General features: G+C 43.1%; 12 protein-coding genes and 1 long non-coding RNA gene across 18 annotated transcripts; 6 read left to right on the top strand and 7 right to left on the bottom strand.

Moving 5' to 3' along the window:
- Positions 1-731: 731 nt before the first annotated feature.
- Positions 732-5,135, bottom strand: arv1 (ARV1 homolog, fatty acid homeostasis modulator). The gene is made up of 5 exons (XM_035423135.1): positions 4,884-5,135; positions 4,510-4,629; positions 4,132-4,285; positions 3,407-3,628; positions 732-1,844 (listed from the first exon to the last, which is right to left on the bottom strand). Exons 1-5 carry the CDS (start codon positions 4,983-4,985, stop codon positions 1,717-1,719), a joined length of 726 nt encoding a protein of 241 aa, XP_035279026.1. The 5' UTR covers positions 4,986-5,135; the 3' UTR covers positions 732-1,716.
- A 23-nt stretch (positions 5,136-5,158) lies between these two features.
- On the top strand, positions 5,159-18,000 carry ttc13 (tetratricopeptide repeat domain 13). 3 transcript variants are annotated; one of them, XM_035423133.1, is made up of 23 exons: positions 5,159-5,364; positions 6,274-6,365; positions 6,532-6,607; positions 6,705-6,770; positions 7,369-7,439; positions 7,726-7,818; positions 8,523-8,639; positions 9,194-9,304; positions 9,415-9,497; positions 9,625-9,766; positions 11,400-11,574; positions 11,700-11,856; positions 12,197-12,327; positions 12,660-12,792; positions 13,062-13,154; positions 13,530-13,613; positions 13,986-14,070; positions 14,234-14,343; positions 14,772-14,907; positions 15,570-15,649; positions 15,813-15,891; positions 16,032-16,111; positions 16,346-18,000. In XM_035423133.1, exons 1-23 carry the CDS (start codon positions 5,196-5,198, stop codon positions 16,458-16,460), a joined length of 2,478 nt encoding a protein of 825 aa, XP_035279024.1. In that variant the 5' UTR covers positions 5,159-5,195; the 3' UTR covers positions 16,461-18,000. The 3 variants fall into 3 exon arrangements, with proteins under 3 accessions (XP_035279024.1, XP_035279023.1, XP_035279022.1); XM_035423132.1 differs by having other exon boundaries at positions 5,160-5,364; positions 6,271-6,365; positions 14,237-14,343; XM_035423131.1 differs by having other exon boundaries at positions 5,161-5,364; positions 6,271-6,365.
- A 262-nt stretch (positions 18,001-18,262) lies between these two features.
- On the top strand, positions 18,263-22,703 carry selenol (selenoprotein L). Of its 2 annotated transcripts, XM_035423127.1 has the most exons (9): positions 18,263-18,468; positions 19,264-19,342; positions 19,502-19,555; positions 19,705-19,750; positions 19,934-20,061; positions 20,551-20,665; positions 21,419-21,541; positions 21,684-21,821; positions 21,929-22,703. In XM_035423127.1, exons 1-9 carry the CDS (start codon positions 18,357-18,359, stop codon positions 22,070-22,072), a joined length of 939 nt encoding a protein of 312 aa, XP_035279018.1. In that variant the 5' UTR covers positions 18,263-18,356; the 3' UTR covers positions 22,073-22,703. The 2 variants fall into 2 exon arrangements, with proteins under 2 accessions (XP_035279018.1, XP_035279019.1); XM_035423128.1 differs by lacking the exon at positions 19,264-19,342 and having other exon boundaries at positions 18,300-18,468.
- clec11a (C-type lectin domain containing 11A) lies at positions 22,350-25,338 on the bottom strand. The gene is made up of 4 exons (XM_035423129.1): positions 24,838-25,338; positions 24,269-24,398; positions 23,950-24,141; positions 22,350-23,727 (listed from the first exon to the last, which is right to left on the bottom strand). The coding sequence occupies exons 1-4, from the start codon at positions 24,961-24,963 to the stop codon at positions 23,327-23,329; spliced, it is 849 nt and encodes a 282-aa protein (XP_035279020.1). The 5' UTR covers positions 24,964-25,338; the 3' UTR covers positions 22,350-23,326.
- A 788-nt stretch (positions 25,339-26,126) lies between these two features.
- c6h1orf198 (chromosome 6 C1orf198 homolog) lies at positions 26,127-28,837 on the bottom strand. Its single transcript, XM_035423126.1, has 4 exons — positions 28,446-28,837; positions 27,682-27,732; positions 26,850-27,482; positions 26,127-26,554 (listed from the first exon to the last, which is right to left on the bottom strand). Exons 1-4 carry the CDS (start codon positions 28,755-28,757, stop codon positions 26,498-26,500), a joined length of 1,053 nt encoding a protein of 350 aa, XP_035279017.1. The 5' UTR covers positions 28,758-28,837; the 3' UTR covers positions 26,127-26,497.
- A 953-nt stretch (positions 28,838-29,790) lies between these two features.
- igf2r (insulin-like growth factor 2 receptor) lies at positions 29,791-64,357 on the top strand. The gene is made up of 48 exons (XM_035422061.1): positions 29,791-29,999; positions 31,113-31,252; positions 34,715-34,833; positions 35,912-36,010; positions 36,734-36,866; positions 37,922-38,048; positions 38,493-38,598; positions 38,996-39,155; positions 39,691-39,886; positions 40,238-40,341; positions 41,287-41,451; positions 42,084-42,224; positions 42,513-42,656; positions 42,761-42,898; positions 43,069-43,216; positions 43,760-43,934; positions 44,259-44,374; positions 44,638-44,803; positions 45,137-45,313; positions 45,565-45,663; positions 45,813-45,914; positions 46,187-46,361; positions 46,902-47,072; positions 47,405-47,548; positions 47,688-47,863; positions 48,346-48,433; positions 48,651-48,860; positions 49,304-49,434; positions 49,613-49,716; positions 49,810-49,943; positions 50,318-50,514; positions 50,718-50,844; positions 50,956-51,087; positions 51,309-51,571; positions 52,177-52,389; positions 52,800-52,949; positions 53,997-54,158; positions 54,793-54,991; positions 55,250-55,402; positions 56,068-56,302; positions 56,863-56,999; positions 57,218-57,335; positions 58,301-58,447; positions 58,790-58,977; positions 59,119-59,305; positions 60,122-60,277; positions 60,756-60,825; positions 61,273-64,357. Exons 1-48 carry the CDS (start codon positions 29,869-29,871, stop codon positions 61,684-61,686), a joined length of 7,467 nt encoding a protein of 2,488 aa, XP_035277952.1. The 5' UTR covers positions 29,791-29,868; the 3' UTR covers positions 61,687-64,357.
- Positions 64,358-65,401: 1,044 nt separating this feature from the next.
- Positions 65,402-71,078, top strand: slc22a2 (solute carrier family 22 member 2). The gene is made up of 11 exons (XM_035423899.1): positions 65,402-65,933; positions 66,329-66,432; positions 66,760-66,914; positions 67,174-67,342; positions 67,690-67,804; positions 68,385-68,485; positions 68,639-68,853; positions 68,975-69,083; positions 69,452-69,564; positions 69,970-70,069; positions 70,345-71,078. Exons 1-11 carry the CDS (start codon positions 65,529-65,531, stop codon positions 70,430-70,432), a joined length of 1,674 nt encoding a protein of 557 aa, XP_035279790.1. The 5' UTR covers positions 65,402-65,528; the 3' UTR covers positions 70,433-71,078.
- A 444-nt stretch (positions 71,079-71,522) lies between these two features.
- plg (plasminogen) lies at positions 71,523-82,712 on the bottom strand. The gene is made up of 19 exons (XM_035423898.1): positions 82,553-82,712; positions 80,685-80,820; positions 80,143-80,249; positions 79,146-79,260; positions 78,761-78,900; positions 78,247-78,367; positions 77,904-78,022; positions 77,285-77,447; positions 76,482-76,606; positions 75,954-76,110; positions 75,594-75,781; positions 75,154-75,302; positions 74,729-74,822; positions 74,397-74,511; positions 74,103-74,177; positions 73,390-73,530; positions 72,702-72,808; positions 72,304-72,449; positions 71,523-71,873 (listed from the first exon to the last, which is right to left on the bottom strand). The coding sequence occupies exons 1-19, from the start codon at positions 82,599-82,601 to the stop codon at positions 71,709-71,711; spliced, it is 2,412 nt and encodes an 803-aa protein (XP_035279789.1). The 5' UTR covers positions 82,602-82,712; the 3' UTR covers positions 71,523-71,708.
- Positions 82,713-84,595: 1,883 nt separating this feature from the next.
- Positions 84,596-87,783, top strand: LOC118230377. Its single transcript, XR_004765836.1, has 3 exons — positions 84,596-84,720; positions 85,297-85,747; positions 86,293-87,783. It is a non-coding gene; the product is annotated as an uncharacterized LOC118230377 (long non-coding RNA).
- A 565-nt stretch (positions 87,784-88,348) lies between these two features.
- gpr31 (G protein-coupled receptor 31) lies at positions 88,349-93,365 on the bottom strand. Its single transcript, XM_035423347.1, has 2 exons — positions 92,773-93,365; positions 88,349-89,137 (listed from the first exon to the last, which is right to left on the bottom strand). The coding sequence occupies exons 1-2, from the start codon at positions 93,122-93,124 to the stop codon at positions 88,527-88,529; spliced, it is 963 nt and encodes a 320-aa protein (XP_035279238.1). The 5' UTR covers positions 93,125-93,365; the 3' UTR covers positions 88,349-88,526.
- si:ch211-140l13.3 (centromere protein J) lies at positions 91,148-104,574 on the top strand. 3 transcript variants are annotated; one of them, XM_035423343.1, is made up of 17 exons: positions 91,148-91,410; positions 95,720-95,861; positions 95,995-96,094; positions 96,349-97,594; positions 97,740-97,866; positions 98,392-98,515; positions 99,183-99,398; positions 99,650-99,787; positions 100,700-100,843; positions 101,953-101,983; positions 102,109-102,206; positions 102,592-102,714; positions 103,112-103,216; positions 103,573-103,713; positions 103,805-103,889; positions 104,010-104,130; positions 104,238-104,574. In XM_035423343.1, the coding sequence occupies exons 1-17, from the start codon at positions 91,203-91,205 to the stop codon at positions 104,425-104,427; spliced, it is 3,339 nt and encodes a 1,112-aa protein (XP_035279234.1). In that variant the 5' UTR covers positions 91,148-91,202; the 3' UTR covers positions 104,428-104,574. The 3 variants fall into 3 exon arrangements, with proteins under 3 accessions (XP_035279234.1, XP_035279235.1, XP_035279233.1); XM_035423344.1 differs by having other exon boundaries at positions 95,705-95,861; positions 99,683-99,787; XM_035423342.1 differs by having other exon boundaries at positions 95,705-95,861.
- A 1,155-nt stretch (positions 104,575-105,729) lies between these two features.
- Positions 105,730-109,548, bottom strand: ttll2 (tubulin tyrosine ligase-like family, member 2). The gene is made up of 2 exons (XM_035423345.1): positions 108,783-109,548; positions 105,730-107,705 (listed from the first exon to the last, which is right to left on the bottom strand). Exon 2 carries the CDS (start codon positions 107,674-107,676, stop codon positions 105,835-105,837), a length of 1,842 nt encoding a protein of 613 aa, XP_035279236.1. The 5' UTR covers positions 107,677-107,705; positions 108,783-109,548; the 3' UTR covers positions 105,730-105,834.
- Positions 109,549-110,409: 861 nt separating this feature from the next.
- On the bottom strand, positions 110,410-116,522 carry unc93a (unc-93 homolog A). Its single transcript, XM_035423346.1, has 8 exons — positions 116,328-116,522; positions 115,425-115,606; positions 114,450-114,679; positions 114,151-114,270; positions 113,196-113,407; positions 112,605-112,740; positions 112,269-112,400; positions 110,410-112,127 (listed from the first exon to the last, which is right to left on the bottom strand). Exons 1-8 carry the CDS (start codon positions 116,412-116,414, stop codon positions 111,823-111,825), a joined length of 1,404 nt encoding a protein of 467 aa, XP_035279237.1. The 5' UTR covers positions 116,415-116,522; the 3' UTR covers positions 110,410-111,822.
- Between the last annotated feature and the right edge of the window lie 4,910 nt (positions 116,523-121,432).

Here is a 121,432-nt window from a genome sequence, read left to right as displayed (position 1 = left end):
GTCTTTTAAAACATGGATCTACAATTACCCATGGCCAACCAAAACCACTAATGACACACTCCTCGGTGAAATCTGGTGGGTGAACAGACGATACTTAGCAAGTTGCATTTATTGGTTTTAGCTGTGGGTTGGTGAAGCATAGCACTCATCATGCCTGAATGACCCTTAATTTCTTTAGCATGTCTAACCATTTATTTACCACTTTTTTATCTGATAGGCTCAGTACAGCTTGGAGTGTATACAGACAAAAATATCTCAGCCTGTGTCAGTTCTATGGGAAAAATGGCACAGTTAATGAATTCATCCACATTTCCCACTCTGGGTTTCTTTTAGCCTGACTCTCACACAAACAAAAAAGCCTTAGCTTTGCCTCATTCAAGAGAGACAACATTACCGCACGTTTCCTCCATTTCTTAAACACTGTTTATTCCCGACGTGTGCCTGCAAGAAATTCTAGAACAATGACTGTTTATGACCTAGACACCCAGGACCTCTCAAACAGCTGCTTAAAATGCACCCTTGAAGCCTCAGAGTAGGGCCTCAGCCCAAAATGTCCCCTAGCCAAATGAACTCCAAGTGAACATTCACTAGCCTGTCCCAACTTGAAAACAGTTTTTTTTTTTTCAATTTTGCTGTAACTGACACAGGCTATGATTGGAATGTGTTTGAGTTCAACATTACATTCAACAAAACTGTGTTGTTACACGTTAGAATTATATATGCAGTCAGGGTGCTTGAGACAAAAATAAAGTTTATTATGGAAAAGAGAGGGGAAGATGCATTGCATATGACATAGCTGGTAAAATCATTAACAGATCTTGTTCGACTGCAGCGCTCTTGTGGCCAAACTCTAGAGATATTATTTCAACACCCAACTGGCCTTAAATATTTTCTGTCAAAAGGATTTTATGGGCCTGTTGCTTAACATTCATTTAATACACGCCATTTTTTGTGGACTTTTTCTATTATTTATTGAAGCATGGATTCCTTGCATCCTGAGGAAGATTAACACCAGTCTTCAGTGTTGCCTGAAGACATACGGTACCCCATGGACTTTTAAGCCGCAGGGGGTGGGGGGTGGGAGGTCTGTGGTACATTCCAAATATCTGCAATTCCAGAACTTCTTGAGTTAATTATTGAGTAAACTCCCACAGCCATTACTCAGAATATACAGAACTGTCTGCCCCAAAGAAAGAAGGCTGTAAACATAAACACAAAATGCCACTTTTGATCCTGTAATTCTCTCAATTGCTGTTGCAGTATTTAAACTAACTGGCAATTTTCCCCCACATTAGTATGAATGCATGTGATGTTAACTATTTTTAAATTAGTTCTTAACGTTTAATTTCTGTAAGTTCATTAAAAGATAAAAAATAAACTCTTTTTTTTTTTTTAAAGTAAATATCTGCTCCTAGATACATGGCATCTGTAAACAGTGCTCATATCCTGGACAACGTTTCCTTAGTGCCTAAAACAGTGTCTCAGATGACAGGCATTTCACAATGCGCTTCAGGAATTCTCAGTCTGGTCACCGACTCCAATATAAACACTGGGAGGCCACTGCAAAGGCCTAAATGTCTCCGTTTGGTTCCAGGGGAAATGCTCCACACAGCACCGTCTTAACGCCGAGACCCATAATTCCCTGGCTTCGGCTCCAGCCTCGGGGAGAGGTCACATCTTTTCCGCGCTTTGCGCTCGACGTGGGTCAGAGCCGGGTCACTGGAACAGCAGAAAGTCCGGCATGCTTGACTGCAGCCTCTGGCAGGCGACTGCTGCACAGGTTTCAAACAGGAACCCCACAAACACTGCCAGGAGGGACAGCCTTCTGCTGCAGTGCAAAATGACTGGAAGCACGGGAGGACAACAGAAAGGACAGATTTAACAGCTTTTTAAAGAAATTCAAACTAAAACTGTAAAAAGATTTTACAGCTAAACACATGTGGGTTAACCGCACCAAAGAAGATCTTGGAAGCTATTCAGCAGGTTAAAATGGTTGCATGTGCTGCATGAAAACATTTATTACCAAGTTCAGAGACACTGTAGTTAGTCCCAAGTTTTTCTCTGCTCATCTGTGACCTCTGCAAAGAGAAACACTCGCAGTGCTGGCAAACCAAAGTGTTTGTGAGTCCAACTGCAAGTTAATTCCTCTGGCACACCGAGGGAAAATGTTAGTGAGATTAGTGGGCAGTGACGCACAGAGAAGGTAGCAGTCAAAGGCTTTCTTGTGCTATACTTGGCGACTGCACAAGAATTACAATATAGTAAGACATGTTACTCCTATTAAAGTGACTCAAGGCTTTCTCACTGTTTTCATCTCATTCACACACCATATACATACACTGGTGCCTAAAGAAAATTAAAAATAGTGTTAGAAGTAATTTGAAGAAAAAGACCATTAAACGAGTTACTGTATAATATACCTTCTCATAAGTGTGTCCACCGTGTCCTTTCAAAATCACTACAATTATTCCACATATATTTCCAAATAAATAACTATTGCGGGATGGTGTTACACTTCTCCAGGACCTTCAAACAATCCCATAAGTTGCTTTAATTATTATATAAATATTTTTAAATGCCTAAAGAGTGCCATACTGCCTCAAATATAGACAAATATGTCTATCCTAGAGTAGAAAAATCTCAAATTAAAATGGCAAGTCATTTACAAAGTAGTAATATTTTTAGGAAGAAATGGCTTATAAATAACAAATGCAGCAACATAACTTCTTGACAAATACTTTGCAGACATATAAGATTGCAGGATAATTTAAGTGAAATACAATTTTATATTGCCAGGGACTCAACAGTGCTTAACATAAAGTATTCCCTTTTAAACACATACCAAATCATTAAGGGTAATCACTGAATTATAAAAACTACAGCTACCAATTAATACCACAATGAGCATAAGACAAACAGGTTCCCTGCCTATGGATAATCTAATAAATTTCATTATAAAGTATATGGGGAAAGAAATGGACTAAACCTACAAAGAACTGGATCTGAGGCCCAAGGGACTTTATGTACCACATAAAAAAGCCTGCGTCTCTGTAGAAGTGTCCTTGGTAACCTTAGACGGTTGCAGGCTGAATTCCTAACAGAGTCATTCTGAAGACTAAAACTGGTGGGAGACCAATGCTTCTCTGCTTGCTTATATGTGTATTTAAAAAGATGGAATGATGCAATAAACCTATGATATAATCATGTCTGGTCCAGGAAGTATTCTTATACATCAACCTGCATCACAACACAGACATTAGGATAAGTCTTTACCCAATGAGCCAAATAACATTGGACACAGCTTCCATTAAGCGCCCACTGTAAAATAAAAGGCAACTGATAAGTATATAAGATGACAATCAAGCAAGAAGAAACGCTGGGACAGACAGACAATGCTGGGGCATACCTCGAATGGCCTGCGAGTTGGAGGTGAGCACAAAGAGTTTGATGAGACTGAAGCAGAGGGGGGAGTAGTCGTGCTCCCATATGACCGCTGGGATAAGCAGCAGTTTGCCATAGCTGGACAGCAGCAGGGCCTTCAGCAGCATGGGCAGCTCCAGGCCGGACTGCAGAAACCCCCGCACCAACCACAGGAAGGCCAGAACTCCACCCAAGTAAACGCCCAACTCTGCCGAAGACAACACAGTCTGACACAGGAAAATGCTTGCGCAAAGTAATCCATCACTCACAACATTAAATTAACCTTTATTTATACATTGTAGGTTGGCTGAGCACACATGCTCATAATGCCCTCCAGGTAACCTAACTTGCATGTCTTTAGATTGTGGGCGGAAGCCGGAGTACCCGGAGGAAATCCACATGGGCATGTGGAGAACATGCAAACTCCACACAGAAAGGTCCCAGACGGGAACATGAGCACACATCGCCATTAAGATAACTTGCCAAGACCATACTTTAGTCAGTGGCTGTGTCCTCGGACATAATACAGTAACTTATGAAATGTTCTTATGGCAGTTATAGAGTGGTTCAGCAGTTATGGAACTAGGATTGACTGAGGACCCTAAATGGTTAGTCCACACTGTGGCAATACAAGCATGATTAACTGAACAAAATGTGAAAATGAAAAAGTTAGCCAAATAAAATGTTTATTTACTGGTGTCATTGGCTTACCCAGAGCTGCCAGACCAAACATTCCATAGAAATCCCATTCTTTGGTGTATCTGATTATGTCCGCTGGGTCAGTGCTCTGTTCAGATCCCTGCAGCTGTGACCACCTCAGGTAAGCCTCACACAGCAGACAGAACACACACAGCTTCCCATGTATCTAGTAAAATGCATTATCACAAATATTAGCAGTCTTTATTATTATTATTATTATTATTATTATTAGTAGTAGTAGTAGTAGTAGTAGTATTTTCTGTGAAAGCAAAATTCTGTGCAACAGTATGCGTATAATGGAACACATCATTTATCACAAAAATATAATTAGGTATGGTGTTCAGTTTTCAGTTCAAAGAGGAAGTGATAGCTCTTTGCTATCATACTCACGTTTATTTTTGTGTTGAATATGATGTGCCTGAAAGCTTGGATTTTGCACAATATAGCATCAATCAGAATGATCACTGGATCATATTCAATATACTTGTCCACGGGCTTCTGGCATGAGTCCTGGCAGAACAGATGTCAACGGTTACCAAATACACTATAGTTATGCACAATATAATCTCAGCACATGGCTAGCTGCAGAATAAAACATATTTCAGTATTCCTCAAAACATGAAAGGGAAATTTCTAGTTTCCCCAGCATGAATGAACACTATTCGTGTATTAGCATGCTAGCTATGCCCATATGGTAGTCTACAGCCATTTGCATCGTTAAGATCTCCCTTGCCGCGATAAAATCCGTGCGCATTACTACTTACACATATGGTGATTTTCAGTATCCCGTTGCTGTAATCACGGTGAAGCTCGTATGCCTCGGAGTTGCATTCGACACATCTGTACGGTGCCTGTGCCCGTGCCATGCTGTTCTGCTCTTGCAACGAAATGAAACAAACAACCGGCTTCCAGGAGCGGACTTCCTGGAATCACAAAGGGGGCGGCTCTCTCTGCTTGCTTGTTGGGAGATGAAGTCTTTTAGACTTCTGTCCAACAACTGTCGTTTGGAGGAAATTGGCGCCGTGGAACTACATTACCAAAGCGTCGGCGCTTCTCACCTGCACATTAAACACAACATGGCACCTGCTGGCCGGGGTGTTGTTGTGGTTGCGCTGTCGCTGCTGTGCTTATGCCGAGCCACATTTTCAACGGAATACTTTTCTACACTGACGTTTTTTAACAGTGACCTCCACAAGCATGGCTGCAGCTCTCCGTCTGAATGGGAAGAATACGCAGCGGATTGTGGTGAGAACTGTTTTTGTACACAGTTTCTGCCACGTCCTCCTAATTCGCTGTAACGTAATAGCTATCGTTCACCCGCTTCCGCATCCGTTGACAGGAGGTAACATTGGCTAGCTAGCTAGATTGCTAATGAATTACATGCTGGTAATGTTTGGATAGATGTGATTGTCTTGTTAAGATATGGATTGCATGTAGCTTGCAAACATTACGCTAGCTAGTGCTACCTATCCAAGTTCTCGAGAACATCGAGAGGTAGATAGCTAACCAGCTAGCTATAGAAGTTTGCGGGTTTGCTAGTCATCCTCATAGCTAGCTAACACTGACAGTTAGCTGTCAAACGTTGTCATACTATATAACTAGCTATGGCCATCCATTTATCTAAGTTGACTATGCATGGAATTTTCTTGTGCAGTACCACTAATCCAGTGCACACAGCTACGCTTTCCAGGAACAGACCCATTTTAAATTTAATTCATGTGAATCTGTGTTCTAAATATACAACCTCACCCCGGCTTTGCTGTCTCGTGCTCTCAATTTTCATGTGTCATTATTTTTAAAATAACTTCCACTCAGCCACTACTGATAGATTGTTACTATCTACCGATGTGTACTCGCCAAATAATTCCCAGTTCACATTATAAGTACTGCACTAAGGAACCACAGAGGGATTTTTTAGCCCCTTATGACTGAATTCTCATTTCTTTATTGGAATGTAATAAGAGCACTGGTTGGCAGATCCATTGCACAATTGTGTTTGCATGCGGGTGTAATGATAAAGGAGTCATTTTCCCTCAAGCAAGACAGGTGGTAGTAGATTAAACCTTCTGACCCAGTGGCACCCAATGATTATTTACCGGGTGCATTGCAGTGCTCTTCTGGAAATTACCTTTCTTTGTTTCTCCCCCCCAGAAGCCTCCATTCTCCAGTTGGAGGACCCTGAATGTGAGGAAGGGGGCAACCCACCCTGCGAGTCAGTCTTCTCTCTCAACGCCGAGAAGATCTTGGTGAGAGCATCAAGTCCTTCTGTAGATGGACTGCATGCAGAGTCTCCTTGCTAGTGTTTCATAGTGTGTATACCCACAGTGAGAGCAGCAATGAAGACTAAATAACAGTAAAGTAACATTCAACTTCAAAGTACTCCATTGGTCATTGTTGGCTTTTTTTTAACAGAGCCAGGCGAAGGTGTTCATCGAGCAGAAGCGGTTTCCTTTTCCGGTTGACAACCACAACACAAATGAAGAGCTAGGTAAGCCAGTCAGTGTGATATCTGGGACGGGGAAAAAAACTATCTCTATCTGTAGCTAAACTCTTATAGTAATATTTCTGATGTCTGTATTTTACAGCAATAGGATACGTACTAATTGGAAATGCCCTATACGATGAAGCCATCAAACACTTTTCATTATTGTGACCTCCCTGTGGAGGTCAGAACAGCTGAGACTGTGACCCATTTCAAACGACGACTGAAGACCCACCTCTTCAGGCTGCACCTCTCCCCATCCCTCCCTTCCCCCCCTGTAAATGACTAAACTTAGGGTTGTAACTAGGCAGCTGTTTAATAGGTGACTTAGTTGATGCGCCAGTCTTAACGACTACTTGTATTTTTATTTATTTTTATTTTTCCATAGATTGCGTTGTTGCCGTTCTCGTTGTTAGTGTTATCAGTTTAACCACCAGGGTCCAGGTTGAACTATGCGGTTGTTCCCTGTACTTGGACCGGTACTTCTCTCTAGGGGTTTCGTCATACTTGTTCCTGGTTATGGTTATACACTTTGTTGTACGTCGCTCTGGATAAGAGCGTCTGCCAAATGCCTGTAATGTAATGTAATGTAGCTTGTTTTCCCTGAGAGTCAGTGTGCAGTATTTTGTTTCAGAGTTCACTCAAGAGTATGGAGAAATTTTGTTCTTTCTCCCAGTCACATTGAGTTTGCATAAGGAAGATTCTCCTTCTCTCTCTCTCTTAAATCTTTTTTTTTTTTTTTACCAATTTGTTTCCTTTTTCTTTTGTGCAGGGAGATCCCGAGTTGGTCAGCGCTATCTATGGAAGAGGTATAGCGTATGGCAAGAAGAGCTTGCAGGTGAATGATATAATGAAGCCCTTTTGTGGGTGGCCCCTAAAATGTTTAGGCAAGCATTTTATATTGTGAATATGCAAAACAGAATAAGGTCCCACAGCCAAGGGCATGCAGCATAAATAAAGAAAGATTGTCCAGATAAATTATCTTTATTAGCTTTGTTCTTGGTGTCAGCAGTAAGTATGCGTATGCTTGTGCGTGAGTGATGGAAATTTATGAGGGCTGTGACATCAGTTTGTATTTCAATCCAATATTGGAAGTGACGGCGACCGCTCTCTCTCGTTCACAGGACATAAAGAACGCAGACCTTGCGCTTTATGAGCTGAGCCGAGTGATCGCCCTGGAGCCCAACCGTCCCGAGGTGTACGAGCAGCGGGCAGAGGTGCGTGCAAGCCTGGGGGGGAAGGGAGTTACCTGTCCAAATCAGTCATTTTGGATGTTCAGACTTGTGCCTGTGACAGGACAAGTGCATTATGAAAACATCCCTTTTGGGGAAAAAAAAATAGTATGCTGACGTATACCTGAAGTATACTATTTTATACTTAAGAATACTTGAAGTATAATTAAAATTTATTTAGAGTATGCTTAGTATGCCACAAAATTTTGAAAGTAATGCATCTCTAAATTGTCACAGTATCAATTTCAGCTTCACAGTATCCCAGTTTCTCATAAATTTTGGCTATTGCAGCAGAAAAAAAACAATCCTACAATTCTACCTTTGTCATTAAAATGCCATTGTGTATACCTGTGATTTTTTGAGTACCTTGTGTATGTAACAGATCTGTACTCTCAAAATGCGTGTTGATCAGTGGTGCACAACTCCGGTCCTGGAAGGCCGATCTGCGTGCTGGTTTTTGTTCCAACCGATTACCATAGATATAGTTTTCTGACAGCTCTATAAACTATGCTGCTTCACTCCTGCACTTGAGCTCAGTAAAATCTCTAGGATACACTTGCAGTCTGTGGCTGTAGCTGGTGCTTATACACGTCAGATCAAGATATGATTGGGCTAATTAAATAAATGTTGGCAAATGTTCACATAAAATCCTGAGATGGATTGGCCCTTGTTGTGCACCCCTGGTGTAGATCCTCTCTCCTCTTGGGCGGATCAGCGAGGCCCTGAGCGACCTGTCCAAAGCCATTCAGCTGCAGCCCTCGGCCCGCCTCCACAGACACAGGGGAACGCTGCTCTTCATCTCAGAGGTGAGCTTCAAAGCCCTTACCCGGGGCTGCCCCACCCTGTTCCTGCAGATCTGCTGTCCTGTAGGTTTTCACTCCTACCCTAACAAAGCACGCCTCATTCAGTGGCTGCAGATCTTGTTCAGCTGCTAACAGGTTTAATCAGGTGTGCCAAATTAGGGTTGAAATAAAAACCGACAGGGCAGTCGATATTCAGGAACAGGGTTGGGCTGTCCTGCTCTTGTCCTTCTATTTGTTTATTATGAGTTCATTCTGGCAGTTGCCTCTCAAAAGCGTCTCTTGGTTTTGTCACAGGTTTGTGGTCGAATCAGTCAAAAACTTCTGGTTTTATACTGGACTATATCTGAGGTTGAAATGATTGTTAAGTAATATTATGTTACTGAAATATGTTGAGTGTTATTTCCCACCTGAGCTTCCCATTGACTGTCCTTATGCACACATTGATATCTGAAGACACAGCAAGTAGCAAATATGTGTCGCACCTGTGTTTTAATTTGGACATTTTAAAATAGTTGCATGCTAACACAATTGCAGTTTAATGAGCGTTTCCTTCACAGGACTATGTAGCTGCTATGGAAGACTTTCAGCAGTCCCTGGAGCTGAAGAAAAACCAGCCCATCGCCATGCTCTATAAGGGCTTGACGTATTTCCATAGAGGAATGCTCAAGGTGAACATCTTCCACTTTTTGAAAGAAAAACACAAGTTGTTCATTTTCAAGTTTTGGAACCCCAGCAGCCTGCACGCATTCATTTGACCGAATGATGTTTTCTGTTGTAGGAAGCCATCGATACTTTCAAAGAAGCTCTGAAATTAAAATCAGACTTCATAGATGCATACAAAAGTCTTGGACAGGCTTATAGGTAAGGCCCTTTTACTTGACCTGTCACAAGTGTCGCTATACGCTCCTTGGAATTGCGATAGTTTGAATGGTTGTGCAGTCCAATCTGGCCTTCACAGATGTGCGTGTGCATGTGTGCATGATTGTAGAGAGCTGGGGGACTTTGAGGCTGCCATGGAGAGCTTCCAGAAGGCCCTGCTGCTGAACCAGAATCACATTCAGTCCCTACAGCTTAGGGGGATGATGCTGTATCATCACGGCAGTCTGCAGGAGGCCATACGCAACTTCAAGGTATTCTTTATGTTTTGAATTATCTCTTCTTCTTCGTTGCCTTTTTCTTCTTCTTCTTCTTCCATTTTTGCATTTATAATTTTTGAGCTTCCAGATAGGCCTGAAATCATCACTGTGTCACGTGCACTCACACAAGGAGCGCTGCAGTGAAAGCGTGTGCACTCCCCTGATTCATCGGCCAGCAGGCCAATTTCCATACCACAGCCCACATACTACTGCAGGATAGCAGGTTCTAATCTCGGGCAGCAATGATAGCCTTCTAGTGCTTCAGTTGGGAAGAGCTAATGCGGTGGTAGGCTTAGAGCAATGAGGCCTATTGCTATTGCTACATGAAAATCACACAGCAGACTTGAGCCTGCAGCTGTGGGTTCCAGCCTGCATTCTTGGTAAGCGCCTTTACCGACTGAGCCACTCAATCTCATCTCAGAACGTACCGTTGTTCACGGTCTTGCGTTTTCAATTTCTTGCATCTGGAGATGGTGGTTTAAATGACCCAAGTTTGAGGACATGTTTACTCTAAAGAAATGGGCTTCTCAGCTGGAAACAATTTTAGTTTCTGTCATTTTTTTCTGAAACAAGCTGTCTAGAAAACTCCCCGTAGGCATCGTTTGTTTACGTTTTAATGTTCTAGTCCAGCCGTCACATGCAGGGCCTTTCCAGCCCGTTCTGTGTGCTTTCCCATTTCCACACTGGTGTTATCAGATTAGCAGCAGCGCAGGCTAATGAGTGTTTGCTTATTCTGATCATCGATGCATGTCATGTGTGGTGGCAGCCTGTCATCGCTCCTGCTCCTGAGCGTAATTGAATCAGACAGGAGTTAGCGCGTTGCCTGGTGGATCCGTGTTATCACTTTCTCAGCTGGGGTGACAGCATGTATGTTACGTGCACACACCTCCTGCCCCCCCCCCCCCCCTTGATGACTAGCGAACATGAAGTTTTGACGGCAGCTCTTTTCCGCGACTGGCTTGCATTTGGTCCCAGCCTGGGTGCGAAGGGCGTGGTTTAGCCAATGATGATTCATGGGCCTTTTGGAATTCTGTCCCCACAAGCCCATCTGTCACCATGTGGAGTGTACAATAGAGTGTGATTCACAGCTGTGTCACAGCTATGCTTTTTGAAAGGTTGCAGCCATTGTTTCATTCACAGCCAATAGTTTTGTGTGAATTTAGACTCAAATATGGAGTCGAAACTAAAGCAAAGCTGAGGGTTTGATGCCTTTTTTGTAGTATGTTTCCCCCCGCCTCCTTTTTCTGCCAAACTTTGAATGGCCAATCATGTTCATCAGTGCGCTGTTAACCAGGTCAATTTACTCCCTCCATTCCCTGCAAGCTGCCAGTCAGCATTGTCACAGTCCATATTCGGATATGGACTAGACCGTGGGGTCTGTGCATGCGCTAGATAAGTGCCCTAACTGGATTAGCCACACCCAAAAACCTGCATCTCCATTTCTGCAGTTTTTTTTTTTAAATGAATACAATAAATAGAAAGCTTGCATTGTCAGTCATGCACTGTTAATGCTTCATAGCTTGGTGACTAGTAAGGTTAATAACTAAACTAACGTAACCGATGGTGCTTTTATATGGGACCCAGTGCTCAGGATATCTCCGTTAAAGGTTGTGATTGTGTCTTGCAGAGGTGCCTGCAGTTGGAGCCGTACAACGAGGTGTGCCAGTACATGAAAGGCCTCAGCCACGTGGCCATGGGCCAGTTCTACGAAGGCATCAAAGCACAGACTAAGGTCATGCTGAACGACCCGCTGCTGGGCCAGAAAGCCAGCTCGGAATATCTCAAAGTCAAATACCTCAGAGGTGAGCCTGGCCACGCCCTCGCGCGCCAAGCTCTTAAAACGGGAAACGCTTGGCGGACCGCGTGCACGGGGCTTCCGTGCTTTATGTTTCCTTATCTTTTTTTTTCATTTACCCCATCCGTGCAGAATACTCTCGTTACTTGCACTCGCATCTCGACATACCTGTGGCAGAGTACAACGTCGATCAGGATCTTCCAGGAAACTTCAAGAACCACTGGTCCAAAAACCTTCCTTTCCTCATAGAGGACTATGAAGAGCAGCCAGGCCTACAACCGCACATAAAGTACGTATAGTGTATAACGGTGCTTTTCAGCAAATTTTATAGGGCCCAGAAGTGATGCATGTGGCTCAATATTTAACACTTCCTGTTTATACAATAATAAATTGCCTGGGACGACTATTTTCTGTACCTTTGGCACTAACAACGTGAGAAAATTGATTCAATTATATAGACGTAATTTCACCAATATAGCATCTTCATTAAAAATATTTTTTTATAAATATACACAAATAAACTTGCTGTATTTTTGTGAATGTATATAGTGATTTCCTTGATGAATGACATAAAGACGGGTAAACTGGTAGGGGCAGATGAAGCTCATGTATGACGCTGGCTGTTGCAGGGATGTTCTACCTCAGAACTTTGAAAGCTATAACACAGACATTCAGAAGCTCATATGCACTGCTGATCACCTTGGTGCCCTTATGCAGTACAACACTTCAGGATTTCTTCCCAATCGCCGAATACACAGAGGTAGGTTGCTCATAAACACTTTCAGAAGATGCATAAGGGCCAAGCCAGCATGGTCTTACATCTGCACTTTACATCTGGAATGTTTATCACCCTGTACCGAAAGAGAGAACAGACTGCACCTGAATAAAAACAGATATGAACATTTTAAGACCTGAAGTGTATGTATGTTAGGTATCTGCAGAGGGATGTAAATCTGTTTTCCTTTGTACATTCTTGCCTTGAACTACATTGCTGAAAATGTACGTCATTGTGTGGCTGACCACTGCCACGAGAAAGGTATTAGGTACTTTAAAGGCACTGGGTACTAAACTAAATGTGTTTCACCCCTTTAGCCATGGGTCTGGCGACCGTAGAAGTCATGCAGGCCATGCAACGCACCTGGAGCAACTCAAAGGTTCGAGTCAACGGCAAGACCAGGCAGATGCAGTGGAGGGACATGTTCGACATAGCAGTCAAATGGAGGAGGTGAGTGATGGGGTTGTGTACCAATGGGGTTTGCTGTGCAGTCAAAGCGTTCTGAGGAGCAAAATGTCTTTTAGAGGAAGACATTTTATTTATCTCGGATTTTAAATGGTGCACTGCCGCTCTCTTCCCACGGTGCACTGGGGCTCCCTTCGAAAGGCGTATCTGTAATTAACATCTTCCCTTCATGTTTAAAAAAAAAAAAACGTGGTTGTTATGGAATCCCCTCGGGACGGCAGATGGGACTGGTGTGCATGTGCTTCCCATTACAGGATTGCAGATCCAGATCAGCCGGTTCTCTGGCTGGATCAGATGCCTGCGAGGAGCCTCAGCAGAGGATTCAACAACCACATTAATCTAATCAGGTGCAGTATCACCCAGCGTTTCCCCCCTTTCTGCCCACACACATAAATCCCAGGGCTGGCTTTATGAGGATTCTATGTTCACTGCCAGAATGGTGAAAACTAGCTGTACAATACCAGGATGAAGATTTTTATACACTTGGATGGCTGGCTAAATGTGTGTGAAATGTTGTCCATTGTGTTCTGGGAATTGTAGTGGCTGCATCAAATGGGTCTTATTCATGCCTACAGTCAGTGACAGTGTTTTTTGTGTTGCTCTTGTCGTCTTGAGTAAATCTTGTCCTGAGAGTTGCTGTCCAGTTAATTTAAATAAGGTTATCATCACGGGTGTTGACTGAAACAGTTCTGTCAACATGAAGTTTCTTTCCCTGCTTGCAGAGGACAGATCATCAACATAAGATATTTGGCCTACTTCAGCAACATATTAGACTTCATCAAAGACAGGATACGAGGCTACCATAGGTGGGTTACATAAGGTGTTTTTTCTTGAATTCAATTGTTAAAGGTTTTCATTTTATATTGAAAGGAGAGTACAGTCCCTGTAGAACTTGGCCTCAGTGTGGATGTATCGTTTATCTTGATTAATTACTGATATCATTTCACCCTATACTTTGTCCTCTGACAGTGTCAGGAGTAAACTGATAACCTGTAGGGTGAACCGCTCTGTTTTGACCATTTATCGAAGCCTTGTCTGAACTATTGGGTTTCAGGAATATATATTTCAAAGGGATATTGTAGAACCGTTTATTCTTCTTATGATACTGTGAGGAGGGACACATTTAGTGTGGAAAAACCGTTTATTTGATCTGTGCCTTTGGGATTTGTATTGACCAGAGCATATAATCCCAGAGGACTGTTGGAAGTGAGTCAAGCGCTGGATAATGTCAATAAGGTGGAGGACCTTCTCCCCATAATGAAGGTAATCCTAATATTATCTGGAACCTGAGATTATTATTTTGTTCCAGAAAGTCATGATGTTTTCTCCCATCAGTTTAAAGAGACTTAACAAAGGGAGATTGTTCTGTAATTGTGGACGTGGGTTGTCTAAACTTACCCACGTGTCTCCCATTTCTTCCCTGAAGCAGTTTAACAGTAAAACAAGGGATGGCTTCACAGTCAACTCCAAGGTACCCAGTTTAAAAGACCTGAAGAAAGAACATGACGGTTTCACCATCACCATCACAGGAGACAGGTCAGATTCTGAAACGCATCGCTGTTTAGTGCTCCCTGCAGCACACATTAGTATTTGGCCCCATTTCCAAACGAGGGCTCCGGAGATGGGGGGTAGTGCTTTTTCTGTGTTTCGGCTTTACCTTCAGCTTTGATAGCCTTATAGCATTGCAGTCTGTTGCACGGTTTCTGAATTTGACACCTTGATAAATCGCACCACATTGAGAACCCTTGTATTAGTACTGGTGGGGTTTGGCACCAAAGTAGCATATTTTTTGGGCTAAAGCACCTTTTCTAGTCTATTTAAATGTATTAAAAAGCTATTGGCGTATGAGGCGCAGTACCCCATCAATGCTAAGTGCCCCTGGGACCTAGGAATGGACAAATGAGGGCCATTGCGTGCAGCAGCCTACAGGGAACCTTTGTTCGAGTGTTTTTGTTGTCCAGCAGGGTTGGGAACATGCTGTTCTCCGTGGAAACGCAGACGACCGAGGAGAGAACCCAGCAGTACCAGTCAGAGATCGAGTCCCTGTACAAGGAGCTCACTGCCAAGGGCAAGGCGCTCATGTTGTCCACTGAGCTCGGGGTACGGTCTCCCCTCTCTCCTGGGCCCTGTTCCACACACAAACCTGTCAGTGCTTGGGTTTACTCTCCAGGCATAAGAGTTGTGTCAGCTTACATTTTCTGATGCCGGACCCTTTCAGTTGCAGCTCCCTCCCAATTTGTGTTGGGCTTATGTCAGTGTGATGTGATGAAGCTATATTAACTTTTTTTAATGTATTCATTGACTGTTTATGATGGGAGAGGAGGCAATACATTTGCTTAGGGCAGGGGTGTCAAACTGAATCCCAAGGGGGCCGCAGTGTCTGTGGGTTCTTGTGGTTTCCTTTCAATGACAAGGTGTGTGGACTCATTAGCCAATCAGTGACTTAAATAAAACACTTGTGCCGAGATCACCCAAAAAACCAGCAAACACTGCGGCCCTTTGGGACTGGAGTTTGACACCTGTGGCTCAGAGTGAACGCTGTGTGTATAGTTTGCTCTGATGCTTAACCTGCTAATGTGAGCTAGATGCAGCACTTCCATTTCATTCTTATGAAGGCCACCAGAGGTGATCATTTTAATCTTAAATATTTATTGGCTTGTCACGTACGAGCAGAATCCTCCACAGTGTATTGATGCCCTCTAATGGTGATTTTGGCAACCATCACTGGTGTAAGTGTTATTATGTTTGCTCTTTTTGTCAAGGATGCAGATGCAGTCTGCAATTTAATCCTGTCCCTGGTGTACTACTTCTGTAACCTAATGCCACTGTCCAGGGGCTCCAGGTGAGTCTCAGCAGCTTCTTAAAGTCATTTCAGCCTTTGGAACATGTGAAAACACTTAAAGTCTGTGCGAATGTAGGGATATTTCAGTTAACGTGTATTTCTTAGAAATTATTTTTTATTTGCTGAAGCTAAGAGTATTTTTTATTTTTTTGTTTCTTTGTAGTGTTGTGGCATACTCCGTTGTCATGGGAGCTCTGATGGCGAGTGGAAAGGAAGTAATTGGTCGAATTCCACCAGGAAAGGTGATGTCTTATTATGCTAGTGTGTTAATGTCGACTGTGCCGACATCACGTTTTGATATTCTTGTAGATATGTATTTAAAAGAATTTTTTTGAATACTTCTTATATAATTTATTTACTTTTACCCCTGTAACTCTTTCAGCTGGTGGATTTTGAAGCTATGACAACGCCTAGCCCTGAAGACTTCAGTAAAACAGCCAAAAGCTGGATGAAGTTAAAGAGGTGAGTGGCTGTGCTGGAGAGCTCAAATTTTAACAATAAAAAATGATGCAAATATAAAATAAAATTTAAAAAAACGCAATGTAACTGGACACTATGTTCAGAATCATTGTGATGTTGCGAACAGAAAGAGAAATAAGATGCCACTGTAAACCCTCTAATGTGTGAGTATACTGTATATAACAATGAACCTTTTCTACTTCTGTCTGTAACAATCGACCTTGCTTCCTCTCCTAGCCTTCCAGTTTGGTACCAGAGTCTTCCATCCGTAGCAGAATCATTTCCTACAACAAGAACAATGATTGAAGTCCTAAACACGGACTCTACGTCACATTGTCCGAAGAAGTCCTAAGACCACTTCCCCTGATGCGGACAAAGGCCTCTCTCTCTCTCTCTCTCCATGTGCCTTCTCTGCTTATAGTCTTACAATACCCTTTTATCCACTTCCCAAAAGCACAACACATTTAAACATGTTTATTATCAGTTTTAGGTTTAACCCTGTAATCATCTGCTGCTCTTGTGACTGTGATTCAGTGTGGAAAGTATTGTAGAACAATTAAAGATGGACACAGGGTGAGGCGTTCTTTCAAATGCAACATTTTAAGTTTCAACCGTTGATTTTTAAATTACATTAAAGGTTCACAACAGCTTTTTAAATTGGCTTCTAAAGATTGATCCGCATGGTAGCGTTAACCATGTTACAGAGCGTCTGACTCTTTGTGGACGTCCTTTTGAGTAACGCTTCTCTCCCAGATAATTGCTGGCCTGAAGTGATAACTGGAAACAAGGTACAACGATTACTTATTACTTTTTCATTTCTATACTAAAGAATCAATATCAAAAATATGTGATGCACTGAAAAATTTACAGTAACATTCTGTCCTGATTTTAAACTACACAAAGTAGGAATTCTGTATACTGTATACTATGAGCAGAGAGAGCAATGGAAGAGCTTTAATGGTGTAGCTTTTTAGAGCTGCCTATTTCCTAAAGGAATACTTGAAAAATATAAGTCAAGCAATCTCAATCTTTTTTCTTTTTTTCTGTTGTTGGAGAGTGACTGGGTCATTGCCATATTGATATCTTGATAATGTGGTAATTCATGGTAATTGTTTTACTGACTTGACCAATGAGGAGTCTGGTGGGCGGGGTGAGTGTGCTTCTCAGAGGAAGTGCGCTCTGGAGTGCCATGAAGTACAATCATTCCTGTGTTCTCACTCTTAGCACAACTCCCATTCTTTTATTTTCACGTTTTTAATTATTTGATCTATGCCACGCACATTAAGAAAAATATTCAGTTCAGGGATAAATAGTGGGGGTTTGTGCAATTTAACTGTGGCAGAATGATAGCCGCTGTCTTGAGGGAGGGCATTAACCTGTGTAGAGCCCCTTTTTTCCCCCTCCTCCTTTTTCTCTATCCCTTTATCCATCCATCTATCTGTCTACCTACCTATATGTCTGTGTGCAGGCTGTGGTACCAAGTCATGTCGGTTTTAATGACCACTGTTATCATTTGTGTATTCCCCCACTTACCCTTTACTGTGAATGAAAGAACAAATTATGCATCATTGGTTCCTTTTGCATCAGTTAATTTAGGATCAAATGGACAGCCATCAGTAATTTCTTTAAAAGAATTGGAAGTATAATACTACTATTTTTATCATTTCAGTTCTAAAAATCTGCATTAGTGATGGCGCTGTATGGCTGTTTTTTTTCCTCTTTCTTTTTTGCACTGGGTGAGTTCTGATTAAAAGTGGGAATTCATTGGTTTCATTGGTAAACGGAGAAGATGAGGATGTCTGTTGTTTTTCCATATGGTTTGTGAAACTTGGTTTAAAAACTTTTATGGGATTAGGATGTTTTTGAATGGCCAATAAAATGGTTGGACAAAATTTTGCCTGTTGTTTTCTTTACTTTTTTGTATTCCATTTTTTAATTACATTTTAAATTATGCCGCGTTTTTTTAAAGATTTTCAGTTGCCATGAATGCACTGCAGAGAACAAATTTCAAAGATTCATCCCGGTCAAAGTCCAGCAACGTCTGAAACTAAATAAACGGGGATGGCCTTAATTTGAGCAGTAGGTGGAAGCACGTTCCTTCGAGCTGGTTCATCCAATAAGACCGTTCTGTTCGGATCGTAGTTTGCGTCATGACGTTTGCTTGTTCCGCTCACAGGAGTGACAACTGGTTCGATCACAGTTCTCATACAGTTGTGTAGATTCGTTCCCCTGTCAGTGAAGACTCGAGATGGCCAGTGAAGTTAAACTAAAGAAGGATGACGTTCTCATAAATGCTCTGTCGGAATTTGTCAATATTGGAAGAAGCATATTAAAAGAGGCCGAGGATGAATGCAGCAAAGGTAGAATCTACAGCGCAAACCGCCTCCTTTTGTGTCACTTACTGATTTTGGGTGATCTTAAGATAATTTCCGAAGTTATGTTTACGCTTGATTTATAAAAAGTAAGTGCGACCGAAAAATATTGTTTCCGATTAATGTGGCGTATGCGTCTTTGCACAGGTGAAATGTACGTGATAGCTCTAGATTGCACGTGAACTGCTTTAACCTTTAACCAATAACAGCCATTTTACCCTGAATAAGGTTGCATTTAAACATTTCTTGCCATTTTCATCATTCCTAAACGTTTATTATCAGTTAAATGTTATTCTTAAGCTCACTTGTGGTTTTAAGCCACTATTTAAGATAATTGTGGGAAAGAATATTTAATAAATGAAGCCTGGAGTGCTATCACAACAACCTGTTAAGATACGTAGCTTTCAACAGACCTAACGTGATTTAACCAGATAAAAGTTACCTTATCACATACACCACAGTAAGTTGGCTAACTGACAACAAACCTGTATCCCCAGATAACCTGCATTGTCGTATGAGACACTAGCTTGAAAGGGGAAAAGGAAATATATTCCATCTGATGCAGGAGTACATTGTTGCTTCTGATTGCATTAGTTTTAACACCATATCCATGACTTAATTGCAAAGATTATGGCTGTATATACATGTTAACACTGTTGCTACATATTATTTGTATTGTCATTGTTTGTTCTGCATATGATATGCTCTATGAAGTAAAGTTTTTTGGGGGAACATTTTTATAACCAGCTGCCTCAACTGCTACTTAATCATTTATTTCTATAGGACTTCCACAAGAAAAGGTCTCACAGACAATTACCTCCATGTTTGGTTTAAGCGTAGCAGCTGCTGGCTTTTTTAACAGGTGAAAAATGACTGCTCCTTTATTAACCAAAATCTAGACTCACTCTTCTCATCACTACATGACTTCAAATCTAGTAACACTTATGTATGGTTTATCTAATGCACAATGTAAAATGCATGAATGCAGTCACAGATTTATGTTCCTGTGTTGTGTATCCAGCTTGTCGGTGAAGAATAGGACTGAAGCTGAGCAGCTGTGGAAGACTGCTTACCAGTAAGGGTGGAATTGTATACTGCAGTGTCGTTTTTTGTTGTTTTTGCAATAGAACTATTGTAAAAATATAATTACAGTACAATACGGCAGTTGCATTAGAACTATTGTAAAATACAACGGTGTGTAATTCTTTCCTTGTCCATTGCCAGCCAAGCTGAAGTACGGGACATGGTTGAAGACTTGTTGCAGCTTGAGGTAGCAGGGCTTGTCTGACCCCCCTCACACACACACACACACACACACTGCCTTCACTATCACCACCACTACCACCACCACACACAGTCTATGAAGACTGTAGTGGAACAGACAATGTCAGTCACATGCTACACAACAGTATGGCTACAGCAGATATTCTAGATCAGTTCTCTGCTTGAGCAGGTAGAATGGGACACCTTCATTCAGCGCCAGGACACAAAGCAGCAGACGACTGACACGCTGCTGGGGCAGGGCCCAAGGGCCGGAAATTTGCCGGAGGACATGGTCTTCATTAATGCCAGGACAGGGGGGTGAGTGGTGGAAATGCCAGCCACACTGCGTACAGAGTGTTGTTCATGTTCTCTACAACCAGTCGGCAAAGTGTTCCCACACTTGTCCTGCGTACAATTTATAAAAAAAGAATTCAGAAGTACGGGATGTTTCAGTATTGGGAGAAGTCCTTGAATTGGTGAAAAATAAGCGTGGGAACCCTGTCCACAATAAGTTTGTATTTTCTATCATTAATAATGTGTTGTTAGTGACGTTTTTGTTATCAATGAAAACATACTTTTTGCTCATAGAGATATACTTTTTCAAGAAATGGACACTAATTTCTTGTGCCAGTTATGGTTAAGTACACTTTAATAGACTCAATACACTTTGTTTGTAATAAGTAAAATAAGAGAAGTGTCTCAGATTCCCTTTAGATGGTAATGAATAGTAATGTTCAAGATTGCTTGTTTCCACGTGGAAAACCGCTCTCTGACAGGCTTGCTGACTGTTTGTTTTGTCTTGTGCAGGACCGTGAATCTAGCCCAGTACTTGGGGAAGGGCGAGAACCTGCTCCTATTTCTGCTCAGACACTTGGCCTGACTACCATGACGAGACCACCTGACTGAGCTGGAAACCAATCAGGTAGGTTCATTTCCAGCAAGACGGTGTCTCCCTGAATTATCATGATGCAAAATTGGTGAAGTTTGGTCGCACATGAAGCTAGTAAGTTTTGAGTCCATGGGGAGAGACTGGTCAAGACAGAGTTCCAGGTCCACAGTGGCCAAAATTGTCACATGAAAATAGTTAATTCGTGAAAAAAATGAAATTGAGAAATAAAGGATATAATGTCTGCCAATGAATAATACTTGCCTTTTTAAAGCCTGACATTAGCACCTGTATCTCTTCCTTGTCATCAGTCACATACTGGTATTTTTACATACCATTAGGTTGAGCTCTGGATTTTTGCATCTTAGCTAGCGGCACCTGCTCATGTACCATCAGTCACCTATTATCAGTCACAAGTAAAAAATCAGTTGAAAATTTTATAGAATATAAATCTGCTGTATTACAAGTGCACTTACAAAACTAACTAGGCAAAACTGGGCTGAATATAACTCTTGGGAAGAGCTGAAAATTTTCTTTTTTAATGACATTGCCACTGTCAGTAAATATACATAGTCACTCGTTTTTATTTTTTTAAGTGTTCTCCTATTAATCAAGTTTCTTATTGTTATCGCAGACCTGAATTTTTTATATATCAGTGAGAAAACTGTCATTGTAAGTCAATCTGGATAAGAGCACCTGCTGAATGAATGCAATGTAATATAATAAAGAGTCCTTGCATTGTACGATTCCTTTAAGGCAGCATTGTTTTACAAGCCAATTGCCTTGCAGGGTCTCCTAGATGCTCAGTCAGTGCGGGTGCTGGTGGTCTCGTTTGATTGTCTAGAGGCGGGTCAGTTTTGGCTGCAGGACACAGGCTGCAAATATGACATGCTGCTGGACCCAGAGAGGAAGGTAGGAATGAGTTAAGCAGCTTCTGGATGTCCACATGTGCCTAGCTGGAGTGTCTATTGCCTGTGGAAGTTCAATGTTCTGTTTTTAGTGGCATGTCATAGATTGCATGTGTTTATTTCAGTTTTATTTTATTTTTTGGCAGGTGTACACTGCATTTGGCCTTGGCACGTCTTACATCAAAGTTTACAACTTCAACAACTTGCTGAAGTATGCAGAGTTCATTGTGTTGAGCCGACAGTTTCCTGAAAGACCAAGCGTTTGCAGCAGCGACATCTATCAGGTGAACAACAGAGTTTTCAACCATTTTAGACAGCTTATTTTGCGTTACGAAAAAATATGCTGACCGTTATCTCACAAATGCTAAGACAGTTTTGTAATTAATTTCAGTTGGGTGGTGACTTCGTCCTGGATGAGGGTGGGAGAGTTATCTATTCCCACCCTAGCCGGGGTCCATTGGAGAGGCCTGCGGTAGCGGAGATACTGGCAAGCATTGCAGAAGGACCCCGCCACTCAGGCTCGCAGCTTGAGTAACTCCTACTTTCTACCGTGTGTCACTGATCCCTCGCTGGAAGAGCCTTCCCTCGGCTTGCGACTATGAAGACGGGGCTCGAACTCACGTCCTTGTGAAGAGCCTTGTCCGAAACGCAACCCGCAAACCGAGGCCTCTGGCTCTTCCTGTGCTGTGATCAGCCAGTGCCCTTTGCCTTTGCACTTTTGATCAAAGCTTTATCCAAATCCAAATATGAACCTTTGCCTTCATATCTTCCGCGATTGGATTTCACAATGAATCAGAGTCCACTCAGAGGCCTTGAAGTGCAGTGTTTATTTGTGTATTTATTCAATCAGTAGAAGGCTTCTCTCATCAGACATTTTGCAGCACACTTTACTGTGAATTGCTGTTGCATTGATATATGGAATTGTATAGCTAACCATTGTGTGATTATCAAATGCGCGTAATGTTTAACCCATAATAACAGTCTTTTTAAATTCCTAGAATTTTAAGTTTGGCTTGAAAGATTTTGCACATTTATACTTTGATCATATTACACTATCTAGTAGACATACTGCACATTTGGAAAAGTACTTTTTTTTAAAAACAAAAGTGATTGAATTTTTGTTAAGAATGGATATTCATGAATAAAATTCTCCTTTTGCTCTATTATTAAAGATTGACTAAATTATTATGTTCATCACAACAATATTTTATAAAACCTCATGCCCAAGACAGGGACTTTCAGTATGTATTTATGAATGCTAATTTTATACATAGACTGCAATTCATTTAGTTCATAAATATTAACTGAATGAACTTTGTCGACACTTTTCACCACAAGTATCCTGTTATAATTTATCATTTAACTATGCTCCATGAAATAGTCAACACCACTGCAGCTAACATTCTCTAATGATTTAATGTTTTTTTTTGTTTTTTTTTAATAAGCACATGGCAGATTTCATTTCATGAATGTGTTTGTATACAATACAAGTTGTGGTAATCCTGCTTTTTGCAAACAAGACCAGGTTAAAACCAAGTATATGGCTGAAACTAACACACGTGATCCGGCCGACCAATGGTCACTTCATCACTTAGTCAGTCAGTCAGTCACCCACAGACATTCGCGTTTGTAGGGCTGGCCCCGCCGTTGAGGTCCAGCCAAAAAAAAAAATCAGTTATTGGAATAACTGACATCAAGCTTGGCTGATCGATGGTGTTTTCTTAAGTAGACTTAATGAATTATTTCAATGCAGAAACTAATTGAGTGGGATTTTCAGGGGGGGGTAGGGTCAAGCGTCAAACTCACAGAGGTAGTGCATGCGCCGGTCACAGTAGTTGTCCCACCAGTCTCCGTCATCCGAGGACATGGCCACACAGTTCTCCCGCTTGCCTCCGTCCGGCTGGCTGGACAGGTAGTGCTTGCGCCACTGGAAGTAGGTGACGCGCGTGCCGTCCTCGAACAGGTAGAGCCCTTCCGAGCGCTGGTCGTTGATCCCCAGCCACACCGGCCAGTTCCCCGGGTGGAAGAAGGTTTTGGCGTAGTCGGCCAGGGCCTCCTGCTCCTTCCTGTCCCGCGGCATGGCCATCCTGCCGCCCCGCTCCTGGCACAGCTTCGATGCCCCGGCATATGACTCATACGTGCGATACACCAGGAAGCACTTATACCCTATCCTTCGGCCCTTCTGACAACCTGTGGAAAGATAGGGAGTTACCATGGCAGCATACACAATACACAGTCAATAAACACGCGGAATCTTTCCTCCTTTACATGTACTCACTCAAAATCAAATAAAAACCCATTTGTACTACTCAGTTATCAGGAAATGGAATGGGATTATACAATGGTGCTTCACCCACACAAGCCAAAAGGTAGACCCAGAATAGGACAGAGAGGGAAATCAGCGTTCCTTACCTTCCAGACGCCCAACCTCCTTGCGATTCTCCTTGCTGAGGAGTAACACCTGCTGCACGCTCTCCTCGACCTCTCCGATTCTGCCATCCAGCCGGGAAACCCTGTCCAGCAGCTGCGACATCTTCACGTCCAGGGTGTAGTGTCCCACGTTCAACCTGTGAATGGCCTGGTCCATGGCCGCCAGTCTGGATACTGGCAGAGGAGTCGGAGGAAGAGCACAGACAAATATCCTTTAACGTGGAAGGCATAGTGGCTTGCATGCTGCTGTCAGGATATTCCACAGTTTGTAATGGCGGGCAATATTATAAGAGAGACATACAGAGATAATTGTAGCTGTTCTCAAAGTCTGAGGCAGGACTTGGGTCTGGTTCCTCACTGTCACCATCACCCTTCACAGTCTCCTGAGTTGCTTCTCCCTCGGGACTGGGAAGCGGCTTTGGCCCATCATGCTACAGAGCAACAGAGCAGACACAACTGCACTATCCCTAACGCACTGGAGTACCATCACATTACGTATCAGCCATTTACCATCATACAATACAGTAAGTCTGGCTGGTCAATATTATTACACCAAACAACAAACATACAGCACTAACTCATCAAAATCAGTATCATCATTCAGTACTTCTTTTCTCATTACTGAAGTGCAGTAATTCCATGTGAACTGAAATACTTCTCACATTTATGCTTAAGTACATATATATTACTAAAGTTTATACTTAATTACATAATTTATTTTATCATTTATACACACACACACAGCACGTTTCACACCTGTCATGTGCCAAATAATAACGGATAAGCGTGTCTGTTCTGAACACCGTGACTATTCATCTTCATCATACTAAATGTGTCTTACTCCTAGAGCCTTATTCCCAGAGTTCCCACCTGCGCTGGCATTCCGCTGTCTGGACTCCCGATTCCCACGTCATTTTCCAGGCTTCCATTCCCAGGGTGACCCAGGGAAAGAGCTGACAGGCACAGCACGGTAGCAAGGACGGCTGCTTTTGCCATTTTGCCCTTCGGTGGCTCAGGTTCTCCTCAGTCTCCTTCTTTTGTCCTGCCCTCTCTCTCTCTCTCTCTCTCTCTCTCTCTCTCACTGTCTTCTCACCCTCTCTGCTCCTGACTGGTCTGACCAACAACAGGAAGCTTCATTGTTTTTCCACCGACTTTCCCATTTCCACGCTTTGTGTTGACAGTGCACTTTTTAAGTGAGGCGGTCCTTCTGTCATGTGTTTGTGTTCGTTTCCGTCGGTTTTTAGCAGTCTTATTAGTCACATGTGAGGTTTATCTTCGTGGCAGTGAATCATTCTTATGGCAACCGGAGCTATGGAAGAAAACTTAAAAACGAAAGCGCAGATCCTAACGCGCTGAAGTCATGGCAGCCGGGAGGAATTCCAGTTAAAACGTTACAAGAATCAGACTTTCCGTCTGCCCAAGTGTTTGGGTTTGAATTTAGACTTGTGGGTGGGGTTTCAGAAACTCAATGAGCCCAATGTTAACTAACAGCAGTGTACCATTCTGGGCAGATTGACAAGTCAGCAGAGTTTCAAGTTAACTGCATAGTACAGTCATGTTCTGTGTTCTGGTCTCGAAATTAATCATGCTTAAATGTGTACAGTTGAATTCCAAGTACAAGTCTGCATAGTTATTTTTTTATTTCTAGGATTGGAATTTCCTGCCACACCATGCTGGAGTTTTCTCTGGCTTCCCAGAGTTCTGATAAATTACCATACCAGAAGGTAGATTCGGGCCCAAACACTGACTTTATACTCTTTAAAATTTCCTGCACCAATAAACACAGGATATAATGTGAATTTTTTCCACTAAATTTCAGTTCCCAATACCTAAAAAGAGATGATTGTTTAGGCTGGAAAAATGTAATGCATTCCACTCACTGAAGCAAGTCCTGGCATACAGTCTGGTTGGAGGGATGATGTCATAAGGGACAAAGACCATATTTCCCATTTGTTGTCCAAAGTAATTTAAAAGATAAACAGATTGACCCAGCATTGCACAATCAACTTGCCTTTTTGGGTTCATTTGTTTAGTGGATTCCTTACCTTACCATCTGTTGTCACGTTGAGGAAAAGGAAAATAAGCTTCTCTGCAGAAGTTTCTCTGAGTTTTCACATTTTTCTTTTAAAAAATGGCAGTCAAGAAGACACTTGAATATACAGCTGTAAAATTATTTTATTTTTTTGTACTTTGGTAGTGTAAAATGGATGCAGAGCTACATTTCAAAGAATATGAATCGATTTTTAAAAACATGCCGTTTTATCTAAACATCTCACTTTTAGTGCTTGTATAAATACTATGTTTGTTTTTAACACTAGTATGAGGTCAGGTAAACGAATGTAACGAGAGGGAGGGCAACTTTTTCAGTGGAAGCAAAACTAAAAGCATTTGTGGACAGCAATATTCTAACAGATGCGGGGGTAAAAGAAGCCAAGCTGGGTCGGTCATTGGCTATCCAGAGCCTGTAGAGGAATTGTGAAGTCCATTAATTGATGAATTCATTCAGACGGGTCTTTGTCGTCCCTGTTCGTTACCAGTTGTCCAAGAAGTCGAAGCCTGTCTTCAGAATGTTGTTGCTCGTATTGAACTGCAAATTAAAAGACAAAAATAAAGAAACATTACAAAAAGCACTACAAGGGCCGGAGTACACTATCGTTCATAATGTAGCAAAATGATAACCGTGAATCCGTGTTATAAACTAACCACTACTGAGAATCAAAAACCCAATTTTGCAGGGTATACCATCAGTTTGTGGCACGTCAAACACATTTGATGCCCGAGTTGAAAATGTTAAGGATGCTGACTTATAATCATGCAGTGTGGTATACGGTCTCATTATCTCCAATAAGATTTAATGGCGACGGCATTCTCACAGAGCCCACCTGAGAGAATGTTGGACTGTCGGCCAGGGGAGACTCCGCCTTATTGCTCTCCTTGGGGGAAGCTCCAGGCAATGCAGGGGACTTGGTTTGCGGGCCTGGGGTGAAGACGTCATCCAGAGTGTTGACGGAGGGCAGTGTGCTCTGAGCGCGCTCCCAACCGGCCACGGTGGACGACACGCTGACAGGCGCTGCTGGCGGCAGGCTAATTGCAGCAGGGGGTGCAGCAGGGGGTGCGATAACGGGCACCGGGGGCGGTGGCGCCGGTGGTCTCGGGGCTCTCGGCTTGGTCACTCGCGGCTGCTCCTCGGCCTCCTTCGGGATCGACTCCTGCCTCAGGTATGAGGGGAGGGGTTTCTCCCCTTTCTCCAGGGACTTAATTTGGCTTGGAGTAAGGGACTGAAAGTCAGCCTTCTCCCCCTCCAGCCGAGACCTCTCCGCGCTGAACTTCCAGAACGAGGACTCTTCCTCCTTTCTGCCCAGGCTTTCACCATTGGAAACCTTCACGTTTTGGGAGACCTTGGCCAGTTGGCTGCTCTGAGAGATTTTGTTTGGCTTAACGTTAGACTCTGACTGTGAGGAGGTGCTCCCCTGCTCTGGAACTGCTGTTGAACTGAGGCTGAAGTCCAGCTGGCTCTAAAGGACACAGAGCAAAGGCAGGGAGAGTGATGCCAATTTATCATTTTCAACACACTTTTCCATGTGACAAAGAACTTCAGGAGATAGAGGCTAGTAGGAACGCAATACTTCTGCAGTTAGTGTCATTTTTTCATAGCAGCCAGGTAAAATACCGTCAAATAGAGTCAAATGCCGCTAGACTATTGTACGCTGTTACCTTAGTTTCCCAAGAAAACGGCGCCGAGTGTTCATCTTGCCAAGTTATGTCCTGAAAACACACAAAATCGAAGCTGTTATATGAATGTGCTAGATAGTTTCCACTCATGTCAATTCCAACCAAACCATAACTTGTTAGCGAAGCTAATAATAAACATAGCTAACGTTACTTAGCTTAGCTAGGTAATTTACATAGGTAGCTGTGACATTGGCCTAGTTACATTTTAGCCGTTGGATATAAAAGGAGTTTCAGAGGACCACGCTAGGGGACCCGAAACGCCACACAAACACCACAGGCCTTGGCACATTAGCCCAAAACAAAGTGCGTTGATAAACGTCGGCTATTCTACTGCTAACCGATTACGTTAATGACTGCTTGACTACGATGACCAGATAGTTCTGTCTAAATGTACCGTAGCCACCTTAATTTGCTAGTTGGCAGTTAGTCTAACTGTGCCAAGAGGCCGTTCTCATAGGAGGATTTTGAGCAACTAACTTAACTTTTCTGTGTTGTTGCCTAACTGCCGAGATGAACAGTTTGGTAACTAGCTAGACGAACTAACACCCTATGGCTCCCGACCATTAGACCACAGCTGTCTCACATTAAACTACCTAATGCTAGCTAGCTAACAACAACAGCTGCATAGCTTGTTTGTCCGGATACTGTAGTGTTTATTAGCTTTTCGTTTTGACTGACACAACAAAGATATCATAAAATTACAGGCGTCAAATTCCGGAAAACAAGATACGCCAAATGCATCTCACCTCTTCCCCAAAGTGTACGATTTTCTGGCCTGTTTGGATGAGCAACTTCGGATAACACACAATGTCTTCCCGTTCCACCCTGTGCATAGCATATCTAGCTCTGATTTGAGGATCCATCATTCCATTATCGATGGCCGAATCCTGCTCATTCGGGGTCATTTTTTCCCAGTCTTGTCCGTATTGTTCCTTAATTTTCTCCCTCTCTAACATTATCTTCTTCGCCATGGAATTTATAGAAGAAAAATACTCAAATTTCTTGGCCTCCATCCTGTGCGCTTCACTCCCCGTCCCGGCCATGGTAGCGGTGGCCATTTTTCCACCAGCTGTTGTTAATCGCTAGCCTGTCCGACCAGCTACCGAAAGGAGAGGTCTGTTTCTGACGTAGCAGTGAAATCTGCTCAATAAACCACGTAGCAAGCACGCCACCTGGTGAGGAAAATTTAAAAGCTTGTACGTAGGTCTAATGTCAGCGAAATAAAGCTGCGTGCAACACCGGTTTTATGTCAATAATAATAATAATAATAATAATAATAATACATTTCCTTATTATGCACCTTTACTATAATAGTCTACTAGCCCAAAATTCATACAGTAAAACAAATAAACACAATAACACAATTTACGCCTTTTTTGATAAAAGCATTAAACTTGTCGCACAGTAGACTTGGGGATTCTGAAGATTTTTCCTAAAAATTTCAGCGCAAGCATTACTAGAGTGAATCATGTAACATTGCAGTTTCATATTTTCCCTGTAGCATTCTACTGAGTGTCACACTTGCAATGAATCTGCCTCAACACCTCAAACTTCCACGGTCCACTCCATCAACTGAACTATGCAGGCTATTTTATTGGACATTCTCATACTAAACCAGAGGAGTTCAGGTGACCCAATAAATCGTGGTTTATAGCCTACTTACAACCGCTTCAGTAGTCAAGCAGATGGCGGCGCTATTGAGCTATGTACGGGTTTATTAAATTAAGGCGGGAGTCAAATTCTACATTTACGCTGTTTCAGTCAGCTTTCATATATGCTCTTGAATCATTCCAAGGACAAATGTATAAAACACCAGCATTCAAAAATTGTGTCTATTTTTCCTGATTCCCAAATAAAGATTCAACATTTACTCCACGAGATATTCTGATGATGCTGTCGATGTTTCTTTGCGTGTTAGCTAAACAGGGTTCTTCTAAGACATATTTACTGAAACATTAGCTAATAACCCTCGGAACAAACTTATTTCCATGTTGCTCTCTTGCCGTGTAACATATGATGATGACTCATTTGGCCAAGTTAGCTAATATAGGTTATACCATGTGATCATCTATCATGTGGCAAGTTTGTCATGTGATTCTGCCAGTTCCTGCTATCGGAGGACTTGCTGTATCATGTCGGACACAGAGCTCTGAACACTGGTACAAAAATATGGGTTCACCGTGCAAGTGCATCCCAGTACCTTGCCAAATTGCCGTGCTGACTGGGATTATAACTGTACTTACACTGATTTCCAGTACAGCCGAAGCCGTTGATAGTTTTTGGTACCAAGATCTGTGCAGGTAAGTCGTCATTACCTTATTTACTACGTTGGCGACAACGTTGCAGATATTTGTGAGCTAGCAAGCAAACAAGCCTAGCTGGCGCCCTCAATGACAGTTGCTAGCTTAGACTAGCTTACCTAATTATTTGCCCAGCTAACTGACAGGGTGATTGGCGGCAGGATAGTTGTACATAATTGGCCAACGTTAGCTAACTTAACAACAGTTGACTACCCATGTGTTCGGACCATCCCAATCGCAAAACAACATTGTCGAGTAGTTAGTAGTGAAGAAGCTAGCTGATATACCGGTGGCTAAACTGTCTCAGTAAACGCACCAATAACTACAATGCTAACACGACAACGTATAAAAAGGGACGCAAAAGAAACATATGGTTCTCTAAATGATCTTTCGAAATGTAAGGTAACTGGATTGGGTAAACTAGGGCATAGCTAGCAATAGATAACATATGTTCACCTTACGTTTGAATAATGGAGCTAAGATAATAAGTAGTCATTGTTTCTTCGGTGATTTCAGGTAAGATTGTATATTTATAAAGACGAAACAACCCATTCGGAAGCGTTTAGTTAATGTACCTGTGTGTACATGACGTTCTTTCGTTTTCAATCAATGGACAAAACAAACAGACCAATAGCAGGCTACCTCTGTAGCTAATTAGATTATCACGGAATGGCATTGGAAAATAAGGCAGGGCATCATAATTTATCTCATTCACTGTTAGATTCAAGACTAGTGCTGTAGGTCCACTGCAGTGTTTAAATGGTTAGGCATGGCAAAGGAATTAACTTCAGCTTAGTTTGTGGAATTGCCTTTTTGTAAAATAAATTATTCTATTTATTATATAGTATAATATATATTTAGTTCCCTTCGATGAGAGCAGTCTTTATTCCTGCCCAGTACCACAGATAATAAAATAAATAACACGGTGTATTGACAATGTATTGAGACTGTCATAATCAATCAGTTAATCAGTCAAAGCTGTCTGTAGCCAATGAACATTTAATGCCTCTAGCTAACCTCTGCTGCTGAAGTCAAACATGGGTGGGGGACAATCAGTTTATGGTGCTGGATTTGTTTACTAGCTTTTAACTTTTTTTTTCTTTTTGCATCCAGCTACAAATGGGAGGCCATCGATGACGACAACAAAGTGAGATACTCTCTGAAGCTCTGCGACTCCTCGCCTGAAACAGCCTGTGGGCCAGGGAGCGCTGTCTGCGCCTATGACCTCACTAGCAAGACGTCGCAGTCAGTGGGTGAGTGAGTAGCGGGGTCTAATGCTGCTCTACGCTCTTTTCCCACTGGAAGCTAAAAAGCCAAGATCTGCTGAATAAGAGAACGTGTGTTCAATGTCTAAGGCTGCTGACTTGGCAGGGACTGGGTCCTACAGAGCATGCTAGAAAGAACGGCTGGATTGCTGTCAGAATTTCTGTTTAGAATAGGGAGGGAGGGTGTCATCTGTGTATTTTGGCAAATAAATATTGCAGTTCTGTACACACTGTCTGCGTCCATGTAAGCACGCAATATATAGATCATGCACCCCTCCCTGTCTTCTGTGGTCAGGGCTAGAGTGGTGCCCAACCCTCTTTCTGGAGATCTACCATCCTGTAGGTTTTCACCGCAACCCTATCAAAGCACACTTCATTCATCAGCTAGAGATCACATTTAACTGAAAATTGGTAGAATCAGGTGTGCCAAGTTATGGTTGAATTGAAATCCTGTAGGACAGTACATCTCTAGGAACTGGGTTGTGAACCACTGGGTTAAATAAATGTGAGTTGATCTAAAATAGACTGTGCAATTTTGTGGTATAGCCTATTATTAATCCCTGATCTTGATTAATTAATGCTAACAGTGACTGTAATTTATCACTTTTGCAGTTATCTTTTGTGCAAAATTATTTTACACAGATACTGCGCAAGCGATGGTAAGGTTGCCGCAGACTTGTAGGCCCGCCAGGGTATATAAAGATGAAAGTGGCCCTGTAAACAGTGACGTAAACTACATAAACATAGGTCACTCCTCATTCCGTAAGGGTAAACTTTATTGTATTGGTACAATATCTTGTGAGTTTGTCTCTGGCCGGAGCTGTTTTCTTTCTGCAGTGGCAGTTTTTTCAGTCTTTGACTTAAGCTTAGCATCCACATAACTCTGAGGAAGGCCACACCCCATTCCTTCTCATTATTTTAGTTTTTTTTTTTTTTGTCTCTCGGCAAAATGTTATAGCTTTACCTGTCACAAGGGCAGAGGATCGTATGTAGCATTATCAGGTCCGGGTGGCTATGTTGCACAGAGGAGCCATTTTGTAAACACAGGCAAACATTTTGGTGCATTCACTTTTGTTTCCCATTGGGACTGTAACAAAAAAAAAAAGGTCAACACAGGGTCCTTATCTGTAATTTGCTGCGAGTAAATGCTGGCAGTACTGACAGCTAATTTAATCACACAAACTGTTACTTATCAGTGTCTCACATTTGTCCAGATACACACATTTTTGAGGATAGGGCACGTGGGTCTCCTTTAAACAGCCCAGTTCCTGTTTAACCCCTTGTGGTTTTAGTTTCACACACCAGTGTTTCTGTGGCCTGTTGTAACGGAAAAAACCTCAATATTTTCCGCCTTGTGGTTCAGTGTGCGTCTCTGCCATTCTATATCAGTCCTTGTCCCATAGCTGCAAAGTTTAATCTTAAGTTTAATGTCGTTTCGTTAGCCTTATTATCTTCAGCACAAAAAAACATACACACACACATGCACACACACGAAGCAGCAGTCCTAACCTATACCCACCTGTGGTAACAGTGTTGATGCGTGCTCTACAGCAACAGCCCTTCGCACTCAGATGCAAGCTGAATCCAAACAGGCTGGGCTGCTCTTTTTCTTTTATGCTCTTTGTTTAAGGCGAAACGGAACTGTTTTCACCACAGAATGTATCACAAGCCACTGGCCCTCATGATTCCCCCTGTATAAAAGCACCCTTCTGGCTCAGTCCAACGCAGTGTCTTGTGGCTCCAGTCTTGGACTCTGTACATTATCACTGCTTGCATGAGATAAGAAAGACGCTCTGTGAGCTCGGTAGCCCGGGATTTGTGCATGCATAAAGATAGGAAGTGTTCTTATGGAACGAATCAAAGGTAAAAGGATCGATCAGCTGTTTGTTCACGCATTTATTTATTTTCTGCTTTCAAATACAATCCATCGGGAAATAAAGAGCTGCACTGCAGGGGCCAGACATTTTCCATCTCTGGGAATCAGGATTGGCTATGTGTTGCAGACACTGCCCGTGTGCAGAAGGCTGGATATAATTTGAATGGGAATCTCCCTTGGCTGTCCCTATTGTTCTGCAATTTACGTTACTGGGTCAGCCAAAGAATAGTTTGCCAGCACCATGTCCCATGATTCTGTCTGAATAACTTGCATTTATGGAAGTCTATACTTCTAGTTTATGTGAGGGGTTGGGTTTGTCTGCTGTGAGTACTTGCGAGGTTATGAGTAACTTTTTGTCTCTTTGGCTATAATAGCTGTTTGTTATGTTAGTTTTGGGGTTAGATTTTTGCCTAATGAGGGACTGTGCCTATTTATTCAGCATTCATTTAAGGAAGAAACTACACATGCAAATTGTCTTTCTCCTGATGTCATTTCACCATTATACTACTCCTATAGAAAACCAATATAGGAATGCACATAATAGCCTAAACGTAATCAACGGAATACATTAAAAAACAAAAACAAAATTAGTGGCTGAATATTGTACAGTATAGCATACTGTACCATGGCCTTATTTGACATGTGGTTATTCCTTATCTGTTAGCAGAGTTTTGGGTGACTGTTGATGACAGGGCCCAGGAGGAAGAGATCGAGCTCAACCACAGAGTTGGCTAAGTAGTGTTTCATCACCATTGTCCCATTTCCCTAGCAAGTTTACAGTATCTGCTGCCGTTACTCACTGCGCAAACAGCATGGACAGAGACAGACCGAGCTGCGTTCACTGGGTCAGGTTCTCATGCTGTTCATTACCTCCGGCTGTGCCATGGCCAGACATCTTGGCAGAAAAATGTCCTGAACCCGTAACCTTCCCAGGACACGCGCTGTACCATATTGCTTTAACCTTTGACATGGAGCCCGGATGCAGGCTGGGAACTGACATCGAGCACTTCTGCTTTGCGTGTTGCGAGATGGAGGACTGTTTAAAATATAGCCATTTGCAGCGGGAACATTAATTTATATTTTTATCATATATTATAACTTTGTTTTGACATATGCTATATGACCAAAAGTATCTGAACAACCCTTGGTTCTGAGGCTGTTTTTTATGGTTTAGGCTAGGCCCCTTAGTTCCAGTGAAGGCAAATCTTAATGCTGCTGCATACAATCATATTCTGGATGATTCTGTGCTTCTCCAACAGTTTGGGGAAGGCCCTTTCCTGTTTCAGCATGACAGTACCCCCGAGCACTCAGCGCAGTCCATATAGGAATGGTTTTGTCGAGAACGGTGTGGAAGAACTTGACTGGACTGCACACTTCTTCTAAAATACCAAACTTGCTGTTGTTCATTTATGCTATCTCATGGCTGAATCTTTGTTGTTGAAAGGGACTCATGAGACACACAGATCTTATGAATTTGTGTGCTCGTGTGTTTGCGTGTACCTGCATATCGATGCATGTGTGTGCGTGTCCGTGCGTGTGCCTGTGCGATTGACTCTTGTTCTTTGTTCCCGTAGGTGACCAGTCCCAGCTGAAGGCTTCTCCGAGTGTACTGGATTTCCGTGGCCCGCAGAAATGTCCTAGCAGTACTAATAATGTGCAGAGCAGCATCAGTTTCCAGTGTGGAAAAACCATGGTGAGTCACAGAGCTCAGGAGTGTGACTGTGAAGGCTAGACTTCCTGGGCAGTGCTCCCTTGTGATGACCAGAAGGCAGTCCAAATCTGTTTAAAAAAAAAAAAAAAACCTGTTTCAAAAACTACAGGTGCTTCATTTTACCCACCACTGGTCGTCATCAAGTTCTATCATGATATAATGCTGAAGTTCTGCATTGTGCATATGCACATGAAATGGTATTAAGCAAGTGTTTCTGTGCTTTATGCAGCTGAAGGACGGTACTGCCATGCACCAGGTGTACAAACAGGTCGTTCATGTTTGGCCAGTTCCTGTTACTCTGCTATTTTCAGACTGCCGGACACAAAGCAGGCTGTGTGGCATGCCGGCGATGGTCCCGCGAGCTAGACCTGCTTTTAGCAGCAAGGAGAATACACCTTGAGTGTAGCAAGGAGAATAAGTTTAGCAGAATTCCGGATCTAAGCAGAGGGTGAATTAAAGTGCATCGCGCTCAGACTCAAAACTGCGGCTTGATGTCGGCTTTTACAGGAAAGCAAAACCTTTTCGCCTTCACATCGCGTGCAAAACTGACTAATTGAGTGTCTGGACCACCAGCGTCAATGAGAATTCAATGGAAACCGTTGTACATATCGACAGCAGTCAAGTTTCCTGTGAAACATTCTTGTGGTTTAAACCGCAGAGATATGGAAGACCCCAACCAAGTTTAATTGGCTCATTTTGTGACCAGTAAAATAAAACAGGTTTGCCTGAGTTTGCTAAATCATTTTTATTGCATCTAGCTTCAGCCTCTGCTGAGCCTGGACTTTCAGTTTAGAATTTTATGATATTAGGATGTTTGCATAGTGTGGACACTTGGGTAGTATTTTAAAAGAAGATCCAAACACTTGTGAATATTTGAAAACATTTTGCTTGTATATCTTTCAAGCACTGGTTGCCTTTCTGGAATAAATGTCGTTATTTGGGTTACATAATTTTAACTTTGCTTATTGCAGTATTCAGTATTTTACTGCCAGTAGACACTTAATGGATATGGAGTGCTTTTTGTGTAAAGTTCATAATTCCCTGGGTTACACCTTTCTAGGGGACTCCAGAGTTTGTGACCGTGTCCGAATGTGTGCACTACTTTGAATGGAGGACGTACGTGGCCTGCAAGAAGGATATGTTCAAGCCTCACAAAGAGGTGAGTTTCGAGTGAGGCAGCTACGGGAAACGATGCGGCAAAGCGTACGCCCACTTGGGGGGGGGGGGGGGGGGGATTGCGCGAGGTCCACCCTTCTAGAGGCTTCTGAGGGGCTTTTCCAGTCACCGCCTCATCATGGAAGAGCTTTCTATGAGTCAACGAGTGCTTTAATTCTCAGAATTCAGCTCTGAATCCAGCCTCAGCTGACAGTTCACTTCAAAATTGACACAGTAATGTTTTACACCTGATGAACATATTTTGGGACAAATTTAAAGGGTTCTCTGAAAATTATGAATGCATATTTTATGCCTGTCTGAAGTCAAAACTGCTCTTTCAGTGCAGTGTGATGGTCAGGGAACTGGTCTTATAACCTAGAAGTAGGGTACTGCCATTTTACCCTAGAGCAAGGTATTTAACGTGAATTCCTTCAGTATATGTCCAGCTGTGTCAATACTATGCAAGTCAATACTATGTAAGGAAATATACATTGTGTAAATCACTTTGAATTATCATGTCTGCAAAATTGCAAATGTAGAAATGAAATCCTCGAATCACGTTGCATTGTTTCTGAGAAATTCTTCTAGATTGTCTGTCAGGGTGTTGGTGTCTCACGCAGGAAGTCCTACTGCTATAAGCCTGTCCAGTCAGACTTCACGATAGACTCATCTCTGTTGTGCGTTTGTAATCGCTCATGCGTTTGTTTCTTCTGCGCCTTGCCTGAAGGTCCCCTGCTACGTCTTTGACGAAGATGGAAAAAAGCACGACTTGAACCCGCTCATTAAGCTGACTGACGGTTACCTGGTGGATGACTCGGATGACGAGTCGTCTTTGTACATAAATGTATGCCGAAGCATCTGTGAGTTCATTTTTCCATTTGTTTTTCTTTTTTGCAATTGAAATTCCTTTATCTGAAAGAGTGGAAAAATTATTACAGTGGTGGTTTCCCCTAATTACTTTAGGCAAACTATTTTTAACCCTTTGTATTTTTTGTTTACATTGTATTATTTATTTTCAGAAATTTCACTATCACTATTTTTCCCGTATTAGTATAACAGTATATTTTTAATCTGCACCTTTCTTCCCCACAAGATATTTTTTTAATGTCAGTTTTTTACTGACATTAGAAATATTTGTTGCCCATTATGTAGATATTGTCTGTGTTTTAATTGTTAAAAACCACTTTTTAAATTCAAAATATTACAAAAAGGGTAAAAAGGCAGGTATAACTGAATCGGTTACATTGATTCTTCAAGCTAATTCTTCAAAAGTTATTGAATTATATGTATGTTGATAGTATGGCATATGTATGGAATTGTTGGTTCGTTCATTTTAAAAGATATGTTGGTCAGCAGGCTGTGTACCACTGAATGAGTATCATTCAGCCACTTTCGGTTTTTAATTTGTTATTGCAGTATTGTGTGTTCTTTTAACACGTCTCGTGCTAAGAACAGGAAGTATGACTAAGGCTGTGTTCCCACTCATAAAGCAAAGGGCTTGTGTCTTAGTACTTATTAAAGTATTTGCATTCATCTATTCTAATCTACAACAGATTTGGTTCTCAATGGCATGAAACATAAATCATTTTTGTAAAACTGTTTTTTTTACAAGAGCTATTAAGAAAATGATTTTATGTGCCCTGAATTGGTCATCTCAAACATGTGAAAGACAGGAATGCTCATTGACAGTGACGATGCCATATTTAGCTTGGTTCAGGAGACCACGGCGACTTCACCAAAGTAGCTATTTAAGGGTATTTAAGTGACACAATACACTCTCACTGTGATTCTGGCTTGTGTTGTGTACGGAAGCATTAGAGTTTAGCTTCTAGCTGGGCTTTAGAATATGGTTTCCTATTGAGGTTAAGAGCTGCTGTGTGCTGTGCCCTAACCCCCCCCCCCCCCCGTCTCTCAGATACGTCAGCTTCATTGGGGCAGCCCTGTCCCGAGGGCTCGGCCGCATGCCTGGTCACCAGCAAGGGCAACTTCAGCGTGGGACGTCCCGTGAAGGAGCTGCAGCTCCAGCCCTCGTCCACCGACAGGTAAACCAACAGCACGGGAAGTCTCGCGCGGAAGCTGGTTTCGATCGCAGCCGAAATGTGTGTGTGTGTGAGTGACACGAGAAGCCAGACGCGGGTCCTGAACGCAGTGTACACTGACCGGTACCCACAGTGGAATTTAGTCTCGCATAACAGATAGTGTTTTTCCGTTTACCTGTGCAGTGACTCGCTGCAAACTAACCACAGATCTTTTACTCCAAACTACGCGGGTGAGCTATCCAATAGGTGCTGCTGTTACTGTTATTCAACCAAACGGGTGAGGTTTCCACAGAGTACTCGGTCGTGCTCCTCCCCACATCAGAGATCTGGCCGGTGTCCTTAGCTTTGAAATCCTGATAGCCCTTCGTCGCCCACACTCTGTATCGACCTGCCGCTAAGATGGAGTCCTTTTGCTGAGTCGCTGATTTCTTATTGGGCCTTGATCAGGTTGATCCTGAGCTACGATGGAGTCGCTGAGCAGAAGCCAGACTTCTGCGGAGAGCACACCCCTGCAGTCAGCATCACCTTCATCTGTCCGTCACAGCGTCAGCAGGTACGCGCCAGGCATCTCCCTCCTGATTGGTGGATGCGTGGCCAGTGAGCTCCCCACATTATAATATCTCTCTTTCCACAATTTATTTAAACCTTGGAGAAGCATTGAGGGAGGGCCCCTCATTTACAGTACAGCTGTAAATATAACTGAATGAAAAAGAGAATATTTGGTAAGACAGTTATCAAAGAACAAATAATTGAAACATTAGTTAAATTAAATATAAAACGATTATAGAAAAACAAAACAAAAAAAAAAACACATATGCACTCCGTGGCTTACTGTGTGACACTTAATCTCAGCCTGAAGTAGTTCCCTCCCTCCTCCCCAAACTTCAGTTGTTTGATTGCGGCGGATATTTTGTCCGTTTGTGCTGACCGTGTGTGGGGCCGGTCTACAGGGCAGCAACCCCAAGATGACCGCGAACACCAACTGCCGGTACGAGATCGAGTGGGTGACCGAGTACGCCTGCCACAGGGACTACCTGGAGAGCCACAACTGCACCCTGACGAGCGAGCAGCACGACATCTCCATCGACCTCCGGCACCTGACCCTCGGGCGTGAGTACCGTCCGGAGGGCACTCCCCCCTCGGCCCCGCGGCCTCGCCGACCTTCCGTCGCCCTCTTCCACGCGTCAGCACGTGCTTTTGCGCCTGTCTGTCTGCGCTCATCGACCGCTGCAGTAATGAAACTGAGGTTTCCTCTGGCCTCATACATCTCACAATGGCCACCATCATCAACACCATCTAGCTATATGCAAGATACAGGTGCAAAATTCACAGAGACGTAATAAGTGCTAGTTTCAGGTTTGTTGAGGGCAGATCTGAGTCAAATGTGTATTTATTTTTGATTCAGATACTTTTCCGTACTCTATTGATCTTGCCTGGTGTAATTGAGCCTGCCGATATGACCAGATGGCGGGGTTTGCACATTTTTGAGAGTATTTCATTGGTTCCAATACACCAGACAAGATCAGTAAAGCGTAGAAAAGTGTTTGAATCCAAAACAAATACATATTTGTCCCAGGTCTGGTTGAGGGGAACCTGTGGGTGATTTTCTATCCACTGTACGTTTGTTACTGTCCTGCGCTCGCAGGTACCGAGTTGCCCTACCATGCCGTGGCTAAGGGCAGCGACGGGCGGGACGGCTACGTGTACTACCTGAACGTGTGCGGGGAGACCTCGGCGGACGACTGCAAGGACTCGGCGGGCTACGTGTCCGCATGCCAGGCCAAGGAGGGGGGGACGGGCGCCGGCAAAATTGCCGGCCGCTACAAGAACCAGACGCTGAGGTTCGAAAGCCTGCGTGCTGTTCTGACCATTTGGAGCAGTTGCCCTGTCCCCTTGTGTATAGTTCAACTGAAAAATCCACCGTGGTTGGTTCAACCCATATGTTGTTACTTTCATTTATTGTTTGTAGTACTCTCGCCAAATATAATTTACTTTTGTAAGTTGGGGTCTTGCATGTAATAACGTTGTATTTTGAAGTTAATCTTCCCTTGAAGGTACACCACTGGGATTTACATAGCCTTCTGATTTATGAGCTCCTGTCATAAACCTTAGTGCTACCCCAAAGACGCCTGTCCTTTCATACATGTCTGACATCACTGGATGTGAAAGCCTTTGTCTTTGTGGCGTTTCAGGTACTCTGATGGTGACCTCACCCTCATCTACCCGGGAGGAAGTACCTGCAGCTCCGGTTTTCAGCGAATGACCATCATTAACTTTGAGTGCAACAAAACAGCCGGTGAGACTGATCTTCTCCAAAAACGGTCCGTGTCATTTTCTTAAGAAGTTTCCCCAGAAAATTCCAGCTCAGTGAACAGATATAGGTCTCCTTTTTGGTTCTGAACTGCTGAGTTAGCCTGAATTACCAGAATGGATGATGGAACTTAATAAAGGTACAGGAGGTACAGACACTGGATGCGCAAAGCGTGCCTCGCTGACTGACTGTGGGCCTGATGTACTATGACCTTTAGCTCACGCAAAACCGTTTGGCATGACCAATGATTGCTCACGGTATTTGTTTTGGACAAATCGTTGGTGGTGTTATTAGTTTTGCGTGCGCTAAAATGTTTTGTGTGTGCTAAAGTAAATTGGGCTGCGTGTCTGTTATTTAGCTTTGAATGATGTCAAGGGAGACCCAGCTCTACAGTAGGGCTGGGCGATATGGACAAAATTAAATATCACAATATTTTTGTTTGATATATTGTGATGATATTGTGAGGATGACTATTGGTACTTTCACAAAATTACACAATGAGATTTTTGATAAATAATCATCTGTAATGCCTATGTAATAACTAAGTGGGTAAAGCAAATAATAGAACAGCTAGAACAGTCAGGTAAGTTCAGAAAATGACATCACTTTACTGTAATGCTGCCTTTAAAATCAGGAAAAAGACAACACTTATGCCATATCACGATATTACAGTATACAAAAACCCAGACGATATGTAGTCTCATGTCACGATATCGATATATTGCCCAGCCCTACTCAACAGGAGCACTGCAGGTTAATGAGGCCAGTTTTCCTTCAGTAGGCTGTGATGAATGTGATCAAAGGGGCTTCCCGAAAGACTGCAGTCTTGCTCAGCCCCTACCTTTTGTTCAGCTCAGAGACTAGCTTTGCAGTCGTGCGGTGATGCATATCCTGTGCAACAGCCCTTCATTGTCCTCTTTGTCTTACAAGACAATGACGGGAAGGGGTCCCCGGTGTTCACGGGCGAGTCCGACTGCACCTACTACTTCGACTGGCAAACGGCGTACGCCTGCGTCAAGGAGAAGGAGGATCTTCTCTGCCGAGTCACGTCTGACAAGAAGCACTACGACCTGTCGCCCCTGACTCGATTCTCAGGTGAGGAGCAAGCTTGTTCATCCAGCGTTACGATCGCAGTCACTCAGGGGAGCGACGTACAGGAGTGGAGAACGTCAGCGCAACTCTCAGGAATACAAACGCATCCAACATAATGTGCAGACATTGAGACGGCAGACTCTGCTTGTCCCTCTCCATGACTTGGTCTTCTGATTCCAGTTGTGCATATGCACCAGATCCATGTATCTGCATGACTCCAGTTGTATATTAATGTCCAGATGAGCTCCAGGCTATTTTTTCTAGGCTTAAAAAAGCACACAAAATTCTGTCTTATTCCGTTGTAGTCACAGGTGTCTCCTACACTCCCAGACCTTTTTTCTGCTTAACCTTGCTTGGTGTTTTTTCTGTTCCATTTCTTACTGATTTCTACTCAACCAGGGTGGGAACCAAGAGCCATGGCATGTGTCAATATTGTATAGAAATAAAACTTTGCTATTGTGGGTCTCGTAAATTGTTTGAGCAAACTTTAGTTCATTAGATTTGTTATCTGAAATCTAGCACCTTGGCCTGTCCAAAGGAAGTTTTCCGAGCCTTATGTGTGTGTGTGTGCGTGTGTGTGTGTGTGTGCGCATCTGTCTGTACGGTTCATGGTTATGCATTTGTCTGTGTTTCAGGGTCGAGTACACTCCAGAACTGGGAGGCGGTGGATGGCAACGCTCAAGACGGAAAGCGGTTTTACATAAATGTCTGTCACAAAATTCTCCAGCAGGGGGCGACAGCAGGTTGCCCAGAGGACGCCGCTATCTGTGCTGTGGGTGAGTTCAAGGCCATACCTCATCCTGCCTCGTTCTCTTTAAACTCATGTTATGCTCCCGTTAGGTCAGCATGAACAATATCTATAAAAACTCTAAAATGGCATTCAGATTAACATCATATTTCCCTGGGACTTAATGTAATGACATTTTAGTGCTTCATTTCCAGAGGCAATTCATCTGAAGCGTGAACCGATTTCTTGTTGCAAATGAAAAATGTGCTTTTTTTTACTGAGAACTGCTAATATGGCCGCCACATTTGGTTTAATCAGTCCTTTTTATTTTTATCAGGAAAAGACAAAACCCTCAGTTTGGGGAAATTCCTCTCCCCTCCACGGATGGACGAGAATAACATCCGCCTGACGTACACGGAGGGCGACGAGTGCCGGAGCCACAACAGGATCCAGACCATCGTCACGCTGATCTGCAGACCCGGTGAGAGCGTAGCGACGCGTAGCGCCGTCGGTCTCTGAGCCGACCCCGCCCCCCCCCGACGCTCACTCACCATGGCAACGTGCCTGTTCCTCCCCATGCTCCAGGTGACCTCGAGAGCGCCCCCGTGATGAAGAGCGTCTCGAGCGACGGCTGCGTCTACGAGTTCGAGTGGTACGTCGCCGCCGCCTGCGTCCTGTCCAAGACCGAGGGGGACAACTGCAAGGTGGAGGATCCGCTGGCGGGTAGGTCACATGATCCAGGGCTGTCCTTCACCAGCTCCTCACAGGGGGAAGGGGGGAAGGGTCTCCTTCCTGTTTGGTTTATTTTCGTGTTGTTATGAAATCAGTGTTTTTATTTTTTTTATTTTTGAGAGCAGCAATGATTGGTTGCCGTTTCTCCCTCCTCCTTGCAGGGTTCTCCTTTGACCTCTCCCCTCTGACCAAGCAGGACGTCCCGTACAACGTTTCCAGCGGGGAATATAAGTACTTCCTCAATGTCTGTGGGGGCGTGACCACCGCCAAGTGTCCTGATAAGGCGGGAGCCTGTCAGGTGGACAATAGGCAAGTCGGCCCCAGTGTGCCTCAGTGTATCTCAGGTGGAAGGTCCTGTTTTTCTGAAGACAGTGCAGGGATGGGTATAGCGTTCCCAATGAAGAGCAGTTTGACCGTTCCAGGTCTAACCAGGCTCAGGTTTTACTCTGCCATGCATAGTTACCATCCCTGCTGTGTAATGTGTTCTGTTGTGATGACTGTGACAGTGTTCATGTTTTAAGTGTGAACAGTGAACAGAACCCCCTGCCTGATTTATTAAGTGGTGTGGAGAAATGTATTTAAGGCCCTATTACCCTAGCGCACAGATGGATGACGTTGGTGCTTGAGAGCCACAGGGCCTTTTGATATTTCATTGTTCGATTAGAGTATTCACTTCCTCAACAGTCTCTGGTTTCTTGGCTACAGATATGCTACCGATTTTATGGTTAAGGCAAATAAGCGGCATATGTTTGCGCTGGGTGGACCCAGGGTTTTCCACCTCCCCCTACCCCGTCCCGGTCCAAATGAGGCGGAGCCGTGCTCTCACCCCCCCCATTCGCTGTGTCTCCTCAGCGGCCACTCCTGGAGCCTGGGGCAGTTCAACTCCAGGCTGTCCTACTACGACGGGATGATCCAGCTCACTTACCAGAACGGCTCCAAGTACAACAACGAGCAGCACACCCAGCGCTCCACGCTCATCTCCTTCCTGTGTGACCGCGAGGCCGGGGCCGGGAAACCCGAGTACCAGGTAACGAATGAATGTGCTCCTTACTAAACCCTGAGTACCAGGTAACGAATGAATGTGCTCCTTACTAAACCCTGAGTACCAGGTAAGGAATGAATGTGCTCCTTACTAAACCCTGAGTACCAGGTAAGGAATTAATGTACTCCTTACTAAACCCTGAGTACCAGGTAACATGGACACTCGGAGTGAAATTAGCAGAAAGAAAATGGCAGCAAATGAGCACCGTTTGCCCGTTCCCTATTCGCATTAAAGCACTTCCAGAAAATTTCTGGGAAATCGCGGCCATTCTCACAGTGTTTCACGTCAGTGTTCTTTGGGGACTCGCAGGTGGAAGACACCTACACTTACAACTTCAAGTGGTACACGTCATACGCCTGCCCAGAGAGGCCGCAGGAGTGTGTCGTGACAGACCCCAATACCTTGGAGCAGTATGACTTGTCCAGGTGAGGTTACCTAACAATGGTAGTACTTTAACCCTTTGAAGAGTAGGTTTTATTGGAATGCTTTTTTCAAAAATCTAAGGGAGTGTTCTAGAACTCCCTTAACACATTGCTTTCAGTTACCATTAGCAATTTGTTACATCAGCATTAGAATGCTCAGTTAAATACATTCTAATCACATTTGTGATCTCACACCATAAAGGGTCAATATGCCCATCGAGGCATTCCGGCGGTCACAAATTCTTTTCCCCCCGCATGTCTTCCAGTCTGGCCAGGTCAGAGAGGAACGGCGGCAAGAACTGGCTGGCCATGGACGTGTCTGACCCCAACAACCTGAGGAAGTACTACATCAACGTGTGCCGTCCCATCAACGCCGTGACGGGCTGTGACCGGCGCACGTCCGTCTGCGAGATGAAATACGTGCCGCAGGAGGTCAGCTCACTCACGTGCCCGGCTCTGAGTCCTCCCTGCTTCTTTAATAATCATAAGAATGTTAATTATGATAATTATGGCAGGTGCATTCATACATATATCCAATGCATTATCAGGATCTTTACAGTAACGGAGGGGTAGATTCCCCTCATTCCCCATCACTCTGTAAGACCCCCCAGGAAGATTCACTATTTTTGAAATTGAACAATCGCCGCAAATCAACTTGTGTAAATTACATTCCAGAGTATTTACTGTGTTGTATGTAACAGTAAATAACTGTAAATAACGCTGCTGATTTTGTGTGTCTGTGTACTCGCGTTTGGGCTGTTTCAGGGCGGTATGGCTGAGGCGGTGTCCATCAGCAACATGGGCGTGGCCATGAAAGGGCCCACCATTGAACAGAAGGGCCGCCTCCTGCTGGAGTACACGGGCGGCTCCACCTGCGTCTCGGACGAAAGGACCACCACCTACACCACCCTCATCCACCTGGTCTGCCTCAAGGGGGCAGTGGTAAGGAGGACCGCCCTTTTGACCTTTGACCCCAGACTCATCTCTCCCCAGTCTTTTATAGCATTGTCGTTGTTTAGCAGAAATGCAAAGCTAATTGTGATAACTCATAGGTCCTGACAGTCAGTCAATCTGATATAGAAGTTGCCCATAGTACTTCTGAGTTTTGCTGCAAGTTGATCTGCGCCTAGGTCCGGTGATGCGCTAAATGCTAAATGTGCTAATCTTCAGCTGGACTTCTCTCCGTCTTATAGTCCGGCCCTCGTTTCATCATGAGCCAGAACTGCACCGCCACCTTCCTGTGGCACACAGACGCGGCTTGTGCAATCTCAAGCACTGAAGATGATGCGAAGGTGAGAAAACGGACAAGCGGACACGCTTTCTTGCACACCCGTCGATCTGAATTTTGTCATTTCTGTTGTCTTGAAGATAGTAGGGCGGAATTCCAGTGCGCCGATGTATTCATAATCATAAACCGAGTTGCTTTTTTCTGTTTTTGTAGACGTGCACCATCAAAGACCCCAACACCGGGTTTGAGTACAACCTGCTTCCCCTACAAAATGAAAATGGCTACACGGCTGAAGGAAATGGGAAGACTTTCTTGGTGAGCTGTAGAAAAACTGCATTATTTTTTCTGGTCTGTCCTTGGAATGTTTTGATGTCAGGAATTACTATTTAGTGACTCCAGCTGTTTGGTTTTTAGCCCAGTTAATTTTCTCTACAGCTGTTTGAAGAATGCTTATTCATTAGGGGCCTGTTTTACAATGTGGACTTGCAAAATAAGGGATTATTTGTATCGACACTAGGCGAGGGGGAATTCAGCCTGTATTATCACAATATCAGAGAAGTGGAGCTGTGTTGCTTTCGGCCCCCCAGGTGAACATCTGTGGCCCGGTGGCCAGGTGTGGCACGGACCACGGTGACCCGATGGCTGGGTGCGAGATAGAGAATGGAAAACCCGTGGGGGCCGTAGGAGTGGAGAAGTCACTGCAGTTCTCCACAGATGGCGTCCTCACCCTCACATACAAAGGGGCCTTGGATACACCCACAGGTAGAGTCAGTGCTCCTGAATGCTCCCTCTCTTGCGAACAGGGCAATTAACTGGAAAGGCAGAATGGGGCTGGTGGGAACTTGCGGAGTACACGTGAACTGGCTCAGGACTACACTTACCATCAGGCAGGACTGTAAATGTTATGTATTTTTTGTCAGTGTTATTAGCAGTATTGCTAAAGTTGTATAATTTACCTATCAGGATGTGTACTGTAGTTGTAGTCAGCTCCTCTAATTTTATATTCGGTAGCATCTTCCATTGGATTTTAAAGTTTGCAGCAGCCCCTGTTTTAACGCCCCAGATTTTTACCCATTCCTCTTTCGTTTGTATTCTAGTTCCGATTATAATATCCTCTGTCAACAGCACAGTTGTTCGGAGGTCACGTGACTTTCCCGCTGTTCTTGGTGTGCACAGCTGGTTGGCAGATTTAGGAGATTTCATGTTTAGTGTCTTCAGTGCCCAGCTCTGGGGCATGACTGAAATGTATTTTGTGTCCGTTTCTGTGATCTGACAAGCAGTGACAATCTAACCCCGCCCCAGGCACCAGGAACACCTTCATCATCAGTCTGGTGTGCGATCAGGACAACAGCAACAGACTACGGCTGCTTCGCGAAGAGATGAGCTCGTCCAGTCAGGTCACCCACGATGTGTTCTTTGAATTGAAGACGGCCCTAGCCTGTCCGGTGGCCCCCGTCGACTGCCAGCTCACTGGTAAGGGGGGCGGAATCAGGAACGCTCATTCTTAACTGCGGTGGAATTGCCCGTCGATTATCTGTATAACTACTGCCTTTCTAATACAGAGCGTCTCTTGTGCCAGATTTCCATTATATAGTGAGCTTGAGGTTCTGCATTTTTCATTAGATACAGTTTTCTCTGCAGCAGTACAGCATAGGTGTAGTCTTCTGGCTTTTGATACCCAGGAAAATTCTAGAATGAATGAGTACGGTTTAGTTGGACTCTGTCCTAATGGCTAACACGCACATTTGCACTGTAGGATGCTAACCCACAGCACGGGCCTGACGGTGATAATGTTATGTGTTCAGATTCCCATGGTAAGGAGTATGACCTCAGTGACCTCAGCAGAGATGACAGCCCCTGGGTGGCCATCGACACCTCCGCTCAGGCAAAGACCAGGACTTTCTACATCAACGTGTGCAGACCCCTGCCCAGGGTCTTGGGTTGCCCTGGTGAGTCTTATCGCCGGATGTACTCAGACACACGGGGTGCGCTTCAGTTCATTTCCCGCACAGGACTCTGGGAGTGTTCTGGCTTGGCGTTCCTGAAGGTTGTGTTGGGCCGGCTAACAGAGCTCGCTCTCCACCACAGGGGGCGCTCTGGGCACCTGCGCCATCATCGACGGCACGGGCGTGAACCTGGGCTACGTCCAGTCCAACCCTCAGGCCGCAGCGGACGGCTCCATCAGCATCGTTTACGGCAACGGGGACAAGTGCGAGAACAGCCGCTACTCCACCCGAATCATTTTCCAGTGTGACGACAGCCCTGTGAGCACTTTTTTTTTTTTTTTTTTACAGTGCATTTCACTTCATATTTCATCCTTATTTCTATATGCAGACACATTTTGATGAATTTATTTTATTTTATTTTATTTTTTTTGAGTACTGTGTGACAGATGGCATCTAAAGTGGCTCTTTCAGAGAGCTTTAGCTGTGAGCATTTGATGAACGAGACAGTGGGTAAACTGTCTGGTGCAGGAAGTTTCAAAGCACGTTTTTTAGGTTAAAAACAGACTGGTACCATCACATTAATCATTTTTTTTCCTTGCATAGTATGGACTCAGTCAAAAGTCAGAAGTGCTTGTCTTTGGACCATCCTCTTTTGTATAGATTGTAGAATTAGCCTCTCCAGAGACACAGGTCTAGTCTTTGTCTTTAAAAGCCCACTTCACTTGGTCCATGGTGTGGAAAGGTTCGGAGCTGGGCACCAGGTTATTGTCCATTCCACCCAATCTGTCTGTCTGTGGCAGGGCTCCCCGATGTTCACTGAAAAGAACGGCTGTGAATACGTCTTCACCTGGAGGACCTCGGAAGCCTGCCCCGTCCACAGAGTTCAGGGTACGAGGGGGAGCCGGGGGGTAGGGGACCTGTGAGCGGTCACAGTAGGAGCCTTTCTTTTTAGAAAAGGAAAATGAGTGTTCTGTGACTGATACAAAAAAAACGTTATCGCAGTGTGGTTCAGTGTCTGTTGCACTGTGATTTCAATCTGACAGGTTCCTGTATGTCATTGGTAAAGTTGTCTGCCTCATGTTCCCGTTGACACCGATAACCACAGGTGACAACTGTAAGGTCAGAGACCCCCGAAGCAGCTACGTGTTCGACATGACGTCCCTCTCTGGGAAGGACTACACGGTGAAGAGCGGAGAGTACGAGTACCACTTTGCCGTCTGCGGGGCCCTCAATGAGAAGATATGCACCCACAAGGACACAGGAAATGAAACCGTCTCTTCCTGTCAGGTGGAAGGAAGCACTCACAGGATTGCAGGTACGTGGTGTTCTCCGATAAATTTCTGTTCAGGGGTCTTTCTTCAGAAATGTTGAAGCTGAAAAATGTTCAGTTTGCTGCAGCTTATGAATAATCATGAGGGAGCGTGACTACGGACAGTAGAGACGCAATGGGTGTTCTGTCCTTGGCCACGCCTCCCCATAAATATTCATAAACCTGCATAGCACCAGAACTCCTGTGACCTAGCAGAGCCTGCTGTTCTTAGAGGTAAAGGGGACAGAAGGAATGCTGAAGCTGGTCATAGGTCAGCCCATAGGAAATGTGCAATCACAGTCACATGTTTGGGGTCGTAACATGAACCTGTTAAGGCAAGGAGTCCGCATATTAGTGTTTGGAATTCCCAGAGGCTTGCAGAAAATATCCTTTTTTCATTTTTTGTGGCTGGTGGTGGGGGGGGTGTTCCTGTCCTCTCTGTCCTCTAGGTCTCACCACACAGACCCTGACCTACGATGATGGGCTCATAATGATCAACTATACCCACGGCCAGACCTGCCACAAGATATATGAGCGGGCCACCGCCATTCTGTTTACCTGTGACCACAGCCAGGGCACGGTAAGTCGTCTGAGGGAAGATTAAAGGCAATGGGGGTGGCGGGCGGGGGGGGGACTTTGTTCTTTATTCTTTGTTCTGTGATGAATGTGAAATTGCAGATATGTAGCTGTTTGCCTGGTCTGCTCATCTTGAGTTTGCACTGTGTGACTAAGTTGTGTTTTTCACCTCCCTCCACTAGGGGGAACCACAGTTTATCAAGGAAACACCAGACTGCACCTACCTTTTTGAATGGAACACAGCACTGGCTTGTCTCCCCTTCAAAACAACAAGCTGCTCCTTCAAGTAAGGGAACCGTCACTGTGTTCTCATACAGTTCTCCAGCAAAGTCATGTTTATAGGCACCCTCCTGACCGGACTGAATTTCCTCCCTCACAGAGATGATAAAGGCAACTCCTATGACCTCTCGCCTCTGTCGATGCCCCGTAGTAACTGGGCAGTCGATTCGCAGACGGGGAACCAGGAGCAGCGATATTACATCAACGTATGCAAGTCCTTGGTACCACAGTCTGGTGAGTGGGCAGTGCCACAGAAAGACTTTCCTTCTGATCACTTGCACTATTCAAAGCCTATTAAGGACTCTATAGAAAATTCCAGAAATGGGTCAATTATGAGCACTATAAATGCCTAATCTGAGCCAATAAGGAGATTAAATGCTAAAATATCTGTCATGATGACCAACCTTCCAATTTAAATTATGCCTCATCATTTCAGCAGCTGTAGTGGTATTCATTAATGTCATGAGAAGTTGTAGCAGTGGTGTGAGTTTGGGTCATTTTTAGTAAATATTTTGTGGATAGGTGTGTAGTCAGGTGTCAGTGCTGTTGTGGTACTTGTGAATGGAACTGGCAGGGTTGGTATGCAAAACCATCATCATGTTTCTCAGGGTCCTGGAGATGCCCGTCCACCTCTGCGTCCTGTCTAAAGAGTGGAGACCAGTACTTCAGTCTGGGGGAGGCGGAGTCTACACCCCATTTAGAGAGGGGCGTCCTGGTCCTCAAGTACACCCATGGGGACAAGTGTCCTGATAAGCAGAGGAACCGGACCACCATCATACGCTTCAAGTGTGACGAGGACAAAGTGGTGAGCAAACGGTTCTTCCTGTTTCTTACACACATACACACACACAAACACTCACAAATACTCACACAAATACTCATACGTACTCATTCGTACACTCATACATTCTTGCACGCGCACATACTCTACCAGTCAAAAAAGGCGAAAGAGCAGGGCTGACCAGACTGACTTACTGTTTGTCGTCCTGACTTCCTGTGTCCTCTCAGGACTCCAGCCCGACTCTGATCACAGCCATCGAGGATTGCGTCTACACCTTCATGTGGTTTACTGCCACCGCCTGTCCGCTCAAGAGCAGCGAGCATGGGGACTGCAGGGTGGCCAACCCGCTAACCGGTGAGGCACGCCACCGCCTCTTCTGTCGCCTGCGTTGCAGCTGTGCTGGTCGCCCGCCACAGTTTCCCGCCCATCAGCCGCAAACTCACTAACGTGCGTCCCCTCTCACAGGGCACCTCTTCGACCTGAATGGCCTGAGGAGACCGGAAGGCTACACGGTGTACGACAGCGTCAACCGGAGGAAGATGTTTCGGTTGAACGTCTGTGGTGAAGTGGCTAACGCAGGATGTGAAAAGGGCGCGGGTAAAGACTCCTCCTGGTTTGGTTTGGTTTTGTTTATGTAAATGATACCTTTTGCGAATATATTGTGAAGATTCTTTGTTTTTTTAAAATTTATTTTAACTCCAGCAATAGCATGACCATAATTTTAGGTACCTTAAGTTGACCTGGAGGGGTAATGATTTGACAGACAGTGAAAGAATAGCATGAGAGTTTATCTGAGGTCAGTTTCCTGTGTCACGCAGGCGTCTGCATCAAAGACAGCCTGACCGCCTTGAACGGAGGGAGCTTCTCGCAGACGCTCTCCTACCGGGACCAGGTGGTGCAGCTGACCTACGAGGGCGGGGACGCGTGCGCAGCCAACCCCACCCTGCGGCACAAGAGCGTCTTCAGCTTCGTCTGCGCGTCCCAGGGCGCGGCCGGGGGCGGCCCCGTCCTGGTGGACACGGACGAGGAGAAGTGCATCCACTTTTTCTCCTGGCACACGCCACTGGTCTGTGAGCAGCAGGTGAGGCCTGGGTTCACGACTCCCCATACCAGAAATGGACTCCCCATACCAGTTAGGACATGATCCTCTGGTCAAGACTGAACTGGCTGTGGAACCACAGTGTCCTTGATGACTGGTTAACCATTACTGACTTTAACTGGGAATGTTTGTGCAAGTTACGTCAAGTTGCACATCCTCTGAGTGGGTGCTAGGTGCTGTCTATATGAGCCTGACTTTGTAAGTGATTTTTAACAAGATGAGGTTCAGAAGCCTTTTCAGTTTTAGTTGATGTATAATCCTCTGCAATGTAAATTGTTTTTTAAATCAATTTTTGCGAAATCTGCTACTGTAACTCTGTTACTGTAATACTGGTCTTGTGTCCCATGCGTGCGCGCGTGTGGGTGGGTGCGCGTGTGCATGCATGTGCGTGTGAATGTGCATGCATTCTGAAGTAAATTTTTTGTGTGAAAGTATTTTCTTCTTCAGACAGTTCGGTGCAGTATATGCGGTTATTTACTGTGTATTTGTATGGCGAATGCATTCAAACAGTCGGTTAGGGCTTATATCTGACAGCCCACAAAGGTTTCTGCTGGTGTCTTCATCCTGTGTATGTTCTGCGATTGCAGGTCAAATGCTCAGTCTCCAATGGGACCTCCCTCATTGACCTCACCCCTCTCATTCACAAAACGGGCTTCTACACCGCCACCGACGAGGACCTGTCCAAGGACCTCTCCCCTGACTTTTATATCAATATATGTCAGCCGCTCAACCCCATCCCCGGGGTGGCTTGTCCCCCAGGAACGTCCGTGTGCATGGACCCAGACAATGGGCCTCCCATAGTGAGTTACAGCCCCATCTCCCTCCTGGATTCCTGCATTGCTGTACTAACGAACATTATGGCTGCGCTGTGAGTCTGTAGAGCAGTGCCGATGGCTAAATGTCTGTAGTGGATGTCTAAAGGTCTTCTAGTACGGCGTTTCCCAACCCTGGTCCTGGGGATGCTGGTTTTTGTCAAACCCTTGATCAAGAGCCTTGATCAATTAAGGTTGTTGAAAGTGTGCTTAAGTTCTACCATAATTGTGTAATTTAACTCAGGTTTGGCCATTTTGCTGGTCGTAAACTCCTTTCATCTTACTCAGATGGTTTCAGGATTTCACACGCTTACAAATGGGACCCAACTGAGTTCACCTGTCACTATGAATGCATTTGTTTATTAATTTGGCCGTTACCTCTCTCTGTCACCCCGCAGGATATTGGGCGTATCACGTTCCCTCCGCAGATCAACGAGGCCATCAACGAGGTGTACATATCCTTCAACAGCACCACCCCGTGCCCCACAGACTCCTCCCAGAACTACAGCTCCCTCCTCGTTTTCAGCTGCCAGGCTGGCACCGAGCTGGTGGGTGCTCTAGAGTTTATCCTCCCGTATTTTCAGCCTCGATGGTGTCAAAACTCGAGAGCCCTATGATCAGTAAATAAAAAGCCGGAAGTGTGGTAGCAGGGTTTTGGTCAGTTCCATTTCCATTCTGTCAAATAGGGAAACAAATTGAGATTCAGTTCATGAATTGTAAAATGCCACCGATGTTGGATTTTTTTTTTCAAATTCATTAACTGAATTTCAGTTAGTTTTTTGAATTGACCGGAATTAAATGGAACCAAGCAACCCAGACGTGTGAGGTACAAGTGTCTGGTTAGAGAGAGGCCAAGACCGTACTTATGATGTCATAGTTTCCAAACTGTGAGCTGTAATTGGTGACTGTTTGGCCTGGAGGCTAAGCATCCCCCTCCCTCTCACCACTCATCAGCGCCTCGTCTGGTGAGTCAGGCGCCTGAGAGCTTCCTGTGACATCACCGGAGCTGATCAGTCTTCTGATGCAGAGTGAAAGGCAGAGGCTGTGTGCCTTTCACCGCCTCAAAGAAAATGCATGCCAGTTCTTTCCCTCCTAAACTGATGGAGGATGTTACAGCTGTGTGATAAGGCTACACTGTGACTGGTTCAGCGGAAATATGTTGCCTCTGCTTCAGAGATTGATTGGCATGATTCAGAGATTTTGATTGGCATGTGATAACTCGTGTATAATCGCTACGATGTCTTATGTAGAGTTTTGTCCATAGCATTTATGTTAAACATCCATGCTGGTGCACAGTCCCAAGCAAGTATACAGTGCGTAACTTGTCAATTATTAAATGCTTGTCTTAATTTGGTTGTCCCATTTATGTCGGTTCATGAATATATGAGTACTTCACTAGATCTGGGTTGAGAATTTACCATAAACATTCTGTGTTTGACCTGAAAAGCGGTTAGAGGGCGATTGATGTCGCTTGCCGTGACTGTTTCACCTTACACGGCCGCCGCAGGTTCAACACGGGACTCCCATCTGAACAGTCGGTTTAATTCGAGCACAAACAAAGTCACGTGACCGTCTGATGTCGCTTCCCGCCGCAGGGCTCGCCCCGGATGATCAGGAAGTCGAACTGCCTGTACGTGTTCGAGTGGGCCACCCCGGTGGTGTGCCCGGACGCCGTCACCACCAAGGACTGCACCCTGAAGGATGCGCAGCTGCAGTTCACCTTCAACCTCTCGCCTCTGTCCGGGATCATCCAACGGGTGGGACATCTCTGCGCTGTGCTCTTTCACTCTCTGTGTCCTTGGCATGTGCGCCACTTGCTGTCTCACGTGCTCGTCTCTCTGTCCGGTATACGGTATCGCACTCTTTTCCCACGTCTGACACACGCACAACCAGAAGTTCTACTCCTATGAAAATCCTTGTTTTGGTGTAGGGGCAAGTCCCTATGCCTGTTAGAGAAATATTCACTACTTGTGAGCCACTTTCTTATCCACTTTTCTTACTTGAATGTAATTGGTTTTTCATGCATGGGCAGACCTGTGCTTATTGGCCCATTTGAAAATGGTAATTTGCATTACGGTTGTGTGAATGTGATACTTTGAATTGTAAAGAGCTGATGTCTCCTGGCGAATGGGGAATCTCCTTCTGTAGCCAGAGCAGGGACCCCCCCTTCATTGGCTTTCTGTCCCACATCTATTTTTGGGTCCTTTAGAGGTTGCTGTGCAGAGTGGGTAACCTCTCCTATGAGGGTCGATCTGTAAAGTTAGGTTAGTTTTAAATGGGTCTTCTTCCCATTTTGAAAGTGTCAGTGAAACGTAGTGTCAAGCAGGATTGTGCAGCTGCTTTACAAGATGGCTCCTGATGTACGTGTCGTCCTCCTGCATGCTTGTGCAGGTGTCCTCTGGTTCCAGCCACTACAGCATCAACGTGTGCGGGGAGGTGACGGACCCCGGCTGCAAGGGCAGCGCCGTGTGCCTGGTGTCTAGCTCTTCCACCGCATCGTACGGGAACAGCAAGGCCATGACCATGGACTACCAGCATGAGGACGAGGCCGTGACCATGCACTACGGAAGCGGAGACACTTGCCTTCCAGGTCAGAAAATGGCGAAGTTATGCAGTTCTGCTTTACTGCAAGCTACTGTTTTGGAAATCGGTGATGCCCTCATTGCGCCTGGTCACTGAAACAAAAGAATTTATGGGGAAAAAAAAGTTCACAGCAAAACCAATGCAAACGCCAAGGAGCTAACCCCCCGTTGTGTTAATAAGTTTAAAGAAAGCCACCTTCATCATGGATAATAATTACACACTGAAGATGCACCCGTTCACCTCTGTATTCCTGTTTTTGTTCCAGTGACGACAGAAGGGAATGTGTGCTTCTTCCCGTTCAACTTCCTGGGGAAGTCCTTCTCAGAGTGCACCACGGAAGGCCGGACTGATGGGAAGCTCTGGTGCGCCACCACCGGTGACTACGACAAGGACATGCAGTGGGGATTCTGTTCGGAAGGTAAAAGCCCATTTTCTCTTGAACCCTGTAAGATGAGAGATCACAAATGCGTGATTAGAATGGTCTTAACTGAACATTCTAATTACCAACAATGTGAGTAGAATGTTCTGAACTGAACATTCTAACACTGATGTAACAGTAACCGCTGGTAATTGAAAGCAATGGAGTTCGAGAACACTGACTTATAATTTTGAAAAAATAAAAATTCTGTAAAGCTTCTCTTGAAAGGGTTAAAGCAATGCTGAATGAATATGAGGAGAGCCATTAATTACGTCTGCTCTAGTCGGAGTGGGGGACAAGGTGGTGTGAGCTTGTGAGGAAGAAAGAGAGTGGGAGAGAGTTCAGAGGAACTCTGAATGGAAATTTCCATTCTACTCATTATCAGTTCACACAAAGAAAGTTGATATTTTCTTGAAGTAGGTCTTGTTGCTATCCTTCTTTCACAGCAGAGCAGTGGTCTCAGGCCTAGTCCCCTAACCACTACACAACAGTTACAGTCTCTCAGTGTGTTTTATATATGAATTGGGTATGTGTCGTGTGCGCGTACAGATCGATATTGAATAGCGCATTTTATGGTCTCAGTGCTAAACCTTTAGAAACCTGTATTGCTGTGACGGTAGAGGCGTAAGACGTTTGAGGAACGGCGTTGCCGGTGTTTTTGCCAGTCAAAGGGAAGCGGCGCTCCACCGTCCTGTTCACCTGCGACCGGCAGGCGGGCCGGGGGGCCCCCCAGCTGCTGAGCGAGACGCAGGGCTGCGCCGCCACCTTCCAGTGGCCCACCGACGTCGTGTGCCCGCCCCGCAAGATGGAGTGCAAGCTGGTGCACCAGCACCAGACGTTCGACCTGCGCACGCTCTCCTCGCTCACCTCCCCCTGGAAGTTCAGCCACGACGGCGACTCGTAAGTCCACCCCCTTCTGGCTCCTGCTCCCCCTGCTGGACGCTTTGAGCGTCGCGCTACCTTTCGTTAAGCCGCCTCGGCATTCGGGCGCAGGAAGCGGCTGGCTTCCTCTCGGTCAGGGGCGGCTGATCCAAGCCCGGAGAGCCACGTGGTGTTGGCTTTTGCTTTCACCCTAAAATCAGTGCTTACGTGAGCATGTTGGCGCACATGGCACACGTGTACAGTGTAATATCTAAAGCTAAATTTAAAACTCCCACAAACTCTCAAGTTTTTATTGCTACATTAAAGAGTGCTAAGATATTAGCCGGTAGGCCTTTGACAGAGCCTTTGAACGTCTGTAACCATGAAAACAGAACAGTGTGGTGACCCATGAAATTGGGTGAAATTAGTTAATTGTTTAATCGGCTTCTTTAACTGATCAAGTAAGTGCTGAGGACTGGAGAAGATCAGCAGGCTTCTGGAATTCTGCAGGACCGGGGTTGGCCACTCCTGCCTTCGGTGCTTCTGTTCGCTGACGTCGGTCCTCAGTCAAACCTGTGCCTTTTGCCGTCCATTTGCAGGTACTTCCTGAACCTGTGCCAGGGGATTCACGGGGGCCTGACCGACTGCCCCGAGGACGCCACCGTCTGCCGGCGCAAACGGGGCGGCCCCACGCGGGCCCTGGGCCGGGTGCACACCCAGACCATGGGCTTCACAGGTGCCCGCCGCTCCCGTTCACAAATTTGGGTCGACTCAGGAAATGAACCGAAATTCAAAAAAAACGTCTCGCATAACATTCAAGGCGTCTTTTCATCTGTTGGCGAATTTCTGGATTTCCTGGATTTATTTGGCCCCAACGCTGGAAACGATAAGAGTCATCTCACAGCCTTAACGCTTAACCTCAACCATAATGCACCCCGTCTTGTTCCCCCACAGACGGGAAGATCATGGTGAACTACACCAAAGGGGACGCGGCCTGCGGGCGGAGCCTCCTGGCCAAAACCGTCATTCAGCTGACGTGCGGGAAAACGGTGGGGAGCCCCAGGCTTCTGCGGTGAGTGGGCGTGGCCTGTGGCTCGGTGGAGCTGGTGCTTCACGATATGGGTTCTGTCCTCAGAGTGCAGAGCCCAAGTGCTGCTGTTGTCCTGCTGGCCAAGGATGCTTATAACCATTGTATTATATAAAATCACTTTGTTAGTACCTTACTAATATAATGATATATAGATAAATAGCATACGGGTGTACAAATGCGCATTATTGAACTAGGGGTGGGATATTGTACGATTTTTTAGTGATTACAAGCTGGTTTGTCCTCGTGTTTACTCAAGAACTTTTTATTTTATTTTATTTAATTAAGCTTATCGTACCACGGTGGACACAGGTCGTTTTTGTCTGACGTAGGCTAGACCGTGTCACCAGACTCTTTTGATAAGGCGAAAACCTTATCTTCTGAACTGTTACCAGGCGAAATGTGCGTAGGTGTACGTGCTCTCACGGCGCAAAGTTACTGAATGTTTTATGTTCTCTCTTTAGTCACCACAAAAATGATTAAAAAGTCACCATTTGCTGGACAGTGTGGCATCTTTGTTTTGGCTGCAGTTGCATTGTTTTTGTGTTTCTATTTCAAGGTGGCTTTAGAAATAGGTTGTCTCCGAAGTAGCATTAATATAAATCAACGTGTCTCTCCTCCCGGGAGTCTGGTTTAGACGCTGAAATATGGTGCTGTTGTCTTATGCTTGTTCCTGAGGCTTTGCAAGGTGTTGTCTGTGTATTGCAGTGTGAGGTAGTGTAACCAAAGTGACCTTATTCAGACAGTGTTGTTAATGTTTATTTGTGTGTCTGTCTGTCTCTGTCTGGGTGTGTGTGTGTGTGTGTGCGCGTGTGTGTGTGTGTGTGTGTGCGCCCACATGTGTGTGTACGTGCGTGTGTGTGTGCGTGTACGTGCATGCGCTTGTGTGCGTCTGCGTGTGCTTGTCTCTGTGTGTGTGTGTGTGTGTGTGTACTTGTGTCGTTGCGCAGGGTGGACGAGCAGGCCTGCGAGTTCTGGCTGGAGTGGGAGACGCGGGCGGCCTGCGCCGTGACGCAGCAGGAGGTGGAGATGGTGAACGGCACCATCCGAGTGCCCGACACGGGGGTCAGCTTCAGCCTCGGAGCCCTCTACTACAGGTGACCCCCCCCCCCCCCCGTCCCATCCCAATAAAAAAAAATTAAATTCCCATGATGCTTTGCAACTGCAACTGCAATGAGTGAACGGAATTTCAGTTTGTTTCCAGGGCTTCCCTGTGCCCTACGCACATGGGCGTCAGGTTACTCCTGGGTTTAGTGTGTCATGGCTCTCTACTTTTCCCCTTGAATTCCCATCAAATCCTGTGTGGCAGAGTGGGCTTCTCATCCCGTGGCTGAAGGTGTAATGAACTGTTATCGTGCGCTAGCTAAAGTTAAAAAAAAATACCCTGTCCTTCGTATGATTTCGAGAGCACGGTGAAGAGGATGTGTCTGTTTGGGCAGGTTCCACCAGGCCTCGGGGGACATCCGGTCCAACGGGGACCGGTACATATACGACATCCAGCTCTCCGGCATCACCAACAGCTCCTCGTCCTCCTGCCAGGGGGCCAACATCTGCCAGGTGAAGATCAACGGCGACTACCAGCGGAGGATCGGGGATCTGCCGCGCAACGCCAAGTACTTCATCAAAGGCGAGTTTGGCACGGACGCCATGCCTGCTCTTGGGGGGGCTCTATTGGGGGGGGGGGGGGCAAGTGCCTCCTGAAAAGTGGGCCTCCTGAAAAGTGGGCCTCCGTGAACATCCTAACACTCGCTCGTTCTTCTCCTTTCAGACGGAAATTTGGACGTCCTCATCCCTTCCGAGTCAAAGTGCGGGCGGGACCAGAAGAAGACGGTCTCCTCCACCATTCTGTTCCACTGCAGCCCGTCGGCCGGAGAGGGCATCCCAGAATTCCTCCTGGAGACGGACGGCTGCCAGTACCTCTTCGTCTGGCACACCTCCAGCGTGTGTGAGCTCACGTGAGTCACTGGACCCTCTGACTTTGGTCCTTTCAAGCGATCCTCTTGTCTTCCGTACCCACCATTGAAAGAGTGGTGACCATTGAAGATCCACAGGTTTCTGCTGTTTGTTTCCAAATAATCAAGTCCATTTTTTATGGATACAGCTGTGGATGTTCTTAGATTTTAATTAAATTAAATAATATTCTCCCTTATACAGCTTTGTAGCTACACTTGATATACTTTGTTAAGTTATATCAGGCTAGTAATGTTTGGTGCAAAATTTGTTAATTTGTATTTAAAAAGTCAATTTTATCCGTTTAATAATTATTAGATTAGTGAGAAAGCATTCTACCTAGCAACAGGATTGGGGTTAATTTAATTTAAATTTAGGAATGAAAAATTTAAATGAAATATTAAAAGCAGGCATTCTGGAAAAGGAATTTAATAGAGGTGGCTCTTCCTCAGAGACTAGCAGATTGTATTTTATTGTTTGTCTTATTTTTAATGTTTTTTATCGAGCCACGAGAAAAAGTGTTTAAAATCCAGTTTATCTCTGTACCTGTCTTGTCAAAGACTGGCAGACTTGTTATCTTAGCATGCGCTTCCTGTTCAGTTTTACTTTTGCTCAGCACACAGGTGTATCCTGTTATTGGCAAAGGCCTCATTGATCTAGAACAGCAGATAACCGATCGTTCTGCCAGCTTTGCGATAAACTCCACTTCTCATGCGTTGCCTGAAATTAAGTAGCCCCTCTCTGCATTAAATGTCATAAATTCTTCTTCACCCAACTTGATTTTTGACTGCTTGACCTTTGTCCTTGACCTCTTCACACAGGGCTGAAGTCGATAATGGCCGTCAAACTGACGACGGAGGGGAGGAGCATGGCGGTTTGTCGGGGCGGAGCCGGGCCGTGGGGGCGGTCCTGAGCGTGCTCTTGGTGGTCCTCACCATTTGCCTGGTCGTCCTGCTCCTGCACAAGCGTGAGAGAAGGTAGCGTGGATTTCTCTGATCTGCCACGCCCACGTTTTACCCACCTGCCCCGTGTGTTCCCCGACATGTCCGTACCCATCTCCTTCACCCGCATGAACCCAGAACAGAAGTTCCTTCCTTGTCTGCTTGAGGCAATGCGATTTGCGTTGTCATACATGGAAGTCCCACAGATTTAAATATATCTTTTAATACGTGTGCCTGCTTGCCAAATCTGGTTTTCTTGTACCTTCTGTACTCATTCGGTTATCTTGGTTAAAAGGGTCGCATGGTATACGGCGAACTCAGGGAAAGATCTTACCATGCTTATCATGTGTTCTGTATTCAATAGAAGAAACAAATTCATAGAGCTATAATCGCCCATAAACATAGATAAACATATGAGGATTGTATATATATCATACGTGAATGAATATAATTGTTAAATCTGAAAATGTGGCTTTCATTACATTTGGTTGAATGCTTTTGTATTTTCCTACAGGGAACTAGTGATTCAGAAAATGACTGCATGCTGTAGAAGAGGAAATAACGTCTCATATAAGTACTCCAAGGTATGGCGACATATCTGAAGCAATCACACTCAGTCCAAGGTCTTGGGATGCAGCCAGTGGAATATTTGTTTAATCCATTTGAAATGTTGCATTCAGCAAGTATTCTGTTAATTTTTAAATCTTTGAAACATCATTGTAAATGGGAGTGCTCTTTTGAAACGCACTGGTTCTGTTCGGTGCTCCTGATGATGTGATGCTGCAGGCACTCTATCAAACAGGCGGCCGAAACCCTCCCTCCCTGGTCCACACTGGCCTATCACTACACTCTGCATTTTCCCTTCCTCTCCACTTTGTGTCTAAAATGGCTGCTTTCGAATTTTTTTGCCCTTTTCCTTTGATCATGCATAGTTCCTTAAACTGTGAAGTGTCTCCAGGTAGACCATTGTAAAGAGATAGAATTCAGCCATAGAATTCACCTTGCCCCCCCCCCCCCCCAACCCACCTCAGGTGAACATGGACGAGGAGGGCGGTGAGGAAGAGATGGAGTGGCTGATGGAGGAGATCGAGCCGCCCGAATCCTCCTCCTCGCGCTTCAGGAAGAAGGAGGTGCAGGAGAACGGTCACATCACCACCAAGCCCGTCAGCGCCGAGGCGCTGCGCTCCTTCCCGCTGGACGAGCAGGACAGCGAGGACGAGGTGCTGAGCGTCCCGGGGGTGCGCGTGCAGACGGGCCGCCCCGGCCCCCAGCGGCCCCGGGCGGCCCTGCTGGAGGAGGAGAGCGACGAGGACCTGGTGGGCCTCCTGGAGGAGCGCGGGAGGCGGAGCCGGCCCAAGGCCAAGGCCCGGCCGCACAGGAAACGGCCCGACCTCCCCGACAGGTCCTTCCACGACGACAGCGACGAGGACCTGCTGAGGGTGTGAGGGGCCCCGTGGGGCCCCGAGATCCCGCCCCTCCCCCTGTGACTGAACGCCTCCACGACGATACTCAATGTCTGCTTTTTTTTTTTTTTTAAAAAGGGAAATAAAACTGTGTCTATTTGTTGTTTACAGTTTTTAAAAAAACAGATTTGTTTTTTTTTTGTCACCCAAAAAGATGATTTCCTGTAAGAAAATCCTGTTTTCATAAATATCTTTTTTTTTTTTTTTGGTTCACTCCATTAATGTGTCTAAATATTTATGTATATTAATTTTTCATTTTTATTCCCTTCTCCCTCAAAACAAGATTTGAAACCAATTGTGAGGGGTTTTTCCTCCAAGATAATTTCCCAGTTTACTTCCCTTTCTGTTCAAGGACCCTTAATCTGCAAATCTTTTTTTTTTTTTTTTAAATACAAATATTACCATAACGGGCCTCTAAGTTTAACTGATATTCTTGGGCTGGTGGGCAGAAAAGCATGATAAAGCATGAGTCCCTTGAGATAAAGTCACAGTATCCCATCAAAGTTTTTAGGTACCTGAATCGACTTCATTCAGCCGCTAAGTATACATTATTAAATATATTGTTATTTAGGACCCTGTGTTTTCTGATCGAGTTTCAGAGCCTGTAAGTCAGTCTTCCTGCAGTACGATACATATGCATCCTCATGAAACAGTCTGTTGAGTGACTGTTAACATCCTGTTGCAGTGCTTGAATAACCTTAAGTTGTAATGATTTCATTACTAGGCATCTTAACTGCACGCTGGCGTGTGCTTGTGGCTATTAATACAATGTTCACGTTTATTGAGCACTGTTCACAATAATTTATCAATGAAACCTAATTAACCTGTGACGAACAGTAAGAGAAAATAAGCACTGAATCTGGAATGACTATTGGCACCATGAAATATTATAAAAGGTTCTCTTATTATTAAAGCTAAAAAAAAAATAAAAACAAATGGTATGGTAAGTAAAATAGTTTCAACATTCTGAAATATTCAGAATCAAGGAAGTGGAATGTTTAAAATTGGTAGAAAAATTTGCATCCTCGCCAAGGACAAAATGATGAGTCACTTGTGTATGCACTGTAAAAATATGAATAATAAGAGGGTTTCACGAAGAGTCACAACTGCTGCAGATGGTTCTTGCCTGCTGCAGAAGGTTAAAGAACAAAAGTTGTTTGGATTTTATTTTTCTGTTCACATTGGGTTTTATGCTATTGTTTGAAAATGTCATATAAGAATATCATCAAGATAAATGACACCCACCTGTGTACTGTGCGAGTTTTACCGCCTTTGTTCAAGAAACCACCTTTTCTTCCATTATCACTATTTTCTGGTCCCTCATTGTGCAATTAATTCAAGTGGTTGAGATAAAATGCAATGTCCTGAATTACAACTGAATTACAGACTACAAAACTCGGTTGGGATTCTCTTTTCCTGCATTAGCCTACCCCCGAACAGCTGGCACTGTTGTTTGGTATTCTACCGTCTGCCACAAATGCTTTCAGTGTTACTGCTGTTGCCACAGAGAACGGCTCTATCATTCCTCAGAAATATTGATGTTTTCTGTGGGCCCCTAGAGCTTCCCTTTTTGCCAAAACAAGTCAGTGAAGTCCTTGGACAAAGATAGATCTCTACAGTAATGTGTACTTAAAGATGATCAAATTGAGGTGTTTAACACTTGAGTTCCAGCTATTTCTCATTGGCATCACATACCCCTGGACTCTGCTTATAAGTGCTTATAACAATCACAGGTTAAGGATTGATTTCCTGGCAGGTGTGTTTGTTGGTATGTTTAAGTAATGTAAATAAAAAAATTTTGCACAAGTGAAATATTTTGCTGAGAGGTGCCATCTGAGGGTAGTCTGGCATAGCAGTTTTGACAGCACGTACGTTACATAATGGGATAATACACCTTGTTCTCCCCTACACACAGTGGTACAATGTCACCCCTGCCGGTGTCGCATTAAGCTGAACTCTCCACATCACCTCTTGACCTGTGTGAAACACTTCTCCAGGATTTCACATGGGCCATATCAATCGGTGATGTTTAAAGGACAGTACCGGACAGTAATAACTTGGCTATTCCTGAATACCAAATTGTTTTCTGGTTAATGTGTGTTCGAATGTTCGACTGGTTAACTGTAAACTCAGTTAGGGAATGTTCGCCCAAATTCCTGTGTTCTTTTCCAGGAAATAATGGCTGCTGTTAAAATGTGTTGAGAGAGACTGTGTGTTTAGCGTCACCTTGTCACAAAGGCAGCTGTTCCAGAGTTGAGCTTCTAAGTGCCACATAGGAATAAAGACGAACGTCCCTCAGTTCAGCAGTTTTGGAATGTGAAACTTCACGCTCGTAAATCACCCCATGTATTTCAGTATTTCAGATTGAGCGATCGGCGGGGAGCGAGGTTGCATCGCTGCGATGATTATTAGGTGATTAGTTCTGATTGTAGCAGCTTGCGCACGCGATTTTATGTCCTCATGGAAAGAGGATGCCCTCTTCTGCCCCCTTGTCTGGGGCAGCTGTGCCATCCTGTCTGCCCCTGCTGTTTGTGCCACCGCACTCTGGCTTGGCACGGCCTACTTGGTACTGAGAATGAGCTCCACAACCCCCCCCTTTAGTTGTATTTTTCTTTACCGATTTGGGGTTCTGGATGTTAACTTAATTATTTTGTTTTTCTCAAATGAATTTACTGCTTTTTCTATTTAAAATGTTGATGTTAAGATAATGTATTGCATTGTTTAAATAAATAAAAAATATCAGGCTTGCTGCATGTCTGTCTGTGTGGGGTTTTTTTTTTTTTCGTTTGACTGACTGGCCTCCAGGTGTAGGTTGAGTTTGCAGGTGCGTGGGACACTTGTGTTTTGACTGCATTTTTGGTTTAGTAAACTAATTTTTTTGTATTCATAGCTCAAGAAATTTCTATTCCTGTCACTTCAGTCCATCAGCAAGTATTTAGTGCTTATATTGTATATAGTGCGAATAGCACTTTTTAATTTTTATTTATTTAAATTTTTCATTTTCATTTATTTTTATTTTCACTTTTGTAATTTTCTCCAGAGTCTTTATAAAAGCGTTTAGCATTGGAGGTAGCGCTTACATATGGATAATTCTACAAGTGGTCATTTTTCTCTGAAGTAATACAAATACACTTGGCTTGATCAGACAGAAAAATGTCTGCAAACGTAACTTTTGCGTCTGCCTAGTTCTGCGTGTGTATAATCATTGAAAGTGAATAATCATTGAAAGTCAATGCACAAAGTTGAACTGTGCTGCAACAGTACTTTCATCCAAGGTTTGCAATACTGTACACCCTGTACACGAAACCCTTCATATTTGGTGCAGAGCCAAACATGTTCTCAGCCATTGCATTAATACTGGTTTCTTGGTCCCTGAAAATGCTCATTTTCTGCAACAAGTTTGTTAAGGCCATTTATTTGTGAAGAACTTCAGTTCAACTTAAGCGATTATAATTGGCCTGTGCTCAAATTAATTTTGCTAACCTGCTCTGAGCACGAATGTCGCAGCCTGTGATCAAAGGGGAGGTGAATTTTTTGTTTACTTTTTGTGTTTTGTGCCAACCGTGAAAGCCAGATAGGACCTGACAAATCCACTGAAGCATTTACTCTTTCCTGTCGGGACACCTGCTTATGTAACGCTCTGAAATCTGAAGCCGTGTCTATTAAAGAGTAACGCACTTGGTCTACGCATTTGGTTTGTCAATTGCGGCAATGAGGCAGAGGTCAATCTCTTATTTTGGACTTTTGATCCAGTCTCTCCTGGTAAAAACCTTGCCTCTGGACAGCCTCTGTGGACAGTCATTAGTTACACTCCAGCCGCAGACATGACCACCTTCGACGACATTCTGGAGGAAGCGGGGAAGTTCGGAAGAAGCCAGAAACGGATCTTCCTGCTGCTGAGCCTGGTGTCCATGCCCTGGGCCGGGGTGTACGTGGGTATCGTGTTTCAGGGCTTCACCCCGGAACACTGGTGCCGGGACCCGGCGGTGGTCGAGGTGAGGGAGAGCTGCGGCTGGGGTCTCCAGGACACCCGCAAGTACACCTTGCCCCATGTCAACACCTCGGACGGCGTGGTCCACAGCCAGTGCCAACGGTACGACGTGGACTGGAACGCCACCAGCCTGACTTGCGACGACCCCCGGGCCAACATCACTGCAGTCACACCCATGACTGCCTGCAAAGATGGCTGGGAGTATGACTACGAGGGAAGGGTGTCCTTTGTGACTGAGGTGAGTACTTCCTTGCCGGGAGATAGATTGCATGCATACTCTTCCCAACGAAAGTTATCTGGTGCTGTATAGTGGAAGAGCTATCCAACTGTTATGGACTATCTTAATCTCAATGAACTAAGGGGAAATTGTGTTAGAAATGATAATTGCAGGAATGCTGTTAGTTAAAACAGTTTGAGTAGCCAATGCACAATCAATCTTTCCATTGTCCCAGAAAAATGAATTTTCAGCAAACCATCAGGAATATGATTATTTCTGTCTTTTAGAAGTATGTTGACACTATTCTTTTGAACATTTCAAAGAAAAACTGTAAATATTATCTGGTGTTGCCCTTGTACTGGGGCGAGAGAGGGGCAGGGCTCAGAACCCTCTGACAAAGTCCCTGTGGGTTTTAGTTTGACCTGGTCTGTTCTGATGCCTGGCTGGTGGACATGTACCAAGCTACAGTCAACATCGGATTCCTAGTGGGCAGCATTGCCATCGGATACCTGGCCGACAGGTATCACACTCAGGGCATGGGACTGTGAGACCCTAACCCTAACCCTAACCCTAACCCAAAGCACTGGATATCCATGGAGGATTTCTCCACACTTTTAACATTCTGCTGAATATCTGTAGAACCTGCTTAATTAAGTAGGAAAACTAATTTTGCTGTGTCATTTTGGAGGGGAATATACTTTCGGTAAACAATATGATGTGTGCCAATCAATTTCTAAATTGAAAATACAGTAATTATATATAATATGCCAACATGCAGTAACATTTTTGACATTTACTGTTTTTTCCATCTCAAATGTTTTTTCTTCTTATTCTTTTCCTTGTCAAGGTTTGGTCGAAAAATGAGCTTCTTGCTGTCTAATCTTTGGAATGCAGTAGCAGGAATTCTCGTGGCCATTTCTCCAAGCTACAACATACTGCTTGTGTTTCGAACATTGCAAGGCTTTGGGGTCAAGGGAGGCTGGATAGCTGGCTATGTTCTGAGTAAGAACATTCTTTCTTTTTGACCAAATATTAATGACTGAAACACAGGTGTAAGTTTCTGAGTTTCAGTCCGCATCTTTTAGCAAGAGAACATTCTTGGAACCTTAAACCAATTTAAAATAATTGCAACACCTGAATATGGTTCCATGCAAGGTTTACCAAAATTATGGCATTGCTTTGCATTACGTATTAGTTCTCATTTCGGTTGCCATTGCCCTGTTGAGTAACTTATTCCCTTCTCTCGTCCCTTCTCCACCAGTCACAGAGCTGGTGGGCGTGGAGTACAGACGCACCGTTGGAATTCTGTATCAGATGTTCTTCAGTATCGGGATCCTCATCCTGCCCTTGATTGGCTACTTCGTTACTGACTGGCGCTGGTTTAACGTGATCATCAGCGTACCCTACATATGTTTCTTGGCCTACTACTGGTACGATATTAAGAGGAACAAGGGTTTTTTAGGCAGTGAAAAGTCTAGTCCACACCATAGAGAGTTTCCATTAACACATGATATAATCATAACATTGTCTCATCATTAGCATATGACACCATTACATCTTGACATGGTAGGAATGTTACAAAGCTCACACTAGCAACAATTCTGACCACCATGTTCAGTACAATGGTTTCCATAAACTCAGCACCCTACTCAGTTAGGTAGAACCTCCATGAAATGCAACAGATTTTCTTATATTTTCGTATTTGTACTAAACCTGCATCTTAGTTGATGATGGTATACAGGCATGCATTTTTTAATGTGAAATTGTTGATCTCCAGGTTCATACCAGAGTCTCCAAGATGGCTCCTCTCTCAGAACAACTCAAGCAAAGCGGTGAAAATTACTGAGGCAATAGCCAAAGAGAATGGAAAAACACTCTCCAAGAACATTGAGGTAGAGCACCTGAGGACAGCTCCACAGCGTAGTGGTCTTCCATGAGTCGCAGAATATCAATGTCTCCTTAGAAACAAATACTGTGACAGCTATCCTTTAAATCATCTTCCCTGCAGTCCTATTTTAAACCATAAGGATGAAATAGGATTTCAGTGGAAATGTTTTTAAAGCATTGAGGGTTGTGAGCTGTGTATTTATTTTTAATGACACATGGATATTCCATCTGCAAGGAAATATTTTATGGAAGCTGGCAGCTGGTTTGTAAGCTACTGAAAGACAGTTTGTATAAGTTCATCCTTAGCAAAGCTTTTCTTCCTGTTTGATCCATGAAATGTATTAATCCATTTTCCATTTAAACAGCTGGATATTAACTTTAAAAATTTAGGTTAATTGCTCAAAGGTATAATGATATGGCCACTCTTGAAAATCTAACCTATGACCATTTAGTTATAGGACCAGTTTGATAAATATTGCTCTATACTGCCGCCCCACGACTTAATGTCCTTGTGACCCAAATTAAAATATTGGTGGCCTGAATTTAGCTCTGATTGAGTAGCCTTATTGGCCTGTTGATTTGCAGACTCTCAAAGCAGACACTGGCGAGTCTTCGACTGCATCATTCCTCGACTTGGTCAGAACCCCGAAAATGAGAAAGCACACATTCATCCTCATGTTCAACTGGTAAGCCATATTTTATAAATAACGGAGTTTGATGTACAGTTTATCCATCTTTTTTCATAGAAGGCTCTTTCCTACACGCAGTCCATCCATACATGGTGTCTGTTTCAACCTGCTCATAGGACCCCCAGTCATCTGAGGCCTCTTTCTCTTTAGGTTCACCAGCGCCGTGGTCTACCAAGGCCTCATCATGCGACTGGGAATTCTGGGTGGTAACGTCTACGTCGACTTCCTCATCTCTGGGATAGTGGAGTTCCCTGCTGCCTTCCTCATCCTCTTCACCATCGAGCGCATCGGGCGACGAATCCCTTTTGCCACAGCAAACATCGTGTCTGGGGCAGCTTGCCTGATCACCGCTTTCATACCGTCGAGTATGTCGCTTGCTCTTAACCGTTGGTTTTTTACTGAACATTTTTTTAAATTACTTTATTTTATTTGTGGCTTAGATATTTAGATTTAGCATAGATGTCATTTTCTTTTCTTTTTTTGAAGGTATGTTCTGGCTCAGAACAGCAGTGGCCTGCATTGGCCGACTGGGCATCACCATGGCCTTTGAAATGGTGGTGTTCATGAACACTGAATTGTACCCAACGTTTGTGCGGTAAGCATAAGTGGATCACCCAGAGTAAAAGATATTTCACTGATATTAATAAAATGAGAAGGATTTTGCACCTCTGTTTTTTTCCCAGATAGCAAGCAAGTCTGGGCAAAACCCGGGCCGATTCTGGCCCAAAGTTGGCACTGCCGGGACGAACTTGGCACAGATCTGGCCCAAAGTCGCTTGCTATCTGGGTTGTGTGCGTATTCAGGAGTGCTACTGTCTTAAACTGCCTGACGGTTGCTCTTGCCATTGTATTTAACTGTTCCAAATGTCATATATATTCATGTCACACAGTGGTTCAGATGAATAGACTGCATGGGGATGTGAGTCTGCTCTTCCTTTACACATTTACACTGCTTCACCTGCAGCAACATGGGCGTGTCCGTGTGCTCCACGCTGTGCGACATTGGCGGCATCGTCGCTCCCTTCCTCCTCTACAGACTGGCCGTCATCTGGCTGGAGCTACCGCTCATTATTTTTGGTAGGGGTCTGCAGCAACTGTCCGCCATTTTCTGTCTTACTCTGTTTACGCTATCAAATATCTGGGGTCCTACACTGCTAGTGGCATCATCTTTCAAAAATATGTTTTCCTTATTGTAGCCTAGATGCCCCTACTGCATGGCACTTTAAATGTTATCAAGCATGTAGGGAGATAAACTTCAGTACTTGCAGCTTTTAACTTTGAGAAACGAATCAATGCTCAGTCATAAATTAGTATTATAGTTAGGATAGTGTGAGTAATATCATATTTAGACCAAGTAGAATCCTAAGTGTAGTGTTTTGAGGTTATGGTTCCTGGTCACATATAAATACTTGCATATTCTATACATGACGTCCTGTATACGCTGCTTGGTAGTCTTGTCATTTTTTCGTTTTTCTGAAACAGGTGTGATTGCTCTTATTGCTGGGGCATTGGTCCTAATGTTGCCAGAGACCAAAGGTGTGCCACTGCCCGAGACAATTGATGATATTGAATTCCCGGGGAGGTAAGGCTTTCTTCTGAAAAAAATAAAATAAATACACGTTTCTGAAGAAAAATACCGACAAATTATTTAGTGCGTCTATGAGTACATGTCAGTATAACGGTTGTTACAAAATGATCATTTACCTCAAACAGATCTTTACTTTTTGGTCTTTGTCATTGTGAAGTCACATGATGTTTCAGTACATTAGAAATGCAAATTAATTATTGTAAGATACATTTGTATCTTCATTCTCATTCTTCCTAAGATTTATGAATTTGTTTCTGTTTCCATCTCAGGAACAGAGAACGCCCCCTGAAAAATCAACAGCTGGTGAATCTGTTGCCCTCAGATGTGACAACCAATAAGGATGCTATGACTGTGTGATGTAGTACTACTGTTCCACTAATACTAGATAGCAGAACCTGCAGATCATTTATCATTTTATATAATAGGACTTTAGCTAAAGTGTTAGTGTCAGTAAGTGTGTATCGGTTACTGAGTACCTACATCTGTATTATTATTATTATTATTAGTATTAGTATTAGTAGTAGCAGTAGTAGTAGTAATATTGGTATTATTAGTATTATTATTATAAAGATGAGAATCTGTATTATTATTATTATTATTTATTATTATTATAAAGATGAGAATCTGTATTAGTATTATTATTATTATTATTAGTCATTTTTCTGCCTGTGACCTAAATGAAGAAACCGTTTATATTTGAAATACTTAATTATTTCTCTATTTATTTTTTCATGTGTTTCAAGGGTTGTTTGTAATAATTTGTCATTTGTAATAATTTATACTATTCATACTTGTTGTATTTGTAAATGAAATACACTCTGATGTTTAGCACAAACCAATAACAATGAACTATAAATATGTTATGGGATATGTATGCAAGCTGTCTGGATAATGTCAATGGAATCAGGCTGTTGCAAAGCCTGCCATTGAGAAGTGCAATTTTACATTTAAATCCTGAAGCTGGACAAATAAATAACCATGAACCACAAGATAACACCTTCAAGCAACTTTGTGTTGCCTTTATGCCTTCACCATAGACATACCAACAAGTAGAGTCAGCCATGCCTGGTAAATATGACTATAGGTTTCTCGTTGCGTGAATGTTGATGCCTGCTGTCACTTCAAGACTGTGGTGTCAGTCATTTGTGTTTTTCTTCCCCAACAATGCTGACAATCTTCCATAGCCAGTCCTGCTACAGGGCAAGTGTAAGAACACCATTTCCCTCAGGGACTGCTCCTGCTATACTGATGAAACTGGTTGTGTCGGTCTTTTGACTCATTAGGTAATTCTGTCTCGTTTGGATAAGTCACTGCTGAACTCTTTAAGTAGCTGAATTAAGATTACAATCATTTTTTGGCCTTAGATAGCACCAACTAATTTTGTATGCTAGACTTTGTATCCTAGATTCTTTGTCACATTCAGAAGAAGAAAAGAAAAGAAACAGAATTTTTCAATGTCAACCCAACAGCGTTGGATCAATTATTTAATTTTATTCAGCAGCTTGAATAGATTAAACCTAAAGGATGTGCAGTATTATGAGGTTCAATGAAGCAGCTTCCAAGGTTTTCCATATGTATTCATAATTTCTTTTATGTATTTTATTCAAAGATCACTGATATGGGATTGACACAGTTATGGATTAATCCTGATCTGTAGATCTATCCAGTCCACAAATTTGGAGACTCTGGTGTACACCCCGGGCTTCATGGCGTTGGCGCAGCCCAGACCCCAGGACGTCACTCCCTGTAAGACGAAGGTGTTGTCCGAATAACACACGAGAGGGCCGCCGCTGTCACCCTGCGGGACAAAGCATCACCAGACATCAGTGTGGGCGCCACCAATGGCAAAGCCCGCAAGTGATAAAAGAAAAACATAGGCGTCACTCGGCTAAACTGTCTAGGGGTATGGAACAGGAAGCAGTAACAATAAGGAGGAAACATTACAGCTCCTCAACTGTTAAAGCATTGTTAATATATATATTAACAATGCTATATATATATATATATATATAGCCTTCAACATTGGCAAGGGCTATATGCCAAAATGTATTAGTTCTCAACAGATAATTGCTTTTTTTACATTCAGTTCCAAGTGTATACCAAGTGTATTATAAATATAAACATAAATATCATGCGATGGAACGAATTGAGACTGGACAGCGAGAGCGCACATGTCACTGCACGCGTGCGGCTGTAGTGCTGATACGCGGCAGGGGTCTGTGCCTCACCTGGCAGCTGTCTGTGCCACCCTCGATGTTTCCCGCGCACATCTCGTGATCCTTCACTCTGCCGGCCAGGTACGCGGCGCGGTTGCACACCTTGTTTTCGATGACGGGGAAACCGGTTTCCTTCAGCAAACCCTCTGCCCCAGTGCCTGGGCAAAAAAAAAAGCAACGCACGCTTCTGATGAAATAAATCACTGCTAATTTCAAAAACGGAGAGACTGCTTTAACAAGTTCAGCTCTGTTACCCAAAATGACCTTTTCTTTTACGGCAATCTTTCGAAAATCATTCAAGACTCTTCATCGTATCAACAACTCATCATCATTTGCTCTGGCATTATATCTAGCAATATGAGACTATAATTGTGATAATATACAATATTTTTATAACTTTATTTAAATACCTTGGGTTTCACCCCATCCAGTCACATGGCACTCTGCTCCACTTGGCACAATGTAGTCCTTCTTAGGCAAGCAGGCAGGCAGCACCATGTCGTTTATGATGGCAGGTCTGAAACGAAGAAAAAAAAGGCACGGCTGGCTTTACCACTTTCAACTTTATCTGTACGAATTCATACATTTTAATGTGTGCCACTTCCTCCTCCGACCCCCCCCCCCCCCCCCATCCCCACCCCCTTCATAAATAAAGCAGTCCTTACAAAGCTTTTACATGTACAGCTGTCAGCAAAAGATAAATTGTTGCATATTTTTCTTTTATAGTCTTAGCAAAAATATTTTTATACTGCCATTTATTGTATAATGCTATTTATTGTATTTTATGTTATTTGTTTTTATGGTACTACTTGATTTGACGTTTCTTTGACCGAATTCTTATAAAATAAGCATGGGTGGCATACTGATTTATTGTAATCATGACTGTGCAAATTCATCATTGTTGTATGTAGTTGTATCTTTTCTTGTTTTATGCCCAATTATATATATATATATATATATATATATATATATATATATTACAATTATATTTGTTTTTATTCATCCTGACTGCACAACCAATCTCCCTCTAGGATAATAAGATTGACTTGACTTTACATATTTATAATGATAAGAAATAAAATAGAAAATTTACTATACCTGTCTAGTTTGAGGAGTGCAATATCAGCTTTGTTGAGTCCCAGAATCAACTTTTCGACATCTCGCACTTGCTTGGTTTTCTCATCAGCTTTCTCTGTGTGGATTCCAAGATACACCTTGTAGGCAGATGGACTACTTGATCTGCCAAAAAAATGTCAAACAGGAGTAGCAGATAAGAGACAATGCACCAGTGTATAATGTAAAACCTCACCATGTACCTTAGATGTATTTTACATACTGTCATATCCCACCAACAAGTACTTTATCTATTTATTGTCAGTTTCAAACAGGTCTCTCTATAGCCACTTTCTTCATATCCCAGTTTGCAACCGCTATCGGAACTTATTTATCCTAACTTCAAAAAAATTAAGCCATGGATGTTCGTGAGCAACTGTGGCAGTGTATTTGAAAAGAGATGTTGCTGTTGAGCACCACAAAATCATAGACCCATGGAGGATATATAAAACTCATCAAATTTCAGCAAAACTGTCTGGATGGAAAGAGAGTACTCTGGGTGAACGGGAACATACCTTCATTTCATTTTTGGGTGAACTACCCCTTTGATGACAACACAAAGATTTTCTGTGTCTTTGAAATAGATTTGTAAAATTAAAATGAGTGATAGAGGCCATTTTTTTAACATAATCTGGTTTGATGAGTATTTTTGGATTAGTGCTTATTTTATGATGGGGGCCATTTTAGTTCTCACTCACTTCTCCAGGCAATGCGCAGCAGTCACAACCCACTGTGGCTTGATCAGTGTCCCTCCACAGAAGTGCTGGTGAAACCTGCAACACGGGGTATCCATGGTTACACTGTGAATACCGTACTAACAGCTGTGAAAGCTTAAGACCCCTTTGCTTGCATGTTGTTCACGTTAGACATCAGTTTTCTCCAATATTACCCTGAACAACTTCATCCTCAAAATGAGGGGACCTAGCACAGAGCAAGTATAACCACAATGAGGCTGTGATGGTTGCATCAGGAGAACGGTGTATGGTATGCACCTGGTGCGGAGGCTGATTTGCCAAGGCCAGGAATGGGGTTTGGATTCGCATCCTCCGACGATTCGGCCAAAGCACTTCCGAGGCTTCACCTTGGGCTGTCCACACTCCATACCGGCTGGTTGGGCAAAATACGCATAAGAATGAACAAAATACGGCACAGTCACCGAACAACTGAAATACTGAAAGAGGGCATGTGGAGCTGCGTGTGTCAGACTAAACAAGATTTCTCAGACGGCACACTAATTCATCTGTCCACGCAGATTAATTAGTGTGACTTAATAGCTCATTTACGCTTTTGCATTATTCATAAATCTGTACAAATACGTCCATACAGCAGTCTGGGATTTGGCAGTAGTCCCACTTCTTGTTTGGGTCCGTTGTGTAGCACCACGGTCCGTTCCCATCGCCGTCAGGGTTTCGGCATTGCTGATCGAGAAAAATAAAAACAAAATGCTCTGCCTGGATGACAAAAATACACTTCCACCTATGTTTCACATTCACACAAGGCCCCATTTTCCAATACAGCTGCCTGCTTTTAAATGGACCATTACGTGATTAAAAACATATTATTGAACGTGCGCAAACAGTAACATTATGATATCGTTTGGTTTCGATTTAAAGCATATATGAAAAGAAAGCATCAAAAAAAGAAACTTTTTTTTCTTCGGGGGCACACAATTAAAAATAGAATAGAATAGAATAGAATAGAATGGAGCCCAGTGCATGACAGAGCCTGCTATGGACCTGCCGGACTCACGTTGGACTCCAGGCCCTTGGTTGGGTGTGTCGTGGGGGTGAAGCTGCTGTGGTGATGGGGGGTCATGGCACTCCAAGCCTGGCAGGTCACGCCCAGCGCCGTCATAGACGTGGGGCCTCGGTAATCGGCTCCGTTGCCGGTCTTGCAATCTGGAAGGTTCTCTCCTGAGTTAGTGCTGTAGACTGTCCCCATTAATTGAGTCACGGTTTTCACTTGTAGTGCGCAAGACGCAGTGGCGACTAATGAACATTTATGCATTTTAATAAGCTGCACACGCCTGTCCAGAATATGTTTGTTTTGGAAAATTGTTGGCTCCATAGTCAAATGTAATTCAATTTTAAATTAAAGTATTTTTTACTGCAGTGGAAATCAGTGATCCTATAAATAACTGGTTGTGGCATCACACAGCTTTATTGGTCATTAGAAGCGCATGAATTTGCCTTTGGCATCAGGGGCTGATGAGCCTTGGGTCGGTTTGGGCACGGGGTCAGGCTGGGCCTCAGGCACAACGGGCTTCGTCACACACCGGTCCACCTTGCAGTACTCCCACCGGACAGAGGGGTCAGTAGTGTAACACCAAGGAGCGCGGTCGCCGTCAGGGTTCCGGCACAAATTCCTCCTCAGGTCTCTGCGTGTCAGGAAAGAGGGTGGAGCCTATTAGCCAGGGAATGTCACTCCCTCGCAATAGAGGAAACACTCGGTCTGAAAATAATATCTCAGTCCAGTTCCTGTTTCCTGTTTTGTTTTTTGTTTTTTTTTGGGGGGGGGGGGGTTTGCGGTTAGCTCTGTGTTTGCCTTACGCGTCGGGGAAGTTCTTCGGGGTCTTTTGGTGACTGTGTGGCACCATGGAGCTCCAGGCCTGGCACTTTTTCCCGCTGACGGTCTCCGTCGTGAGGCCACGGTAAGACTGGCCATTGTCCTCATAGCAGTCCACCATTGGACCACTGACGGGCTCGTCTGCGGAAACAAACAGGAAGTCTCAACTTTTACCTAGAGCCGAAGTCTTTACTGTCCTGAACACAGTGTGAAAATGTAGTTCATAAAAGCCATTTCTATTACTTCACCTGTATGTAATGAAAGTGCTTATTTATTTATTTTATTTTATTAGCTTTATTTTGTTCACCGGCCTGCAATGGATAATTTTTGAGATAAACACACTTTTGGGAAATCTCCCATCCTTCTATTTCGGTGGCCTAAGCCTGTTGTGCCTTGAACTGCAACCAAGTTGTACTAAATGGTGTGTAATTGTCCAATTGAAGGAAGACTCGATGTGGATCGACCGCAGTTGCCCTGATCTCCCAGGCGCTACGCTAGTCGGGGAAGCTTACCCGGCCCAGGTTCATTTCCACAGGTTGGCACCTTGCAGTACTCCCATCGAGTGCCGGAGTCTGTCGTGTAGCACCAAGGCATCCTCTCGTTGTCAGGATTTCTACAGTTATTCAATGTGAGCCCCCTGGAAAAGAAGATGTGTTGCCGTGGATGTCGTACAAATTATCAGTGTCCCTGGCAAAACTGCATGCCATTGGGATCCCTGAACAGGGGTTCTAAAAACTCAGCCTTGGGGGACCCCTTGTGTCTGGAGGTTGTCGTTCTAACCACAGTTGTAACCCCTGAGCATTTAACAAGCAATGAACTGTTCGTGATTAGACACTTTTCATGTATAATGAGAGATGACTTAGTCCCTGAAACCACATTATGTCAGAAATAGCTTTGCATGCCACAATGAGATATCAAATATTCACAAATCAAGACTTTGATATAGTTATAGCTGTACAAAATTAGTAGGGTCCCTAAGAGTGTGAACGTATAGCTGGTCACTGAAACTAAAAAAAAGAACTATATGAAAGGATTTACACACATTTTCAACACTTTCGATTAAGAGACCTAAAAGCCAGCATATACAGTATAGGGGTCCACAGGACTGAGTTTGAGAATCCCTGTCCCTTTGATGAAAATGTAATTAAAGCATATGAGCTCACATTTACACATATTTAATATATAAACATATTCACTTGTAAAATGTGAGAAGCAGAACATGCCGTGCCATGGACGACGCAAGACTCATTCCCGTCTGGTGTAGGCGGAGTAAGACATTTACACAGCGCATAAACGCCCACGTGGTGCTACTCACTTGCACGGGTAGTTCTCTGGAGTCCTGGAATGTTTGTGCGGCTCCTGCGATGCCCAGACCTGGCAGGTTTTCCCCGTCTCCGTCACAGCGACAATGCCCCGGTAGGCACTGCCGTCCCCGGTGGCGCAGGTCAGCTCCTCCACAATCGTGGGAGGTTCAGAGGCTAAAGGTCAAGGTGTCAAAGAGTGAAGCTCCTGAGGAGTGGTACCACAGATATGACAATGCCAGATAGCTATGTCCGTATTCTTAGCATTGTAAGAACTGGCTCCCTTCTGTTGAAGCCGAAACATTCCGAATTCTAAGCCTTGCCCAGATACAATACCGGAAGCTCCTAATACTCACCAAAGATTCCGGCCGTAGAGACAAACTGAACATTTTGAAAACTTTGTTGTTCGCATTAGTGTTTTATCTGGTCGCAAGTTATTTTTAACTAAATTACTCCAGTAAAAAAGTCAGCAGAATGTTGATACCCAACGAGTACATAATGCAAAATAAATTCTGAGCATTTTGACAAACATTAAGGTGGTTTGCCAAATATGTGAGCAACGCCATAGATGTGACGAGCATGCTATAGATCTCAAGCTTGCTGTTAAGGGGGTGAAAAGGTGGTAGAACTGACCACAGCGGGGAATGGAGCAAAAGTCCCAACGCTTGGTGGGACTGGTGGTGAAACACCATGGCCTGGGCTCTCCGTCCGGATTCCTGCAGAAGTTCTCCTCCAGGTACTTGTCAGGGAGGCTGGTGTGTGTATGTGTGTGTGTGTGTGTGTGTGTGTGAGAGGGAGAGAAAGAGACAGAATTTGAATATATAAAACAGAAATAGAAAAAATGACTTAAAACACAATGACTAAACTCTCTTTCTTTCCTCCCTTAGTTCAAAAAAATATGTGAACCTGAAAGTGCAACAATATTTTTGTAGATTGAAGATTTACATTCCAGATTGGAGGAAGCCATGATACTCACACTTGAGGGAGGTAACCGTGAGTGTGTGGTTTTTGGGAGTCCCAGCGCTGGCAGGTGAAGCCGCTCTCTGTTTTGGAGACTTTGCCTCTGTAGTCCTCTCCACTGCAGTGTATGCATTCCTCTGTGGAGCATTCAGAGCTAGTTTAGCAGGGGACAGTTTTCTAAAACACATAAACAATCTCTGCTGCCAAGTCATTGATGCAAGTCTCATCCCAATTTAAAAGACACGCAGATGGGTAAACTGTGAAGTCTCAAAGATATCTGAGTCTGATTCTAATCTTGACCCAATAGGAGAGAATGTTTTTTGGAATGTTTTTTTCAAAATTTTAAGTCAGAGTTCTAGAATTCTAGAACTGTGCTGATGGAGGGTTGCCGGCTGGCCGCAAGCATGCCGCTAGCAGCCACTGTTTTTGTGCTAACTCTGTGTTCATCAGTCTTCTTTGCTTATATTCATGACTGGCTTTGTTCTGCTCAGATGTTTGATGGCTCTGCCGTTGATGAGAAGTGGCCATACCGCTGCAGTCAGGGATGCCGCAGTTTTCCCATCTTGTGGCTAAATCGGTCGTGTAACACCAGGGCCCCGAGCTGTCCCCATCAGGGTTCCGGCAGAAGTTGGACTCCAGACCGGCGGAGGGGTGCGTTTCCGCCGTGAATCTGCAAGCCAGGGTCGCAAAACAGCGAGATGAGAGTCACCTTAAGGTCACTCTCCAATCATTAAGGCTCATGACAATGCAAAAAAAAGTCTTTTTCAGTTTCTTTTTTGCATATGTATTATTATAAAATACACAATACACACAACCCTTTAAGGCTGGAGAGACAGAGAGAGAGAGAGAGAGAGAGAGAGAGAGAGAGAGAGAGAGAGAGCTGCACTGAGGAATATAAATTAATAGAATGTGTACTTGGGTTTATGTGGGAAGGTGGACCCCCATTCCTGGCAAATCTTCCCTGTCTGTGTTTTGGATTTTATCCCTCTGTAGTCCGTTCCAGTGCCATCCTTGCACTCACGTAAAAATTCTGATTGGAAAAAAACAGTAATTCAAGAAGTCTTTGAATACTTTTACAAACATGGTATAATTTTGAAAGAAAGCTAGACCCATTGAAAAAAATAACCTTTGAGATTTTTTTTGCTAATGCAAATGTTGAGTTGTTTATTTAACCTGTTTCACCTCTTCAGTTTGTTTACTGACATGCGCTGGACATCAAACTGTCAATTTTATGTGGGTTAAATATTATCCAGAAGCCCAGCAGAGTTAGGGGAAAGCGGGTTACATTTAACATCCATCCATAAAAACAAAAACAATACCATTAAATAACTGCTTTTTGAGTCAAATTAAGATAAATCTATCAATATATATTTCCTTATTATAATGCTTTTTTACTCAAGTTATATTTTGTATACATATGAATCCCTTGATAAAGTAACCATTAAATTGATAAATTGATGGATTAAAATGGATGTTTAGATCTGATGTTATGCTTAAGCCACATCTAAATAGATGTGGTATAAACCCATCACGCAGCATATATCATCATATTTCATTATTTGTAGGTCAATGCTGGTCAATTTCTGCATGTAAAATGACAAAATCACTTCCACTGTAATAAAGTTATGGTTTATGGTACATAAAATCCTTAAAAACAACACCAATTTTAGGTTACTTACATATTTATCCTGCATTTCGACAACAGGCCTAAACAGGAAGTGAATTTCAGTGGTTTTTGAGTCAGAGGGTGGCCCTATATATGCTCAAGCATTATAGTGCCGGTCTCTCTTATCTGTGATGGATAGTCACACAGAAAAGCACATATTTGTCTGTTACACAAGGCAAAGTACTCCACTGAGCACACCGGGTCATTTCTTACAGAGCCCGTCCCATCCACTTTGTGTCGACTCACCCTTCTTTTCGTACAAGACCGTGCCCATCCTCCTCAACATTGTCTCTGTTTTCGAGTTTGCTGACGTAGTCACACATTCTTGATCCTTCTCAGTATATACAAAAGACCTGTGAAAGAGTAAGAAAGTGGTCCCTTAAAAAAATGATGTGCCTTCACACCTGCCCTGTAGTTTTTGGTACTGTTGACACATACTGGATACTCCTTTTACACTTCTTATATTATTGTTGAAAAGATGGTGATATATCCTGGTTTTTTTAGATTTAAAAAATGCAGTGCTGAATTACAAATTCCTATGATCAATTACTTAACTCGCACAACCTTCACGGGTTACAGAATATCCTAAGAACTCCATCTTCAGAAACTACAGTGGTTGTGCTGAGATAACCATACATAGCACTTGGCTTTGACTAATCTCCTACCAGTTGAAGAAGGGAAATCCTCTGATGTGCATTTAGAATTATTAGCGTACTGTACATTACAATTGCAATAATGAAGGCACTAATCATGATGTAACAGTGAAATCCATTAGAAATAATGCATACCTGCAGGTGAAAGTTAATTCCTTGTCGCAATAGGCAGCGCATTGAAGAGCTGTGGCTTCTGTATATTTTTTTTTAGTGAGAGGCAAGATCCATGCCCCTTCTGTCTTGGTGTATCCGTCTAATGCATCTGCAAACACTAGAAATTGCACAAGCACGCATACACAAAATAGGTTATTCAAAGTATCAATGGGTTATTCAAAGAAGTAGTATGAGTTACTGCTCTCAACTTACAAAAGAGCGCAAACAATGAAATCCCATAGACCGGTGTTTCTTAAACTATGGGTCCGAACCCAAAGTGGGGCATGGAAGCGTATGAGGTAGGTCCCAGAATGAGTCTGTAGTCCACTAGGCCATGCTGGTATGTATATTCGACAGGACATTGAAAGGTACAAAATTACTTATTTGGGTCCTGATATTTATAAGTTTAAGAACCAGTGCAATAGACCATGCAATACACTTCCTGGGAAAAGGCACCAAAAAGCCCGTCCACTGAGAGAATTTATTTGTGGCAAAATCTTACTGCATATGTTACATTGCTAGCAAAATATGTTGGTGCCCATTTGTATCTTAAGAATAGGAAGAAAATAAACTAATGAATAATGAAATTCTTGGTCTTCAGCACTATTTAAACAGACCCCCCCGACCTGAATAAGTTTTTAAATCCATACCCATGGCTGCTTGTGTAATGACATACATTACAGCATGGCTGCACACTAGCCAATGGTCTTGTTCCAGTTCAATCCCCCGCACGTTGCCTCACCGCTTGGTGCAGTATTGCAAGAAACACCACGATATTGTCAACAAGGCAAGAGTGCATGGGTCATTGCTCCAGTGCAGTGTCTATGCAGGAGTACACACAGTTTAATGTGGTCTCTCAAATAGTCAACTTTAATGCAATTTGAACTCTTCCTGAAAACAAAACACAAAAATGCACCTAGACAAAAACTGAAAGGAACGCAACTTTCTGAGTAGATACTCAGTTGGATGTGAAATATACTACGATGGGAACATTCTAGGGTATTTTTATCATTTCAGAAGAGCGCTCAGGGCTCAGTTCAGGGCTCAGAAAAACAGACCATACATGCCACATACATTTACTGGCCCTATGCCTTGAAGATCACCCTCTAACCATTACCTTTGGTGGTATGTGCCAATGGTTTTCAGAATGTAAGTATTAAAGGCAACATTTATTGAACATTGTTCACATGATTTCCTAACTAAATTAACAGGAGTCTCTAACTCTTTTTTGACTGAAATGGCAAAACTGATAACATTGTAAGACTATTATTGCCATGTTCATTCAGATGAAAATAATGGTCAAGGGACAAGCAGGAAATTGAATAAATGTATGTGCTGGGAATGTCTACCTAACATTCTGGAATGTTCTGGGCAGGAATTTGTTTTAGATGGGTAGGTGGGTACAAACCCAAGTGAGTTTGTTCCCAGTATCCATACATATTACTGTATTCATTCGGGTAACCAGGAATTTAAGGAAACATATTCAGTGATTACAAGCAATGTTCTGAAATATTTTGCATTTAGATCATTTCAGTTGAGCTGCAAAGATAAAGTTGTCATTGAACTACGACTCAAGAATGTCCCCTACAAATCAATATATTTAATTTAACAAAACAAAGAAATACAAACAAAATAACTTTATCATAATAATATTCTTTAAAATGTTATTAATGTACACTGTATAATGGGAAATACGATACGCATATTGCGTAATCAACAGGACACACATTAAAAAAGAAAACCATCTTAATGAACACATTTCATTGACTTGACAAAATCCCGAGTACTTTCAAGCCCTCTTTGTCACTAATTAGGGTAATTAGATTTGCTAATGGCCAAAATGTGCTTACCTGCAGAGAAGAGGCTGCAGAGTAGGAGAGCTGCACTGTAGGGTCTCATGATGTAGCACTGACGGGCAGTGCATACAGCCCAGCTACTGTGTTATGGGCTTTTGTTAGTCAAGACAGTAAGGCAAATAGCTAGATGGACACAAATCATCAGTCAATCATTGTCCTAACAAGGACAGAGCGCAGAGGTCAAACTTTGTTTATAAATGCCCTTTGACCCCCCCCCCCCCCCAAAAAAAAAAACTCGTTTTTTAGGGATTTAGGGATTTGTCGGCTAATTGGTGTAGTTCATCACCCCCCCCCCCCCCCCACACACACACACACACATATACAACACACACATACAAACCCACGCGCACACACACAGCTAAAGCTAATTCCTGTAAAAAAATTACTCTGTTAAGCAAATAAAAGGAATATTTAAGATTTCTAATTGTAAGTGGTTAAAAGACTGACATAGAATTTACTTGAAAAAAATTGTTTGTTCGGTGCCTCAAGTCAACACTGAACGTTTAATATTTAACAAAAAAAGACCAGTATCTTCTTTGCTAACACAGCAACATTTACAAAGCATTTACAAGAATTTACATAGCAGGCTGATCTTTAGTTTTTTTTAATTTATATATATATATATATATATATATATATATATATATATATATATATATATATATTAAAGTAGAAAAATGTGTGCTGAAATCATCTCAATTATTTCGTATGTTATCCTAAACTAGAAATATTTAGCACAGCGAAATACTTAAATATTTAAGTGTTACCTAAATAGAACTAGTAGAAACAATGATTTCAGACAAATTATAGACCAGTCAAAGATCTGGAAAGTTTGCATCCCTTTACAGGCTGGGAAACATTGGAAACATTCTGAGAACTCCCTTGCAACATTTTTCGAAAAAATGTTCCTAACATTCCTAACATCACAATTAGACCTATTCTAATCTACTAGCCTAAAAACAATAATATATTACAATCAAACTTTAAGACAAATAGGCCACTGCCATTTGAATAAAACAAATCTATGCTTTGCGTAACCAGTAGAATCATGCACTGTTTGGGATTGTTGTAGCTTAGCTGTGATTTAAGTCAGCACCTTCTACAGCATACTCAAAAGTACTTTAACAAATTTGAGTTGTTTTAGGGGATGTCACTAAGTTGTACTTTGGTCCCAGTCTACCGTTGCCTTATATGTGATTTCCTGGTGAGGAGATCTTTCAGCCAACACTGCCTAGTTACGGGATTCATGCCTACTGATCATATTGCGATTGGGCAAACTGCTCTTCTGTGATAATACAAAAGGTTAACACCACATGAACTCAAAAGCAAGTGGTAAAACTTTGTGCATGCAAAGTGGATGGCTGTTTGTGCACATTGATTTAAGGTACCACTCAACTAGAATCATAACTATATTCATGTTATATTGAGTGGTACCTTTTAAATGAACAACTTTCTTTCTTAATACTTATTATTATTATTATTATTATTATTATTATTATTAAAACACTGTAAACTGTTCAGAGATAAATCAACTCTTACAGAGTTTATGAGTCCACTACGGTCAGAGTGGTCTCATATGAACTCTAAGTTGAATTAACACTAGTCATTTTACCCTGTATTATTATTATTATTATTATTATTATTATTATTATTATTATTAGACGCTGTGCCACTGTGGTCTATGCTTGAATCTTGTTCAGGTTGACTTCAGCAAATTTTAAAGTATTACAAGCGGCATTACAGATGCGAACCAAATCAAATTCTTGACTAACGACATAAGCTGCGGCCATATCCGGGACATGTCAGTTCAAGTCACGAATTTGATTTGGTTCGCATCTGTAACGCCGCCGAAACCGGTGCCTATTGGCGCTACTCCAGCCAAGAATTAGGTGCACAATGGCATGCAATACTATTACGCTATCTCCATTTAACATTTCACACAGTGCTGAGTGTATTTTATGAAACATTTCAAAATCACAAAAAAGTGTAAGTGTAAACGTGTAATAATCTGCTATTTTAACAAACACATGACGCCGCGAATTGTTTGCAGTTACTGTAACTAGGATGAAACGCTATGCGTTCCAGGGCACTGGCGTTTGGAAACTGTGGAAACACGTAAACACGAGCCTATAATTCGTTAATCCGTTAAGGAAAATGCAAAGGTAAGGCTTGCTTTGCGATAATTATTTTATTTATTAAGCATGTTTATATTGCTACCAAGTTATTGTGAATAACATATTATAGGCTTAATTGATTTAGGCGGGTATACTGCTGCTTTAGACTACCTGGATATGATATGAATTTATTTATTTATTAAAGTTTTATTCTCTAGATCAGTCCTTCAATTGTATGTTACATGAGAACAAACTCAATCTTATTACGGTGTACTTGAAAGTGTACTTTTTCCACTTAGCTTTAGCCTTTAATTTATTATGATTAGCTTTTCATTTATAATAATTTTTTAAATTATTATTATTATAGAGTGACCTTGTTAATATTGGAGTAACTAACTCGGATTTCATATGATTATGTTCAGTCCAGTTCAGTGTGTGAAAACATTTGTTTGTAGAAAATGATTGTGTATGTTCCAGTAATGTCACGTGTTTTGTGTCTAAATTCATGGCCATAGCAAATTCAGGAAATGATTTATTTCGATTTAAAAAACGTTTATTTCGTGTGTGTCGGTACTTTAAAAACATATTCCTTTGCTTTTTGCATTAAACCCCTCATGGTTTAAGTGTGATGAAGACAGGAGAGATGAAGATGGCTTCGATGATCAATCAGCGTACATGAAGGTTACAACGTCCCACAGCCCTCCCACCATCACATTAACAAATAATGTCCGCAGAAATACCGCACGATAAAAGTTGCTCAAGACAATGGACGGCAGTCATCATCCCGTCTGAATCGGAACCCCCTCCCGACGGCAGAAACGCGGCCATCCAGCCTCTGCTCGCTTCTCTGGACAGCTGCTTGAGAATAAACGCCAACCCTTATGTTCAGGGCATTGCAGCTCGTGGCATGGAAAACCAGAAGCTTCCTCGAGACCCTCAGGAAAATAATCCTAGCACAAGGCCGCTTCCTTTGCCTTATGTGAACTGTCCCGTGGACCAGGGCCAGCGGCCGCTAGTGGTGGCCAGAGACAACCCGTCTTTCCAACATACAAGGCTACAGACCGCACTTTTGCAGGTCAGTAGGGAGGTCCTCCCTTTTTTTGTTGCTGCTGCTTAACTAAGAAACAGCGAGGACCCCTGTTCAACTGCGAGTTTTTTCCAAGGTTATTGCCAATTTCCATCAGTAAAATTGCGGTTTCTCCACTAGGGGGGAGTAAAACACTGAAATGCCACATAGGGCTCGATTTTATTTGCTATTATGCTGCCGTGAGCTTCGCACTGCCTGAACGAGACCTTCTATCAACTGTGTGTGGAAATGTCTTATAAGCAGTGTCATACACCTTGCTCTTCCATAAATTCTCCTTTGTTGGGCACCTGGTAGATTTGTCACGCCCGGCCAAATGAGCTTCGTGTCACCTTTCCGAATGTTTGTACTATAAAAATGGCCAACAGGTTTGGCCTGTGCAACAAAATGTTCACCGCCGTCTGGTGTGTACATAACATTTCAAGAGAAAATATGTGAACTATGGCCCTGTTACCCTTGAACCCTGAGGTACTGTAGTGCAGGTGCGAATGTCACAGTGAAAGGTGTTCTGTTCTTGTTTATCTTTAATGGTACAGAGCCCTGGGCACCAGGACCTGTTAGTGCAGCAGCATATGGACCTCCTCCAAAGAGTGGTCCAGGAACAGAACAGACTTCTCACTCTGATGAATCCGGGTGAGTCCAGAAGCGCAGTATGTCAATCCATTGGCATCATGACTAATATGTCATTGACAGACGGCCTTATTATGCATGTTTGTGACAGCTTATGCTTATAAAGCTCAAAATAACTGTGATACTGCAGTATACTTAAACTCAAAGTCAAAATGAGAAATTAGATGTGTTCAGCAATATGTATTTTACGCCATGCACTTCATATTGTTTAGTATTGCACATCATCATTGCAGATGTGTTTTGAAATGTACCTTGCCAAAAAAGAAGCATAACTGGTTTGTTAAGTTGCAGGATGATTGGGAAGGAAAAAAAGTAGTTTCATCCTTGCATAATAATGAAGTACTTCTGAAATTATTGGGAATATTTTGTAATACACAAGCGGGAAGTTACTATTTTCCAAGGTTGTGAAACCATCCGGTTTATTGCTTCATTAAATAAATGAGTTAAACCTATCTGCAACTCAGAATATGCAAATTTATATTCTGTATTGAACATGTTAAAGCGAAAACCTACACACAAAAACTATGGCAACTTAACTGTGAGTGACCAGGAACATTTCCGGTTACTATACCTATCTTAGGCGAAGCTACTGCATACCTCATTTGAAAGCTTAAACTGTATACCTTTCTGTAGAATCTGTGGTACATTCAAATAGTGGAAAAAGTCCAGCAAATTAATTGATTTTCTCAGTACTCACATGCCATCGCATGATCCTAAATCTGGGGATCACTCTTTGTGTTAACTATGTTAAACTGATATGTATGTACCTTTAATGAATCATTGTGCACATTTCACTACATAACCCCCTGGAAAAATCAGAGAATTAAATTCCAATGTCCTGCGCAAAATTCCCTTCACCTGTTCTGACACTGCAGTGCCAAGTGCTGCTGCATTGCCTAGTGCGATAATTTAAACCTGAGAAAATGTACAAAGTAGGCCACCCTAAACTATTCATCAGAGCGGGAAACCAAGATGATCCAGATAATGCCAGATGATGCCATCAGCAGGACCTTTCAGATCTGTGTGACTTGGGGTTTATGGGCAGGCAGATCAGAAACAGATGAGGGACTGTACAGATTCCAAGGGATATCGCGTAAAGATCGAGCGATAACCTGTAGCACAACTTCATTTCTCGGAGTTTGCAACGTACATGTCAGCTGTAGAGTTTATTGTTTTTATTACCCTCACTGTCTTATCTGTATAACAGCGAATAAAGTACATTAGAAGGTGCATAACTAAAGAACATACTAAAGAACAGAGAATATCTACACACTATAAAACATAAATAAGTAGCCTTGGAATTCATTTACTTTAGCTGTGAAACTGCCCCAGTGCTAATATGGGGCTTTCTTCAGTCTCGATTTTATACCTCGTAGCAAAAAAAAAAAAAAAAAATTCATAAGAAAGCACAAGTAGTACAAGTTAGCATATAATAGGCATACATCCAAAAATATTACAATAGACGATATGCTTCAACATAGAGCATATTTGTTTTTTAAGATCATTAAACCATTCAGGCCAGTTGGTTACCATTATGAGCTTTTACTTTTTGAAGAGTTTATAAACATATAATAGTAGGATTTAATAAAGCATATAGTAGCATGTGCCAAATGTGTAGGCGAAGTTTCAGCAAAAGCAATGTTTCTACTGATTTCACTGGCAAAGACAGTGGTTTGCATGTGCAAAAAGCATGTGCTAAAACCAGTAAATCTGGTTTCGGCTGCCTAGATTTTAGAAATTGAATTATGAAATTGTTCATCTTCCATCACACACTACTGCTTTATTGTCCTTACTGTATATAATACTGATCAAAAGATAGTTAGAGATTAGTTAGAGTTAACCTACTTTTACTCTCAGTTAACAGTAACTAAACTTTTCCATACCAGTGTTCAATGCAAAAGAAAAAAAGAGAAAATACATATTTGAACCAATGTATAATATAAATGTAACACATTGTTCCTACTTAAAAAATATAAGTAGTGTATACTTATGATAAAAGTTTTTTTTAAGTAATATTGTACTGCTATAGGAGTATTTAAAAAGCACTGAAGCATTCAGAAGAACAGATGAACTCAGCGAGGTTAGATGTGGTATTCCTTCGTCTAGGTCCGTGCACAGGCTGTGACTGCAGACTGTGATGTCACAGGTTGGGTTTTTTCTTGGGCAGAAGGAATGGGAAAATGTTTGATATGTACAGTTCTTTGAACCGCGCACTGCAGAAGCAATACACCAATGGGTCCAGCAAACAGTCCAAATAGGAGAAGACCATGAGGCCATCATGTACCTGAACGGCTATATCTTCTTTGTTGTGCATCTCTTGGACTCTGAAGATCAGCAGTATCATTCTGGATATGGTGCAGGGTAAGAAGCAGATGGAGAAAACCAGCACAACGGAGGTGACCAGAAACACAGCCCTGCGAAGCTTGGTTCTGTCCCCCACAGTCTTCCTCTTCAGCCTCTGTATAACCTGCACAGTGCAGAAGACCAGGACAAAGAAGGGGATGAGAATCTGGGTGAAAAACACGATCTCCCTCAAAGTGTCGGTGAAATGGTCGTCCTCGCGTCCGTAGCTGTTGCAGCACTCGAACGACTTGTGCATGGTGGGAATGGTCAGGGGGAGCAGGAGCGCCCAGATGAGGACCGAAACCTGAGGCGATCTCTTCAGGACCTTGAGGAAGTTCTTCTTTCGGGGGTGGACCACGCTGAAGTAGCGGTCGACGGAGATGACGGTCAGGAAGGCGATGCTGGCCCCTCGGTTCAGGAACAGCATGAAGAGCATCGCCTTGCAGACCGTCTTCTCTTTGCTCCGTCTGAAGCCTTGGTGATAAGCGGAGGATTTCACTGGTAGACAGATCAGAAGCAGTAAGTCAGCCAGGACGAGGTTGAGCAGGAAGACGCCATTGCCCCTCCAGAACCTGAATTTAAAGATTAGTATGTAGAGGACGCTTATGTTCAATGGCAGAGCCAGCATGAACTCCACCATCATGATAGAGGAAAAAAAGATATACAGAGGCTGATTTCCTGTTCTGCAGTTGTCTGGTGGTGCTGTGGTGTTGTTCATCTTAAAATGCCCTACTGATCCTTATTTACGAAAGTATTGATATTTTAGCAGAAGTTTTAAAATATTAAACCAGTTCCTTGGTTTCCAGTTTAAATTTTATAATCTGCAGTGTCAGTGAAAGTCTGGGAAACTAATGTTTGGTGAGCTATCTTATATGAGAGGGACCGGAAACCAAAGGGAGTGGTTAAATAACTCACAGAGTAAAGTAAGGCAGTGCTGTATGTATGTATGTATGTATGTATGTATGATTAAGATGCAAATGTATTAAACATACATGACTTTCAAAAACCAGAAATATTTTCATTATTACTCTGAGTACATTAAAAAAAAAAAACTTTATTGTGTCAGTAAATGTTTTCTGTGGCACAAACCTGAGACCACTGTGCTTAAGAAAAGCACCAACACAATATAAAAACCGATACAGTATTGTGTTTCTAATTGGAAATAAACAACTTTTCATATGTACAGCTTCTGTCAAGATAACAATACAACCTGCTCAATGTAAAGTCCCAATTACCAGCCACTGTAAAAAGCCAGCAGGTTATCGGAGACTTCTGTAAATGTCATCACACACAAAAACTGTCTGGGCCAGTCAAAAACATACACACTGAAATAATATTAAACACCTCAGATACTTTGGTAATCTATCCCTTTAACTAGTGCAAACTACACCAATGTGATTACACTGAGGTCGGAGTGATGCATTTCTGTAATTTCTGGCACCATTTTGTTCTTTCATGTTGCATGTTACTTTATATGATTTATTGATGATAATGGACAATTTTTTCATAAAGAAAATATTATGGATGTTCACTGTTATCTGTTGTGTTTGCTAAATGGACAGGCTCAAGATGCCTTTACAGGTATTTGACCATTTCATGCAGTATGACAAAATACTCTGTTGCCCTGGCATTTAGTAATGGCAAAACATATTTATTGACTTGTCGTTCACACAGTATGAACAGCGTACAATTCTTTGTGTAAAATTTTCACAGTTTTATTCAAAGTGGTTGTCTCTTCATGTGTCCCTACTGATGTTTCTTTGCTTTTGATCTTCCTTGTGTTCCAGGGCTTGTGTTTGAGACATTTAACACCCCCCTATCCTATAGCCCAGCTACATCCTTGGCGGACATTTTAACGAATAATGGGACACCCTACACTTTGGTTATTAGTCCCTGAGTGCAATGAACCTAACAGAAATGTAACATGCTCACATTCTGCAATATATTGCGCACAACAAGACTTTACAAAAATATACAATGATATTTGACAACACATACAACGATATTTAACAGCAGTTTATTGAGAAAAAAAGAAAAGAAAAAAATATATATTTATATATAACAATATGTAAACGTTGCACATTTGCCCATGTTTTGTGAAGTGTTGCAGCACCTTGCTAGTGTAGTTGTTTTCAGTATACAGCATAATTGGTATATTATTAAAAGGCAATTGCTTCAGAACAGAGGACATATACTAATATGGCAGTGTTTGGCAAAAAAATAAAAAAATGCTGTAAAGCAGTGGTAACCAACCCCGATCCTGGAGATCTACCATCTTGCAGGTTTGAATTCCAACCCTAACAAATCACCCCTCATTCAACAGCTGGAGAGCTCGTTGAGCTGCTAATTAGTAGGTTCAGTTGTGTCAAATTCGGGGTTGAAATGAAAACCCACGGGATGATAAGATCTCCAGGAGCAGGGGCTGGTTACCACTGCTGTAAAGAGTGCCTTCTGCTGTTTGCCCGCAGGCCTGATGTTGTCTCCACCACTCTCAGCACAGTGGTTTGCCCAGCCGGCTCCGCTGGTTCCTGCAGGGGATGCCGTCGCCGTCGGGTGCGACATTCCGAATTCCAAAGGGGCCGCCGCCGTTTCACCGAACGCTGCTGCTCCCCTTTCACCCGGGGTCGGATTTCACCCCGAGGCAGCGCAGGGCGGTCCCGTTCCGACAGGCCATTGCTCGGGTAGGAACTGGAGCAGAATGGCTAATGAACTGCGAGCGAGGCATTGTGTGATGATAATATATATAGTTCACTCAGTTCTTTTAAAGTTCTTTTTTTTTTTTAAAAAAGCCTTTTAAAAAGTCAAAAGGAAACAAATGCACACTAATGAAAAACATCTTTGGCGTGAATGTCAGCATGAAAACCTTCTGAAGCTCTGAATCAAACCACTGATTTGTCACTGAATTTGTAATCACTTGATTAATTTGCATTGTTACACATGCTGACATCATAGGTTAGGGGAGGAAAGCTCACAGTGAATCGCCAATAACAGACTAATGTCTCACGTTAGCAAACATTCATCCTTGCAATGACTCTGTGAAACAGATGATTCACTCTAAAACAACAGACAAGGGGCCGTCTGGACAAGGAGTTGAATCAGTACACCTCTTACAGATTAACTAACTTAATTCCTCACACAATCAAGGATAATAGGAAATAAAATGAAAATGAGAAAGAAAGTTTACCGTAACCATCTGTACATCTGTTTTGTTCATGGAATTTTTTTACCTAGTACATACATGAACATACTCTAAGTATAAGGTTAACGTTTATGTACTTATTCAGCAACATTATAAAACATGTATTTCACATCCATCAATTCAATACACACAGAATTACTTACATTACAACTGCATTACAGAACATTGTTTTGTCTTATTGTATTCGCACGTTGTGGATTTGGAGTGTTCCCTGATGACAGTGTACTGCTCTCTCTTTGTTGTCCATCTTTGCTTTGTAAGAAAGGGAAGAATTTGGCGATGTATAAGTTTTTGAAGTTTGTGCTGCAGAAACAGTACACCAGCGGGTCAAACAAACAGTCCAAATAGGAGAAGACCATGAGCCCATCGTATACTTGAACAGCTGTTTCTTCTGTAACTTCGGGAAATTCTTGGACTCTGACGATCAGCAGAATCATTCTGGATATAGTGCACGGCAAGAAGCAGATGGAGAAAACCAAAACAACGGAGGTGACGAGAAACACAGCCCTGCGAAGCTTGGTTCTGTCCCCCACAGTCTTCCTCTTCAGCCTCTGTACAACCTGTGCGGTGCAGAAGACCAGGACAAAGAAGGGGATGAGAATCTGGGTGAAAAACACGATCTCCCTCAAAGTGTCTGTAATGTTGTCATCCTCGCGACCGTGGCTGTTGCAGCACTCGAACGTCTTGAGCATGGTGGGAATGGTCAGGGGGAGCAGGAGCACCCAGATGAGGACCGAAATGTGAGGTGATCTCTTCAGGACCTTGAGGAAGTTCTTCTTTCGGGGGTGGACTACGTTGAAGTAGCGGTCGATGGAGATGACGGTCAGGAAGGCGATGCTGGCCCCTCGGTTCAGGAATAGCATGAAGAGCATCCCCTTGCAGACGAACTCGTCGTTGCTGCGTCGCACCCCTATCTGAAAGTGGTAGGCCTTCACGGGCAGGCAGATAAGCAGAAGTATGTCGGCTAAGACCAGGTTGAAAAGGAAGATTGTGTTGCTGTTGGACTTCCAGAACTTCAGCTTGAAGATGAAGAGGTAGAGAACGGTGAGATTGAGGGGCAGGCCCACTATGAACTCCACTATCATCACGGAGGAGTAGAAGACGTACAGCTGCCTGTTTTCCGTTGTGCAGTTGTCTTCTTCCATAATCGCCAGTCCGGTGCTGTTGCCTTCCATTTGTCCAAGGAGTTTTGCCATATCTTGACGTAAAAAATGTGGTCTTCTTCAGTCGGTAAACACAGTAGAGGTTTGCGAGCTTTAGAGGAGCGTGCAGCCGGGAAAGGAAGCATCGGAGGACTGCTGCCGTTTGCAGACTGCTCTCTTACTGAGCGCTGTGCCTGCTCCCAGAGTAATAAATGACTCACGGCCGTCAGAGGTGTGGAATTGTTCTGACTTGTTGGCGGGGAGTACCTCCCATGCCTGGAGAGGCATGTCACCACTCGCTGAGGAGATAAGCAGCCAATCCCGCGCAGCTCGTCCAGAAAAACACGCTTGCTCATAGAACACACTGCCGTAGTCTGACTTCATTCCTCTTCTGCGAAACCCAGTTTTGCTCATTCTTCTTCCTTGTGTTTTATGGCAAGCAATAAATCAGTCATTAATCACCGTGGAGTGATTACCAAGGGTCTCGTTTAAGACATAATGGTTTTTCCCACATTTGACAACGCTCACATGCTTAATGCAGGGCAAGTGCAGGAAATGTGTCTGGCAGCTGAAAGAGAGATCATATCTTCCAGCTGCAGGAATGTGAATAATGTCAGTGCCGACTGTTGCCTGTAGCTACGCAGGGCAAAGTGCCATTGGCTGTTGCATCGGCCAAGGTGTGGGAGTGTTCAGTCGGTCAGAGGTCCGCATTCATCACTATCTAGCGCCCCCCAGCTGCATGACCGGATGCCCGTGCCTTAATATTAAAGCTGCATATGAAAGCAAGTTTGCAATCGTCTGTGGCGTGAAAAGAAGCTTCAGAAGGCGGCTGCCATTGTAGATAGTTGGACATTACAAATTAAGGTGGGAATTGGAAATGTGCAGCCCCCCATTTGGTGCCAAAGACACATTTTGAAATGAACTGTTACTGTGAGACTGCGATGACTGTGCTTTGGGTATTTTTCAAAGCATAATATAAACATAATAATAAAAACCTACACAGCTCATTTCTGTATTTTAAGCTGTTCCAGGCATATGCTCCTCATGCTTTGCAAAATACCCAAAGTGCTGTCAACACAGTGTCACAGTTTATATCGATCCAAAAATCAATGAAAACTACTCCGGTTATACTCTTATGAGAAATAAAAAAATTTAAAAAAGAACCTTTTACTGTGATGACAAAATAAAGGAGAAATGGGGCTGTAGTTTTTTTTTTTTTGTTACGCTTCCTGAGAACCTCCCTGAAATTCTGGAAGGCCAGTCCCAACAAGCTGCAGTTGATTGGCGGCAGAATGTTGACAAGCCATGCTGAGGACATGATCATTGGCTAGCAAATCTGAAGGATTTTGGTTAACTTCCCTGGAACATAGTTTTTTTTTTTGTTTTTTTTTTTGCTGACCGTATGGAACTGTGATCTAATAATACACTAGCGTGACTCCAGCCATTGCGGGTTTTTGATTTTAATCCTTCTCTGAGCAAGATAAAAGTGTTTTTGGGGAGGAAAAAACCCTAATTTTCTGTGTATTGATAGCGTCGGGCAAAATGCAATTGCAAAAGAATTCATGAAAAAATCCCTCTTGTTTTTCATAGTTATTTTTTGATTTAACTCAGGTGAAAAAAACAGATGATGTTTTTTTTTTTAGGGGGGGAGGGTGTGAGGGTTTGCATTCAGGGGCAAGAATGTATTGCATTCTTAAGCTTTTTTTTTCTTTTTTTTGAAACAGCGCAAATGTAAAATTTAGGCCATGTTTTGATCAACATTTCAAAAGTATTTTATTTCTAAATGGAAAATATAGTTTTCATACAATTTATGCAGAAATTGTGTATGCAGTAACTTTAAACTTTACTGAAATCTGATATCATGACTCTTCATGGAACAGGCATTCAAGCCAAAGTGGATGAATGCACATTGGTTTTGTTTTTCAGTTTCTCACATACTCTCACTCTATCTCTTTCTTTCTCTCTCTCTCTCTCTCTCTCACACACACACACACACACACACATTATAGCTCACAGTTTGCTTAAAAAGTTAAAATCATGAATCACTCTTTGTTTGTTTCCTTAGGTAATCCAACATAAGAGGACTAACTCCACAATGAAACCTAGCTCACAGGTTATTTCCCAAAGTAACAAGGTGTTCTTTCTTACATTTAGTTTCTGGAACTGGATAGATTTGCTATATTTTCTCATCACTTTATACATTATTTTTCTTGGCACGTATGTGCCGTGAGTACTGCATTCCATTACGCTTGTTGCATTTTTAACGGTGTGCTTGCACGTTTGTTAAGCATGGACATGACCTTACGTGTGTAAAAACTGCATTGCAATGGCTTTTGGTTCTCGGCCATGTTCAGCCCTGCCCTAATATGGTCGCAACATTTATTTTTGCATAATGATTCATGGCGTTGTTTCATGGCATGTTTGCTACCTCTTTTGTCTGGATGTGTGTGCAGGACTTTTGGTTGGAACAGGTCATAAGCCCAAAAAGTGTTTTGCACATAAGAGCATAACCCCTCATGGCGTGGCCTGGCAGGTGTGCATGAACTAGTTTTCTGTTTTAGCGCCCCTGGTCTTGGTACTATGTTTTGATTGCTCAAGGTTTCCCGAAAACCACAAATTATTTTTTCCTGACAGTATCTCGTGTTTTAGATGAGGCAGTTCCTGAGAAGGATGAGGTAGATCTCAGAAACCTCTCTCCTATCAAAGAGGAAGGCCCTGAGGTGGGTGAAGACCTCTGTCCCATCACTCCTTTTGGGATAAGGAGAAAGCCTCCAGCCAACCCTGAGGAGAGGTACTTTACAAACAAATTAAAGTTCCAGCTAACACCATTTATGCAAAGTTAAACTTTCTGTACTTTCCCAAATGTCCACAGTGTGAGTCAACTTGGACGTCTTTGTATTGTCATATTTACGTCTGTGTATTAGACCCATTCGACCTGCAGTCGGAGTGCGGCAGAAAACCTTTGAGGAATTTCTTGAAGAACAGCTGAAAGCGGATCAAGACATTCTGCAAAAAGAAAAACAGGTATCAAAAGAGAAAGGTATCAAAACAGGTATTGAAAGGTTTCAGAGAAAATATTTCCCTCCATAACTGTTCCTGGCAAATAACTACGGCTCTGACCAGTGAGCACCCAAGTCACCTTCATTCTTTTATTGATTGGGGTTTGGGCAGGGGAGGGAGCGGGGGGTGAGGGGGGGGGGGGACATGGGTCTGTCCAGCTGTCCATCTGCATTCTGACTCTTCCCAATGCCGGTGTGACATTAATCTTCCCTCCGCAGGAAAGGAAAGAGGTACAAGCGCTGGAAAGTAAGTATTTCCTGAGGAAAGGAGAAGGAATGTTCCGGACTGAGAAAAGCAGGGACGACCTTCAGAGGGGCCAGAGGCGAGCATCCCTCGTCCCTCCCCCCAGGAGAGTGAGTCTCTCGGGCCGGGAGAGACGTCTGTCGGCACCCTGTCTGCACAACGTGGAGGAGGGGGAGGTGGACGGAAACCCCCCTCCCGGTCAGGCGAGGGGTAGCCCGGCCCCGCTGATGACGGCCGACGGGTCAAGCGAACGAATCGGAGCAGACCTCGCTCCTCAACCGGAGAGCGATGTCAAACTTGAGGTAACGCCGCAGAGCAATTCCGCAGAAAGCATTGTTCTGAACTATAGTGCAACGGAGGCTCCTCCTCCTACGAAAATACCTGATGACGTGGGGTTGCACCGACGCCTGTGTGTGGCTGAAAGGGACTGCACCGGCACTACTCAAAGGCCAGGGGGCACTAATGAGTCACAGAGGTCGCAGTCCTTTGACCTGTCTGACAGGGAGTGGGTTTCCTCCAGAGGCCGGCATCATTCTAAGGACAGTCCTCACGTTGGCCCGTTGAGACCAAGCGTCGGGTTCAAAAAAGTCAACGACCACATTGTAAGGATTTCTGCAGAATCAAGCCTTGCGACAGTTTGCAGGGATGAGATGAGTGACACCCAGGGTGGTTGGGAGGGGAGGGGCCTGGCCACAGAGACCAATGGGGGTCCTCCTCGGTCTCCGCCCCCGAGTAGCTCCGGCAGCGAGGCGGACCCCGTGCGCCAACCCCGCGAGCTGGCTGCCTTCCAGGCCCCGCCTACGCCGGGACACAAGGACCAGAACCTGGACCTGTCTGAGGATGACTACGCCAGCGATGCCCCTAGCGAGGCAGAAGGGCCCCGGGGCCCCAGCGGCCCTCACGGCCCCGCCCTCCTCCAGAAGCTTCTCAGCAGCAGCAGCAGCAGCAGCTCCAGCAGCGACGAAGAGGAGCTTGTGGCCTTACACGGGCGGACAGCAGCGGCTCGGCCGCCGCACGCTAAGAATTCTGGGAAAGCCGCCGTGGAGAGGAGAGCCCGTACGCGGCAGGCCCCTGCCAGACGTGGAGCCAAGGGGAAGCCGAATCCCCCTCCCACCGCAGAGCTCGTACCGAGCCCGTTCCCCGTTGCAAAGACCGAAATCAAAGAACCGGCTCACAGCGCACGCTGTGATAGGTCACTGGGTTCCGGGGACAGCCAGTGTGGTGAGTGTACATGCATGTTAAACTACTCCAGTTCCACATCATCATTTCATTTAAATTAACCCTTATTTTAATGGCTGTGAATATGCATTTGTATTATGGCATCTTACTTTAAAGGCCTTAGTGTTGACAGTCCTCTGTTATGCAGGAAATGAATCCATGTTGATGTTGAGACATGAGAAGGACCCTATCCTGAGAGTCAAAGCAGAAATGGACCATGCTGCAGTACTGGAAAAAATGAAAGAAGAACAAAGCAAAGCTTTGCAGTTTCTCAGGTGAACCTGCAATATTGTTGAAAGAACCATGAATTGAATCGAATGGAAATAAGTTAAATATTTACCCCAGCATTCAGTGTGACTGAAATGCCGTTAATGGCATACGCCCAGTAATTCCACATTGTCAGTGACGCAGGAAAAGTCAACATTTCAAGATAAAGGGTAAAATTACATAACTGAAAACATTTAGCCAGCTCTTGAAGTGTGTTCAATAGACTAACCAAGAAAGAACACAACAACACGCCTAAACATAGTAATTTCAGTATATATTTACTGTTTAGTTCATTTATTAATCATTAAATGCTCCAATAGGTAGCTCATGATGTTTGTAGATAGATCTTATTTGCCGTAAGGTTTTTTTATGTATTGTCAGGTCGATTGTATTCTGCAGTTAACTTCAAAGTAGGTTAATCCTTTGCACATGAATACACATTTGTGGTTAAGATGACTGATGGAAAAGTACCTAGCAGGTAGCTGCAAGAGAGGCTTTACTAATTGCATGTTATTGGTGTTTTTTTTGAGCAGGGAGAAAATGGATAGATCTGAGTATGAAAAAAGAGATGACCTCAGTGAACGTGGACACACATGCGCTCTCAATGAAAGTCAGGTTTCAAGGAAAGAACCAGTAATCCCTAATATGGATTTACAGGTACTGTAGGCAAATACTCATGTGTTAAAGTATATATCATTGTCATCGTAATGTTATAATTACACTCATCTACAATTTAAAGTAGTGAAACTGAATATGTAGGGCTGTGGTGTAAATGAACAAAATTGATAAACTTTAAATCTAATCTAGTTTTAGAACAGTTCTCTTCACTCCATTTTGAGTTTGGCAGTTTACTTAACAAGGTTAGCGCTGTCACCCACATCAATGCAAGGTAAACTGCAGCTGGAGTGTATGTACTTGCATGTGAGCCCGTGCCTGTTTTTTTTTAAACACATTACAGCACAACAGGTGAGAAGCGCAGGTTGGAGGAGAGGTGTAGCTCTCACTGGCAAGTAATGGTAGCCAATGGGCAACTGCCGTGTCACTGGGAAGACCCGTTACAGTGGTAACAGGGGAAACCCACCAGTCAAGGGAAAATAAAACCAATTGCATTTCACTGCTGTAGACTTCCGGTCATAGGCAGATAATATCAGGTGTCAGGCACATATGTGGGATTGTAGAGCCTCGAGTCGTACCTGTGATACATTTATCAATTTGGGGGCCACACAGCATAACCTGGTATTTCTGTTGTGCAATAAAAAAAAACTCATTTGTGCCATGTTGGTAAAGTGTGTACTAATCAGTACATTTCACTGTGTGCACTCAGGAGCTGAGGCTGCAGATGCTGGCCCTGCAGGAGCAGTTCAAGCAGAGGGAGTCCCACTGGCAGCTGACTCACGAGCGGCTGCGGGACCAGCTGGAGGCCGTGACCAGAGAGAATGCGGAGCTGAGAAGAGAGTGCACTGTTTCTGGAGCACACCACCAAGAGGCCCGGAGGACTAACGACATGCTGCCCAGGCCTCACAGCAGAACAGAGACCATGGTGAGAAAACATAGTTTGTGATAATTATGAAAACGAATGCGCACAAGTTACAATCCTCTTCACGGCTGTTAAATTTCAATGTCAGTATTTGTACCAATGTATTAAATGTGCCGTTTCACATTTCATATTTATTGACAAAATTTATGTACATGTATATGTTAAATGCCACCAGAGGGTCATCACAGGATTACAGAAGTGAAAAACAAGAATCGTGCATTTAGTTACTAAACCTGTTCCCTTGCTGCACTGAGCTGTCTGAAGCCGTAGTTTCGGGCACCTGTCAGGTGAAGAGGGAGGAGAGGACTTCCGCCCGCCCCAGTCGCAGCTGCACCCCTGTCGGAAGAAAGTTGCGGGTCGACAGTTCGCCATCAGCAAAGCCTGAGGGCCAGGTACCGCCCTTTACTGAGCTATGTGGATGCTCATCCTTAAAAATGGCACATTACAATGATAATACAGAGCAGCCCCAGTCTCAATGAGGTCTTTGCTGTTTTTGTTGGCTAAAATTAATAAATATGCATCCAAATATAAGACACATATTCCTTTTTTTAAATTATATTTAAAAACCATGACAAAGCTCACTCCCTGTGTAAGCGAGTGTAAGACACATAATTGTATGTGCTATTTCAAAATTATATAATTTAATTTTTACTAAGAAACAAATCTGCATCCTTAAATTGAAATTTTAAGTCCAGTTAACTGTAACACAAGGCTTTGAGCGAGAATGTTTGCTGCTCCAGTCTGGTATAAGCTAAAACTGGTCCCATTTTGTGCAGCTCAGAAACTGAAGCTAGTTGAGCCTTCAAAAATGATACAGAGATAAGAAACTAGGTTAGAGACCTGGGGTTTTGTACTTGCTACTTACTGTGTTAGGGCATGTTCTTTTGGAATGTACCTATGTGGTGCTGTTGTTGTACAATCGGTTAAAGCGGGATTTTTCAAACTTGTGCAACTGCTAAAGACAATGTGGTGACCTTGTGCCTCATAGTTTTGCGCCTATGACTCTGACAGTATAACAAAAACACAACTGGCTGTGTTTGACTCCAGGCAGATGTTGTGCTTCGCCTTAAGTTAATATGGCAAAAGGGCACCTCTCAGTGGCTGTATTAACCAACTGCATGTGCATTACAACCACTTGATAGCAGTCCAAATCGCAGTGAAAAAGAAGCACCATGTTAAGAAAAGTAGGAAGTATTCAGTTAAGATTCAGGGGCAGACTTTATAAATCCTTTGACATGATTGGCTTGTTGCATTAATTATGTTATGAATTGTGGGAACTGTTATGAGACTCTGCTCTCGTGCAGAGGAGAGAGCGAAGGGAATCTGTGGGATCAGTGCCCGGGGCTTTATCTGACAAAGGTCCACCCGCTCCCCGCACCCGAAGTAGCACGCCGGTGTTCAACAGACCTCCCATCCAGAAGAGGGCAGCGCCCATTTCCACTAACTCAGTAGGGACGCTCTCACATTCTTTTCTCAGTGAATGAATGAATAATACTCTGTTTATGTTTTTATATAATGGTATATACTAAAAAAAAAAGAAGCTTAATTTTTAGTCACTAGTGCTACAAGTTGGATGTGGAGTTTTATTTTTCTTTCAAGACATTTTCATGAAAATTCTTTGTATTTCCACAGTTCATTTCCCAAATTATATTCATATGACATTGTGACAATCCTTTACATTAATATTATTTACTCATAGACTTAATTCAGAAGCAGGTATCTTAATTTTATGAACGGATGACTGTATCAGCAGACAATTCATACTGTAACTTCATGTATTTCTCTTCATTAGTGCCCCATGTTAGAATAGGATTTTACCTTTTGGCTTTGTCTATGAGGCCTGAAATGCCACCCATCAGCCAACTTTTTAGGCTAAATTTAATTTGTATTGAGTTGGGCAAGTGTGAATTGCATTTGGGAGTGCTTTCCAAGCACCCACTAATAATTTATAATAGTTAAGTGTAACAAAGGGCACTGTCAACTTTCTAGGTAAAGGTCAGCATTATTTATTCATAAGATTGCAATGAATATGGTCAACGCCTTTTACAGGAGATAAGTGTTAAATTCTGATTTCACATTTTCATTCTATCTCGTTTCTAATTTACGAGCATTTTGAAGGCAGGTTCAGTAATACATGGAGCAAGTTGTGTGTCAGAATCCTATACTGTCTGCTCAGATCCTCATTTAAGCTGTGTGAAAACCATCAGATAGAGGTTATTTCAGGAGTAGACAGGATTCACTGCTGCTTATAAAACCATTAACTTTCATTTTCATTTTCCTTGTTTTGGGTTGGATGTTATATTTTAACCCTCACTTAGCAACATAGATAGGATCAGAGAGCACTTTTAAATGCTTCAGGGTGGTTTCTGAGCCTCCAGCATTATGCTATTGTTCTCTCAGTCTGCATTTCTATGTAGGTTACAATGCTATGGAGGTACCAACCTTTAAAAGAGATGCATATAGAATAGAGATTTTATGTAGAAACTTTTTCTTGTTTCTCCTTCCATTTGCCTGCCATTGTTTTTCATCGATTGCTCAATTCAACACAAATGCTCAGAGGACAAAGGGACCTGCATCACCTTCCACAAGTAAGCATTGTTACATTGGCCTGGTGTGGTGGTAAAAAAAAAGCATGCAGTATGAATACATATTAAAGAATATCATTCATAATTTCCATGTCTTCCCTTAATGAAACAGCCTTTTCCCAAAACAGGACAGCAGTCCTCCAATTTTGGAAGCTCTCAGGATACTGAGACACCCTGCAGTCCTGAGAGACCCTCTTCCAAACAGCACAGCAGCCGTAAAGAAAAGGTATTCATTCATTAACCTTTATTTATACCGGGTAGGTTGACCCACTGCACTATGAGTAAGCTGCTATGTTGTACCTTAGCAGGTGAAGCATAATTTTTTTTAATTTAAACTTTTTTAATTTAAACTATTTACCCAGGGTAGGTTCGCTGAGCACGGATGCTCTTTTGCAGCAACGCCCTGCTTCACACTCATACACATTCACACCTGGGAGCTGCCCAGTACAACCACAATCCTCTATTGTTGGCCACTGAGCAGCTCCACATAAATGAGCTAAGACAAAGTTTTTGAAAAGTACATTTTGTCAGCCATTTTAGCTGTTTAAGATTGAGGGATATGTGGGTGCTATACCGTGAGGGCGAAGCCTGAGCTCTTACAATTGGTCCAGGGCGTGTCCGGGCAAGGGGAGCACCCACCAATGCCGAGGGCTGACAGGTGCCAGAGCTCCGCCCACAGCGGCAGACGCACGCCAACAGCGAGGAGATCGGCATCCTCAGAGCCTGAACACAGGGTAAGGGCAGAGCCACACATCCGTTCTCCAGCGTGCTCTGTGGCCGCGAAGAATCGGCTCTCATTGAAATTAATGGGGGCAATTACGAATTTGTGGCTTTACTCGAATGGAACCTCACTCCACATGAGATTCCGCAACATCACCCATTCACCTTCACTCCAGTCATATGCACTGTATACCAAGCTGTTTGGGCATATTATTAATATATTTTAATGACATATTTTTTATCGGATGAACCAACCTCAATTTAGGTTAAAATAAATCAGTGAAAATAATAAAAAAGAAAGATGTCCTTCAGTTCGGTCTCTCGCACTGTGGCAAGGCTAAATCTCTTTGTGAAATGGACACTAAATAATGGCGTTTGCTGTGATTGGAGACACACTGCTTTCGCACTCAGGAAACCAGACACAATCCTGACGCACCGAGGTTGTCAGCTTCAAACGTGGCGCACAAGGGGCCTGACGATGAGTTGAGGGAGGAAATACGTTATCCAGATGGCAAGGTAGGAAATTCTAGAACCCGGATACAATTATGTACCTGTTAGCTCTGCTGATGTAATGTTATCCACAGCAATTAGCATTATTGACAAAGCACGGTATGTAAGTTAAGATGTGTGATATCGTAAATGTGCTCATTGTCACCTGTTGCACAAGCCTTGTCTTGAATTTCTGTGAATGCGCTTTAACTGTTCTTTCCTCATACTTTTAGCATGCAACTAGATCACTGAAGTAGCCTGTAGGAATCCTTACAATTTACCAGGGAGCTGAACAAGCCCTGAAATACACTTTCACATTATTACAGTGGGTTATTTCACAGTAGAATCATGAGCCTCTAAAATGCATTTTGGCTCCATGACAGATAGAGCGGCTTTTCGCAAACGGCCGTCGCACCGTCGTATTCCGTAACGGAACAAAAAAGGAGATCTCTGCAGACGGGAAGTCGATCACGGTCACGTTCTTCAATGGCGACGTCAAGCAGATTCTGGCTGACGAGAAGGAGGTAGGCCGGACGTTTACTTGGGTATGTTCTCGGTCTCCTCTTACAACTTGTTTTTTATGGAATTAAACAACTTTGTTTTTTTAAATGATAGGTTTACTATTACGCTGATGCACAGGCGACCCACACCACTTACCCAGATGGTCTTGAGGTCCTAAAATTTCCAAACAACCAGATTGGTGAGAGTTTAAAATGCTTTGGAATGGCCCTGAGCTTTATCGGAGCCTTACAGATCCAGGATGAACTCTTTCAGCCTTTAAAATAGGACATGAGCGCATACCGTCATTTGTTTCCTCCAGAGAAACATCACCCCAATGGCACAAGCGAGATCATTTTCCCAGATCAGACCGTCAAGTATGTCTACCCCGATGGCCGCGAGGAGAGTGTCTTTCCTGACGGAACCATAGTGAAGCTTGCCAGGCAAGATCCGTCCTGCCATCCAAAATTCAACAGTAGCCATAGCAGTGATTGTGGGAAGTGGCTTTTATCCATCTTGTAATCTTCTGTACTTCGTGTGCAATCTGTAGGAACGGGGAAAAGACATTAGAGTTCAGCAATGGACAACGGGAGATCCACACTTCGCAGTACAAGAGAAGAGAATATCCAGACGGGACTGTGAAGACAGTCTATTCAAACGGAAGACAGGAGACCAAGTATTCTTCAGGAAGGGTACGCATTAAGGACAACGATGGCACAATGATCATGGACAAGAACTAAGTGAAGAGACATCAGTTTTGATGTCCGGTGTGTGCTTTTTTTTCAGAAATTTCCAATTATGTTTGTTTTTCAGACCTAATCAATTGAACAATTTCAGAATGTGGCTTTATTTATTGTAGGTCTTGTGCATTTTGTATTTTTTTGAAATTTTTTTTCAGAAATTTTCATTTATTTTTATTTATTTATTATTATTTTTCATGCCTAATCAATTGAACAATTTCAGAATGTGGTTTTTTATTTACCATAGGTCTAGTGAGTTTTGTACGATATACACTATTTTAAATATAATTTTTTCATAAATATGTATTGTTGCATATATGCAACAATATTTAAATGTCTGTGTATATGTTAATGAAAATAATTAAAATGGTACAATAATAACATTTTGTATTATCTTAATGATGAATCGTAATAAAATATGGCTGTAATATCCTGTCTGTAAATAATTAACCATGAATACGAAATACACATCTTAGTTTTTATAAAAATAAATTAACATAACCTAGTTTACTGCAGTTAAATACCATCGCAGCTCACGTCTGGAAGACCAGTATGGTGCTGCATTCTCTTGACCTTTGTATCAACAGGAACCTAATGAAGCATGAATATTTGATTATTTATGAGGTCCTCACCTTTCTGTTGCCACTCATAGAGGATTAAGACACAAGGGCATGCACCTTGTGACCTTCTAACCTGCGTATGATGCCAGTGTGCAGTCTCTGATTTCACTTCATTAGATATGCATTTCAAATAGCCTGTCTCTCATGCAACAAATGTGTTTTAGCCACTGTGCTTGTGCTAAGATTAACCATAGAGCGTATTCAGAAATGGGAATGTGTAATATTCCTTGCGGAAATGCAAGGAGGTCACCAGGTGCACTGACAAGATTCCCAGCCTGGCTCTCTCAATCTGGGCACATAATCATCTCTTTGATCCAGTTCAAAATCATACAGATGCTACTTAAATTTAATCTGTTATTATTATAATGACCATAATTATAGCAGTATGTTGCTATCTGTGATGCTACTCAATGTAAACTGTGTGGTTTTGGTTTTGTAGAATGATCTTCTTCAATATCCATCAAATAAAGTGTAGTCACTTCTTAAACCTCTATGAACATGAACAAGGTCAAAGTGCAGGGTTGTGCTATGCTGACAATTATATGGATACAATACGTCTCAGGAATCCATACTGAACAAAGGGCAAAGTACATTTTACACTGTGCTTTAACTGTGTACACTGTGACGCAGAAGCAAGCAACGCTTTTGTACAGAGGTTTATTAAAAAAGGATTAAGTTTTAATAGTTCATTACATGGATATCTTATTGACTCCTAAGAGTTTCTGGAAAGCACTGTCATTGTCTTAGTTAGTTCAGGAACGTTCAGTCAAGTTCTGGTGGCACACAATCACCCTGTGGGGCAGCACTCACTGAGGAGTGGTGGGTTCCTCGGCCCCCAAAACAGCGGTCCAAATCTGTCCTTTTCCAGGCACCTGCCTAGGCTGTCTCGTCTTCTTCGCTTCACCACGTGACTGCGTGGGGACGCCAGCCAGTTGGTGATTCTTTGAACCTCTTGGGCGGCGGTCTTCACGTCAAGCTTGTTCCGTGAGGCCTTGAGAGTGACCTCGTTGAAAGGAAACGTCAGTATGAAGTCACCCACGCGGGACAGGGGCCTGCGGTTTTCCTTGGTCACGTGGTCCCACGAGTAGGTTGGAGGCGTGTATTTATGAATCTGAATGGCGGGCAGCTTCCACAAACGCACTGGCGAGGGCTGCTTGACACTGTCGACCGGAGCCGGTGCACTGTTTTCAAAGAAGGCTTCTGAGTCTATGGTCTCGGTCCACAGAACAGGCTCTGAGGTTCTTGAGATCAGAGGGTATGCCCTTCTGTCCCCTTCCGCCCTGGCTGCCTTTGTCTTTGGACGGGGTTTGAAACGGGGGCCGTGAGACGGGCGGGAGGAACGCGCGGCATTTTCCCGAGCAGATCCGATTTGCTTTGTCTCAACTAACGGGAATCCTCGGGAATCGGAGCACCCTACACTGTCGTCATGCAGGGCATCAACATGCGACTCCCCTTCGCCTTGGTCGTCAGGGTTCGGCTTGTTCGTAAACCGGGGAAACAGCAACACAGGGGAGAATGATGGTTGCATACACCGATGGCTAAAATAGGAAGGGTGTCTGTGCCGCTGCCTCAAGTAGCCTCTTTGTCGAAGGCTATCCACCTTCCTGTAGCCCATCAAATCAAAGAGGTCGTTGAGAAGTCCCTTCTTCACCACCACGTCTGCCGGGCAGTCTAGGGACAGGGCGGGGCTGTAGTTCACCTCAAGAAGCCACGGCTTGAAGCTGGCATCGATTAGAATGTCAAAGCCTAAGAGCTCAATGCAGTTCGGACTGCGGGGAATAGAAGGTGCGATGGTGAGCAAGGTCAGGGTAACAATGCTGTTGATTCTTTGCCAGAAGAGAAGCTCGTCAACGCCCTGGTTGTGTAGAAAGCTGCGGAATTTACTCATTGTCCACTTACACCCCGGACCAACTTGCTCTTTGTCTTTGGTGTAGAACTGCCCAAACTTGTTGATGCTGGTGTTGGTTAGATGAGCATAAAGGTTGTCCAAGGAGGTTAGATCATACTTCTCTGTCGCAAACCGCACCAGACCCTCTTGGTGGATGTAGACAGTTAGAGGGTGAAAACTCTTCACGCAGACATAGATACGAAGGTCAAACTTATACCCCGAGATCAGCAACGGGTCGCTGACGTACCTCTGAACAATGACCGATGAGTCGTACGTCAAGTCTTTAATGTCCTCAAAAATGAATATTCCCCTTCCCCGGGACAGATCCACGGGCTTGCAGATCCAGTACCCGGGCCTCCCTCGGTTCGCCAGTCGATTTCTGCTGTACTCCGCCAGGAACCTCGTGTAGTCATTCGGAAGGATGAAGGCAGTGGGACTGAAGTCATAAAGGGCGGAGCTGAAAGTGCCTTTCATCCTCTTCAGGTTTCTGGCCAGGCAGTCCTTGCGTGTTATGCCCACGGTCTTTGGGTGGTGGTTGAGCCTCTGCCAGGGCATAACGGTTTCGTAGTCCGCGTTCCGGAACGTGGAAGAACGCCAGTGGAGGTTCCAGTCTCCCTCCTCCTGCTCCTGTGGGTCGAACTCCACCCAGCCACGCTCCAGGAGTACCTCCCTCACCAGATCGGGACCACCTTCCTGTAACCGGAACACCATGGGTGTGACCCCACATACCCCTGCTGCCATACCCCCCAAGCTACGCCCCAGTTCAGCTCCTGAAAAAAAAAATCATATTAAGGATTTAAAATGCTAATCAAGAAATGTAACATTTGAGACAAAAGACATTTTCTGATGCCACATATTTTCATCTGATTCAATGACCTTGCCTATATTTTCCAGCTTGTTGCTTTGATCAAACTTATACCCTGGAATTATTATGAAATCTACAGTTCCTTTTTTTCTCCTGAAAAATATTATTTTTTTAAAAGTAAAAGTAAAATGAAGCGTATTATTATATTGGTTTCTAAGCAGTATGTCATTGTTTCCAGCTCAAAGCAATTATTAAGAATGCAATAGACACGTACAGTATGTCTTGTTCAAGAACAGTTGTACCTGATACCGTGACGCTGCACTTTTTAAATACCTTTCTGCACCTCAAAAGAAAACAGTACACCCTATAGAACAATACTGCCATGACGAGTGTAAAAGTAACTTAACACCCTTAATGATAACTTAACTTGTCAAACAGTCACACTCTGATCATATGTGCATAACTTTTTGTTGTCAGTGTAACTGAAAACACAGGTGTTAGTCCTATTGACTACTGCAGTACTTCTTTAACAGCATCCACAGCTCCCACGATACCCCAAACCCCAAGAACGGCAACATTATATACAGTACCTCCCTCCACCAACAAGTATTTTAGGCTGCATTCATTTCATTATTTTCTTTGCACAAATAAATATTTAGACTGAATGTTACAAATTATGATATGTCACGTCTGAATAAAAGTCAAGGCAGCATTATTATATCATTATGGTAAATTAATGGACCAGATTCTGATGTTTAACATTGGCCACTCTTGGTAACACATGTATTTGATATAGTCATTCATTCATTCATTCATTCATTCATTCATTCATTATGCCTATGCAGAGATCTACATAAATGCAACACAAAGGAAAAACGTATTATTAATAATAATAATAATCATCATCATCATCATCATCATCAAATCATAATATTTTTGAAGGCTTTCACATCTTGCAAGAATAATTTGTTTACATGTACATGCATTTGACTGTCTACCTGTGATCTCAATTTTTAAATGGTGTGCAATCTGAACCACTTACCTGGCTTGGGTGTCCTGGTTCTGAGGTTTAATCGCAGCTGTGTGTCTCTTCTCTCAAGTTTCAGACTAGGTCAGACAGGTTTTATTAGCCAATCGCCAGGTTTCTGTTGCTAGGATACCCACCGCGTGGTCTTCTGTTAGTGCATCTGGTCAGGAATAAGTAACTTGACGACATGCTAGCCAAATGTAAATCATTTTTGTAGGTTGTAACATCACTCATAATATGTCAAATCTGTACAATTAGGTAAAATAATACATTTCTTATTAACCAGGATTATTTAGAAACGGTTGTATTTTCATAACTGTCTGTATGTTATTTGTATTCCAAGTGACCAAACTCGAGTTTTAACCTACTTCTTAACGCTTACATCACACAGTACCAGCACCTGCAAGACACTGCAAGGAATTCCAACAGTATCCCACTGCCAATAGTTGGTAAGTGCTGCCTCCTTCTGGTCATGAGCACTCACCAAAATGCTGGAATAACATTTTTTTTTTAAACCAGCTTTTATAATATCTGACAGTGATGCTGTTGGCAATATTTTGACGACCTTGGTCGCTGTCCTCAGAGACAAGTCTTTTATAAACCCTATCAAAATCTTTAGCATAAGATGTGAATTACAGAAATCCAAAAGGAGAAATATTTTACAGCCTTATTTTCACGGCACTCTTCAAAGGGCTGAGGTCCATCGAAATTGCTTTCAGTTTGTTATCGCCACAGAAGCACCTCTTTTTGGTGCGACATAATTATCAGATAATTATCAGGCGTTGTGTAAAGCCCGTTGCACTGCGCAGAACGTCTGTGGTTGCCCTCGTTCCATGTTTCCGCCATTTCTTTGGCCAAAACCAGTATAATGAAGTGTATGCTCATACATAATGCTCTGCGCAGGTGTAGCTTCTTCCAGCTACGTTACAGTTGCCATAGTATCTTGATCCATAAAACTGCAGTGCACCGTCCACCAGTCCTATAGCACTAGCTTGCGCCTGCACAAACACATTTCACGTGAATGTGACAGGTGATCGGGAGAAGGAAGGAAACACATTCCTTCACGTAAGTCTTGTTATGACATGTTCTTTATTCTTATTCAAAATACCAAGTGCTTTTTATGGCTTTAGCGAAAGTCATAAAAATAAGTTATGGCATGTTATTTAGTTTAATATTAACATTTAGCTAGATTTTTTTAAATAAGCATTTCCCATGTTGAAGATGCAAAACGCCCTGCACAATAAACTATATTTAAAGCACAATATACTGTTATAATGCACTCTTGATATGTACATGACTAACTATCTAAAACCGGTGTGTAGTGTTCGGTTGATGTGTGCTCTATTATAAAGTCATGTGGTCTACAAGAACAGCGTTTTAGGATTTCTATTTTGTTCCAGTCGCCTGGATTTGCTAATTTGCACAATTCTTCTGCCAGGAGGTAGAGCTAATCAGTGAAATCAGCTGGCTGAGTTCATGTGTGGAAGAAACTCTCTGACACCTTCAGCTTTCCACCTCTGCCGATTGCTGAACGACTGAGCCAGAAGCTCACGTATTACGGGCTTTCTCTTATCTTGTACGTCTACATGCCCTGAATGGGAAAGAGCAGGAAGAACATAGTTCTAGTTTGACTGGCACTGGCTGCTGAGGGAAGCAAAGTTTATTTTTCCAGCTGAGGTGAAGGTTGCGGGTGGTATCGACACGCACAGCTGTGCTGCCTCTCTGGGAGGGTATAAAAGATTCCTGTAAATAACAAATTTTTACTATGGTGCTGGTTCTGTCAGCTGGTACGCTATCTGTGGAAATATCTTACAAGATATTTCTCCTCAACCCGACAGTTATAAACATGATTTTTTTTTATTTTTTAAACATGATACAAATTATACAAACATATAATTTCACTTCCTTTAGTACTTTAATTTTAAGACTGACAAAAGTGAAAACATTTGGTAGCAGCAAAAATTCTGATGAGGACAGTAGAAAAAGAAATATGTATAAGCAAAACCGGAAGACAAGAGTTCACAACAAAAGTCCCTCTCATTCCTTCTTCCAAAAAAAAGCTCCAAATTTACACAAAACATATTGCCAGCCTTATGGTAGCATGGTAATGTTGCTGTGTTACAGTGTAAGACACCTAGGTTCCATTTCTAAACCTGGCAACTGAGCTCTGAACAGACCATCTGTGTCAGGAGTCAGATACACATAGGAGTTTTATGCATGCTAGATGAATATAGGAGTTAAGGCAATGAAAGGCACAGCCACGAGGCATTGTAGGAATGTTGTTGAATTGTATGCTGGGAAACCAGCATTCACTTTTCACTTTTCAAATTCCAGGTGCGTCGTAGCATTGTGTAGTCCTGAGATATAATAAGACCTGTTTAAGTTCCTTCAAAACAATTAGTCCCAAGAATTCTCTTTGCAGTTTGCCCTGGCACCTTGCATGGTGCTTGGTTCTGAGCCATCTACCCATCATTAACTGTCTGATACATATCAAATTGTTTATTTTTAGTGAGGTTCCAGAATTCTAAGACTCTATTAGACTCTTAGAATTCTAAGCCTCTTTTGGTAAATTGTTTGTGCAAGTTTCATTGGATAATTATGGCAATATGCATATTTTATTTTATCAGAATAAGTGCAATATTGTTTAAACCTGCGAATACAATATTGGATAAACTTGGCATTTTCAAAATGACCGAATCCCTATCATCCATCATACTGTAAATAATGTCAGTTAGTTCAAGGCCATATTGATCAAAGGCACAGTCAACAGCAGTTTTTTTTTTTTTCTGGAGCTAGTACTTTTTTTGCAGATACTAACTTATAGTAAAGCTGGCCTTTCAAGTCTATACTGGAATGAAGAGAGAATTATTTTTGGGACATGTTGTAGTTTTTAACTATAAACCCAAACCACTATGTGCAAGGACTGAGTCCCGGTCATAAAACTAGATTATGTTATAATAATTTAAAAATAGCAGTGCCTTGGAAAGGGAGAAGTTATTGCATTTCTGACAGACTCATCGTTGTCTGCACATAGTTCGCCCAAGCAGCCACTTTTCTACAGCTTGGTTTCAGCTTTAATTTGTGTCGTTGGCGCAGTCAGACCCTGGTCCTTGCCCTCTTTTTTCTCTGTGACATCATGGCTGGGCTCCACCCCTGGAGTAGGATTCCTGCGTTCTTCCCACTCTACCCATGCATAGAGCACCATTGAAAGAATCAGGACAAAGATCAGAACGTAGAGCTTGGAGTCCAGACAGATGAAATTGCTGTACGCGAAGGCAATCACAAATCCCACGGACTCCCACATTCGATAATTGGCAAACGCTGCCTCCTTCTGGTGTGGGAACAGAACCCCATAGAGTGCTGAAATTTGGGGGGGAAATAAAAGAAAGCATTGTTAATTTAATCCTGGACAAAACATTCTGAGATTCTCGCATCGGATAACCATAGCTCGCAACATAGGCAGGACGTTATTTTGCAGGAAGTTGAGAGGAGAGAACTCGCCATTGGTTTGCGTCTGCCACACCGCATCCCCCATTCCCCAGAGGGCAGGAAACACAAAGAACACTGGTAGCTGGTCTGGATGGGGCTTCCAGAACAGCAAAGCGATGATGCAGGAGAAGTTTACCACTGCAGCTGCGGGAGGAACATACATGGAGTTGAAAGAGAAGGATAGAAAGAGAGAAATTTAGTCCTTTTAATTTTCTTTAATATGTCTGGTTTCTGGCATGGAGTTTAGCTCATAGTGCCCGAAGAGCAACAGTACAGGAAAGCAGCGTGTATTCTACTAACTAACGCAACTTGAGTTTCTGCTTTTTATGACCCGTGGATGTTTCTTACCCAAGGCAAACAGTGCCACTCTCCCGGTGTACTGCGCCAGCCTCCCGAAAGTAAAAGAGCAGATGGAGTTGGTGGCACCAAAGCATATCATCACGTATCCCACAAAGTGTATGCCCAGGGCACAGGTCACGTAGTACTGCAGGAGCACAGCACACAAATCCTGGGAAACTGCTGGCATTTCATGGACAAGAATGTTTTCCAACAGTCCCACGTTGGCTGGCATGCGCTGTATTTCAGCCAAACAATGATTTTGTCGAGTATTGACCCTTTGTCTAGTATTTCCTTGTGTCCTTCAAATCGCATTTGCAATTAATGAATTTCTGTGATAAATGTGATGGGATTAAATGTGTATGGATTATGTCCTTATTTATGGTCATTTACTGTTTTTTTATGATAATTCATACCATTGTGTATCTAATTATATCAGAGTTTAATCATTGTGTTTATCTTTCTCTGTCTCTGAGAGTCGCTCTCTCATTCTCTTGCACTCTCGTTCTTGCTCTCTCATTCTCTCTCTCTCTCTCTCTCTCTCTCTCTCTCTCTCACACACACACACACACACACACACAAAGAACAGGCGTGTCCCCTCACCTTGGTGTAGTCCCCAGCGAGGAACCCCTGCTCAAACCCGCTGTACATGGTCAGTGGGATGAGGAGCAGCTGCCGCTTGTCTCGGAGGTGTTTAAAGGTGGCCAGGAAGGTGTTCCAGAAGGGGTCCCTGTTCCCCCTGAACTCGCGGGCCGAGTCCCTGTCTATGTTATCTAGAAACACGGCCACCAGTAACATGGCCAGGAGCCCCACACCTGCAGAGGGCCGAGACACACACTGAGCATCTTTCATGACTGAAATTACTATGAAATGTACTGTAATGTATTGTGCGCGTCTCTGCTGTTATGATAGTAAATTTGTGAGACGGTTTTATTTGTTACAGAGTATAGCCAGGGCCACAGATTGGGGGGGGAGGCACTTTGTCCTGGAAACCCGGCAGGGTGTGACTATTTTTAATTTGTTACAAAATATATTGGGGGATTCCCCCAGTATATTTTATCCCAGGCCTGATAGCATTGCTGCGGCCCTGAGGATAGCTAAATTTAAATGGCAAGTATACTCAGTAGAACGTGCAAAGACATGCATGACCAGTCATCAAAACAGTAAAAAAAATGTAGCATTAAGTGTGAAAAGTGACAGTAGGAGTCATGGGGTAGTCATATTGCTGTACTATGAACTTTGTCCCTTGCAAACATCACAATATTTCACTTTTCCTCCGCTTTAAAGTAACACATCTTCTTGTACTATGTTCTTGCCGGAGCTCACCCTTTTGAGAGTTAATCACATGGTAGTTATTTTATTAGTGTTTAAAATGTTCTTGTATCCATTACAAGGTTTTCCACTGAATTGTGTAATTCCCACTCATGTTTATTGGTATGTTATTTATATTTCAGTTATAAGTACATGTGGGATTTACAGAATTCAGAGGAAAACCTCATTGTGTATAAAATCCAATTAGATATCATATACTTATTTTTAAGTAGAAACATGTGCTTACCTATATAGCAGCCCACTAGTATGTTAACCAGTTTTCTCTCTGGCTTGGGTGATTCTCCAGTAATATTCTGTGTGCAGACACCAGCCCCACAGAATTGCAGGTTCTCCTCTGTTATGTTGGCTTGTTTTTAAAAAAGAAAGGGAAAAAAACAGTGCTAGTGACTGAGGCGATGATCAGATATCTTCAAATAAACAAGTCATGCAATGACCATTAATTTATATCAATGTTGCACACTTTTTAAAGCAAGCCGGTGTGCAATTTACATTGATTTTTGTCAGTTTTATTTTCTTTCATTATACCTATGTTTGCGTCTTGCCCAAATATAAGCGATGACATGAGGTTCCCCCACACTGCAGAGGACTGGAATATCAGGAAGAAGATTCCAAAGTACAGGTTGATCACATCCTGGCCCCTCTTGTTGTCTTTTCCTGCCTGCCGGTTTCCGCTTATCGTGAGGTAGGCACACTTTGCGGACCACAGAGGGGAACCCCCGAGTCCCAGGATGATAGAGGTAGGAATCAGTGTACCCCTGGCAGAAACAAAATGGCAGAAATGAGCTTCAAAGAGCCATGGTGTATTCCAATGGAACATTCATTACTCATTCAGTAAATCATTAAGTTTAGAGGCAATCTGCATAAAAGACTGCGGCTTTTGAATACATTAATAAATCAATGCGCACAACGAGCCAAGAGACTATTTAAATTCTGTACACCCATAAGTTCTATGTTAAATTGCTTAGTCGATAGATTTTTGTATACAGAGTGATCAAAAGTTATATATTGCTGGTGTAATAAATAGTAGACCATTTATGTGAATGAGATGTACACAAACTTGAGACTGGAGATAATGATATTATCTACAAATTGTGATGATGTGTGCTGACTATGTTCACTAAGGAACAGTTGTGAGTTGTGACTGATGAGTCATGTTGTGGTGGAGTCAGACACAGTAAAATGAATGTTTTCTCATCCTTACAGTACTTTGGTATGATACATAACTCGGATTGTACTCAGATAGCAGCAGTTTACTCCATGTTTTAACTCTAACACTGTAGAATCTGTGCTAGATTTAAAATAACATTGAAAATTTTGTTGTGGATGATGAAGACATTTTGAGTGATTCAGAAAATACTGTGTGGATTGGACTGACTGACTGAACAATTTCTTAATTTTGTTTATCAACTTTTTATCAACACAGTGACATGACATCAAATGTGCACAACCAGAAATATGTGTACTGATTTGTTGATAAATGTAGTGCAAGCATGGCTTTACCATCCTGGGTAGAGGTTCCCAAAGGAATAGGTTACGTAGCAGGCCATGGAGGCCACGATTGTCCATTTACAGCCAAGGTTTTTGATGATAATAGGTGGGAGGAACATGGAGGACAGGATAATGGATGCATAGATAACACTCAGAGAGGCTACACCCATCCCATCTGCGGAATTCAAGCTACTCTGTATCAGGAAACAGAAATACAAAGTGGTTAATTATAGGCCAATTAACATCGATGGATGCATTTGGATTGTGTAGGCTTCAATGGTCTACACAATCAAAGGATGGCCTGGTAAGCTCTACTTCTCCTGTATATCCAAAGGAATTCAATATGCTTTGCATTGTTCTCTATGAGCATGAATGCATTTACTTGCGGACCTTCAATGGTCTGAAATCACAAATAGGCAAATGCAAATGAGTTCTATTGCGAGATTCAACTGAGATCATCTCTTTCAATTGGTTGCTGTTCTATCATTTCAATGCAAATCCTTGTGTGAGTGCACAACCGTCAGTGCACCAAACGCATCAAATCACACTTCCATTTGACTCAAATGGCCAAACAAACTGGAACAAAAGTGCATTCAGAATCCTGTTGAATCAAATCAGTGCATTTAACTCCTCAAGAGCACATTTGTTCTCTCAAACTCACATGAACTTAAATTTAAATACACACTGAGCTTTGTACTGCAATTGCTCCATGACACAACAGTGATTATTTACCATTGATCAGTGCAAAGTAAAATAACTTTCAGCTGAATAATCTTGAATAAAAACGGCAAAGCATTTGCATAAGAAATAAGACGTGTATTTGGACGCAAAATTCTTTCCATTTCTGTTTATGTGAAATCTGACATAAACAACAGTATAAAGATCACTTTGGGAGCAGACAGTAGTTTACATTACCTGTAAACTCTGAAGTCCCCCATAGGCAGTAAACAATGATAAAAATCCAAAAGACACAACCAGGACATTTTTCAGGTTTCGGCTCATTTTGACAGCACAAATCTGTCAGGTCTTCAAATCGGCAGGAAGTAATTCCACAGCGCGTTTCGGCTGAAAGGCACAATCTCTTGACGCTGCATGCTTCTGGACACCTGATAAAGTGGTTGGGAGGAGTTTCGTTTGGGCTGGGTAAAGTTCATTACATGTCACCATAAAACACGATGATCCTTATCAAGCAATGCAACAAAAAAAAAAGTCGATTTGTCAAATGTCCCTTGTTTACTAAACCTTTCCCCTCTAAGACTCTGCCTGCCACTCATCGTAGTAAGAGGGTTTCTCTTTGATATTGACGTGGGTGGGCAGTATGTTTCATACCCAAAATAGCTTTTCTAGTCCCTCTTAAAATCCATAGCAAAGGAGCATAAAAATTGAGTTTTCAAAAATGAAAGTCTTATGTGATTTATGTGAGATGGCAACATATTCAAACCTGATATTTAAAGCCTCCCTGTCTTGAAATCAGCATTACGGCAGTTGGATTTAGGTAACAGCTACGTGCTGAATACATTTTATGCCAGGGTGGTAGGGAATATATAACAAATGCTCAGGCTAAGCTTTTGCCCAGGGGAATGATGTTCAATGCATTGCTGTGATTGACAGCTAATCATTTTTGTCACAAAGTGCACTCTATATCATAGGCTTATACGTTTCAGTCATAAATTTTTTGGATGTGAATGGCTCATCCATCTAACTTTCACCCTCAGGAACTGCAAGGTTGTTTCCTCTCTTTAAGGGAGAACATCCATTTTGAAAAGTACGTAGATCAAGCAACCTTTGACTAACATCTGTGTTTACAGTGGACATCTGCACTTGTCTGCGTTCCAAATTAACAAAAGAGGTGAGAGCCACACTGAACTAGAAAGCAGCTATGATTATACTTCATAATTATAAGAACAGAGCATCTGAAAAAGAGAAAATTGTTCATAAAAGTTGGCATATGGATCATAAGGTCCCATCCTAAAGACCTCGTATTTTGATTTCAAAACAATTTATATTCTATTTCTGTAAGGGCTCTGTATCTATCCATAGTTTATCCGTAGTTTTTTGGCAAATTTTGTGATTAATGCTTTCAAAAAGTATTTAAAACAAGGTGACAAAAATAGAAAAAAAAATGTGATGCAAAAGAAGTTAGTTGAAATTTCAAATTTACCAGCTTCACCCTTTATCAGTGGGTCGCATGTTACCATGGCGCCTACACTATAAATATAACTTTAGGCATTCAGATACAAATATATACGGCACTATTCAGAGCATTTCTAATCCAGGCTGTTCTTAATTAACCTGCGTTTGTGCCTCGGAAAGTGATATGCTGGGAAAACAGCGACTGTGAGACCTTCTGACGGAATAAAATACAGAGAATATCGTATCCAGTGTTTATGAAGTATACAGTACATTAATCATGCGCATAAAGTGATAACATCGCAATAGTGTTATGCATTTATCTTGTCAGTACATGCAGTAATGCTGTATTTACGTAGCAGTTCCCATAAATTGGGCGTGTCTGGTATATTATTTAATTATGGACACCTGCTGTGATGGACACACCTCAGCTTGAGTGACTGATTTGGATTCCTCAGGTTGAATCAAGGGGTATATGTCTCCTACATATGCCTTTTTATAATTAAAGTGTCACTTTAAAACCCTTAAGGCTGTATGAAACCCTTGAAAATACTGCCTTAAAACAAAGAGTAACAAAATGTTTTTTATTGTTTTTGCCATGACAACAGTTGCTAGGCCGTTGCGCTCCTTAGAGATTTGCTCATCGTGCATGTAAGATAGTAGACCTTCTTTAGAAAGAGAGAGATAATTTTTTATATCCACTATCGCTCACCTTATCATGATCTCTGTCTTCTGTCTGTGCTGTTGTGAGGCACTATACTCCCTGAAATAACTTCAGCAAGTTACTTCACCTCAGTTACCCCAGTGAAAACCCAACTGTGTGAATGTATATCGCCATTAGTGAGATGTAGAATTGTTACTGAATAATAAATGAGTATGTTAAAGAGGTTGATTTCAGTGGTCATCGTTTGTCAGTGTCGCTGTGATGTCAGTGCACGACACAGACAAGAGATAAGACCAGAGAATGAACGCAGAGCGATCAAATAATGGAACTGTGGAAAAACTCCATCGATGCTGAACCCTCTGATAAGATTTATGGATCAATAAATGGCCTTCAATGAAGGTGTGTGTCTCTTCATGCTTCATGGTTGTGTGAGTGCGTGTGTGTGTGGCTCTGTGAGTACATTCTAAACATTTTAATCATTAAGGTTTTATCAGTTGTGCACATCCTCACTATGATACCGTGGAATGTTGAGGAAAATCATAAAAACTTGGCTTAACTCCTCCGCCCTGTTATTCAGTCTGTCCAGTCAACCCCACCCACTCCCCCCTCTCACCCCTCCCCTCCCATATTTGTAATCATCATAAATGGCACTGAACCTGCTGAGATGGCAGGTTCCTCACACCTATGACAGGCTCTGTGGAATCCAAGGGCGATGAGCTCCGCAAATGGGCAGGTGGAACATAGCCAGCAGTGCCCATGAGTAATTTCAACTGTGTAAGCCAAACTGTGAAGCGCCATTTGAATTTTTATAGACTTTCCCAGATATCATACGTACTTCCCCGTTAGATAACATGATAACTAAAGCTGAAAAATCAATGTCATTCAGTTGACAATGTCATTTTATTAAAGAGCCACACAAGTCTGTTGTAGAGGAAAACATGTGCACAATATGTGTTCCCATTACAGAATTTAAAAGAAAAGTCTATCTAAAAAAGAAAGCTGGTACAGTTCTATTTTAACTTTTTTTTTTGCTCAACCTGTCACTACAAACAAGACCAGCAGAGGGCGACAGAATCCTTATTTGAATCAAAACTCAAACCCAGGCATCTTTTGAAAATATCCATGGTTACAAGCATGCTTCAGAAAATAGCAGAATCATAGATCAATTAATATTATTAATTTCTCTATTTTTAAAATAAAATTCTTAACATTTTTTCAATTGTCGTTTGTATTTCACTCACATCTAATCAAGGCTGAAAAATGTTGACTGAGGAATAGCAATACAATGAAAGTTTGTGCTTATGACAAATTGACAAATTAATCTGTAGGTACAACAGATTCCACATGTCTCTCTTCACCTTCACAGGTCCACTGCAAGGCACTTTGGATTCCCTCCTGAATAAATTTGAATAAATTAACAGGGAGAAGAATTTGCGTCGTGCCAGTCAAGGATGTGTCCTCATCATCATGCGTGCCAGAGGCGTCCAATCAGCAGCGTCCACAAGCCGTTAGGCACAGTCCCCCGGCTTCCATTTTGGATGTATTTGTACAGAGTCATGCATTGTGTCATCTTGAGTTCAGTACTGCTGTCAGTCATGTGAGAACGGCAGTTTCTTCCCCCACAATGGCAGAGGCCCGGTCTGTTTTTTTCTCCCCCTGTTATAATGTGAAACCCAACCTGTCCCGGGTCTCAAATGTACCTCTTTTTTTACATTTGAATGGAGCCAAGGCAGTGGGAGTTGCTGTATATTCATTTTGCAAGGCTGGCTGGGATTCCATTTTATTTTTATTTTTTTCAGCTGGGACTCCAAAAGTACATTTTGAAAATATATTTGTATAAGAATGCATTCATTTTTAAAGATGGGGGGGGGGGGAGGGGAAGAATGGTTATGAGGATGACCTGGGGTTTTTGAAATGGAAATAAGAAGACATATTGGGAAAATATATTGGAATGCCAAAAGGATTTAGATAACATTCATCTTTCCTTTACAATTCAATATATTTCCCAGAGCAGAAGAGATATTAAATTTTGTTTTCTGAGAATTGCCCCAGGGCTCTAGATGGATTGCTAAAATCGCTGTGGTGGGGCTGTAGTGGGTCTGCAGTGACTCTCACACGCCGTTCAGCAGGTGAACGGGCTTTCTTTCTTACGCACGGGGACTCCGAGCCAGAGTTCCTTTGTAGCTTCGGGCTTGACCTTCAGAAGTGATTCATAACTGTGTGTTATAGATCCTGTGATAATGTAAAAATGAAGGCTGCCTTGTTATTATTTCCTAAACAGTCATGGGTGGCTGGGAATTCACCCATGGGTTAGACCCAGAAATTACACGCTCTCATTGTAGCCAGAAAAAAAAGGTACTAATCTAAAATCTAATTAGACAACACGTTTTCTCTTTTCTTATATCGTTTGCCTATGCCTGCATCTGTTAATGCTTGAGGCGCACTCTGCGGTTTGAAAGGGGATTAGAAAGCCTTCGTCTGTCGGCTTTGGAAATGACAGGGCCTGTCCCTGACAGTACGACTGACTGACTGACTGACTGACTGATTGGCTTTCGCATTAGCAGGAGACGCTACCATACCTTTGAAGTTCGGAAGGTGAAAGGACTCAGCCGCAGCCGCATGGCGGCATCTGTTCAGGTCGCGTTTGTTTCTGCGTTTCGAAAGCGGGGGGAGAAGCTCCCTCCCCGGGCGAAGCTGCCGACCCAGGGCACCCCCCATGGTCGCTCGTTTCTCTGGTGTTGGAGAAGCGATCGTTGAAGAGAGCGCTTGTTTCGGTGCCACCCCCCTGGGTCCCTGTCTCTTTGGCTCGTCTAAATATGTGGAGATGCTCTTGTCGTTGCTCGAGCTCCCCCTCAGCGTGTTTTCTCCTTCTCTGTCTCTGAGCGCCGGAGGCCCAAACTCCAGCCTGGCTTCAATCAGAAGGTCTCGGGTTTACATTCTCCATTACAACTAACTCTGTGCACTGCCAACGGCCCTCAGAGCACTGCCCGTCCCATTCCTAGTGCTCTCCAGTCTAGAGTGCCTCCACTTCCCATTATCTCAGTACTGTGACTCCCCCCCAACCCCCCCGGCCCGCTCCCTGATACTGGCACAAAACTTCACAGGACACTACTTGACCACTCAGAGTACTCCCCGGTATTCTTTCTTTGGCAAGTTTCTTATTATGACTGTTGGTGGAATAAAGTTTCATACTTGGTGAAAATTTGTATTCTTTATCCATTCATCC

Source organism: Anguilla anguilla, chromosome 6, assembly GCF_013347855.1.
Source record: "Anguilla anguilla isolate fAngAng1 chromosome 6, fAngAng1.pri, whole genome shotgun sequence".
In the NCBI taxonomy this organism is placed as follows: Eukaryota; Metazoa; Chordata; class Actinopteri; order Anguilliformes; family Anguillidae; genus Anguilla; species Anguilla anguilla.
Note: the sequence above shows the minus strand (reverse complement) of the source record. Positions and strands in the feature narration are given on the sequence as shown.

What these genes read in the sequence shown, in the direction of transcription:
- ttc13 (XM_035423131.1), top strand. Translation starts at nt 5,196, where the DNA reads ATGGCACCTGCTGGCCGGGGTGTTGTTGTGGTTGCGCTGTCGCTGCTG. An exon ending in CAAAGTCAAATACCTCAGAG is followed by an intron (nt 11,575 to 11,699) that starts GTGAGCCTGGCC and finishes CCATCCGTGCAG; the next exon opens with AATACTCTCGTTACTTGCAC. An exon ending in TGTTGTCCACTGAGCTCGGG is followed by an intron (nt 14,908 to 15,569) that starts GTACGGTCTCCC and finishes CTTTTTGTCAAG; the next exon opens with GATGCAGATGCAGTCTGCAA.
- arv1 (XM_035423135.1), bottom strand. Translation starts at nt 4,985, where the DNA reads ATGGCACGGGCACAGGCACCGTACAGATGTGTCGAATGCAACTCCGAG. An exon ending in TACTGAAAATCACCATATGT is followed by an intron (nt 4,630 to 4,883) that starts GTAAGTAGTAAT and finishes CTGTTCTGCCAG; the next exon opens with GACTCATGCCAGAAGCCCGT. An exon ending in CAACTCGCAGGCCATTCGAG is followed by an intron (nt 1,845 to 3,406) that starts GTATGCCCCAGC and finishes CCGTGCTTCCAG; the next exon opens with TCATTTTGCACTGCAGCAGA.
- ttll2 (XM_035423345.1), bottom strand. Translation starts at nt 107,676, where the DNA reads ATGGCAGCAGGGGTATGTGGGGTCACACCCATGGTGTTCCGGTTACAG.
- plg (XM_035423898.1), bottom strand. Translation starts at nt 82,601, where the DNA reads ATGAGACCCTACAGTGCAGCTCTCCTACTCTGCAGCCTCTTCTCTGCA. An exon ending in CCAAGGGCCTGGAGTCCAAC is followed by an intron (nt 74,823 to 75,153) that starts GTGAGTCCGGCA and finishes TTTCTCGATCAG; the next exon opens with CAATGCCGAAACCCTGACGG. An exon ending in CTGCCAAATCCCAGACTGCT is followed by an intron (nt 74,512 to 74,728) that starts GTATGGACGTAT and finishes TTGCCCAACCAG; the next exon opens with CCGGTATGGAGTGTGGACAG.
- si:ch211-140l13.3 (XM_035423342.1), top strand. Translation starts at nt 91,203, where the DNA reads ATGTTGTCTCCACCACTCTCAGCACAGTGGTTTGCCCAGCCGGCTCCG. An exon ending in ATTTCCAAACAACCAGATTG is followed by an intron (nt 103,890 to 104,009) that starts GTGAGAGTTTAA and finishes TGTTTCCTCCAG; the next exon opens with AGAAACATCACCCCAATGGC. An exon ending in ACCATAGTGAAGCTTGCCAG is followed by an intron (nt 104,131 to 104,237) that starts GCAAGATCCGTC and finishes TGCAATCTGTAG; the next exon opens with GAACGGGGAAAAGACATTAG.
- gpr31 (XM_035423347.1), bottom strand. Translation starts at nt 93,124, where the DNA reads ATGGCAAAACTCCTTGGACAAATGGAAGGCAACAGCACCGGACTGGCG. An exon ending in CATGCTATTCCTGAACCGAG is followed by an intron (nt 89,138 to 92,772) that starts GGGCCAGCATCG and finishes TCCTGAACCGAG; the next exon opens with GGGCCAGCATCGCCTTCCTG.
- clec11a (XM_035423129.1), bottom strand. Translation starts at nt 24,963, where the DNA reads ATGGCAAAAGCAGCCGTCCTTGCTACCGTGCTGTGCCTGTCAGCTCTT. An exon ending in ACAGCGGAATGCCAGCGCAG is followed by an intron (nt 24,399 to 24,837) that starts GTGGGAACTCTG and finishes GTTGCTCTGTAG; the next exon opens with CATGATGGGCCAAAGCCGCT. An exon ending in GAACAGCTACAATTATCTCT is followed by an intron (nt 24,142 to 24,268) that starts GTATGTCTCTCT and finishes CTCCTCTGCCAG; the next exon opens with TATCCAGACTGGCGGCCATG.
- igf2r (XM_035422061.1), top strand. Translation starts at nt 29,869, where the DNA reads ATGGGTTCACCGTGCAAGTGCATCCCAGTACCTTGCCAAATTGCCGTG. An exon ending in GGCCTTGGATACACCCACAG is followed by an intron (nt 46,362 to 46,901) that starts GTAGAGTCAGTG and finishes ACCCCGCCCCAG; the next exon opens with GCACCAGGAACACCTTCATC. An exon ending in TCCAGTGTGACGACAGCCCT is followed by an intron (nt 47,864 to 48,345) that starts GTGAGCACTTTT and finishes TGTCTGTGGCAG; the next exon opens with GGCTCCCCGATGTTCACTGA.
- c6h1orf198 (XM_035423126.1), bottom strand. Translation starts at nt 28,757, where the DNA reads ATGGCCACCGCTACCATGGCCGGGACGGGGAGTGAAGCGCACAGGATG. An exon ending in TCGTACACTTTGGGGAAGAG is followed by an intron (nt 27,733 to 28,445) that starts GTGAGATGCATT and finishes GTGTGTTTTCAG; the next exon opens with GACATAACTTGGCAAGATGA. An exon ending in CGTTTTCTTGGGAAACTAAG is followed by an intron (nt 27,483 to 27,681) that starts GTAACAGCGTAC and finishes TGTGTCCTTTAG; the next exon opens with AGCCAGCTGGACTTCAGCCT.
- slc22a2 (XM_035423899.1), top strand. Translation starts at nt 65,529, where the DNA reads ATGACCACCTTCGACGACATTCTGGAGGAAGCGGGGAAGTTCGGAAGA. An exon ending in ATCGGATACCTGGCCGACAG is followed by an intron (nt 66,433 to 66,759) that starts GTATCACACTCA and finishes TTCCTTGTCAAG; the next exon opens with GTTTGGTCGAAAAATGAGCT. An exon ending in CACTCTCCAAGAACATTGAG is followed by an intron (nt 67,805 to 68,384) that starts GTAGAGCACCTG and finishes GTTGATTTGCAG; the next exon opens with ACTCTCAAAGCAGACACTGG.
- unc93a (XM_035423346.1), bottom strand. Translation starts at nt 116,414, where the DNA reads ATGAGCCGAAACCTGAAAAATGTCCTGGTTGTGTCTTTTGGATTTTTA. An exon ending in ACTAGTGGGCTGCTATATAG is followed by an intron (nt 113,408 to 114,150) that starts GTAAGCACATGT and finishes GGCCCTCTGCAG; the next exon opens with GTGTGGGGCTCCTGGCCATG. An exon ending in AGTGGCACTGTTTGCCTTGG is followed by an intron (nt 112,401 to 112,604) that starts GTAAGAAACATC and finishes TTCCTCCCGCAG; the next exon opens with CTGCAGTGGTAAACTTCTCC.